Below are 129500 nucleotides of genomic sequence, written 5' to 3'. Positions count from 1 at the left end.
TAAAGAATAGTGGCATTTGTTCCAAGCTTAGAACAACTTTTCTTTTTCCCCCTAACATTTCTTCCAGTATTTATCTTTCTTTTCTGTCCTTAATCTTACTTCTTTATCTACTTATCCTCAGTCCCTCTTGGCCATCACAAAGAAGAAAGATGTGAACAACCTGTATAGGTTGATGGAACATGTGTTCTCATAGTCATGACATAATGGAAATCTAGTCTAATAGTGTTTGTTCAAGAAGTAATAGTGGATGGAAAAGAAATTAAAAATACAAAATCAAACCAAAAGAAAGCAGAATCTTAAAACACCTATGATCAGTAACAGCTTCATAATTTTGTTTTACTTCCTCTATCAGTGTTCTGATTTTTGAGTTTCATCAGGCACAGCAGCTATTCTTTGTAGACCAAAGCTCTTAATGAAAAGATACTTAGGAAAAAGCGCTTCACTATGAGGGTTCTGAGGCTCTGGAGCAGGTTGCCCAGAGAAGCTGGGATGCCCCATCTCTGGCCATGTTCAAGGCCAGGTTCAATGGAGCTTTGAGCAACCTGGTCTAGTGGAAGGTGTCCCTGCCCTTGCTACAATGGTTGGAACCAGATGGTCTTCAAAGTCCCCTCCCAACCCAAATCAGTCTATGATCCCATGATACCATCTCAGTGTGTTTTTACTCTACAGAACAGAACAGAACCCATAGAATTTTTTTAAATTACAAAAAAATGCTTTGTACAGAACGTTACCTGTGATTTTCTTTATGGTTGTTGAACTACATATACATTTTGTAATATTTATAAATAAATCACTATGTACCTATAAGCAGATTGCATTCAGCTGTTTAATTTGCAGTTTAATTAACTAAAAATTATCTTTCCAACAGTTAAATAAGGAGACAATATATCCTATCCTATAAGATTATCATTCATTGCATAATACAATATGCCTTCAAATGACCTTTATGCCACATCCCATATTTAAGTTTTGGAACAGTAAATAACAACTTATGTTCTGAACTGGGCAACTTCCCCACAGAAGACATTTCCATACTGAAAGAGTAAGATTGTAATATCTACCAATTGTTCTTCTGAAATAATTTTAAGGGGGTTTACAATAATCAACATAATCTTTACTTGCAAAGTTATTTTTAATAATTTTTCAACATTTGAGGATTTTAGTTGGATTAATCTCGTCTTAATGGAGAAATGGTATTACAAAACAGAAGGTAGGATCTTAAAACTGAAGGAGACTGCTTAGGTCACTGAGTCCACTATCTTGCTATTAGAGGAAACTGTGTCATATAATCCCTTGCAGAAACTTTTCAACCCCAATCTTAATGGTAGCCTGATATGTTTAACCCCTACTTCTGTTGCAAATCTGTTCCAGAACTTCATTGTTTTGGTGGTTAGAAACTTCCTTCTAATTTTCAGACTAAATTTATTCAAGAATCCATTTGGTTTTGTGCCAATATTCATCCTTGGGCTTAAATAGCTATTCTCCCTCCCTGGTGTTTAGTCCTGATATATTTATAGACAGCCATCATATTCCCTCTCAGCCTTCCTTTTGCTAGACTAAATACAGATTTTTTTAGTCTCTTCTGTCTCAATAGGTCTTCAGTCCCCTGGTCATTCTTCTAGGCTTTATTACTACCCATCCCAGTCTGAACTCATCTGTCTGAATGTGAGTTCAAATTCTCATAATAATTCATTTTAGACTAAATTACTACATTGTACAGTAGACCAATATTTTTATATCTCCATGAAATATTACAGCCCTGGGTGTGTAGTTGCCTTTTTGCATAAGTACCTTAGATAACCACATACTGGTACCTATGTTCTTTTCTACCACTCAGTTACTGGGAAAATTCTCCATTAACAGCAAAATTTTTGTTAGCCTCCAAGTGCATGACCTTGCATTTTGTATTATAGCAGTTTGGTTTGTTTCCATTGGTTCAATTATCAACGTCATTCATTGTTTTTCCACGTGACATCCTACCGCAACTCTGTTGATGATGCTGCCTAATTTTGTGAAACCACTGCAATAAACTTATTTTCTCTTCTTTGCCAAACAATAAGATCCATCCCAAGAATAACTCCCAAAGAAATCTACTAGAGGACACTATTCATTTTGGTACTCTCCTGTTTGATGGTACCTGTTGCCATTTCCCTTCATTCTGCTCTGGAAAATATGACCTTATCTCTGGGATTCTCAATGTGTGGCAAAACTCTTCTGCTACTCATTCCCTCTTTCCCCAAAAGCACTCTACTTAATGATCCTTTTTAGGAACTGTCTTAGCACCTGCCCCTTTAAGAAAGGGCAAATAATTTTCATTTCAAACTTCTGAGCTCCTCCATTCACTTGACTTGATTAACTAGGTCAAAGTTTACCAAAATTTGCCTTTTGAAATCAAGGGGTTTAGATACAGACCTGCTTTTGTCTTCTTTCCATGCAATTTACACAACATCAACTTCTAGGATCATTTTCTACAACCAGTTTTTCTATACTGTCCTGTCCTCAAACTGTAAGTCCAAGTCTAAAATAGCATGATTTCATGTTGGTTTAGTGACATTTTGCTGAGAAAAGCTGTCAGCTGTGACATTCAGCTATTTTTGGGGCCTTGCCACCATTAATAACATTTGTTCTCCAACCTACTAAATCAATTAAGTATAAAAAAAAGAGGTGAATAGCTTTTTGCCACCTTAGAGAGTTGAAGTGACTTATGTGTCAACCAGGTACCAAAGCCCCCACAAAGACAGCACAGAAGAGTGTGCAGCCTGAAGGAGGAGAGAATGACTCCATTTCAGCAGGAGGGAGTTGTTGCATGAACCTAGCTTCTCATCTTACCATAACCTATCTTTGGAGCAGCATCTGTGTATGTATTCCTGTATATAAAGAAAATTCCCTATTCTTTCTAAATCCTATTTCTCACCAGATTTTCACTTGTGGATCTCAAAAACTATTTGATCACAAGTATTAATCAAGGACTGGATTTGGTAAGTTAAACCTTTTCTAGTTTCCTAAACAAGATATTTCTATTTAAGAGGTTGAAGATCTCCTCCTGTGGGGTGTGTGAGAGCAGCACTGAACGAAAGAGCTTCTGTGTACCTTCAGCTTTGTTTCTTTCCATTAAATCTGACTGATGATATTCCTTTTTTTTTTCATCCTGGTATTTCTCTTACTGAAGAATTTGAGTAAGATCAGGCTCCATGGTTTCACCACAGGCAAGTTGCTGCATGATAAAGCTGCTGCCGAAAGTAGCAGTCCTGCCCTCTTCTCAGTGACTAGCAATAAATTTATGTCACCTTTCTATGGTGACATGAGCATCCTTGCAGCTAAAAATTGGCCAATTTTCAGTTGGACCAACACGTTGATCTTTCTGCATGTGCAACCAGATGAGTGATAGTGCTTGATAAGGGGGTGCAGTGGAAAGCACAGGGGCATAATGCATTTTCCAGTTTAGAAACAGCATGACTAGCCTGCAGAAATTGAAGTGATGCTACATATATATAATGGAATCAGTAGGTTTTGGCTGATGACCTGGCTTCTGTTTTATCTCAATAAGATCCACAATGTAGTCCTTAATTGGATATTAGCATTGTTTAGAGCTGTCTGATAGAAAAAAAACAAACTTGAAAAATATAAAATTGTCAAGAGAATTTTATTTCATAATGCTTAAATTTGGTCAGTTTTTAAAACATTCTTTCATATATTTATTGTAATAAATTTCATTTTAAAATGAAATTATTCAAAATCATAATAAGATTCTCTTACTGCAAATCAGTGTGATAACAGTTTGGTAATATTTTGACATGTGCTTCATTGAAAAAAACCTGGAAAAACCAGTAATTTTTTGATGAACTTTTTAATTTTCAAAGCAAAGCCATTTTTCTTCAGTTTCATTTAGTGTCTGAGCAATGAACAAAGTTGCTTTTTTAGGCAACTTGTCCTTTCCTGTTGGATGAGGATTGTGCCATCGTCAACGGGACCGTCAGGTTGGATTAATGCACTGCACTTTTATATTCTAAAAGGCCATTTGGAAAAATTAGTTAGGGCAGAACACAGTCAGGGCATTTACTAGAGCACCTTTTCACAATGGCTTTGTTAAACTGTAAGGTGGATGGGTGAATATTCTAAACAGCAGAGTCCATTGCTTGCCATGAGACTCAGAATATGTCCTGCACAGAGCCTTGCAAGTGGGAAGACTCCAGCCCTACTTCCCACAAAGAGAAGATTTTGTGATGGCATTCTCATAAGACTCCTGACTGACCCGACCATTTCTTCCTTTAAAATGACTATGGACTTGGACTTTGACCTGTGACCCAAAAATCAAAATTTTTGCTCTTTAAACATCTGTCATCATGGTGCAGCCTTTTTTTCATATAAACACTAACAGTGCTTTATCCTCAATTTCAGACCCCTCACTAGTGCACCATCACCCCCAGAGCTGAATCTGTTGTGGTCTTTTTATTTTTGTGATCTTTCAAAGGTCCATAATTTCCTTTTAGCTTTCTCCTGTCTCTTAAGGTACTTTCCCTTCAATCTCTTGCTTTTACTCTAAAAGTATAATTTTGTTCATAGACTTTTCTTCATTTAGTTCAAAACCATTCTTGCTCATCATAAGTAAGTGTGTTATACATGAAAAAGTAATTGAAGCAATAGAAACTTTGCAAAGTCTAATGCCTGCTGGTTAGGATGTGCAATATTCCCTACATCCCTATTCAACTTCAGTTCTAAAAGGCCAGCTGTGAAAATCACAATGAATTTGTAACATGGCTTTTAAGAACTGCCTTCCATAGTCTCTGCTCTCTGGAGCTGCTGTCTCCAATCCTTGTGTCCCAGTGCCTATGTTCAGCTCAACAGGCAGCTCTTTGTCCCACTTTGTCAGCTTATGGTGATTCAGACTCAAAAATCCCCACCCTGTGACCCCACCTTCAAGCTACATTGATATAAATTCAGATTGGATTTTAAAAAGTTCTTCACTGAGAGGGTGGTCAAGCTCTCCAGGGAGGTGCTGCAGGCCTGTAGGTGTTCAAGAAGGGTTTGAACAAAACTCTCAGGTGTATGATTTAACTTTTAAACTGTCCTGTGTGCAATCAGGAGTTAAACTTTATGATCCTCATGGATCCCTTCCATCTCAGGATGTTTTATGATTCCACAGTTCCTTTGACATATATCACTAGCACATGACAGCTTCACAACCATTAATGCATTTATCCCCACTTTATACACAGAGAGCGTACAGTTAGTGTCAAAAATATGTGTTATTTGGCTGCCTGTTTTGGATGACTGCATTTGTCATGGATATAGCATTTATTTCTACACTTTGTTTGGCAATCACCTCTGACATCAACTTTGTTTGCAGTTGAGAAGTCTTCACAGCATGAGGCTGGGTGCCCAGAAAGTGAAAATACCTATTTGTCATTGCCTGTCCCAAAACTGAATTAAATGAGATTCAGCTTCACACAGGATCCATTGAAACAAGACAATGAGATAATCCAGTTGTTCGGGAGATATTCTTCTGTCCAAAGAACATGCTTTTTCTTCATGAAACCAGGTGCCTCAATCACTGTACTGTGTAGCTTTTGTACTAGAAAAGGTAAATAGAAAGAGTCATACAATCAGCAGGCTACTTCACTCTTCTCCCTACTCTGAACACTAGATATCTTGTGTACTGAAATAAGTAAGGAATGGCCTGTGGTTCAAACAGAATGTGATCTCTCACAGATAAAAGACTGTATCTTCCAGGAGTTTAAATTAGGTTTTCACAAGTCACTTGAGTTTGAGTGCTCTCTATTTTTTGTATATTTTAATGTCTGTATCCTTAAAACTTCCCAAATTACTTTTAGGAGTTGACTAATCCAGAAAAACAACCATCAGAAATTCTGTCTTGTTAAAGCAAATTTATATCCCTGGGGCTCATCCAAAAAGTTCATGACTCACAAATTTATAGAACAAATTCTGGTGACATAAGCCAATAGCAAATGAAAGCAGGAGAAAAATATAATCCCTGAATTCTGTGTAGCTTGATCATTTGGGAGAGACAAGCTAAAATGTTAGGTTATCTCTTTACCAGCTAACTCAGGAATCCTGGACCCTGAGCTGTGTTCAAAAGGACCACACATTCTCTTTTCTTCTGCACCACTACCTGCCCTGCCGCCTGTGTCTGATTCTTCCATTTTTTCACATCCTAACTTCCAGTTTGAAGATGCACATCCTGGCATATCCTAGTCCCCTCTTGCTTTGAAGCGTTGTTCCAGCTCCCATTCTTTTCTTATCTCGGTAATCATTCAGTCTCTTTGAGCATATCTTCTCACGTTTATGTATTCCAGCACCACTTCCCTACTCTCAGTTCTTGGCATTGTAGCAAGCTATTCAGGAATAATGTCAAAGTTTGGACCTCAGACTGCAGCATATCAGTATGTAATTAATCAAGAATTTATCAATCACAAGCTAACTTGCGCAAACAGAGAATTTTCAAACTTACAGGAACATAAAAACATAAAAGCAGTCAAACCAAAGGTTTGTTTAGCCCAAGATCCCATCTTTCACAGGGGCCAGTGGTGGAAATCTAGAGAACAGCAGAAGACAGCAGTACAGTGACACCTCCCAAATATTCTCTCAGCCTCCATCTTATCACTTTTGCAAATATAGGTCAGTGAATAGAAATCAGGAGGGAGAGAGGTAGGAAACAACAGGTTGCATATATTGCCATGGATCATAGTTGTTAAATACCCTGGTTTCAACGTTTCTTTTGAACAAACAGGATATTTTTGTGGTGTCTATGAGCTCTGCCCCATGGCTTTTGGTTAACATTAATTATGTCACATTTTCAAGATTTGAGACTTCAAGATGCCTAACCTTGATCATATTATCAAAACAACCTACCCAGCCCAAAGTCCCTGTTCTGCTGGAGAACAGTTTACCCACTGAGGTAAGTGGATTGTTTTTCTACTCAATTAGACACTATTTAATTTCTAGACAAGGAATCATAAAATCACAGAATAGAATAATAGAATATCATGAGTTGGAAGAGACCCACAAGAATCACTGAGTCCAACTCATGGCCATTGTGGAAAATGGACTGGCTGGTTATGTCAAAATAGAGAGATGCTGTGAGACAGTGGAGAATTGATGAGGCTGACTGAGCAAAACCTCAAGCTAGGCCACTTCCTCATCTTGCACCTGGGCTTGAGCAAGGCTTAACACCTGAATGTTGCCTGGGCTGAAGCAGAGGCCCCAGAGCCCAATGTTGTCTCAGTGAAGTGCAGAAGCACCCAGGTCTCTGTGCCAGCCCTCAGCCTCACTGCCCCTTCACTGTGCACAACAAGCCTTGGTTTAGATCTGTTCCTCTGAGGAGACAATGATGGGGGTAAAGACCTGGCAAAGGTCAGATGGCCACCACTGCTGCCTCAGCTGAGTGGAGGAGCACACTGAATACCACACTTCTGTGCTGCCTATGTTTCAACTGTGAATTTTGTTTGTACCTTCAGTCATACTGTAAACTCAGTTTAACTAAAGATAACCAGAGACCTTCTTTATCCCCTTATTTACATATTAAAACCACACTCTAATTGGTCATAAATCAGAAATTAAGCTCAGCCACACCAAGCCTCTCTGATGTCTAAGGACTAGTCGGAATGCAAGGGGGTTTATTTTCTGCCAAATTTCATATACTTACTGCAATAACTGTGCGCAGGACAACCCCAAGGATCCCACCATGTGCCTGGGAGCGTTGTTCAAACAATTCTTGAACTGTGTTGGGCTTGGTGCTGTGACCACTTCCCTGTTCGACTGCTCAATCAACCTCTGGGTGAAGAACCTTTTCCTAATGTCCAAGTCAAACCTCTCCTGACACAACTTCATGCTGTTCCCTTCATTTCTATCACTGGTCACCAGAGAGAAGAGATGGGCACTGTGAGAAGGTCTCCCCTCAGTCTCAGGAGGAGGTAGAACTTTGATGTAGCACATAAAAGAGGAAGCTTAAAACCACGTAACCTACAGGAGAAAGTTTCATCTGAACTTAAAATATAATTTCTGAGAAATCCCTTTATAACAATGTCAAATGCCACAGATTTTAACTCTTTGCAGTGTAGAGATCTTTAATGTAATGGAGAAATGGCAACAAATACATTTTACTGGTGGAAAAAATTGAGTATGAGGTTCATTCTCTAATTATGAGTTCACCCTCTAAGTTTGAGGTTCATTCTCTGTTGGTAAAACAGAAGTAAAAGTGTGGAACAAGTAAAACTGTGAACACACCTATGAGGAAAGATCCTAGGCTGGAAACTGCTCTACAAAGACACTTCAGCACGCAAAATGTAAAATGGCTGGAGATAATTAGTGGAAAATCCCCATTATGAAGAGCTATTCATCAGGAGATGACTAGGGAATCAGAGAGCAGAAATTAATGTAATCATGCGTTTCATACAATCTGAGAATGGGAAAAAATGAGTTTCAGAATTTTCTTGCTCTATACCTGATGGGCTACTGATAATAACAGCAAAATTTATGATGGCATAATTTAAAGAAACTCCTGCTTTAAATTTTGTGGGGACCCAAATATAAGAGATAAGAAGTCACTTTCCACTGTATACAGAAGCAGCACATGTGATCCAGTAAGACATTTATTAAATACAATTGGAAGTTTTCCTTGGTTTTGACTGTAAGTTACTTCATTAATTCTGTAAGCACATGTCACTCTCATAAAATGATACAATCATTTAGTAAGAGAGTCCAAGGAACAAATAGACATTTGAATATTTCTACATGCAAACTCATCAGCTGGGAAGAAATTTTACCATCTTTAGAGTGCAGGTGCTCTGCTCTGGCCAATGCTACCGGGGTCACAATGAAATGTGATTCTTCAGCAGTCTTGTAGGCAAGAGGGCCATTATAATCCTTAAATGTATAAATAATAAATGTATAAAGACTATTAAGAGGTTCTAGGGAAGTTACATTACAGCTGTATTTGCCAAAGTTGTGGACCAGTTCTGAAGTGACCACTGACTGTTTAGGGTAGTTGGTTTAGTAATTGTTAACACCCAACTTCTGGATGTCATGAAGCCAATCTGTAGTGACAGACACCATTGTAGTGAGAAGCTCAGGTGATTTTAGCTTTGTACAAATGCTAATTTTACTTAATATTTCTCCCATGGGAAACTTACGTTTGGTAGAACCAGAGCACCTTGCTCCATGCTTAAATGTGGAGGTCAGCTAGGACAACAACAACAAAAAAGACACAGGCTGCACTGGAACTACTTATCAAGCCTTAATATGGATTCTTCATCACTACAAATGTTATTTTTTTTTTTTCCCTAGAAGTTGTACTATAACTCACATGGGAAATAATTTTGAGAAAGTCTTTCATTCTAGGTTGTTTAGGCACCCAAAGGTCTATTCCGGAATCAATCAGCCGAGGAGAGACAACAGCCCTTCCTGGCTTTCTGTCAGTAAAGCCAACCTGGATATCCTTTTTTTTTTTTGCAATAGTAGGGCCCAGGCAGTTTAGCTAGAATAAAGAATTAAGAAGACAAATGGAAAAATGTCCTGTGACACTTAAAATACGTGAGGTCTAATCAGTTCTTCAGAGGAAGATTGATGAGTATCATGTTACTGTTTATTTAGATGTGATTATCGTAAGTAGAATGCACATCAAGGAACAGTTCAAAAATTCAGAATGTAGAACTTCAGAAAGAAGACCTATGATCGCTTTCTTGTTCTTCTGCTATAAAAGAAAAATTAAATTTTTTGCATATTCCTCAGAATATGTATCTTTTTATTTCTTTGGAAATAAGTGGGATTGTGTCAAGAAATAACTGACTGTGTCACCAGTTAGTTTTTCTTCTGGAGAAAACAAATCAACACCCAAAATTGTTGGGAAACCCACTGTCTAAACAGAGGTACTGTATTTTGCTCTAAGCAGCTTTTTGTTGCTGGTTTTGTTGTTTGTAGGAATTGCTAATTTTGGAGAGCTTTTCAAGCATGATTAAATTCTAAGAGAAAGATAGCAGGAAAAAACTTGTGGTTTATTTATAAAGATCAGTTAATAACTATTGACCAGTTATTTCTCCTGAATTGAGTTGCATTTCTTAATTCTAATTTTCCTCCAACAATAAAGAGCAAAGGGCTTAACTTACTTTACAGTTACCTACATTCAAGTTCAGATAGATATTTTAAATTAATAATTACATTGTTGTCAATGTCTATATTTGCTACACAAAATAATCTGATTCAGACATTTTTGTGTGGATTAATGGGTGCATTAAGAATTCACTGCAGTTTTGTATCGTCTGTCACTGCTGTGAATATCATAATCACAGTAAATGTATAAATCCAATGTGATGCTTTCAGAATAAAAATGAAACTATTTTACTAGAGCTAGAAGCAGAGAGGTAAACAGGAATTGGTATAACACAAAAGAAATTAATGTCAAAACCTTCATTTGGTTATTTTAAGATGTGCACTTTTGTAAAAAACATTTCTTAGTGTATGGAATGGAATTTCAAAATGGTTTAATTTTCTTTCTTTCACTGATTCAGAGGTGGGTCCTGAAGCTTCACAGAATTCCTACCGCTCCCAATTCCCTCAGTTCTAAAAACTCTAAAGCAGGTGTTTCTCAGGCACTGATCACTTGAAAATTTCAGATTAAATGTGATTAATGTAAAAAAAAAATCAAAAGAAACGACAGAATTTTCCTGTTTTAGTGTTTTCACTTTCCATTTGTCACTTAGAAGCTGATGTACTGAATATTCCCAGTTATATACCAGCTGAGGTAGTGATTTCCTTGTATGTTCAGCAATGGCCCAGGAAACCAAGATTACTCTTCTTTGCTGTAAAATGAAGGAATTACATACTGTTTGATAATGAGTGATTGTAAAATATTCAACCATGTTCATAATTTACAAAAATACTCCAGAGGAAAAAAGGGAATTAGCTAACCTTTTAGAAAAGATCACTACGAAATCTTCTGCATAGCACAGGGTTTTTAAATCCAGGAATGGAATATTGTTAATCCAGAGTATTTCACATTATAGAGAAAGAAACATAAAAGTTAAGTGCTTGGACAGTACTAATTTTATATGCAAGGTTAATAATACTGTCTTGAGATTAACCTTCTTTCCCAAAAATACTCAATGTCTTTTCCTTACTAGCTGTTGACCAGCTTTATTCCAAGATCAGTCTAGCCAAAGTCAATGGATACTGAAAGCAGAATTTTGAAATTAAAACATTTAAAATTATATATATATATATATATATATATATTTATATATATATAAATAGCTGAAAATATTTTCACCTACTATTTCTTAACAAGCAGTAGAACATGCAAACAGGCCACAGCAAAACCCACAGGTTTTCACTGCAAGTAAAGAAGACACTCAACACAGGAAGACAGAACTGTCAAAGGATTTAACACATTAAGTAGTCAGTCAAGTGTATGTCCACTAACAAAGCTAAAAAGAACCAAACAAAGTTCTAGTACATGCAGAGGACTAGTGTGAAATGGTCATAAACAAGTGCCACTAAGGGAGTGGCAGAGAAACAATACTGGAGCAGAAAGCAGATCTCAAGAATACAGGTAAGTGCTCAAGAACAAAATCCAGGAGCATGATTACAACTTAAATGCAAAGAGCAGCAAAGAATTACAGTGCTCATTAAATGTATGGAGTGGATCTCCTGCAAAAATGGAGACAAAACTCCAGGATCAGTTTCTAACTTGTCTACTTGTCAGGACTTGATGTGATTAGCTACAGAGCTGTTAGCCCGGAAACAATCTGACTGGAGGACACAACAGGATGTGAGCCTTTACACATCAGTGTTACTTGGATTTCTCAGTGGCACAAGTGAGCAATAGCACCTCTCAGTTCCACTATGTACTTTGCAGCTGAGCATGGTTTTAGAGGGAACAGAGTAAAGAGTTTAAAACCAAACAAATTAGAAATGCTACTGTGGACTTGTGGCAATATTTCCACTTGAATATGAGGAAGAACTTTTTTATTGTGCAGGTGGCCAAGCCCTAGGACAGATTGCCCAGACTGGTTGTGGAGTCTCCCTCACTGAAGATATTCAAGAACAATTCTGTGCTATGTGCTCTAGGATAACCCTGCTTGAGCACAAAGTTTGCATCAGATGACCCACTGCGGTCCCTCTCAACCTTACCTATTTTGTGATTCTGTGAATGCTATTTAAAAGGTTAATTCCATAATGAAAAGCTGGTTTTAGACATTTTGACTATATAGTATGATTTGCTAAAGTTTGTTCTGGGAATTTTAATCATTGGAGCAGCTCCATTACCTAACACTGGGTCAGAACAGCTACATTCAAATGAAACATTGAACAGTAGAGAAGAAGTGAGTTGATCTCAATGGACGAAAATTTTTGGTTGTCATTACATTTTTATAATCTGAAATGATCCTTTAATATCATAGTACATATTTGCATATAACTTGTCATCCTCCTCTAGAGACAAAGAAAGTAATATTTTTAAATATCTTAGGATTATATTGAACGCTTTCATACTTTAACTCTTACCTGTGTAGAACAAATCCACGTTTACATGGGTAAGATGTTCTGAGAACTGGAAAAGTGTCACCAGTATGGGTATGAAAAGCAACTTACTTCACCAGAGGTAACATCTACAAATTTTAATTTCCAGTTTTGGACACAGCTCCTTTGTTGAGTGACAGCTGCATCCAGATGGGCTCTTCTACCCACCACAGAAAGAGTGCACCCCAGCAGGGGTGGGAATGTGAGACTGGGTAGGAAGCTTGGGAGGGGTTCAACACGGTTCTACACTTCTTTGTAATTGAAAAAGGGATACTTGGAATGGCAGGTATACCATTAGAGAAACAAATGTTTTCAAAGACTTGATGATAAAGAGATAAAAAGTAATGACCAGTAGAGTAGTGGACTTCTCACATTTTTATCAGTGATGGCAGGTGAGATTATCAAGATACCCAACTAGAAGCGGCTCATCTGTTGTGTGTGGCACAGACAGAATCCTGTGAATCCTGTGGAAACAAAGAGATGCAACATGAAATCGAAAGTGTGATAGTGCTGGCTATTGATGTTGTTATATTGAGAAAAAGGACTTGCTTAAGTGAACAACTTACTCCATCTTTATTTGCTAAAAATTACAGTTTAGAATGTACAAAAGATAGTGTAAAGTACCAAGACAGTTATTCCTGGCAAACTTACTACTATGAGTAGTAAAAATGACAGTCATTACAGAGGTAGTGTAGTATCTTCTACAAATAGAAATTATGAAGTCAAAGAGAATGACATCAGCAAGAAGTGCAAAAGAAACTGTCTGGTACCTTTGGGAATGGCTAATTATTCTGCAGCAGTCTGTGCACACTGAGTGATCAGAAGGGGTCAGCATGTGACAGTGTGCCATACCAGCTCTGTTTAGAACATCAGACAAATATTCTGGCACTTTCCGGATACTGATCAGAGAATGAATAATTAATTCATTTCAGCTATGCTGTATCTTTAGGTGCTAAAGGTCTAAAATGATCTTTGAGTATTCTATACAATGAACTGCAAATTGTGAAAGTAATAATGCCCACAAAGAAGAATTCCCTGAACAGACAATAAGTTACAGTGGCTCAGTTCACATATGAATAGTTCCAGCTGCTTTTTGAGGAAATGGTATCAAAATGACACATCAGCCTCTTACCCTCCTGCCATGAATGGGTTAGTGAAATGATTCATTCAGCTGTTTGAGAAAGCAATCTGTGCTCCACTCCTGCATGGTATTAAGCTAGCTAGCTCAAGCTAGTTACCAACACAATAATCTTCTGTCTGTAGAAAGGCACTCTAGCACTACCCTTTGTAGGACATAATTTAAGGCCTCACCGGGATATTCTAATCCTTAATGTGCAGAAGGATACTGAAAATAACTATTATGACTGAATAGTTACAGCTAAAAACATCAGAGCTTTCATGTTACAAAAAACCAAACCAAACCAAAAAAACCCCACAAAACCCAAAAAATCCCAAAACAACAACAAAAAAGGATATTATGGAAGCATTTGGAAAGGTGGAGTAATTAGGACAGAGAGTGCTCCTATCCTCTGCTTCACTAAGGTGAAATATCATAGAACTAATTAGGTTGTGAAGAAGACATGGAATGTTACAGCTGAAAGAGATCTTTCAGCGTCTCCCATTGCATTGGCCCAATGCAAAATGAATTCTATCTTTATCATCCCCAAACTGCTCTTTAAAACTTTAGTTAGCTCGGTTTTAAAGAACCTCTGCAGCCTCGTGAGTTTTATTCCAACACTTTCACACCTGCAACATTCAAAAGTTTTTTCTAACATCCAGTTTGATTATTTATTGCTTTCCAGAACAAATATAAACAGACTATATTCCTAATTTCTTTCAGTCCTTACTTTCTACAATTCTCGTAATTCTTTGGTTTTCTCTGGACTCTTGCTAGTTGATACATGACCTTGCTCAGAACCTTAAATTGAACACGGCATTGCATTAGATAAGTCTTCAGAGGCAAATACATGTGTCTATTTCCTGTGTCAAGTAGACTGTATTACTGTGCATCCACTCCACTATTGCTGGGGTGTTTGTAACACCACTGCATGTTGGCAATACACCAGGAGTCTCACATCCTTCTTTGCAGAACAGTCACCTGAGCCCTTTATTGTTCTCCATCCTATATTTGATTATTTTTGCCTGAAGGTAGCATATTTTCCTTGTTGAGTTTTATCCCTTTTTTTTTTCCTTCAGATGATTTATCTGATTTAATTTTTTGAATAATAATTGTGACTAAACACAGCTAAAATCTCTCCCATTTTTGTGCAAAGCTGAAGTTTCTATTTAACTACTCAGATACCTTTTGAAATAGGGAAGAATACTGAACCCTGACCTTGCAGGACTCCAGTTAATACACTGTCCAAGCAGTCAATAAAAACTCTATTAGTACAGTTTTGCATTACAGTAGTTTCATCCAGGGCATCTTTCTCTAGGTTATTTATTAGTCTCTCACATATGGGAATATCAAACCCATTACTTAATCAGTATACAAAACATCAACCAATTCTTCATCTGTAAAACCAATTGATCTGATGCAGAGAACAATTAAACTAGCTTGCTATAATTTGTATCATGCTGGCTATAACTTTTGTTCTTTCTGATTCTTACAAGCCATTTGTTCCAGCATTTTACAGGAAAAGACTGATTGGTTTATCATTTTGTGATTTATCTTTCCCCATTTTAAATGTTTTCCCTTTTCTAATCTCTTGATACTTTTTTAGAATTTGTCAAAGCTAGCTACTAACTACTTCACCCATATCCTAGACAGAGGTTTCTTAGGTTCAGACAGTTTGAGAGTTCACAACTCAATGTATTTTCTGGTATGCTCATGGCTGAATACTTAATCCTTTAGCTATGGGTCTTGTGCTACCATCTGATTGCAACTGACCTTGATGGTAAAAGCTGATGCAAGACAAAGGCATTAAACTATCAGGTCTGTTAATAACTTCCTTGTGTATTGGTCAGTGGGCTAATTATTTTCTTAGTGTTGTATTGCTAATGTATTTAAATATTTTTTGTGGGTCTTGGCCTCTCTGATTTTTGTACCTATATATTTATGTTATATATTTTTATTTCTTCCTTGGTAATTTGACCTATTTTGCACTTTGTGTTTCCTTGTTTAAGAACTCATGGTTTAACCAGGTTGGTCTCTTCGTGCATTTACTGTCTTTCCTACACAATGACACCGTTCACATTTGTGTACATACATTATTGAGGACCTGGTATCTTGCCCCCAGTTTCTGACTGCTTTAACTTCCCAAAAATCTGGAATTCCTATTTTCTATTCCCTCCTTCCTAAGTGTCCCCCTAACTTCACATTTTTAACCAGTTCCTCAGTTGGTTAAAAATATCATGTAGAAGATTCCTTCAAGGTGCTTTCTCTTGCTGCATCAAAAAATGTTCACAGACTGGATAGTCTGTGTCCCATTGTGTTATTTTCCCAACAACTAACAAGCCTAATTATTAATCTACATTATTGTCAAATAGTGGCTCTTAACCACTTGTCTTCGTGACCACAAATAGTTACAACTTTTGGTTTGCTGGTCTGTGATAGGTTCCCACAGTGGTAACACCCGTATTTCCTTTATTCTTTGTCCAGAGATCTTCAGCATAAGATGTCTCTCTACCATCTGCAGCTCATAGCAAAGATAAGTCTTTGCTTATTTAATTATCTATATGATATAAAAACAGGTTTTACACCATTCTAGTTCTCTGAAAATTAATACAATCTGTTACTCCAATTTTATGATCATTTGAATCAGGTGGTAGGATTTAAAGGTCTTTAGGCACAGTTTAAGTGGAGAAGTGAGAAAAGGGGGTGTTCATCTTCTAAACATCAGGGGAAGACTGAAGATTCACTGCTTATACTAAGCATGAACTGTCAGGGATTCTGTTTATTTTAAGATATTCTCATCATCCTGTAAATTTTTACCCTGCAAAAACTCAGAGGATTCCCTAATCCTTCCAATGCTATAGTGAGGGTCAGCAAATTCTCGGTTTGAAAGACCTATCTGACTAATCCCAGTGCACCATCCATGAATTTGTGCAGCATCATCTCCTAGCCCTTGAAGCAGTCTGTGGACTCAGGTATATCATGACGGGGGATTCCAGCTTTGCTGTGGGTCCTCTGCTGGAGTAGTGGTGGCAGGAGCTGCCTTCTCCAGTATCCTGGCGAGAAGAGTATCATAGAATCATCCAATATCCTGAATCGGAAGGGACACACAAGGATCATTGAAGTCTAACTGCTGGCCCCAACACGCCAAGCCCAAGAATCATACACGTGCCTGAGCACCCTCTGTTATCTACTCCCAGACACGCTTCAGGAGATGATTCCACTCAGGAACAAAGAAGTGACTACAGGAATCCCCATTTCCCTTCAGAGCAAAAGCAGGGGCAGGAGGAGATATGCATAGATAGTACTCCTCTGCAGCCAAGCTGTTGAAGTGCCTTAGTCTGGAAGAAGTCATCAGTGAATTCTTTTGTTCACATAGTTCTTTCACTAAATGGTTGTTTCCGCTCACAGCTCACATTTCTTGTTTAGGCTTAGAGATTACACACCCTCAGTCAGTCACACCTAATTTATGATTGCAGTATTTCCTTCAGAGCTACATGACTGGACATTTGCTTTTTAAGTTTTAAATACAAGTCCGAGTTTTGGTTTTTTTTTTTTTTGAGAACATTTTTACAGGAGGTATACAGCAATCCCCAGGATATAATATCTATGCTTTAATCCTACCCTAGATAAAGTTAGCTCTCAAGATCCCAGAAAAACTCTGAAATGCTTTAGTCAGGTCAGGTAGATTTTCTCTCATGTTGTTAGGCTAACAATGAGATTCTAAGATAGACACTGAATAATCAACTGATTTTCAAACGTGACACCTGATAGTTCCTAATGAACTTACTGGCAGCTCCTAATTACTGTTGCCAAAAATCAAACCATTGATTTATAAAAATAAATATGGATAGAAGATACTAATATATATTTCCATTAGAAAACCAACAGTTTTTAAGGAGCTATAATGCAAGTAACAATCAGTTACCACAAACCAAAAACTTCTCTTGCACCCTAAGATTACATAATGAACTTTCCATGTACGCCGTTCTATTATGAGAAGGAAAATTTACTTGAAACTGTCCCTACTTAAGTAATTTTCACAATGCACTAGCTCAGAAACATTCTGGTTTCTTTAATCTTTCTCAGTCTTTATACGGTGCAGCTGCAATTGTTACTCAGGTGCTTTAATTAAAACCAAACCAAACCAAACCATGCAAATTAAATCCATTAGGTGATTTCTGAAGACAAGCTTCCTCTGCTTGTTTGTCAGTGGATGCATAGAGCCCAGACTCAACTTCTGACCTTTAAAGACATTCTGCACAGAAAGAGGTGCTAGGTTTCCTGAAGTTAGCACCTCTCTTTGGAGTGTTTGCAGGCTTTTTATACAAGTGACAGCTAAGAAAAAGTTGCACAAAGCTTGTTCATTGGTCACCTTGGCCAATGAATTTCTGCACATGCTCTAGATGCTCACTGCATAGAGGCAATCTGATATTAGCATGCCATGTTCCTCTCAGGGGTGTAATTTTTATCAAGGTAATTAATCTTCAGTTATCTTCAGACAACCTTGCTCTCTTCTCTCTAGTCTCCCTAGACAGGAGGTGATCCATCTTTGGCATTAACACACCCTTGTCATTCTTGTGGTACCTTGCTTGCTCTCCACTTTGAGGACCACAGTATTGGATCACAATACAGGTATGCAAAGTCCTGAGCTCACACAAATCTACTCTGAAACTTCAAGTGTGTGTTAAACATATGAAGGTGGGCTCTGTCCTAGAGGATTTGATATTGGATCGGGTATTATCAAGCTACTTTTGACTTCTTGCAGGAGCAAGCATACTTTGGCCTCCTATAGACAGTATGAAGAATTATAGCCATTATAAAAGAGGCTATATCAAGTGCTGTGGTAGTGTGATGGAAATGCAGTGCTTTGATCTATATTAAATCTGAACTGAAAGTGATCCACTATGCACAAATTTGGAACCAGATCTGAGGCTTCTCCTGGTCACGGGAAATACTCCAATGAATGACCAGTATGCTTATTGTACTTGTTATAATTACACATAGTTTTACCTAATTTCAGCTCTTTTTGGGTAAAACATCCCTTTCACTATTTTTCCCAGGACTTTTAAGGGTAGAAGATAAGATAGGAATAGATCCTTCTGAACTAGTGGATCTAGATACTACAAGGCATTTGGCTATCACATTATTGTGGCTATATAACTTGACTATTTTGTGTTGAAGCAATTTTAAACCGTATGTCAGTTCTGCACAACATCAGGGTTTTTTCTCCATCATCTGGAATTAGAACTAGTCTGCCCAACTTTTCGAGTCAAACAAATTGACTAAAATAAAAAATACAGGGAATTTTGATAAAAGCTTAATTGTTCTGAAAACAGTTATACAACAGTAGGAGATTGAACCAACTAGATTGCATATTTAACTACAGTAAAAACCAGTGTATTCTAGTGAAATAATGACAATATTAGAAGACATGCCCCAGCTTCAGCTGAGTAAATGAAGACGCAATATCTTGCCACTTAACAATCAAGTAAATGACCAGTTAGTTTTTACTTTACAGTTACTCCCAGTCAGTATCTGGAAGGTGAGTAGAAATAGATTTGTAATTGTGTAACTATGAAGAAATGTGTAACTTAAAAAAATATATTGTCTAGAACACCTGTTATTTGGGATACTAGGTACATTTACCACCATGTCTTCACAGGTAGATAGTTTTGTGACCAGTTCTATACAGATCTTTGAACCTGCCAAATTGGGAAAAATGCAAAGGCAGGACACATACCCCTATAAAAGCAGCAGCAGCAGCTCCAGTGTCCAAGAAAAAACAGGCTGATGAATGTTCTTCCTTCATAATTATTTCACTGTGCAGCACAACTATCTGACTGGGTATCTGATCTCCGAACCACTTTTTACTGTAATTCCTCTCATTCTACATCAAATAACTTTGGATATCAAGAAGTCCTCTGTAATTTTTGAAGGCATTTTTTCACTAAGACTTCATTCAAGCTTGATCTCTCTATGCCATTCACCCATTCATTTAAGCTACCTCAGAGAGCAAGTTTCTATTGCTTTCCACAAGTTTAGAGAAAGAATAAGAGCTGTCTTTGATGGCCTTACTGCATTTCTTTGTATAATATAAGCTTTTCCCACAATTCTACATTGTGCTGTTTTCCTCTGTTTTATTTATTCTTCTGATTCTCAAACATATGTTAGAAGAAACAGCAGATTCATACAAGAATATGGAATATATATATTTAATTTAATTCTTGATTAACCAAAACTTGTATCACACTCTCAAAACGATTTGCATCTGAGGATGCTGGGATAGGTTTCCCTGGAGTGATTCTGAAATACACAAAGAATGTTTTATAACAGTAAATACAGGGCTTCTCAGAGGCAAATCTTCTCTAGGTTAAACATTCACACTGTCTGGATGGACTGCAGTCTATGTTCACAGATTTATGTGTATTTGTTACCCATTTTGCACAGTATGGCCTTCTGAAAGTTTACTTGGCAAGAAACAATTTTTGCTAAGTATAAAGTGTGAAATCTGACAATAAAGTTTTAAATTAAACACAGTATTTTTCAGTCTACATTCTGGCAACTTCTGTCTTACTAAACAGTATCAGTTTCTAGCCAGAATTATGTGCCATGTCCACCACCAATTTTTCAGAGCAACATACAGCTACTGAGATACCAGGTATCACAGGGCAACAAGGATGGGCAGGGATGACTCCAACACCTTTGTTGAAGATATGGTGAATGTGACCCAGAAAAAAGAATAAATTAAAAAGAACAAGTAAAATGACATTATTGTCTTTTAAATGTATTGCCCATTGCAGAAGCGTCTGTAAGAGTAAATACACCTGGGGGAATCCTGGCCAAGTTGCCATTAAGGTAAGTGATTCTCAGTCCTGTTGGCAGAACGGATTCTGTCATGGGAGACCGGTCTCAGCCCTGACATTTCCAGATTTCCAGGTGTGAACAGATGGATCAGTGTAGACTGAACATCTCTAATATATATATATATATATATATATATAAAAGATAATATACTTCTGAGTATTGAAATGCTCTCTTCTTGAGTACAAATCAGTTACAGGATGGTGTAAATCAATTATTTAGCTGACAAGTTAAAACTGATTGTGTTGATTGTGTAGCTTAGACTCCTAACTTTTTTCGTAATATGGAAACGAGGTGGATCATTCAGACTCATGCACTGTTGAAAACCACTGGGACCTCCAGCACTGCGTGCTTCCAGCATCACAGACGGGGCTGTACTCCATCAGTGACCATTTCCCAGTACTCCCAGAGGCAAAGACGCGCCCTCTGCAGAGGGCAAAGCCACAGTGCAGCAGCACTCTCCTTAAAAATAACGTCCAATTCAAATAGTTCTCAAAGGGAATGAAGCCACTGTTGCCCCCAGACCTCTATTTTGACAGTGTTGTGGCCCTTGGGTGGGCTGGGCCTGCCCCTCTGGCAGGATGGTGAGCTCAGTTCATTGGGAAAAACAGCACGGACCCGGGAAATGGCAGATCAAAACAAACCAGCCTGCACTCTCAGGAAGAACAGGACATGCTGGCATTGTGAAAGGATCAATTATTCATTAGGTTCCTCACAGGTGACTTTATGTACTGCCTCTGCTAAGCCTCCAGTTGTAGCGGAAAATAAGGTAATTAATTGAGGAGTTAGACAATTGGTGCTAAATAAGCATTTTAAAAGGCAACCTATGGCAGCATATTTGCTAAAAGATTAGAGATTAGGATAAAAGAGATGCAATTATATGTGAGGCTACAGGGATGTAGAATAAATGAGGGAATTTCCATATACATAATAAAAAGTTTGTAATTTTCACACAGCAAAGGCATTTCCACTTCAACCTGGCCGTTTACTGCAAGTGCAGTTAGATCTCATTCTGTTTGTGTAATCCAGCTCCTTCTCCCAGCTCGATCTGCTGCTCACTCAAATACAGCCAATTTTTTGTGCTGATGGAAGCATTTTTTCCTTTTAACACTCTTCATCCTTCTGTCTTCCATGAGAACATACACTGAAGTGAATGGTGTGGAGGATACTAGTGTACAACCCACGCCAGAGATAATAGCTGCAGCCCTCAGTGCATGTTGACCAGCCATCTCCCCATCATTCAGGCACTCTGTCTCAGGCATGTCCCACAAGCAGCAGAAGCATGAAGCAGTGATGGTGATATTACCTTGCTGTTGAACGAAGGCTTTCATCTTGCCAGTGCACTTGCTCTGCAGGTTGGCACATCCTAGTTCCTCACATGTTGCATTTGGTTTTCCATCGTCTGTGTTCTAGATTTGTGTCACTGAAGGGGTATTGGGGACAGACAAAGGTGATACAGAGGCTCCATCAAAAGAAGGCATGAAAAAGCATTTTATTATCAGAAATACACAGTTCTTCTACAAACAATGGTGGACCTAAGACCTGATTGGCCTTTAGGAATCTTCTCTCACCTATCGGTCAAGAAGGGACATCTCCTTCTTATAAACATCTTTGACAAAGAGAGATTGCCTGCTAGGTGTAGAGATTGAGATAATAAATGTTTTACTTCTTTCTCTGAGCTTTCTCACAGCTTCTCACAGCTTCCCAGGAAAATCCTGGGAGAGCTGTGTCCCTCTCTGTTCAGAGGATATGTGATTACCACAGGTTTGACCTTATTTGTCTTGACGGGTAGGCTGGATGTCACCATTCTCCAGTTATTTTCCTTTTTTTTTCCTATTATTGACCTGTATCTGTAGCTTCCTTACATTACCCATAAGACAATGCAGCTTGGAAAGGTTGCTATTCTTCAGTGTAATAAAATGATGGTTGTACTCACCAAATGTTTAATTGTTTGTCCCTAATATCAGGTCTTTTCTCCTACTATAGCAGAAAATCTCCTTTGCATTATCTTCTCTTAATTTAAACATAATCTTCATCATTCTTTTTCTGTTCTTAATTGAAAACAGGGAATCTGTTCTTTAGTCAGTCAACTAGTTACCATGCCAAAGCTAATCAAAGATAACTGGTTTAGTCCCTGAAACAATATATCTTGATGGCTCAGAATTGATTAACAGCACTCCAGATCTCACTTTTGACACTCAGTCTTGCAGCTGTCTGTATGGCCAATTTTACTCACGCTCAAATTCTTTCCAGTGCAAAACCATTTGCATTCCATGGCAATGCATGGTAGTACCTTGTGTAAGTGTGGCCACCAGACAAGTTTAGGTCACCTAGTTTAGGACGAAATCATATAAAGGACCCACTTGGTTAAATAAGAAAGCAAAAGTAAAAATAAACAGAAGGAGGTGATTCTTTCTTTCTTTCTTTCTTTTTTTTTTTTTTTTGAGACATGAGAAATACTGAGAAAGAATACATTTTTTGACACAGAGAGCTCAGAGGCAAAAGTAATCAGGTTATTGAGATATTATAAGCAAACTTCTCTAACCAGGCCTATTTTCTATACACAGGCTCAGAGATGGCTCAGAGATCCCTTCACACTTGGACCCCGGCCAGTCTATTCTCTCTTCCCCAAACTGGCCTCTCTCTATTTTAGGGCTTCAGTGAAACCTGACATGTCTTAGAATGTGTGTGCACATGTCTGAGGATGCTCTCCTCACTGTGTTCTGCATTCATCACACTCAGCGTAGCGTGTCATGATTGGGCTAGTTTGAGAAAAAGTATCTCAAGTGTTCTGGTTGCAGTCCTCCACTGAGTATCCACCAAATAAGTTCATCTGCAAAAAGCTGAATTAGTGAGTTTTTGTGACCTCATTCTTCCAGGTTTGATTATGTCCAGAGGAACTGGACACAGGACTTAGGACATCCCAGGACCCTGGGTTCCAGATGCTTCTGTATCATCATAGTTTTTTCAAATGTCATGCCATTTCCCATATATATGAACAGAGGCATTCATCCCTAGCCATGTGGGTCCCACTGTGCAAACATTGTAGGCTGCTGGGTTTGCTCGTGGTCTGCTTTGTACATTGTACATGGCAAAGTAGTTGCATGCAGGATGCCTCTGTGAGCACCAGGTGATCATGTGAGCAGATTTGCAGAGTATTTTTATGGGTATCTGGCTTTAAGGTTGGGTTGGACTTTCTAGTTCTGTCCCTACAAGCAGTACATTTGGTCCTTTGCCTTAGAAAACAAAATGACCACAGTGTCCCAATTTTTCTCAGAATTGAAACATTTAATGGACATCATTTGCTTTGGGGATTTGTCCTGCTCACATTTCTGCCATAGGATAACTGGGATTCTCTGTGATAATACACAAGTAATCCTGGGAATTTATACTCGAAGAGTTTCCTTCATTTGAGAATTCACAGGGCTTAAAATTTAATTCATATTACATTACATTACCCATGTGAAGTAAGTAAACATTTTCCCCCAGTGCAGAAACTGAGATGTTATGAAGATCAAGACTATGTAGGCTGTATATCTCATGGACACCTGTATAAAAATGGCCTTATTTTTGAAGGTAGTAAGTACTTAAGGCTTCCATTGATTTTAGCCTCTAGCTTTTGTCACTTGCTCTGGAAAATACTGACATAAATAAATTGCACTGCATCACAGAATGATGTGTTAAATGTGTTCACATCAAGTATCTGCCTTTGGTCTGACATTCAAAGAGAAATCCTTCTTAAATTCCTTTTACAGTACTTAATATTAGGAAAAAGTATACTAGGAAAAAAAGAACCCTGAAAACAAAAAAACAAACCACCACAACCCAAACCAAAAAGGATCTCGTATATGTGTCTCATCCAGAAGCTGATAAGATGTACAGTTGTCTTAAATTTCTCTATGGGAGAGTACAACTTCTAACAGATTTCTTTATTGCTGGGCAACAAAGCAATCTTGCTATGCTACAGATTTAACCAATGACTTGCAGGAACTGTCACAGTGTGAGAAGCACCACCAGGACCTGTGGGAGCAACTTATTCCAGCCTGTAACTAATCAGTCACTGGTGCCGGGAAGCACTCAAGGGAGCACTTCCCTGCTACTAGGCTTAAACAGGATTCCAACAGGAATAGAAGCTGGCTGGCTGCAGGAAAGTTGTTTTGAAGTGCAAGAGGTTTTGTCTGAGATCACACTATTACTGCAAGGCTGCCTGACCTTCAGGCATATACAACAGTTCATTGTTTTTGTTTGCTGAATGAGCTAAACTGACCTTGATTTGCTTTGGAAATAGATCTTGCTTGAGAGATTAACTGGGGAGTTGTGGCCTTCTTTATTCTGGTCTGGAAAGAGATAAAATGTACCATACAACTTTGGGCAAAAAAATTGAGTCTATATTCAAAGTTTTTGCTCAAAGTTTTTTGTAATTTTGCTACCATGATTCAGTTTGTTACATTCATCAACTACCTGCTTGGTAGCCGAGTTATTTCCTTGACAATGTAACTTTACCTTAATCCAAAGATGAGCTGGGAGCAAGAAATACATGCTCAGGTCTCATTTTCTCAAGCCTACAATTTCAGCTCAAGTCCACTTTAATGAACAGCGTACCGGATAGCTGGCAACACTTACCTGAAAGATGGCTGGCGTAGGGATAGACAAACTTCAAGCTGTAGCAGGATCTTTTCAAATGCATTCAGTGAGGTTTTTACAGGGACAGACACTTTGTCATGCTCATGAAGGTGGATACCTCCAAATTCCAGATGTGGAAGGCGATAGTACTTTAAGGGGTGCTTCTTTCCTAACAGGTAACAGGAAGCCTCTATCAGGTGCTGTTTGAGATGAGGCTGGAATGGTGACACCACATTTATTAACCACCAATGCTTGCTTAAACAACTTTTCACTTGCTCCTCTTCTCCCTCTCCCTTTTTTCTTTCAGGTGGATTAGTTCCCCCATCCCATTTACATGTGGCTCTATAAGCAGCAGAGTAATGTGCCAAAAAACCCCTGCAGTAAGAAACAAGACAGGGAAGGTAAGAAATGTCAGGCAAAAGAATGGAGACTTTACAGAGCAGTATAGGTGGTGCTGTTGGGCATGGCCACACTCACAAAAATTAGATTCCCAGAATTTGGGGGGGGGGGGGGAGAAAAAAAAAAGTAAAAATGTTTAAAATCTGATCTATGTGTGGTATAATTTTACACATGTACCTGGATTTACAAATACTGAATAGCAACTATTAGCAAGTTAAAAACAGCTAAATGCTTTGTTACATAATGTGAAATTAGACTTAATTTACTGGTATCAATTAAAATTTATCAATTTAGAGATTATATATCTTGCATTATTTTTTGTTGATTTTTTTTTAAACAGTAAAACTGTATATCTGCTTCCTACATTTACTTCCTAGACAGGTCATCACTTTTCCCTTAAACATTTGGCATCAACTACCTGTCAGAAATAGTGTGATTAATGAGACAGGCCTTGAGGTTTCTTTAATATGGCAATTCCTGAATTTCTGTGTGCTACACTACAAACCACATTCCACCTTAAAAAAAATCAAAGTTAACTATTCAAAAATGTGTCAAAACAATATTCCAATTTAATTTTTTATTATTTCCTAATTTTTTGTGAGGTAAAATTTTTAAGTTTTTGAGTTTTCAGGATGGTAAACTAGTTTGACCTGTAAAAAATGCTCAAAGATTATAAATACTATTTCTTCTCTAGCTGTAAGAGTGATTGACAGATATGAGTGAAATCAAAGAGGTTTAGGTAAAAGTATTAGATAAACTCCTGAAAATTGAATTCACAAATTCCTAATTCAGTTTAAATTTCTTCCCTTGACAAATACCAAATTCAATTCTGGGACTGGAAAACAAAAGTAAAGACCACGGAGAAATGTTTTATACCTTTCCAGTCACTGTTCAGATTACAGAACATTTTCAGTCCCAGTGGCACTGTGGAAGAGTAAATCAATTCCCAGAGAAATAGCCTTATGCCCCTTTTAGAAAGGAAAACCAAAAGAAAAAAAATAGTGAACAAATAAGAATCATGTAAGAAAATTTACAGAATACATTAGCTTAATTGCAGAGGATACAAATAATCAAATGCAATAAATAAATTTTGCTACAGATTGTAAAAGAGATTATTTGGAGTAAAAGAGAACAAAACCCCCAACCATTGGCCACCTACCATATTCTACTGGACCCCCAAGTGAAGCCCTACTGCCTGATGTGCTGACAGGATACCAAATGATTGTTTATATAAAAATAAGGACTAAATATATTTGGGAAATGCTTCCATAAATCTCTAACTTCCTGCTTGCCTTAGTACTTTACTGTCACTCATCTACAGGAAAGGTCAAGACAATATGCTGAAAAATATTCAGAAAGGTGTGCATTGTATTCATTGATTATATTAGTGGAGAAAGTAGCTTTGGAAAACTCAGGTACCATTTGTTGAGCCTATATGTCCATCTGACAAGTGTCTTCACAGACACCTATATTTTCATGTACTTTCAGTCCTTGCTTCCTTGAGACCAATACTGTTCCAAAGAATGATACTGACTATTCAAACACGGATAATTCCAAAATACAGGTCTTCATTCACACTAAAATAGCTATTGAATGATATGGCATGAATTTAGGTGACTACTAACTATATTAGGTTAGGTTGTAATGATTTTATAAATGTGATTAATGCACATTTCAATCCATGTAAAAACAATGAAAGAACGTTGCTGAATTCTGCTAGTGTTAAGAAAAGAAAACAGAGAAAGGCAGCCTTGCCACCAAGTTCTAAAATAGAAAACCCAACTCGTGCTGTCCATCTGGGACCAGAGAGATGGTGTTATGGTAGGTTTGTCATGTTTTTTTCCACTCGAATTATTCCATTAAAGTGATAATTCCAGTATTTGTCACCAGATGGCACTGCAAGGACATGATCCCGTAACCTCTCCTCATACTCCATGAGTGGCGCCATGAACTCATCCCCCGGCAATCACAAACAATGCCTCGCTATTTCAGATTGCATTAAGCCCCTCCTCCTCCTCCACTCCCTTATGTTTAGCCCATCAGGCTTGCTGGCGCAGCTGTGACAGCTTTGAATATTCCGAGCCAACTGGACTTGGTAAGAAAAGATTGGTAGTCGGAGACCAATACCTGCCTAAAGTTAATTTGCCCAGATACTGCCATGAGCAATACCGAAGGCAAACGCTGTCTCTAATGGCAAGAGATGAAAGTCCCACCTGTGTCAGGTCATGCACAGAGGTGTGCTTCAGTTCCCTGGCCTTGCAGTTCTGAGTAGGATCCCAGGCTGTCAACCTATCTGCTTATCTCATTCCCTACTTTCTCAGTGCAGAATTTTGTGTTTTCCTTTGTTTCCTTTCTCCTCTCAAATGGAGCATCCAGTTCCATGCCCTAATTTGCCTCTCAGCTCTAGCGCTCCCTGATACATTCTGTCATGGCCTGCCACTGCAGCTTGAATTACAAGTACTGATCCTGTGACTCAAGGCAGATTTTAGGAAGTAAAAGGAAATAAACCTGGGAGTCCAGGGATGTATTGAGCACTAAGCTACAGTTGCCTTTTGAGCAGTCAGTTTCAGCACTATCACAGCTGTCATCACTGGAGTGCTGGCGCAGGGGCAATCACTTTGAAGTTGTGCAAAGGTAACTACAAATAGCGCCAGATCTTTATTTACAGATCAAGGTGTTTTCAAGTTTGCAGCATAAAAAACTCTCGTGGCTTCATTTTAGAGGTCTGATGCATTCCTGATGCAGGATGCTATTTGCTAGGAAAGTGATGCTATGATACAGAAAATTAAAAGCTAGGTCTGTTCCTTCTGACAGTCTAATATGACATAGCCTGTCTCTGTAGCAGACAAAATGAAAAATCCTGCAGATTTTCACCTCCTTTTTGGGTGTGATTTTTTGGGGTTTTTTGGGGTTTTTTGTTTGTTTGTTCACTTGGTTTTTGTTGGGTTTTTTTGTGTTTTGTTTTGTTGGTTTGGGTTTTTTTTGTTTTTTTTTTTTTGCTAAAAAATGCTCTTCTCAATAAGGCAATAGTGATTGTACTACAGATACTCATGCATATGCAGAATATTGTATATGTGCTAGTAAATTTAAGTACAAAACCATCTGTGAGATGATAATCCAAAACAACTCATGAGTACAAAAGAGAATCTGGCAGTACACGTAAAGACAGAAATGAAATGAAATGAAATGAAATGAAATGAAATGAAATGAAATGAAATGACAGGAAAAAAATATAATGACATGAAATGAAATCGCAAAATCCCAAAATTCCTAAATGAAGTGAAATGGAATTGGAATTACAGGAATGAAACAAAACTTCACAAAAAGATTTGCCATTGAAATCTTGAGATTTCATTTCTTTTCATGAAATGAAGGATTTTCATAACGTCAGGGTACCAAGATTGCTCTCTTCTCACTTTTTGAATCTAGGCCAGCCGTGGTCTGTGGATCTCAGTGGCAGTGACAAGCTGGGTTCAGGTTAGGGCTCAGAGAGCTGCAGAGCCTACAGCTCTTGGACAGTGACACTCAGAAAGGCAGTACAAGGGCATCGTAGCAGGGTGGCAACATTGCTGACTCAACACTTTTTAGTCTGTGCCACCTGTGGAGATGAGGACCTCTGCCACAGTGCCAAGCTGCCATTAGGGTCAGGGCTGCTGTTAGGGTTAGGGTTGAGAGAGTAAAAGAGCCTACAGCTTCAGGAACACTGGGGCTGGACAAGTCCTGCCAAGCCTGTTCCAGCACGGCCCCACCACTGCTGCCCTTACATCGTTCTAATCTGGACCATCCCTGGTGATGGGCATCTCAGCTCCAGCAACCAGATGCCATCAGGCTTAGAGTTAGGGTTGAGAGAGGAAAAGAGCCTCCAGCTCCAGGAACACTGGGGATGGAAAACACATGCCAAGAGGATCATGGCAGAGCCACAACATTTCTGCCTCAACACCTTTTAGCTTAGGGTCATGCATGGGGATGGGCACCTCAGCTGCAGCCTCGAGCTTGTTAAAAGGTTTGTGTGAAAAAAAAAAGAAAATTCTGAAATGAAGTGAAAACAAATAAATAGAACACAATGAAATGAAGTGCAGTGAAATGAGCCAAAACTTTATTGAATGGTATTGCTTGAAATCTTGAGATTTCCCTTAATGAAATGAAGGATTTTCATTTCATGAAAAGAAATTAAATGAGAAATCAAGGAATGAAGGGAAATGAATAGACAGGAAAGGAAATATAATGACATGAAATTAAATTTAAAAAAACAAAAATTCTGAAATTAGGCAAAAACAATTAATGGAATGGAAAGAAAGGAAGTGCAATGAAATGGGCTGAAACTTCATGATATGATTTTCATTGAAATCTTGAGATTTTGTTTCCTTTCATGAAGTGAAAAAGGCATTACTGTTTTAAGGTCTTAAAATAAATTCCAAGCAAACTACATTTTGTTAGACAAAATCAGGGCTGTCTGTTGTGGCCTTTTGAAGGCTAAGTTGAGTATATTCAGGCTTCCATAAAACCCCTCAAGAATGACAGAATGAATGTAAATTACCATGTGATTATAACTGTTTCTCCCCCACTCTTCTGAAATCACTTTCATATAGTTCAACTACATTCAAAATATTAAATATAATAATACCAGACTAAGGGAGACTGGCTGGAACAGCCTAGGATACCTCTTTCAATGATATGAATTTGATTTAGTAAGCCATAAAGATTTCAGTGGATGTTTATAGCTAAAGGAAAACATTGGGACAAGAAATTTAAGGGACCCTTTTTTTCTTCTTTCAAAATAATTTTTGGTTAACTAGTGTCAGTGGCAAGGTGTAGAAGTCACCCAGCCACCAAGACTCTGGGCACTTAGGGAGATAAACTGTCTGGGGCTCTTCTGATGAATGAGTAAATTATTGTGAAGTGATGTGTAAACGAAGGTGAGGAAGTGACTGAACACAGCAGATATCAGGTTCTTTCTGTATGTTAGCTTTAAATGTTTGACCGTGTGCAAATAAGGCATGTGCAAATAGCTCCTTCTCAAAAAAGCTAAAACAAGTGCAAGCATTATGGTTATACTGTGAATCTGACTAATTAAGATAATGTATGGATTCATGAGCACATTAAGAATATTTTTTTTTCAGATATATTCCCTTGTTTCTGGAAGGTGGAATTTTGTTGCTCTATTTTACTGAACTATTTTTTTTATTGAGGTATTGCTGTAGTTAAGGAAAAGTAAGAATAGTATGGAATTTGTAAACACTCTCTTCCTATTGACATTTTTATAGTACACAGGAAATTGCGATTCCAATTCAAATGGTTGCAGCTTTTACTACTAACCTGATTTGGAAATCTCTGTTTGAAAACCATGACAATTTTATTAAACCACATGGGTAAAAATAGTCTTGCATCTCCTTTTTTCCATCTACTGATGAGTACACATCTACAGTGTATAGTCACATAATTTCTAACATATATTTCACTCCCTTTTCATGCTTTATTTATAAAGTTATTGGTTTGGTGTAAGTTGGTTCCTTTTTTAAACACTTGTGTCTTAACATTTGTTATTGAACTCTAAATACACTTCAAAGAAATGTTCTTTGGACAGTCAAGATGATAAGGCTTTAGGGGTCCCATACTGCTACTCTAATGCCTCCATCATGTTCCTATACTGCCTGACTTCCTGCCTTTTCTATGAGTAGATAGCCTTCCCCTACCTCGAGTGCTGTGTCAAGTTTTCGGTCTCTCAATTCAGGAATGACCCTGAGAAGCTGGAGCTAGTCCAGAGAAGGGAAACAGAGCTGGAGAAAGATCTGGAGAACAAGTCCTGTGAGGTGTGGTTGAGGGAGCTGGGGTTGTTTAGCCTGGAGAAAAGGAGTCTCGGGGGGGGAACCTCATTACTCTCTACAACTGCCTGAAAGGAGGGTGCAGCCCGGTTGGGGTTGCCTCCCCGGCCTCTTCTCCCAGGCAACAGGTCATAGGGCAAGAGGACGTAGCCTCGAGCTGCACCAGGGCAGGTTTAGGTTGGACATCAGGAAAAATCTCTTCACGGAAAGGGTAATTAGACACTGGAACGGGCTGCCCAGCTTGGTGGTGGAATTACTTTCCCTGGAGGTGTTTAAGGAAAGACTGGACGTGGCACTCAGTGCCGTGGTCTGGTTGACATGGCGGCATTCAGCCACAGGTTGGATTCGATGACCTCAAGAGATGTTTTCCAACCTGACTGATTCTGTGGTTTTTGTGACTCCCTCGGCTGTCCCCGCCGCCGCCGCCTCAGCGTCTCTAATGTCACGCCTGCCTCCCTCTCCCGCAGCGACCTAACACCCCTCAGGGCATCCCGCCCGGCTGCCTTTCCCTCGGGAGAGACCCCAGCGAGGGGCTCGGCTGCCCGGGGATGGGCTGAGGAGACCACTGCTCTAACACAACACGGCAGCGCGGCCGCGGACTCACACCTGTCTCTAGGGGGGAAAGACGGCTCTCGGGGGGCGCGGGGCAGGTTCGGCCGTGCGCCGGAGCGCAGGGGGAGCGGCGGCGGCGGCGGCGGCGCGGCCGTGAGGGGGAGCGGGGCCGGGGCGGGGCTTCCCGCGGGGACGGCACAACTCGCCGGGGTTGGCGGCGGCGCCATTTTGAATTGGCTGAGGGTCGGAGGCGGCGGCTGCCGAGCAGGGTTCCGCGTCCCCCGAGGGAGAGCCCGCGAGGAAGGAGCGGATATGGCCGCGAATAGGAACTTGAAGCAAGTGCGGATCGAAAACAGCTCCCCAGCGGTGCCGCTGGGCATGGTGGGGGGCGGCGGCGGCGGCAACCTGAAGGGATTGCGCGGCCTAGAAGCGGAGAGTGAGGCGGCGGCGGCCATGGCTCTGGTGCCGAGCAAAGAAGGTGGCGGAGATGAGGAGCAGGAGGTTGGCTTCACCATCGATATCAAGAGCTTTCTCAAACCAGGCGAGAAGAGCTACACGCAGCGTTGCCGGCTCTTCGTGGGGAATCTGCCTACTGATATCACCGAGGAGGATTTCAAGCGCCTTTTCGAGCGCTACGGGGAGCCCAGCGAGGTGTTCATCAATCGGGACCGTGGCTTCGGCTTCATCCGCCTGGTGAGGATCCGAGCGGGCCCCTGGGGCTGCCCCGTCATCCTGTCTCCTGGGGCTGTCTCCGAAAGCGAGAGGCTTCGGTCCCTTGCCCCCCGCCTCCTTCTCCTCCATTTCGGCGGGTGTAAAAAAAGGCAGCATCTGCCTCTCTTCCTCCTCGCTGCTAGCGCAGCTGCCCCCGCCTCTTCTTCCTTCTTTCCCCTCCCCGTTCGCCTCCACACATCCAAGCCAGACCCCTGCATTGAGAGCAGTCCTCCCAGCCCCTGGCGTTTCGGTCCCCGCCTCACCCCAGGGCACTCAATACAGTTAATTTTAAAGAATGAACAGCATTATTTCGAAATACAGCTGCTCGCGCATCGTGAACACGGAACGTAAAATCACGGAATCGAAAAGGTTGCGGAGCGCGGGTTGTTTAAATTACTTGTGCCCAGATAAGACTAGATTTTTAGGGGTAATACAGTATTTGATTAAATATGCTCGAGTTAAGCATGCAAAAAACCGAATCATTCGAAAAGTTTATGATACTGTATTTAAATGGCAATTTAATATGCGAGATTAGTTTTCACGATTGCTCTGTTTAAAATGCACAGATTTGTATCATTCTGGGAATAGCTTTAGAGTGCTTTAGGTGTCTAGTCATGATTTTTCCGTATATTTTACTGGTTAGGGTTTTTCTTTTCTTTTTGGTTGTCATCTTAAAATACTTGTGGCATTCTGCCATGCATCTTTTACCCTGAGAATTCCCCGGCCTAAAATAGCAGTTTTATGGAGGAAGTGAGATATACTTACATCTAGTTACGCATTTTTGCGTATAATAGAAATTAGATAGAGTTCTTATGTGAACTTCCCTTTTTCCATTACGTTTAGGGAATATATATATATTTTAACAGCTTTCCTAGCCAGTTGAACAGTGAAGAAATATATAAAGAATTTCTTTAAATGTCAGGGATTGCTGGTATACTTGTTGATTTACACTGTCTCATGGATGTGGGTGCAGAAAGCCCATTAATGTGAGACGAATGAATAGAAGAGCAAAGAAGGTAATTTCACCGTTTGTTGATGAAATTTGAATTGGACATCCATTGAGAGCAAGTGCGGTATTTTCACTTATTTAAAAGCAAAACAAAAACCCAACCCAAAATACCTTAGATCCTCTAGTGTAATGTTTGAATACCATTTCCTGCTGCGGGGAGCCGGCGATGCAGAATATAAACATTTGAGCGGGGAAACATGAAAAGTGTCGCCTTTCCAACTCTACTCAAAACCTTTATAGAGCAGCAGCATCATAATGAGAATCTGTTAAATCCTCTAATGGGCAAGAAAAAGTTTGCGTCTGTGTTGTTTTTAGAATAAACCATAAGGGATAATGAATGCTTTTTTTTTTCAATCAGAGGACAGAGACTTTGTTGGTTTGTCTGTTGGGTTTTTTGTTGTTGGTTTGGTTTGGTTTTTTGATTGGAGGAAACAAGTTGAATGATCCTGGTGCCAATATGCTCAAGTGAAGGAAAACAACTTTGCTACTTTTGTGGGGGGGGGGGGAACAACAGAAAAATGATACTTGCTGTCTTTGAAAAGAAAAGATATAAAATATTTTATGTCTTTATAAAGGAATCTAGGACCTTGGCTGAAATAGCAAAGGCAGAACTTGATGGTACTATTTTGAAGAGCAGGCCACTTCGAATTCGATTTGCTACCCATGGAGCTGCCTTAACTGTGAAGAATCTGTCGCCTGTGGTTTCCAATGAGCTGCTGGAACAAGCATTCTCGCAATTCGGGCCAGTGGAAAGAGCGGTTGTTGTAGTAGATGATCGTGGCAGAGCTACAGGGAAAGGTTTTGTAGAGTTTGCAGCAAAACCTCCAGCACGGAAAGCTCTAGAAAGATGCAGTGATGGGGCATTCTTGCTTACAACGTAAGTTCACAGGTTTTTGTTTGAAGTTGTGAATGTATCTTCCCAATGTGAGCAGAGATTCATGGGGTTCCCTAGTTCTTATTTTGTTTTCAAATTCTGAAAGTAGTGAGGTTAGAAATTTAAGTGTTTTGCATGAATATTGCAAATACTCTTGATTTTTTTTTAAAGAAAACCATCTTTCTTTGCTTACTGTTTATAAGATTTCTTATTACCATTTGAGAGTCTGAGAGCAGAATTCTAGGTTTTTTTCTTGTTCATATGTAATATTACTTTTCCTTCTCTATATAATAAGGCATTTTTTTGAGACTTCATTTTCATTGGTTACACTCTTCCTGATCCCAGTAAAAAAGTGACAAAATAATATTCCTTTGTTTCTTAACAAATCAGTGCATGACATTGCTGATATTTCTGTAGTCTGCAGAAAGTGTCGATATCCCAAAAATTATCTGTGGCTTCTAAGGCCAGGATTTTCTCACTGTTTTAAAATAAAGACTGAGGTTCTGAAGAGGTTTATAGTAGTGATGTTTGGAAAACAATCTATTTCAAAGACAAGCAAGCTTGCAAATAGCAGCACTTCTCTTGCATCTCCTATTTTTGTACTTGCCAAAGAGAGTTGTTAATTGCGGTACTTAACACAGGCACAAGTGACATTTTTAAACACTTTCTTAAAAACGGTGTGAAATTATACATATTTATGATTCCTTTTTATTTTTGTGGTTCTTATTGGGAAAATAAGGCTGTGGTTTCACAGCATGAAAACTTGCTGCTGTTGAATTGGGCTTGGAGTTCTTTTCCTACCCTAGCTGTGCTATTCTTGAACTTCATGATACTTCCATAAGCCACTTGCGCTTGCTAAAACAACAGAAAAGCATTCTCATTTGTATGGGAGTCCACTGCAGTCTGTTCAAGCACGGGAAGGTGCTTGCTGATGTCAGGTCCAGCAGAGAATAAGGCAGGAGAAAATGTTGCCAGGAAGAGTTGGCAGGTGAGTAAGGGGTCTGGAACTCCCAAATCTTGTGTGCTACTAAACTGACTTGATGGTTACATAGTAAATTTAATCTGAATACATCTTTACTGTTACCCGGAGGTGCCAGCAATTTGTTCTTGTTCCCTTGGTTTTCTTGGCATTAGTAACTGAATGGAAGCGTGGTGAGCCAAACAAGGGAAGTAATGTAGTCGGTGTTACATTAGTGCTATTCTTGGCATGAGAGATGTGGCAAGGAAAAAGAAGCTGGGATATGAGGGGAGAGTATTCTTGTTTTGCCAGCTGGATAGATCAGTTGAATTGAAAAGACCATCTAACCATGTCCTGAGTTAATAAAAAGCACTTGATCGTTTTCTTGCCTAGGTGATGTGTTCCCTAATGCACAGTATCAAAGATAATTAGCATGAATCTGCTGCCATCTACTTTGATGTTTTGCTTCAGAGTCTAAAGTTTTATCTTTTTTAACTGAGAACTTTGATCAGAACATGTTTCAGTTCCCATGTAAATGTATCAAAACTAGAATTTCAGAACATTAGTGTTTTAACATTGTTATTTTACATCATAACTTGTTAGCACCACAGTTCAGTTGCGTTTGAATTGTGGAACTGTCAGCAAGTGCTATGCAGATGGTATCAGAAGAAACAATTGCTGGGTTGTGCCCTTTGATTCTGGACTCAATCTTTTTAATGTGAACTTGATGCACAGAGTAAAATATATTGGGTGTCATTGGTTTTGTTTGGTTTTGGTTGGTGGTTTTTTGTTTTTTTCCAGGTGAGGGACTGGGACAGTAGGGGAAGATCTGCAAAGTGAAATATAGACATGGAATACAATAAACGAGAGCTGGTGTTTTGAAAATCATGTCTCTAGTGCTCTGTGTTTTGTAAGCTCTGCTCCCAAGACTGATGCAAAGAGCTTTTTACGCTGCTCTCTTTGGCTCATGCTTGCCTCTGTTTACTACATATCAAGGAAGCTGTTTTCAGCTTTTCAGTTAGGATTCTAATTTGTGAGTGTGTGGTTGTTCAAAGAATGGATTTTAAATAACTTAAGCAGAAATGTTTTTCTAATTATTGCTGTCATATTAATACCAAATTATCAAGCTGTTTTCAGTTTTAGAGTAACTTGCAGAACTAAGTTGTAGAAGTCAGTAGAAATATGAATAAGTTGTGCTGCTCTGTTTTGGGTTTGTTGCTTTCCCAGTATGATCATGGCCTCTGTGGTGCCTCACTTGTAAGAACAGAAAGGTAGTTCCTTCCTAAATACTTTGTAATTAGTGGTAGATGGTTTTGGTATTTAAAAAAAAAATAGAACTGTGTCAAGCAAGTTGTTTCTAGGCAGAATAGCTGGATTTGGGCATAAAACAAGTTATTTTCCAAAGGTAATTCTTAAGATTGGGGTTCATTGGAATCTGTGATTTAAGACAAGACACAGGAATTACATGTTAGCTTTCTGGAGTGTTTCTTCAAAATGCTAAAATAAGTTGTAACTGCTTCTTTAATGATTCACTTATTAAATTGAAAATGTTTTCCAGAACACCTCGACCTGTTGTTGTAGAACCAATGGAGCAATTTGATGATGAGGATGGACTCCCTGAGAAGCTAATGCAAAAAACACAACAGTACCACAAGTAAGTTGTGGTTAGCCTTTTTTTTATAAAACATTATTTACATACTTAGGTACCTTTGTAATTAGACAGTGATTTTTACTTTTCAGTTTGTGTAGCAGGAGGTGTGTTTTTGTATGTTGTGCTGTTTTTTGTGTCAAAGGATTAAACAGGACCTTCCCAAATTTCCTAATTATGGTAAAATTCAGACTTGGCTTGTTTGTTTAGCATTCTGTGCATTTAGTGTAGGAGAGAGATTCTTGGCCTACACTGCAGTCAGAAGGAGCTTGTTGCCAGCAAACTATAGTCTTTTATGGATTAGGGGTATGGGCTAATCCTACAGAGATTTTGGATACCCACAGATCTTATGTTCTCTGAATGGCCCCTTAACTGTTTGCAGCCTCCCTGGCGTGTAAGTCTTTGCAGCTTCCACAGTTGAGGTAAAACTTTGAGCATGACATGAGAAAGCAAATCTCAGTCATGAGATAGAAGTCCCCTAATCTGAAAATACTAATTTTTAATATTGTAATATGTCGTTCATGTTGCTTGAATCTAAAATGTTTATTTTGATAAGACAGTAGAATACCACTTCTTAAAAATTTGTCACTGCTAGGTACAATATTAGTGTTAGAATGGGAAATGTGGGCTCATTTTAATGGTTACAGATCCTGGCTAATATTCTGAGCTGTCTAGTAAGCATTGATACTTATTTAAATAACTGGTTTAGTGAATTGACTGCTTGATTTAAAAGGCTGAACACTGTTAATCTAGTGTTGCATCTTAGTATTTTGTATTGATGTCAATACAAATTTTTATCTTAAATAAATTTAACCTTTATTTGGGCAATTTTTGGAAAATTGTCTTTTTACTTATCTTAATGTTTGATTTAAACTTTGTCTGGTTTAGAATGTAGTCCTCTGACAGGTTGATAAACAGTGAGATCTACACTTGAAGTGATTGTGTATACGTTCTCTGGCCATTACAGCTGTTGATCTAAATGTGTCCTGTACATTTTTACTGCAAAATTTTTATTAGGGAAAGAGAACAGCCTCCACGCTTTGCTCAGCCTGGAACATTTGAGTTTGAGTATGCTTCACGGTGGAAGGCTCTTGATGAGATGGAAAAGCAGCAGCGTGAACAGGTCGACAGGAACATTAGAGAAGCCAAAGAGAAACTTGAGGCAGAAATGGAAGCTGCTAGACATGAGCATCAGCTAATGCTGATGAGGCAAGGTAAAACCAGATCATCTACCAGTATTGAATTTGTTTTGTCACAGATTTTTTTTGTGATGTAGCATATTGATCTGTGTACTTTGACCTTTTGATGGTGACCATTTAATTAAATGCATTTATCTGAGAAAAAGGAAGGAATACTTCTCTGTGCACACGTTCCGTGATGATTTGCAGAAATTAATTAAGAATCTGATAAAGAGGTGATTGATTGTCTAAGTCTGTTTTCTTCACTTCCTAAATTTATCTTTAGTAAAAAGTTTACTTATCCTGTTTTTCCTGAACAGGCGCGTGTGCTCCCAATGTGGAGCCATGCTGTTTTTATAAGGTCTTGTACCGAGCAGAAGGTCTTATGCAGAAGATAATAACATAAAAGCATACCTATATAATAACATGAAAAACATAAGGTATTATACAGCGGTAATAACATAGAAAACTGTCTTGAAATGCCAGATAGTTGCTGCAGCACCTGAAATGACAGCTGTTTCTTGGTTTATTTTCCAAGAAAAACTGTTGAAGCATTGTGTTCCCTTGTTAAGCACAGGTGTATGTTAGAGGTGAGGAATGTGCATGTTAATGTGATCCAAAAATGCTGCCGACAATACACAGTGCAGCCCTCCCTTGGCAGCTGGACACACGTGGTAATTTTGTGCACGTGCATGACTGAGATTTGTAAAGATGGTTCAGTGCTTAAGTTACAGGTTGGATAAATCTACTGTTGACTTATCTAATTGTTAATATTTAACAGTGCTAATAAGTGCTAATAGTCCAGTTGCGGAACTCATGCTCTTTAATTTCCTTTGAATTTATTCACCTGTTGCCTGGACTTGAGGACAGGATTAGAGATTACTTTGTCTTAAATTCATGTCTTAATTATGTGTTAAACTGAGACAAGATTATGATGGCCTCTTCATTAAGATAGAAAAAATAGTAAAACATGGGAAAACATCTTTGGCGTGTTTTTGGATATTAGGGTTTATTTTAAGGACAACATGAAGGAAAAGATATTCTGCTTTTTGACTATTTGTTAAATGCCAGTTTTATATAAAAAGAGACAATTATTCCTTCCATTAGAGAGCCACTAAAACATGACAGCATGAGGTGCTACTATTCCAGTGAGAAAATATGGGTTTTTTTCATGTAGGAGGAGGGCTTTTCCCCCTCACAGTTTGGTTAGCATAGTACCTCTTTGGTACCAGATAACTCAGAATTTTGTTAGATAGTTAGGTTGCTTCTTAGTTACCTGCTGACACTTAATTTTTAGAGCTCTAAAGATTAGTAAGTATTCCTTCTGTTTTAATCTTCTCAATTCTTCAACTTCAGTATGTATGAAAATAAGGTGGTTTTTTCACTTACATTTATTTTCAAAGATGTCTTCCTCTTGTTTCTCTGAACAGTGGGGGTCTAAGTTCATGCCATGCCAAGAATATTGATTATATTAATTGCATCACAGGATTGATGAAAGATGAATGAAGAAAAGATGCAATGAAGTTTCTAAGGCACTAGAACCTAGAATTAATAGTTTTGTATTCCTGGTGCATGAAGTCAAATTTAAAGATGTATTGAAGTCATTATTAAATACGAAATAAAATAGAAAACATCACATTTTAGATGTGTAGGAGTTAAAAAGAAGACAGGAAGGATGAGCTTACTGGTCTATATACTCTACTAGATGAAGATTGTGTTGAAACTGCTCCACAAGAGCTAGTAGGACTGGAACTCTAGAACATGTTGGTTTGAGTACTCAGGTTTTTGTGGTGTGGTATTAATTCTGAAGGTGGATTTAATTTTTTGGTATGTGTAATTTTTCACTTTAAAGTGTCATATTTTGACAGACTGAGTCAGAAGTAATTTGTAAAGCAGAATACGTGTTTCCATGTGTAAGTAAATTGCATGATATTTTTGATCTATGTACTGGTGGTATGGATCAAACATTTGTAACTATTCTCTCATAATGATGGTTAAATAGATTATGAAAATACTGGAAAACATGACTGATTTTAACCAGAAGCTTAAATTTTGTATCAATTATATGGAAGCTTGGTGTTTATTTTCCATCTTTAGAAAAATCAGCAGCTAAAATTGCCTAAAAGTCTTTGTGGAGTTGATATTCCAACTTGTAGGATTAACTTCTGAGGTAACACCTTCACCTTCTGGCTGTCTGTTGTGTAGAAGGTTGAAGGTAAAATGAAGCCCTTGCCTTTTTATAAGTGCAAAAAAGTGCAGAGGCTAATAATAATAATGCTCTCTGTTTGTTTTCTTTTTTTCCCACAGCTGCTTTAGTGCAGATTTTTTTCTGCTCAGAGAAAGGGCCTGTCTATCAAGAATTACCACCTTTACAAATCTTTTAATATGAATGGCTTTTGTGCCGAGTTTGAACCTCTATATCTCTGTTTCATCCGGCTTAGTAAGGCTTTCTGCCAAGATTTGGCAGTTGTTAAATGATACTGAATCATAATTTGCTATGTTGAACTTTTAACATACTAACAATTTCAGGAAAGGCAATAAACTATGCTATGGAGAAAAATTAGGAGAATAATGAGAAAAGTAGAGTACTGCACCTTAAGAACAAAGGACAGTAAATAATAGTGGTAGAGAGAAAGTAGGAAATCCTGGTCCTGAGTGCACAAGAAATAGGAAATGCTGTATAAATTTGGAAGAACAAAGAACTGAGAAGGAAGCATATTTTCCCATAGTGGACAATGTTGTGTACAAGTTTGAAGAAACTTGATTTGCATAACTAAAAAGTTATTTTAATTAGTATAGTGAAGAAATGCTTAGAGAAAATGTGCGTAACAGTTGAACTAAAGCATGAAAGGCATGTTATGGATAGTAAGGGAAAATGTTACTTGTGGTTTCTGTAAATACATCATGTGGCCAATATATATGTAGTTAAAAAAAAAAAACCTGCTTTCTAATAAATGGTAAAATTATTATTCATTGAAGAAAGCATAGATTCCCAGGCAGAAATCAATAATGTGACTGGTCAGCAAAAGTAATTACTGTGAGTTATGCCCTGCTTCATAGGAGGCTATGGCTGTGCCTTATTTGTGGGGTTAAAAGACTAGTCATTTGTAAGTTGCAGTAAGCAGAGTCATGACAGATCTTCATGGAGGTTCAGACTTCCTTCATGCACCTGAAGTTCATATGACTTCTCTTGCTCTGATGTGTGCCATGCAGGGGTCTGCAGTAGGTAGTGGAGAGCATAAAAGTCCATTAATATTGTAGTGGTTTTCTTAGTAGTGTACTTTAGGAGTATACAGCGTTGTGAGAAAATTGATGCCCTGTCCTAGATGTGATTTAAGGGATTGGGAGAGGTTTTTTCCTTTTCCTTGAGAACATAAAACTTCTGTTTCTGTAACCTGCTCTGGGGCCTTTGCCCATTTCGTACCTTTCTATATTTGTAAGCCACGGATCCAGTGTTTTTTTCAAGTACTAGACTTAGCTTATGGAAAGAAATGAGTTAAATACATTGAAAATTTGGTTTAAAAACTTGAATGTTTGAACTGTAATCTGACAGTAATAACAAATTTTGTGTTGCCACATGATTGATTGACAGCTTTTATATTTAAACGCATTTTTAATTCTGTTAGATCTCATGCGTCGTCAGGAAGAATTGAGGCGCTTGGAAGAACTTCGAAACCAAGAACTTCAAAAACGGAAGCAGATACAACTGAGGTATTGTGTTTTCTACTGTGCAGAGGTGTGGCATGCAGCCACTGTAGGCCTGCATGAATTGAGATATGTTAGCTAAACTTGCTTCTCAAAAGCATAATGTGTGATGTTTCTGATAATATAACACAATATAAAAGATTGCTTTTGAGTGTTGCTTGATTTTTTTCACTTATTTCAGGTCTGCTAATTTTGTTGTAAATTTCTGAGATTTCTAAATAGCATAGAAATGTCTTAGAAAATTTTTTTCTTTCATGTTTTTTTTTTAACATGACCAAAGCATTGCTGTAATAGATAAGAACATACTTCTAAATTTTATGGGCAGGTGATCAGCCTGTGGAATCATAGCCTTGCAGTATTATAGTCTGACGCGGGATTTTGGAAGTTTTTTCACTTGATATTCTAGTATGTTGAAAACAATTTTTCTTTTAGGATTTGATTCATGCAAATAATTGTTTTAATGCCTCTTCTAAAGTTTAAGAAAATAGACATAGTCTCTTCATATTGATTTATACTTTTTGTTAAATATCACAATAAATGTCAATAAGATTAAAAGGACAGCACGAGCACATCTCAGGATTAAAAATTGTGTCTTTTGGCACTGTTGAATGTTTTAATCCATAGTGGCTTCTTAAAAACTGGAATATTTTAACCTGTTTACTGATGTATAGCTGGAAGAGTAGGTATAGAATGTATTGGTATTGAAATTACTTGTATTCCAGTAAATAAAAAACCAACAAAAAACCGAAAACTTTAAAAGTACTCAACTCTACTCAAGTTGAGTAGATTAGTGCCTTGCACTGTGTAAAAAATAAATAATGGCCAGTTTTGTTTATATGCTCGATCTTACCTCTGAGGCTGAGTGCAAGCCTGAACAGGTCAATTGCTAAACTGACATAATTTTGAAAAATACCCTAGGCATGAAGAAGAGCACAGACGTCGGGAAGAAGAGATGCTACGCCAGAGGGAACAGGAGGAATTACGACGACAGCAGGAGGGAGGATTTAAGCCAAATTTCATGGACAATGTAAGTACAATTCTATGGTGACAGTCCAAATCATGAAAGAATTTTTTCATTGCATTATTTTTATTCTAGTTACTGAACTGACATCTTCTTGTTGGCTGTTTTCAGTTCACTATTTCTCTGTTCCCCTGAGCGAATTGCTACATATTCAATAGTGTACTTACTCTTTTGTATAACATCACTCTTACTTTTCCAACAAGCTAGTGATGTAACACTTCCATCAAGTGAAGGTGTTCAGATACTAATTTTTTTTACTTGGGAATTGAAATATTTCAGTAAAATAGTTTTTCTAAGTGGGAGTTGATAGGAATCACCCATCCTGATGAGCCCTACTCTGCCTGAAGGTTTAAATTTTAAACCAGTTAATGCTGCTAAGCTTGTTTGAATTACTGGTTTTGGTTTATGCTTAACTTACTAAGAAAGTTTTCAGAAACAAAAAGGGCAATATTCATTTCATATGGAGCCTAAATTCACTCTCCCTTTTGACCCTGTGTAAAACTAGATGAGGAGAACATCGAAATCATTACTAAAGGAGACTGAAAGATGGTAAAAGTGAGGGAAAATTTGTCCTCGCTATAATCTGTACATTATTTATATTAATAATTTAGGTATACTCTGCCTCTGAAGACTCATCCTGCAGGACTAACAAAACAGTGCTGTCAGAGGAGTCAGATTCTAAATTTTTTTGTCAAAGGGTATGACTTTTTTTCTACGAACCAGATCAGTTCAGTGATTGCAAACTGTGTTGCAAATGCTTTAGTTTCTCTTGAGTAGAATGCCTTTTACTATAACGGCCATTGCTAGTGAGGAAATAATGAATAAGCAATTCACACAGTGCTCTTTTACATTATTAAAACAGCTGTAGTCTGCAGGAGGAGATTTTGCTCCCCTTCACAGGTGCAACTTCATCAATGAGAAATGAACTGCTGGTTTCTCAGCTACTTCATGTGGAAGAAAAACCTGTTTTGCATTCTATACCATTAAATTTTCTGTAACGTTGCAAAGAATTTATTATGTATGTTCTGAGACATCCTGAGAGATGTTAGAAAATAAATTATTTCCTCTTGTCAGCAGGACATTTTCCCCCTTGTCTGGCCCTTAGTGTTTTTAGTAAAGATGGGGAGAAAGCAAAATAGTTCCTTTGATTTTATTAACAGGTATAATTTGGTTTTGCTCACTGTGTTTTGAGGGACTCGCATCCAAAAGCAGATGGTAATTTATTTCCGTATGTTCTCACTGTAAAAAAAAAATCTGCTTTCAGCACATCTTTCTTTCAGGGAAATGAAGACCAAGGAGTCAGAACTCATTCTGTCCTTTAGTGTGTTCCAAATATTATTAAACATAATTGGGGAAATAGCATGTAACAGTCGTCTCCTGTATTTAGAAATAGCACTTGCTGATGACTTCTGTAGGACCAAATGTGAAATTTCATATCACTGTAATATCCTAATGAAGCATCTTTTGGGGTTGCCTGACTTTCTGACCCTATAAGCTACTTGTCAAAACCTCCTGGCTCCTCTGTGAGATCCATGCTTCTTGCTGCTGAGAGCTGCAGTAATAGCAAGCTGGGGAGCCAACCCACAGCCCTGAGATGGCAGTAGCTCCCTCAGGTTCCATTGCTGTTAGGAAGTTGTGGCCAGTATTCTGCAGCTTGGAGTGGGGAAAACTAGATAATGTTGGCCACCACAGCCTTTACCGGTTTATTCTTACATCTGTCTTGGTATAAGAGTATTTAGTCTCTGTGCTTAAATTGCTTACACAGTTTGTCCATCCTTGTTGCCTATCTACATTTTTAAATTCCAAACCCTATATGAATAGAAACTGTTAAAGTTGTTGTGCTGGACTTGGCAAAAATGTAGGATAAAAAGGGAAGAAGAGTGGTTCAAATGGAAGCCACTTCAATCACAATGCGTTATTTTTATGGATTTTATACATCAAATTTTTTGGAGGCAAAAGGTGGAAAACTGCTTTGGAAGAGTGTAGCTTTCCCACTCTCATGCATTACTGAAATTGTGTGTTCATCTGGACCTAATTAATACACTGCAAGAATATATAGATGTAGTTTTGCAGTAACAGCCCTACCAAAAGCGTTTTAACTTTGATATGAAGGACTATATAGAGTTCAGGTATTGTTTTTTAATCAAATGAAATCGAAGTGGCATATACAAGGATACATGAAAAATGTATTCTCAAGACTAGTCTTTAGTATTCTGGTTATGTCTTGATTTAGGTTTTGCTTCTAATGCTCTTTAAAATTTAATAGTGGAAAAATTGAAACAAAATGGCGAGTGATGTGTTTACTTTCTTTAGCAACAGTATCTAATCAGGGCAGCCCTGTGACTAAGCATTTTATAGATGCTTATTTTAAGATGTTTTTAGATAACTGTGGTTATATAGTGTGAATGGGAATTGAAAAAGCCTTTGCATTTTGCAGCAGAGAAAAACTGTAAGCCTTTTCTGGAGATTGCAAAATGACACATGAATTCTGATTTCAACTTAGAATTTTTTATACAACTAATTAGTTTTTATTTGTTCTTACTAATACTTGTTTACTGTGAACAGATTCCGTCTCGCACTTACTTCTACTCTCAGATTACCACTGTACATGTACTGAGAAAGTTATTCTCTATTTTCAGAGATTAAAAGTTGACTCTTGGTGAGAATTGCATTTTTTAATACTGTTGGATAGTTTTTTACCATATCAGGTCTTGATAAACTCTTCTGGCATTATACTTATAATGTATTAAGGTCTTCTGCCAACAATGTATTTAGCAGGACAATAATAATTGTTTCTAATAATTGTTTTTGTTTCTTAAAAGCTTTGAAAACTAAGCTTCCCTCACTTATATCCTATCACTTTTTACTGGTCAGTCTAAAACAGAAAGATAAATGGTAAGTGCAGTGGCAACCAGAATTGGACCCTCTCATGTAAGACTGCAGTATTAGGCTTTCCTGTTGAAAGTTTCTATCTGTGTCTTTTCCCTAACTCATTAAACTTGGATTTTTTTAAAATTATAACTACTTTTGAAAAACATCTTGTAATCAAGTTTAATGCAGCTGGCAGTTACTTGATTTCGTTACAGATGATAAAAATATTTTCTGTGAGAGGATTTATTTGCCTAAGCATTCCTGTTGCTGGTGATGATGAACATTAGAAATTTGATTGCATTGATTGTTAATCTAATGGGCAGCCTGATGATGCCTAAACAATTTATTAATCTATTTGTGTGATCTCTACTAGATAAATTGTGAATAAATACTTTCATATTGGTTAGGGTTTTTCCCTTCCTTTCTAAAAGTCAGTTAGTTGAAATGTGCTGTTATAGCTCAATAATTTATATGCATTCTGATTTCACAGTAGCTTAATTGGGGAATTAATTTTCCAGTAGTATTTTGCTAATTTTTATTTTGCATACATTCTTTTGGTTGAAAGAGGAACTTGATGATGGTGATTTATTGTGCAACAGCACAAATACTTTTTGAATAGAAAATACTACTGAGTGCCAGTAATACATTAATTACTCAACCATGCAATGTATATTATCCAGTTATGGATGGCTTGCTTTGATTTACATTGTTGAATCTCAGTCAGAGGCATTCTACAAAATAATTCCTGTTCCAAGACCTGCTTTTATTTGGGTCACCAACTTAGTGTTTTGGATTTAGTGTATTAAAATAGTTTCTATGTGTCTAAAACAGAGACCATAAATATTTAGGAGCTGTAGTCCTAGTTTTGTGTGGACAGATTTACTTCTGTAGTAACACTGTGAAATAGTGTTGGGTGGGTATTATACTTAGTGAAACAATAGCTGCAATACCAGCCTTAAACTCAACCTCTCTTCTTACTGGTAGTTTAAAGGGGGAATTGAGATTTTTGGACATCCTTGCCCACCTCCCTTCAAGGAAACCTCCTTTTTGAATGTTTAAAAGACTGTTTCCTGAGAATTCATCGGTTTCAATTTCTGAATGCTCACTGGTTTTTCATGTAAGACTTAGTATATTAAATAGTTTTCTTTTGAATCTCGTAGTCTTTTCAGGAATTATTTCTAGATGTTGTTTTGCTTTCCTTTTCATTTTCCTTGCAGAAGCACTCCTCTCAAGCATGTTGAGTAATTATCAGCATAAAGTGTCAGCTGCTAAAGCAGTGGAGATCCTTCAACAGCAGGGATTGTAGTGGACTTGGATCAAAAGCTGTAAGACAGATGAGAGCAAGAAAGTAAAAAGGCACATTGCAAAACAGTAGTGATGTTTATAGCTTCAGGAATGCCATCACAACATTGTTTTTGTTCTAAGAGTTTGGTCCTTTGGAGCAGTTTATAAATGTAGTTTTCCATTTCTTACTGTTTGGAGCCCTATGGAGGCATGTCTTATCCCTCACTTCTACGTTGACTTGCAAGTTAAGCATTAGGCATGTTTTAAACAAGACTGTCAGTTAGATTTCCTTGAACTTCAGTAATTCAGGACTAGATTTTTGCACTTTTTGTCACCCTAGGACAGCCTCTTTAGGTGAATAGAACTGTATTTTGATCTTATCTTCTCATAGCATTCTGCTCAAAAGCTCCAGTAGTATAAGCAGTTAGAATTTTCACTGAATGGTAAATTGTTTCTTACCTAACTCAAAACTAAACTAAGGCAGATGCCCAATAATAAATTAATGAAACATTTCTAAGAATCTTTTCAAATTTGATAAGTTTTCTAACAATTAATGTTGGTTATTTTATCCTGACAGCCTCGTATAGTGAATGAAGCTAATGGTGGTGAAGTTGTGTAAGTTCACATGAATAGGATCTCAGTTTCATGCTGCTTTATGAAAGCTCTTCTGTAGAGCGGGATTGGGCAAGATGAATTGCATCCTTACTGCAGTTCAGCGTACACAGTTCATGTGTGACACCTTAAAGGCTTTTTAAGGTAAAACTAGCTTGGAAAAAGACAAATCATTAAATGTAGAACTAAAACACATCAACCTGACAAAATACTGCTTTTCTTGGCAGTGGTTTTATTTCAGTGATCAAGTTTCTTCCTATGCATAAATCAACATAGGATAGGCCTTTAAGCAGGCAGTCTATAAATACACAGTTTGTGGTTTTGTGGGCAGTCCTAGTTTTGGCAGTAGCATTAAATTATATTTATTTTTTCATGAGTGATATACATCAGTAGACAGATTCTTAAATCATGCATTTCTGCTGTTCCTTGGTGTTTCAGATACTAAATTTGTTGCTTTGGGCAAGAATAATACTTTCTTAACAAGCCTTAAAATATTATTATTGTATTATTTTCAGCCACTAAATAAATTATTTTCAGCCTTTAATTGCATTATCAGGTAGAAAAAACTATTTAGCTACCATATCTGCTTTTATTATGAAAAGGCATTGAATGAAAATCAATGCAGATCTTCAGGTATCTTTTTGTAACATATTATGTGCTTATATGCATTAAATGAAGGTGTTTGTGGAATAAGTTCTTTTGGTTGTAAGTATGTCATGACCATTTTAGGATGGTTCATAATTGATTTTCTAGGTCGTATTTTTATGTATGTCAAGGATGCTACTTAAAGTAATTTTTCAGTAACAGTTTTTAGGCAATGTGATATTTTTGTATTATATTTAGGAGACTAATCTTTTGCTCTGTTGCAGTCATCTTCTAACGTTTGCACAAAATGCTTTGGAAAATACTAATATGTACTTTATGTGAACTCACAAATAGAACAAGTGACTATTCACAAGTAATTTTTATAGTTTATTGTGCTGTCAAATGTGTGGTAATCTCCAATATGAATTTACGTGTTGTGGTACTGCTTTTAAGCTTTCCCAAATTTGTTCTTTTGTGCAGTAATTGATAGAGAATTTTCTGTCCATATTCTTTAGATTATCTGGTTTTGTTTATAACCTTACTTTCTCCGAGTAAGGCTGATGATCAGGATGCTAAAATAACACTGTCCAGATGCTGCTTATGTAATGGCAAAATGACATTAGTCATTGTCAGTCTCAGTGTTTCATGAGGCCTCAGCTGTAGCAGATGCCATTTTACTCAATTATTGATAGAAAGACCTCACATGCATCTGTACTTGTTTATAGAATACTCCATTTGCGTACTTAACTTTTGCTGTTTGATGGATAAAAATGAAAAAATCTAATCAAGAGCAGATTTTATACGTCTATATTCTGTACTTTACTATTATTTCTGAAAAATGTTGCTGCTCACAAATTGAAATAAATGATAAATTAAATTAATGATAAATGATAAATGAAATCATCTTATTCAACTTAAGTTACTCAGAGTTCTTCAGTTTTTCATATTCTGACAAGCAAGAGTACTTAAAAATTATATATATAAAACTTAAAAAATATTTATTGATGTGTTTGATAAATGCCTTATATATTTGAAGAAGCTAAAATTCATGTTTGCCTTAATAATTTTCATTTTTTTTTCCTCAGCTACTGGAGTTAAGTTTGACTTGGAGTTTGTACACGTATTTACCCAGACTAAGAAGAAACTAACTTTCAGTTTCAGTTGTCTGCTTGGTACCTATTTCGGACTCATCCACCTCTCTAAATCTTGAGATCTTGCTTGGTGGCACTGAGACTTGCAACCAAAATAAGTTCCTCTGCTTAGAGCAGTTTGTCTTTGCTCAAGGGATCTGTGTTTAAAGAAAGAATAAAACGCCCAAGAAGCAATAAGTGAGATTTCTGTAGAAATGGTATTTTGGCATGCAAGGAAACCTTTTGATAGGTCTCTTGCATAGTGTGAAAGAAGCTTGTTTAGCAACCTGGTTTCTGTCTCTCAAGCCAGTGCCTTCCACATGTTTGTTTTTTCTTAAATGTGACCTTTCGATTGGCCTCTAGCATTTTGCTTCAGTACCTCTCACAGAGCAGAAAATGCTAATAGTGGTAGTGCAGTAAACTGATAGAAATAAATATAAATTACCTTAGTGCTGTTACCTGACTATTGAAACCAGGATGTTATTTATAAAATAAAATATTTATTATTTTTCTCATTAATATTTCACAAGCCTCCTTGTCAAAGTATTTTTTCCAATTACTGGAGGTAGTGCTTGTTTTGGGATATTATATCATCTATGAGGAAAATGGAGTTTAAATCTGATACCATCAAGTACACTTTAATTGTGCAAAGATTGAGTACTACTTTCCAATTAATTAGCACTTTTAATAAACAGTGGGTTTTGGTAAGAACATGAGTTTCGGTAGAGCTGTTTTGTAACTGTTCAGATGGGGAGTTCAGTAGAAACTAAAGCCTAAAGAGTCAATTAAATATATTTGAGGTTTGCTATTCAAAGATGTTTCTGTGAACATAATCTTAAAATCACAGCATGGTTTGGTTTGGAAGGGGCCATTAAAGGCCATCTAGTTCATTGCCTTCTGCAATGAGCAGGGGCATCTTAAGCTGCTTTAGGTTGCTCAGAGCCCCATCCAGTCCTTAATGCTTTCAGGGATGGGGCATCTACCACCTGTCTAGGCAACTTGTTCCAGTATTTGTTCACTCTAGTTGTAAAAAAAAAGTTTTTAAAATTCCTTTCACCTAGTTGGAAAACCCACTCTTAGTTTAAGGCTATCACCCCATGTCCTCTCACAACGGGCCCTACTAAAACATTTGTCACCGTTATGATTTCCTACAGTGGCTAATGGCTCGTTAGTTTAGGCCTGGAATTGTGTAGGATGGAAGAGTGTTTGCATTAGTTTTGTTCTGTACATGACATGAAGCTCTTACTACAAGTCTCAAATGCAGTTTGGGTTATCTGCTTGTGACAGGATAGATAGCAGTTATCTGTTCTAAGAAAAAGACAATATGATGTTGAAATTAGGCTTTGTCTTCAGGCTTTGTTTATCTTCGTACATCTTCTGTGTTTTATAGTACTTTTTAAATGTTATTTACTTATGGAGTCTTCCTGTTTGTTTCCCCCACCATTTCTGAATTATTAAACATTTGTTTTAACTATAGGGGAACTTCTGAGTTTAGGTAAGAACCAGCTATTCGTGTTTGTCCCTATTGATTGGGTGGTCCCCGTTGAGTCCCTATCAAAATTCTGACCTTTGTGTCTATTGTATGTAAATAATATAGTAGTTTTTGTTGGATATTTTTGATGAAACCAGTGTAGCTTAAGAGTGTGTGAGCTTGGGATAGGGTACTTAGTTAGAAAGCAATGTTTCTCAAACTGTTTGGATTTATTCAGATGACCAGTTTTTTACAGTTCTGATGGAAATACTAGAATTGCCTGGTAGAATGTATTCTTTTCATCAGTCAGAACTTTGTGCAAATGACAAACATCTTCCTCATTCAAGTCTGCCTCATGTTGTGCCAGTTTTACAGGAAATGGCCTACAAGTTGTGTGAAATAACTGTGGAGCTTGGCTGAAACTGCAGAAAGTTTCACTGATACTTCTGTGTTTATATTTTCTTGTTTTAGTGTGCTGTATGTGTGAACAGGCCATAAGGTAATTGGAGAAATCTTAAACATTGAACTATTCTGCTTGTAAGCAACATCCATAGCATCTATAAAAGACACTATATGGGTACTAGAAGTTTCTCCTACAGGACCTCTTTGTAGGATTGAAGGCCTTCGGCTTTCAGCTTCCTTCTAACAAATACTTGCATATTCTGTTTACTGGATAACTCAAATTAATTATGAGTCAACAACTACAATTGGACTGGCTTTTATGTTATGATTTATTTGGCATATATAGTATCTACTTTGTGAGGAAAAACTGATCATAGAGAAGTCTGACAAAGACTCATATTTAGTGCACTGTGGCTATAACTAGTGGTGCTCTTAAGTTGATTTTGCAGTCTTATAGTTGGCACTTCAACTAGGTAGGGTTTTACTCAGAAGGTAGATTTTCACATAAACATTCCATGATAAAGGGTATTGGCTGATTAATTTCTCTTCTAAGTAAATATTGATGTCTTTCATTGAATCTTGCATTTGAGAAAAACTCTTTTCTGACTCCATCCAGTGTTCACTCTTTTAAATATTTGTATACATTTGGGATTTGTGCAGGGTAAATGTAACAATTTGGGAAATCTAAAGTGCAGCATTGTTCTGTAACACCTGATTTTCAGTTTAGGTTAGCATTTTAGTACATTTCTGCATGAGGGTAGGGTTAGCCCAGTCTTTGTTACCACTTAAGCAGTCCTTCAAGTCCATCCCCACCATGGTAAATAGTGGAGTGCATCTTAAATCATTTGCAGCTTGCCTGGTTATCTGTTTTGGTACTTATCCACTCTTTTGACATTTCTTCAGCTCATATAAAACCAGAATAATTCTAAGATTAAATTCTTTAATATGCCTCTGAAGATGTGAATATATTGTGAATGTAGTGTAATTGTTACATGTCTCAGTCATGAACATGGTGATATGCTGTTTATTTCTTCTAGAAAGTACTTTTTTTGGTAAGTAAAATGTAAAGTGCCTTTGAAAAAAATACTTGTATCATGTTCAGCTGTTGATCTGTATTTAATTTATATTTTAAATTTTTCTACTGTTACTGAAGAAAGGAAGCTAACAGAAATGGGAGAATTTTTTTTTATATTTTGTTTCCATGAATCTAAGGTGACTCCTAACTCCAGCAGAACCATATTAATTGGCAGAATTGAAAAAGTTGCTATTAAGGGAATTGTTATAATGGGATCTCATTTTTCAAAAGATTTCCAAATCTATTGAAGGTAGTTACCTTTTCTAAGCACCTTTGTCTTGTGAAAATTATTTCTGAATTTTAGCTTAAAATAATTGAGAAGCAGATTTTTACCTCTCTTGTGAGTCTTAGTTGTTAAATCAAGGGGAAAATTTGCCTGAATACCTCTGTGCTTGTTTTCTCTCAAATCATCAACAACAAACACATTTGGAAAAAGTATCCTTCTTTGCATTTACATCCTCAGAGAGTGCTTCATATACATTGAAGGGATATGGTAGGATTTTTCTTTACCTGAACAGATGATGTAATGATGATTGGAAGCATGGAATTAAAATATTTTGATTTTGGTCCTAGCTACTGTATATCTATGCTTAGGGCCTGATTTTACCCTCTGTGTACCCTTTTTTTTTTTTTTTTTTTGGATTATAACTTTTTTTTTGGGTGAATAACTTCTATCTCAGGTTATGAGGAAATGAAATAAATTTTTGGTCAGTTTTGTAGATCTTGTATATGCAGTGTTTTACTGTACTTTAACAAATGGAAATAAGAGAGGTGGGGGAAAAGCTCACAAATTATATTAAAGCAGTAGCTTAAATGCAATATTAAAATTCAGTGAAGGAGCAAGTAACTACAAGACAAAATAATGAAGCAGAAAATATATAAATTGCAATATGGAACCAAGTTCTATAATCAACAGAATAGGTTCCATTGTATATCTTGGCTTCTTTTAGACTATCTTCTTTCTTGTTAACAAGTTAGATTGTAATTTGAATTTTGAGCTGTAATACATTCTGAAAGTATGAGTTCTTGTGTAAAACAAAGCTGTTACTTTGGTGTGTATTAAATAATATTGTCTTTACCCTTTAGAATTAACCTTTTCTTTACTCTTTAGGACTATTAAATATTGCTGGTTAGTGATGTATCCCCTAAAGGTCTTTGTATTGAGAATAATGTTAGTGCAATAAACTGCTTTCTTTTCCAAAACTGTCAGTTTAGACCTGACTTAAACATCATGTGAAGATTGATGTATTTAGTTCAGATTGGGTTTTACATCCAGCTGTAAGAGAATGACAAAACCAAAACATTCTGGGATGTTCACAGCTGTGTAACAATTTACTGTAAAAGTATTTAAAAATAATAACTTCAATTTACAATGCTAAATACTTTTGAGGAGTTTTAATTGCATTTGTTTAATTGGATGTTTTTTTTCTGTGGGCTTTAGCTGTCAAGGACTATCCTTAGCAGCTGATGCAGAAGGAAAATGAGATCCCATAGGAGTTGAAGAGTTTTTGTTCTCAGAACTAAAAGAAGAGAACAAAGATGTAGTGCATAGAGATTTTTCACAAATACATCCCTATACTTTTGCTGTTAGTTTTGAAAGAAATTCCCCTCTTCAAATAAAATTCATGCTTCCTTTGCAATCTTACTGAAATAACAGGAGTATTTAAGAAGTATGCTGGACTTGTAAAATTTTTTTTCTGTAATTGTAGTTTTTTACTACCATTAGGAGTGTTTTTCCAGTTTGTAGCATTTACTGGAATATGTCTGTCTGATTGTATTTCATGCAATGTGTATTCCTGATTTAACCTGTGTGATACTTTTTTAATGTTCAGGGATTTTAGTGTTGGAACTTAAAGAGTCATCTCCATCAACTTTATTCATGACTCGAGTCAGAAAGCAGTAAATTGCCTTTATCTCCTCTAGCCTTCTTGGTGTGTTTTTTCAAAGATTGAGTCCTGGTGACAGCTATTAAACCTAATGAAAATTCTTTTCTTAAGGATACCTATTTAACAACAGGACTGTATAGTTTATTGCATACTATATGTTTTACAGCTACATTTACTGTAGTTGTTATCTAGTTTAATGTATTTGTGTAGATTTGTGTGAAGTAAGAGAGTTTATATTCTTTTAGACTCTTGGGTGAGTGCTATCACTCAGTTCCAAGAGTTTTGAGTAGTTTAGGCTGGAAGACATTTTTGGAATCATCTGGTATGATGCCCAGCTCAGAGTAGGGATCAGCTCTGAATTAAGACTTCAGTGCTCAAGAACACATACAGATCTTGGATTTTGAAAGGTCAATATTTTTCATGTAAAATTATTTACTGCTGTTGTATCTGAACTGTGTGGGGATATTGTAACTTTTGGATCTTACATAGAGATCTTAATGGAGGAACAAACCAAAGAGGGAAGGGTGACAAGAAGGGGTGGATGGAAGAGAAATCTCTTATTACTTTAACTTCTTACTGCAGTTGTCATTGGAGTGAAATAGTGAACTAGTCTGAGGAAAAGACAAGTAATGCATAATCAAAAGTATCCCCCAGATTCTAGTTTTGATTGCTAACTAGCAGCTTTAATAACTTCTATATTTTAATAGCATAAATCATACGTATCTTTCAGTAAGTTACAATTTAAGTATGGTTTAAGGATCTTATGCCTCATTAAGAGGTCTTTGGAGATAATTTTTCTTTCCCAGAAGGAACTTATGAAATAAGCCAGACTAGAAGGCAGTAATGAATTCTAGTAAGAGGTACAGAAATGTCATACCTATTTTGACAAATATATAGTCTATTAGAGAATAAAATTCAGTTTTCGTGTTAATGAAAAAAAGTGAGAATCAGCAGAACTGATTACATTTTGCTCTACATACACAACCTAGAGAAGTGCTAATTAAAACGATTAATTTTCAAGTTTATGGGGAAAGTGTTCTTTTCTTGCTAAGGCATTTTTTGGATGCCATGTCTTAGCATTATTGTGATTACTGTACTATGAAAGGTAAGTAAATAGTTGCATGTTCTCCTGACTACAAACCATTGAAAACTGTATGGTCTGCCATCATAACATTTCTGAGATATCTTGCTTGTTCGCTGTTCTAAAATTTTCCATGCCATATTTTGTTCATACCATAATTTTTGAAAGTTCTGTTACCATGAATATTGCATCACTTGGAGACAAGATTAATTTTTGCTGTGTTGCTGCAATTGCAAGGTCTATTTTTAAGGAAAAAAAGTAGCACTGGTTTGTCAGTTAAAAAAATCAGGTTTATGACTATTTGTATTTTTACTCGCAGTGTGACCTGTATCAATTCTTAGGTGTTTTTCAAAAGATTTCATTTCATGGTTTTGTAGAACATTTAAAAATAGTGTAATATATTTAACAAACTCAGAAGAATTATCTTGGCTGTTCTCTGCATATTTGGACTGCTGTATCAGTGATGATAAGAGGTGTAAGAACATAGCACATGATACACCTCAGATACTTTGGAAAACTGGTTTCAAGTACTTGGTAAAAAGGGGAGAATCCATACTATATTAAATGTTAAATACATATTTTGAAAATGGAGTGTTTTCAATATTTTGGTGTAGATCTACTTTTTACATTTGATGTTAAAATTAGTTGACATTGTGAGAAATACAATTTTTAATGCTTCTGTCTAAAGTAATTAGTAAGTATAATCCTATAGTTGCCATCATAGCAGTTTTTCTAAAAGATTAATCAGATGAATTGGACTTTTTTGAAGGTTGTCTGCATCAGTGAGTTCTGAAGTATTTTTAAAAAATCCTGGCAACAAATAATTTGGCAAGGTTTGAGTTGTGTAAACAGTGCTTTTACAATAGGACATTTTTTGTTTGCTGACTTAGTCTTTTTGATAATGTTTTTTTCTGATTTTCACAAAGTCTAACTTTTGCTTTCCTGCACATTCTTTGTCTTATGGCTTTCTTTTCTCCCTGTAGCAGCAGCATATCATCCATTTTTCTTATTCTCTTCCTTTTAAGATTGATTTCCCAGGTATGGGTGACTTCAGAGGTTCTTAATCATCCCACATATTTCTCTCTTAAGAGTTTAGCCCTGTTCTTGTGCTGCTCAGTTTTAACTCCCTGTTGTGGGTGGCTTTAGGGAAGGGTCTGAAGCAGGCTGCTACCGAACAGAAGAATGGGAAGTCATATAGTGAGGAAAAGAAGCTTTGAGAAGGTAACCCCTATCACTGTGAAGCTCTGCAAAAGGCTTGAGTATCTGAAAATGAACCTCTCAGGTGGGCTGGAATTACCAACCAGCAGTGGTTCAGCTATTGTGTCAAACTATTGTGTTGGTATTCCTTTCTGTTGTATTTTGGGCAAAACCCATGGACTAGTTGACTTAACTTACCTGTAGTAACATGTTTATGCTCACGTACTAAAGAGTTGTCTAGGACCTGATTTGTGTGTGACAGGACTGAATTTTTGTTACCATCCAGGACTCCTCCAGATAGAATTTTTGAATACATCAAACATCTCATGACATAAATGATATATACTGCTTGTTAATGTTTGAAATTGAGTATTTTCTCTGACAGGAAGTGTAAAGGTGCTAATTCTGCATTACAAGTATGGAAGATATTTCCTGTGAAAAGTCAAGGGAACGTGATATGTTTTGTACATGCAACAGTAGGAATAATTATACGCAGCAGCATCTTAATCTTGCAGACGTGTTGATAAAGTAATAGGCAGCAGAGACCTTAAGGAACAACTATTTATTATCAGGGTCTTGACTCTGTTCCTGAGATGTTGTTTATACTGTAATAGTTCAACACTGAAGTTAAAGCTTAAAAAATGGCAAATAATTACTTCATGGTTTTTCTTAGAAATGTTAAGCTAGACTAAACAAAAGTAGGTTCTACCCGTCTTTGCTGTACTTCAGTTAACTGAAGACTGGTAGCATTTCAAGACAGGGAAAAATGGTTGATTGCTAAGAGGAGGACTAGTGTGTTTTTTAAAGAAAGTGTATATCAGAGCTTGCATATGCTTCTCTCCATTACAAAGAAAACAAGATGAGTTCTAGTAACTAGTGAAGCTTTACTACTCTGTACTTAACATCCTTATCTAGCCAGTATTGTACTAAGCCTTGCCTTATGGAACTTGTCACATTAAAAAAACAAATACCAACCAACTTGCAGTTAAACCTGAGATGAATTAAGTAAGGTTGGTGCCTACTGTAAAGTCTGGTGCTTTGCTTTGCAGTGAAAGTTTGTCACAGCTGTTCACGGTTTGTCCGGTTTTCACACAAGCATCTAGGCACGCACATTGCACGTGTGCACACAATCTAACTAGTGTAAACTGATAGCCACGGTGTTTACTTATCCTTTTGGGCTAGGGGTGATACACCATTTTCCCTTCTACTTCCTGATGTCAAGACTGAGGTCTACAAGCAGACTAATAATCAACATGGTTATATGCTGATTTGTGACTAACTCATGTCAGTTTATGGATATGGTTGATCCCCATGGGGCTGCTGATTTTACTTTAAATGTCAATTGATGTTACTGTGAAAGGTCTGTCAGAGTAGCTGCATGTTCTCTGATAAATTTTTAACATGGGTTCTAGAGTCTGCAGAAGAGATCCTCCTTAGTGTTCCATCAATGGCCTTTTTTAGCTGGACTTTAAAACCTGCCTGTGTCTTTTAGTTGCCAGACCTTATTTTTCCACTCCACATTAAGCCATATTCTTTTGAAAACAGTGTGTACTCTTCTTACGTTAAGTACTTTCCTAGGTTAATATGAGTTACTACAAACAAAGTTGTTGACTTGAGAGCTCTTTATCATATATCTCATGGCAGTTTCTTATAGCAGGATATTTTTATAAAACTGTTGGTTCTGTTCTGTCAAATAGTGGTGTCTGCTTCTTCGAGTGGCTGAAGACAGAAGACTCGTGTTTGGCATCCCAAATATGATTGACCAAACCAGACTTTGTGAACTTGTACAAATGCAATGAACGTATTTTTATTTATTAGTATTTCCATGTAAAAGTCACTTATAGACTGATTTAATTGCCTAGTATGTGGATTTCTTTTCAAAGTGTATCTGAACGCAGGCTCCTAAATCATAAGTGGAATGGTTTTTCAGAATGAGATATACATTTTTTTAAAATTTTCTTATTCTCAGCACGTGTGTTTGTTTACTCAAGAGCAGAAAACTTGTTAATATTCCTGTAGAAAATTAAGGAGAATTTTTTTATAAATTTCATTTGGTTTTGTTTTGAACTGTGAATTTGTTCTTTTTGAATCCCTTGGAATTGCCTCTGATCGAAAATTTTGTTTTCCCATAAGTTATAATTTTTTTGCCACTTTGGCTACTATCCTTTGAGTATTGTTTCACAGCAGGCTGAGGTTCATGTTTACTAGTGTCAGAAATCTTTTACTGTTGGATGACTGACCATCGATTGAATCTGGATCAGTTTGATGTGTTGTCTGTTTAGTGTAAATGCATGTTACAGTTTTTGGTGACACTGCAGTTTTATGCTGGTTTTAAAAGGATGGTCAGTATCTGAACTAACATCAATAGCAAAGTATGATTCATTAAAAAAATATACCACCACCAAGTTAAGTCAAAACTATTTGAACAATGATGGATTGGTAGGTTGAATTTATATACCATAATGTAATACATCAAGACTTGGTTTTCAATCAACACAAGTATTTTTGAGTCATTAAATCAGTTTGAGTATTATTGAACCACGGCCTTTAGGCAAGCATTGTAATAAGACCTGTTTGTTTACAGGTGAAATAGAAATATTTATTAATTAAAAACACTCCATAAAGATGGATTCATTTGTGGTTGATCACATAACAATTTGGGAGCTTTAGACTGCTGCATCTGATAAATGAAACTTGGGATATTTAATCTTTATTATGCAAAAATGTACAGCATTGTTACATTGAACTTATTCCTTTGATGTTATAAAAACCAGGAGTCCAATTAATGTCTTTCCTTGCACGGTTTTTGATCAATAGAAACCTTTAAATTTTTAACATTTTTATTTTCATGGAGTAAATGGGAATGTCTAAAGTTCTAAGAATGATAGGTTGACCATGAAAACTATGTTTACTTTCAGAGAGAACAGGAAATGAGAATGGGTGATATGGGTCCTCGTGGAGCAATAAACATGGGAGGTAGGGATCTGAAGGAAAAAGGCTTTTAATGTAATTTTTTTTTTCTTTGGGACTGTACATATTACTCAAGCACTATTAATTACTGATGACTGGTAAAAAAGGAGTAAGCAATATTAGGAAACAAAAAAACCCCAACAAATATATTGCTTTCAAGCAACTTTTCCCCCCTACCCCTGGTGTATCTCTCTTTTACTGCTTTGACTATACATGGCAAAAAATGATGTGCAAGTTAAGAGAAACAAAAATCAGGGACAAGTGATGCTCTGGGAATTATCTGATACAAAAGAGGAATTTTATGTTTAAAAAAAATTGGCGTTATTTTGGAGGGACTACCTATTCATAAATTTGAATATGTCAAAAGAAATTATGACACTGTCATAAAGAATATGAATATGTCATAAAGAAATTATGACACTGATTGCATGCAGTGAAATGATGTAGAGGTTAAAATTGGCAAGTTCTTGGTGTACTTGGTGTGGTAAATGAATAATGTGCTTGGTGTTCTACCAATTTCCTCTGAGTCTCTTATTTGCAAATATTCTCTGTTAGCTTTTGCAACTTAAAATACTGTCACTGCTAAAATCTATTACTATGTAATCTACTACTAAAAACTAGTACTGTGTGATAGAAAAGTATAATAATTAGTGCTTGCTCCATGTATGCAGACTGAAACAGTTTGGAATCATACCCAGAATATCTGCTTTTAAACAAGACTGAAACTTAAAATATTTCTTCAAAACCACCAAATCTAACAAAACTGTGTGAACTGTTAATCTATTGGAAGCTTCCTAATGGTAGTTTAAAATAAATCAGAGTGGTAATTAAAAGAAAAGTAAAAAAAACCTATTTTCCCGTATATTTTCAAATCGAAAGTGCATACAAAACTTAGTAATATCAGTTTACCTTTTGAGTAATGTCAATTAATAGAGTAAGACATCTGCTTCAGATTTTGAAACATATTATTAGCGATTTCCTTGCATTTATTGAGACACATTTATAGCTGAAAAATAGAAATAGGCTTGTGTTTTCAGGAATGATGAAAATTATTTACAAATAATTCTGAAGAAGGACATTGGGAAGTTATCTACAAATATTAAACTGAAGCATAAATTGAGGCTTAATTTCTTTATTTTATAGCTGTACTTTTGCATATGATTGCATCATACCTGTTCATTTAATTAGAAGACTTTGTAAGTGTTGATACTGTGCCAGTCATCCAGATCAACAAAATACACTTTCTACATGCAGATTTAAAAAGTGTATTTACTGCAGTTCTTACAGTGATTATTGGTCTTGCTTTCTAAGTTTTATGTTACAACTTGATTTTAAACTTAATACTTTTAGAAATAAATTTGTCTTCCCAAAAAAAGTTATAGTAACACTGAACTGTTACTTTAAAATATCCATCGCAAATAAGTGTAGGATTTATTTCTGCAGAGGCTGGATTTAAAGTTCACTCATTATAGAGATTTTGTTTTTTTACCAGCATATTAGCTCCATTAGTACAACCAAAATAATTGACCCCAAAACCTTACAGTAGACCTTCAAATAGTAGAACTTTAGTTGTTGACAGTAGCATCCTTTCTTAATATTTCTATTGGAATTGTAATTTTATTTTTAGCTTACCTGTGCCATTTGTGACTTTTTATAATGTGGGACTGAGGGAGCTGGAATATCTCCAATAACTGAAATACCTGAATGATAATTTTCTTAGAAAGCAGAGTACCTTTGTGACAGATTCAATAAGTGCTGACTTGTGCAGAACTGCTCATTTTTACAGCTTTCTGTGACAGACAATTTCCGAGAGAATATGTATACCTCATCAAAGTATTTAATTGGATCTGTAGTGCTAAGTGCAGTTTATAAACTTAAATATGGAAAAAAGAGGCTTTTTTGGGGAACCGTCTCTGCATTGATGAAGACTATGGGCTTTCTTGTTGGGTGCATTTCAGACATTTAGAGTGGACTTTTTCAGCCTTTCAGTTTGCAGAAAAGGACTTTTTTTTTGGTGTCTGCATTGTAGCATGAGCACTAATGACTGCTTTCCATCTGTTGCTGAACACAGTCCTGTAAATGAACTCCTCACATCAGTTTCCCACCAAAAAGAAAGGACAATCAAGTGGTTAGCTTGTAGGGTCTGCTTTGGAGATGGAGGATTCTGGAGGACCTCTGAGTTACAGCTAATCTATTGTAGTGGCCTCTTGCTGAAAGTATGCAGGGCCCCACTTCTCTCCTTTCATTATACTCGGTAGTTTTGCTCCTTTCAGATCTGACTCTGCCTGAAACAGGATCAGAATTCTAGAGGTTTGATAGTATGAGTTGCTATCTGCCGCCCTGGGTACATTTGTGTGATGCAAAGCATGAGAACTTTGTGGCAGTTGACAGATGAGTGACAGTACCTGTGGGTGGCCACCTGGCTCAGTTTAATTGGGCTGATAAGCAACCAATAGCAAGTAATTAAGCATTTAGTTAATGGCACTACTGCATGCACTAAGTGCTGTTACCGTCATGATAGTCCTGCAGAGTGCCTTTAACTTCTGAGAATAAAGGTTTCTCCTTATATGGCAGTCTAGACTTCTTTTCCTTCTGTATCTTACAGAATGGGTGACAGTAAAAATCCATTTTAGAGCATATGCTACTGTAATTTTCTTGAATTGTAGCCCAGTCTTCTACCTGCTACATGAACTGACCATGTGTATGGATAGGTAAGAAGCATCCAACCCGAGTGTACCTTTGCTTTGACTTGATGTTGTAGGGAGAGGTCTAGGAGTTATTTCATTACTAAGCTCAAAGGCTTCTGCTTTTCAAAATTACAGGATTTCTGTCACTTGTAGTAAACTTGTTTAGCACTTCTCATACGCTACTGTGTAGCATGCATTTTTTTTGCTAAGGAGTTTGTGATTGGCCTAATGTATATAAGATCAAACCGAGGTCTTCAATTTTAGCAGCAGTATCTTGAATGCCACGGTTTCACTGGCTGCTGTGACATGGTGTTCTCAAGGCAGATAATTGAGATGTAATTGTGCATGCCTGCAGATAGTCACAGTACTGTATCTGTGCGAAGTGGCCTCCTTAGCATGATGTGTATTTATAGATTCATTATTAAAAATGTGCAGTTGTGATGAGAAGTGAGAGGGTTCATTTTTAAGATATAAACAACAGGCTTATCAGTCTAGCAACATGTCAGATTTCTTTATATTACAGAAATGTATACTTAAAGTGTACACTAAATGCCAAAGGTATGCTTTCTTCCATTAACAAATTTTGGTGCATACTTTGGGCTGAAGAGGATGGATTTTTGTGGGGAATGGGAAGAATGCATCAACACCAGTCTTGAAGTTGATATTTCATAATAGTAAGATGTGAGGTAGATAATCAGACTGTTTTCTTACAGCAAAACATGAAAATACAATGAAGGCATTTTTACCTATGTGTTCAGTACATTAGTGAGTACTGGCTAAGTGATGCTTCTTGGTGTAATATTACAGCTAAATGATCTCCTCAGAATATGTTTTCAATATTTCCTTCTACCTCTTTGATTCAGACTTCAGGAGGAGATTGTTCTTCATTTCAAGTTCTAACAAAACTACTTTGTTTTGTGGTACTTACGCCATAAGAAATTAAAACTAAATGCAAGATTTTATTTATTCTATATTGAAAATAATTTTTTGTGAAGTTGAGTACCATCTCTGTTATTGCTGTTAGACCTTAGACTAACTTACTGTACACTATGTCAGTTAACATATTACTGGTAGAAGACTTCTTGCAAATGTACATCTCATCTGTTAAGATCCCTAAAGAGCCAAGTTGCCTTATAGCTGCCAGTATTTGTAAAATCACTTGAGTTTTTTGCAAATTTGTGGTGTGCATACTCCATATAGATGCAATATGAACGTTTTGGTTCCTGCACAGAAACTGTACAGCTGTATTTAGCTGTAAAGGTTGGGATTTTCAAGTACATGAGGCAAATTATGTAATGCAGAATAATAGAGATTATTTAAAATCTGTTTAAAAGCAGATGATTGAGATAAATGTACAGTCTCAAAGAATATTTTTTTCCAAGTATTTGAAGTCTTGTACATTTGGCTTTTTAAATACTGTAAATTGTTTGTTTGTTTTTGTAAAATTAAGATAGGACAGCTCTAAGTATAGATTGTTTTGCATAGATGCGTTTAGCCCAGCACCTGCTGGTAACCAAGGCCCTCCTCCAATGATGGGTATGAATATGAACAACAGAGGAACTTTACCTGGCCCTGCAATGGGTCCTGGTCCTTCCATGGGACCAGAAGGAGCTGCAAATATGGGAACACCAATGATGCCAGATAATGGAACAGTGGTAATGTATCACAAATTTAATTCCTTTGAATAGCTGTCATGTCTCATGGCCCATTTTTCTTACCAAAGGTATTTTCACGCTGAGTGAGAATTTGTTACATGTTTTGGATCTGTTAAAAGTAATTGATAAAACCTTTTCATGCAAATAATTTACAACCAGAAAGAAAATTCTTTTTTGTACTGTGAAAATCCTACTTCCCTTAGGAACAAAATTAATTTAGACTCTTGTTGTTCTTTTTTGTAGTAAAACTAAATTCTGTGAATTAGCTCATTGAGGTTTTTGATGAACAGTTAAATGTTGGAAGGTGCAAAGTGTGAAGATATCTTTGTGTAATCTATTTAATTTTTTAAGAGACTTTAGTGTTCTTTGTATTTCTTTTCTAATACTGTTAAACGCATGAGATTGACAGTAATTGTGCCACTTAAAAATCGGTAGCCAACAGCTGTTGATAACTTATACAAATAAAGGAAAAATAATATTGCCCAATTGCCTTGGGTAATAGGGAATGTCTTTTATATGTCTGGGATTTATAAGCAAGAGCAGATAGGCCATTGGGATGCAGTTAAAGCACTAGCCATTCTTGCGTTATTCTCATAGCCGCTTACTTTTCCTAGCTGTAATGTCTTATGTAGAGAAACAACTATATAATTTGAAATCTGACTTTTACATATTTTTCAGTACTGTTCTGATACTAGATTAGTGGTGGTGTGACATAATGGAATACATAGTATTAACAGTTATTCTGTTACAGTTTTATTGGAACACAAAAGTATTTTGTAGCTGTGTTTTTTTAGATATACCTTCTCAACAGTATCTGTCTGTGATTGAGCAATCTGTATAATGAAGTTAGAACAAAATCCTTTGTTTCATAGAAGAAAATGAGATTTCGATTTTGCACAAAATACATTGTCGGTCTGGTCTTTACCAGATAAAAAGGAGGGAATCTTAATTCACATCATATGAGCCAGCTCATTTTATCAGCTGTGTCATTTCTCACAAAGTGGTGAGGATGCTATTCACAAAATACTGGATTTGGAAATGCTTTTGCTGGAGACCACTGTGTTACTGGTCACCTTGAGAGCTGTCTCTTGTGATTATATAGACACTGAAAGAGAGGTGTGTGGAAAGCAATGTGGTATCATAAATCACAGTATCTAACTTTAACTGTTGTTTTTCTACAAAAAGTCATTCCAGGTAGGGAAATGTAGGAAATATACTGACACTTCAAAATGCATGTTTAAAAAAAATTCTTTTTCCTTTCATTTTCTTATGCATGCTTCTGAAGGACAAATTAGATTTTAGTGTTTTCTTAATTTTGGTCTTTGAAGGTTTTTCGTTTGGGAGGTCAGGCCACTACAGAAAGGCATAGCCTTATTGTATTATTGCTGTTGTTAGAAAGACACTTTAAAGATCCTCTGAGGGCTACCTACTTAAACACTGTAACAGTTATTTGCCACTCAGGGAAATGAAGAATATGCTTTATAAATTACAGATGTAATGTCTTTAATTGGATATTGTTTGAAGTCTTGAAGGAAAAGTTGTAGCAATCTCCCTTTTGTTTCACTGCAGTCTTTTGAAACCTGGATTGTCTTTGAACGTAACATTTTAAAAGTAACTTCCCTCACTTACTAATGTAGGCAGTTAATTACAGCACTTTCTTGTTAGCTGGGAAGAGGGCTCCTTATTGGAAAGAGGACTTGGCTTTTTGTCCAAAAGTCAAACGGTAAAAGGGGCCAGGAGTGTGTGATAACTTTCTTTTGAAATTCATATCCATTGCTAACAAGCTAGCATGCATTAAGATAATTTTAAAACAGTTTTTACCCAGTGCTACAGATTTAAAGGTGCTTTAGCTCAGTAGTAGTAGATCATTATGCAGCTCTTAAAATAACCATTCTCATACACAGTGTTACACTTGAAATAATGCACATATATACAACCATGATCTAGGCTGCATGTACTTTTATCTATATAGATAAGATGCTGGGGTTGTAGTTATGTATGCATATATATATGAATTAGCAGCCTCCAGAGCTGCTGAGCTCTACTACTGTTACTGAAGTTAGGCTTTCAGAAGAATTCCTTTTTGATTTATATAAATAAAGTACTGGTCTTAAATGTCCTTATTGAACTTTGAATACCTGGGGAATTGATGTAGAACTCTGTACAGAAGGAATTTCTTCTGAAAGTGTAACTGTCATTAACTGGTGAATGATGAGTTATTTCCACATGTGATTGTACCACGTATCTGTGCTTTTAATGGTTTAAATTTCTCCATGTGGGGTTGTTTTTAAACACTTAAATACTGAACTCTAAGTGCTCAGATGGATATTTTTTTTACTTAGAAATTAAGCAAATAAATCTGTATAAGTATATATACCCTTATTAATATTAAGCATAGAGCCAAGGAATGTAAATATGGAATATTAATTGGATTTTTATCTCACACTGATATTTCAGAAGGAGCCTTAGTTACATACAGAGTTTTTTATAAACTAGGAATAGTCCAAAATTATGAATTTTGTCACTAGTGTAGTTTTGTTTAGGCAGAATTTCAGAATTTTAAAAGCCTTAACTAAAGATCTCTTAAGTGCCATACAAGAGGCTAACTCCAGGTAGCCTGGACTTGAAATATGTATATGTATTTGGGTATAGAAGTCTTAAGGCTATTAAAAGAGTAAGTGCAGTGTCTAGAAATACAAAAACTGATTTCCTCCCCTCCTAGTTTGACAATGTTTCTGTCTAATTTATTGAAGGGAGAAGCTTTGTAGTTGGTATGTAAGGCACAGTAAGGCTCAGATATAAAACTGTTTGCTGTCTCCTCTGCTACATAAAGAACATGTATTGCTTCAGATGTGCCTATAAGGATGAAGTTACATTCAGCACCAGAGTCGGTCTTAAGTATTGTTTTTAATTTTTAATTTACTTTACAAAGTTGGAGCATAACATTAGCACTCTTTAATTTCCAGCTCTTTTTCCATAATAACTAATTGAATTGCTCCTTTCTTCCTTCTATGTGTGATCCTGATTCTGCTGGACTATCTGCTGAACTCCATGACAACATCACTTGTGGTTTTTGTTGTAACTCACATTTGGCATGTTCCAAATGGACTTGTACTAGCATAATGAGAGATTCCCTCAAGGAGGCCCATCCCAGATGGGTTCACCTCTGGTTAGTAGAACGGGCTCTGAAACTCCTCAGCCGCCAATGAGTGGTGTAGGTGCCGTGAGTGGTGGACCTGGTGGCTTTGGTAGAGGAAACCCAGGGGGCAACTTTGAAGGACCTAACAAGCGTCGCAGATACTAAACCTTAATTCATTCCTTACTGTTTTAGAAATTCCAGTAAAATTATACAGTGATATGCCTTTATAATTTTAGCTGTTATCTGGAAACGGTTCTATTGTTATTGTAGTCTTTAAAACAGTTTCTTTTGTAAAACTTTTTTTGTATTCAGTCATAGGCTTTGTAGTATAGAGCAGAAATGATGCGGATCATTATGTAAGGCAATGTGTTTGTGACTCTAGCAAAATGCAATGTGTGACTATGCTGTAAAACGTGCAGTTATCTGATTACAATAAAACAAAAATCACTGGAAAGGATTTTGGGAATGTTATTACTAATACTGAGTAAGAATAATTTTATGCTTAATTATAAGTGGCATATTTTTTATTTTTACATAGTTTCTACTATGTGTCAAGAAAGTTGCATTCTTAATAGTGTTTAGCTGAACTGCATGGTGCAGTACATACTATGGAAAACTTAAAACACAACTGCTTTTGTTTTGAATTTCGAAGAGCATAAAATTTTATACAAACTGTTCTCAAAGATGCTGTGTCCTTGCATCTTAATCCACCATTGCAAACTTAGTCACAGTAGGCTTATCAACAGAGGTTATCTGTCCGACAAACTATTAGAAAATTTAATTTGGGGAGGGAAAAAAGCAACTTCGGAAAGGAATCTCTATGTATGCTTTATTCATAACAGTATGAGTGAATTTATCTAACCATATTTATAGAGGAGAAAATTGGTTGTGACATCTGTGTGTTCTGCTGACAGTTGAAGTATCTCCCATTGCAAGGAAGGAGACATTTCTGCACGCTGGTCGAAAGCTTTCCTCTCTGTTTGCACATCATAATTAATAAGTATACATTTTACCTAGTGGTTGGTTTGAATAAAAATATGTCTGTTATCAGTGAGTAACTGTTTAATTTGGAAGCAAATATAAATGTTCACTTATAGTTGAGTAACACGCATTTGGAAGGATTGCACATAAATATTCTTCAGAGAGGTTTTACAGAACAAGGAATCTGGAAAATCCCATTTACAGCACAACTCAGGGTTGATTTGCTGATTGAGCTTTAAGATAAAACTGGTAGTAAAGCTATTAGGAACCTTATTATGATTTGGTTTTGTCAGTCTTGGAAGATGATGGAAAAGACCTATTGGTTCTATTCCTGTAATGGCAAATAAGTAGGGATATTGGTTGGTTACTATTACTCTTTTTCCTGTGCAAAATAGTTGTAAAATAGTACTGATCCTTTTTATCAGTTCATGTACGTTTTCAGAGGTAGACATAACTAAATTTTTTTTGCACTAATTGTGCTGCTATATTGGTTAAAAACTGATTTGAAATAACCTGGTGCCCTAATAACATCCAGATGGTATATACATAGCTCAGCATGGGATGCAAACAGCAGAGAGGGCTTGTGTGTTACTTGTTAATGTGGCGGTGATTGGCTTGGTGGATTGAATTTTGAGCAAGTGATTAACAAGAAAACTGCAATATTGCTGGCATGTTGGAAATACACTGTTACTTAAATTGCCTGTGTGATATGGCTTAAGATACTGTTTCCTTACAATTCAGGAGTTATAACTGAGTATGTAGGTTCTCACTTGTGACATCTGTACCTGCTAAGCATTTTTCTTTATATTGTCTTTAATGTTGCCATTTTTTGCTTGACTTAACACATGCCACACTTTGCAATACAATACTGAGTTACCTTTAGTCTGGAATACTCTTTCGTCTTGGTATATGTATCACATTATAGCACTCATTCTTAAAGTAAACCTCAACCAAACTGCAAATGGTTTTCCTTTACACACTGGTCCTAAACCTCAAGATTTGGGAAAACTACTGTTTTTTGACTGCTGTAGACTAGTGCTTGCATATGGCAACTAGTTAAGCTCTCTGCTCTAGTGTCCTTTATGCAGTTGAAAATGCAGTTTACATTGGTATCTAGTAAAGTGTCTAAATAAGAGATTACTTTTTTCCTAATATTTTCTGCCCTTGTACATTAATTTTTTTTTTGGGGATTGAGGAAGTATTGGTGTGAATTGATAGTTCTCAACTGTAAAGCTGTACAGGGAACATGTTTTAAGTACAAATTAAACTGGATTCAAAAGGTTGGTTCATTTTCTTCAAAGGAAAAGGCTGTGTTGTGCAGGCCTTTTAGCTAGCTCCTGTATATTTCTTTAGCTATGTAAACCCTCCTCCTTATAATATCTGGGTGTGTTTCAGACGAACATTAAATCTACTGAATCTACAGAAGTCTTTAATACTTTCTGTGCCAGCTTCATGCTGTCTTAAGTGCATGTTTGTTGCACTGTGGTTTTGGTAGCAAGTGGAGATATGTGTGTATTTGAAAGTTATTTTAGGTTTTATTGAACATTAGTGATTGTCATTCCACAGTTGTGACCTGCCCTTCCTGTAAACCTCTGACTTGGATGGCTCTGCTGCATGGTAGCAGTGGATTTGTCAGCTGTCCTTACTGCAGAAAATAATTTAATCTATTTTTAAATGTCTGTGAACCAAGTCCTAACAAATAAATACTGAAATGTATTTTTGGGCAGATTGTAAGGAGTTAATGAGGAATGCCTTTTGTAGCTGATGACATGCTGCTGGGTTCAGCTCTTAAAAGTTTTCTTTGGGCTGCTTGGCTTAACTCTAAAGGCAGTGCTTCTCATTTTGCCAAATGTGGTAGTAACTGATCCTAGCTATACAATAAACATCTAATTTTATTGAAAAAGGAATGGTCCCAAATTGTTTCTTTAAAATGTGTAGATGTGGCCAACCAGTGTTTTTGCATGAAGGTTCTGCCCTTCTGCTAAAGCGAATAATTTTTCTTGATCCTCATCTGGTGGAGCAGTTTATAATTTTTCTGTATACACAAGTACTCAAGTTTTTAACTACATTTGCACTGTTTGACTGGAAAGTACAGTGAAGTCCTGACACACTGCTATATGCTATGCTAAAACAAGTGGGCTTGGAATATATGTGAATCTGCCAACTACAGTGCAATTACTTTTTGAGCTTTTACATTATTCTGAAGTTTCATATTCCTCAACTACCTAATTTTCCAGTGAGATACAGTTTTGGTACTTAAAGATAACAAAGCTTTACTACTCCATTTAAGTTATACATTGTTCTGACCAATGTGCTCATTAAATAAAGCATGTTGATATCTTGAAAAAATTTGTGGTAACATTAATATACTTTACTGTATTAATTTCCTAAGAAAACCACAAACTACTGTGGATTACCCAGAAAGAAAATTCCTGATGTGCAGTTGTTTTATCTGTTGTCTATGGTTTTTTTATGCAGTTGTGCATAAAGATATAATAAGCTGGGAGATTTTTACTAGAACAAAATTTAAAATAGTTGGCAAGAAGACAGTATGAATTAAATAATTAATTTTAAGCATAAGCCAGTAGGATTTTATGGAATTCATAGGAGCATTCTGATATAAGGTACGCTGCCATATTCACCAAATTAATTTCCCTCTTTTCCACTCTTGATTTCAGATATAGAATAATTTGTAATTACAAATACTTTGAAAGGTACTACAAACACAGTGACAGTTATGAACTATGTCTTGCTAAACAAGTTGCAATCTCCCTTGAGATAACTTGGCTCAGAAATGCTGAAATAAGCAATCTAAAGGTAGATTCTCAAATGAAAACCAAAACCTTGTAGGCCTTTTTGAAGGGAGAAAATATGCTTAGAGGTCAGATTCAGCAATTAATGGGTGTGCTCTGGTGGCATGTAGTTCATTTTACTTAAGTGTATTGCAGAAACAAATTTTTTTGAGTACTTCCTAATTTATCTATCTTTTATAAGACGTTGGACCGTGATTTTTCCCTTCCTAAGTCAAACTAAAGCATAATTGAACTACTAAATTAGCACGGAATGCAGGATAGCAACTAGAGTCAGTTTATGTTGGACCACAGATGTGAATGGGGTTCTAAATCCTGTTCCCGAGACTTGAGATGTTTCATATCCATGGGTAGTTTTAGAGTCTGCATGCAGCATCTTTTCTTGGCTTGTGCTTGTGGCCAGGAGTGGGGGACTTCAGAGAGCACATACTTCCAATGCAATCTATTTGTCTTCTCGGGAGCCCTCAAATTATTAATATGGCACTGTGCTGTTATTAAGATGCTCATCTTGGAGTTCGGTGCTTTCCAGGGGCTCCTAACTCACTCCTAGCATGAAAGAATATTGGTCCAAACTTTCCTGGCTCATCAGTGTAAGGAGGGAGTGAGTGTGGCCTATGAGAAATGCAAATCCAATACTTCAGATTATTGGATATTCAGGGCTAGTTTGGTGACAAATGTCGAACTGCAGTAACCTGAAAGCATTTACTTTCTTAAAAATTCACTTACTGAAATGTAAGAACTTAGTAACGCTAAAAGGATTGACTAAAAACTTGGAATACCTAATGTCAGGTAGAATTTTTCCCATTTGATTTTTTTCCCATTTGATTGTTTTTATGTTACCTTTTGTTACCTTTCCAGATATACTGTAAAGTATTTTTAGCAATCTCACCAGTTTAGTGTGTTTTGTTGATGGTTTTCAGTGCTTTCCCATAAAGTATTTTAAAAATTGTAGCTATAGGCATTTCAGATGTGTTTTCACAGTAATTCGTGAAATACTGAAGCTAGTTATAAACTTGTCTAAAATGTTGCTTGTAGAATAAGTAAACTGAATATGAAATTTTTATGAAAACAGTACTTTTTTGCGTTTTTAAATGCATGGAAACAAACCCTCAATGTGTTCATTTTCAGTGGGATAGATTTTAATAGGTCTTTTCCATCTTGAACTTCCTTAAGATACTCTGAAAGTTAATATAATTGAAATTTGGAGGCATCCTTATTAATGACCTCAGCCTGACTCTTAAAAGCATTGCGAGAAGTTTCTTCTGTTTGGAGCAGCAGCCCTTTTTTCCTAATTGAAGGAGCTATTCGGAAAACCATTCAGAGATATAAGCACAGCCTGCTTACTTAAAAAAAACCCTCTGCTCTAATGTAAAGATTGTTGTACGCACAAATCACATTGAAAGAAAAAAAGCAACTTTGTAAATGTGGGTAAAAACTCAAGTGAATTTGTGTGTGATCCCTTGAGTGGAGAATAAAATGCCCATAATAAGAGGTATGAGATTCAAAAGGAACTGGACTGTGTTACTACATACACATGTGGATAAAGTTTTTCCATTTGTTTGGGTAAATGATTTGTCTAGAGCTTCCATTGTTCCTAGATTTACTAGTGTGCTTTTATGTCTCAATTTCTGTAGAGTAAAGCATAGCTGTATAATTTGATTGAATTTACATGCTAACTGTATGTGGGACGTTAAGTGCTTGACTTGAAAGAATTGCAGTGAGAATAAAGATACTGTTCTTGACTTTAAGTAAAAACTGTGTAGATCCTTGAACAGGAATAAGTGTGGAGGGTCCTGTATGTAAATTGAACAAAAAAATGGGAGAGGGGGAATAAAGTAACATAATAAAAGTGAGAAAAGTGTGATTTAATTTCATATTTACAGCAGATTCACAGAAATAACTTTAAGTCTTGTTCTACATGAAAACCACAAAGCAACTAATTTTTAATAGAAGAGGTGGAAATACCAGTTACATTAATGTCTTGGATTTTTGGAACTGAATTTAGCTTTGTGCGGATGGCCAAAGAATAGCAAAAAAACTGAAATGAAGTAATGTTTTAAAAATATTTTTAAACTCTTGGGTTGTGTAGTGGGATCACTGCAGTTGGATATATCTCTTTTATGTTGTTTTTATGAAGTTAATATGTAGGACTTCATTTTGTGGCTGAATACAGTAACTGTATACAGTGTACACACACCATGTAAGTATGTAATAGCTGATTTTAAGGTTGTTAGCCTCTCATCAAACTAGTGAGAATTCAGTCTTAAACCAGAGTGCATCATAGACAGAGAAGCACCAAACAGAAGACCATGGTAAAGGAAAATGAAATAGTACATATCTATTAGTAGTAATGGGATGAGATTAAGGTATTTTCGTTAATTTTTTGCCTTAATTCACTGTAATCAATTTTTTGTGTGTGACAGGGAAACTAGTTTTATTATTAGTTAAAGAAAGAAAGAAAAAAAATCCCCAACAAAACACCTCTCCCAAAGAAATCCCCAAACCCTAAATACTTCAGTGTACAACCCAACCCCAAGCAAAATGTGTTTTCCCACTTTAAATAAGAATGTATACTTAAGCAAGGTAGAAGAGAAAATAAATCTAAAATGATGTAAAAACCAGAAGGGTTTACTGTAATTCTTTTTGCATCTGTTAGCTCTTGATGTTCTGGTCATTTTAAAGTGTTGTTTTTTTGGTTTTTTTTTTTAAAGAGTTCCATTACTGTTCATTATTTGTTATAAAAGGATTTATTCAACTAAATTTATTTATTGTTACTAATTTTCCAATATTTTTATATAGTGTAAAATTGCATGAAAAAACACTGTATAAACCAGCTATTGCAATACTGTAGAATGCAGTCTTTGAACTGCTAGCTGAATTGATCTTCCAGGCTGCTTACAAATGTTTTAAATATGTTTGCTAATGAAAATTTGAGATATTTGCGTGCATATTTAAAATAATCCAGTACATGCCTTGCTGCAGATACGAATAGCCTTTTGCCCTCCTTGCTGCTCCTTGGTCCTGCTCTCTCTCTCTGTGTTCCCAGGCAGGAGACACAGGTAAAGGCAGGTAAAGGAGACTCTCTGAGAATTAATGATTCTGCTCATTTCCGTGTGGAAGGAAAGAAGAGCAAGAAGGGGCAGTAGAGCAAGACTCTTCATACATAGGGTAATTTGTGCTGCAGACACAGAAGGTAGTTCAATAAATGTTCTCATTAAGTGAGTTTAGAAGAAATGCATAACCTAGAACAAATGGGTAAGAAGTGTGTTAAGGGGTTTAGATGTCTGAATAACATGATTATGGTTTACATTCTTGGTAATAGTTGGGCCAAGAGGGCAAGTATTTCAAGTGGTGAAAAAAAATGTCCACTAAAATGTTCAGCCAAATTTTGTATGAGCTTGATCTGTCTGTTCACTTTCTGCAGTTACCAAGAAGGTTACATGCAAGCCAGTAAAAAAAATGGAAAATAGTGTTCTTCGTGATTTCTCCAGGAGAGATGATATACACAGTTGCTTTAAAAAGAAGCAAGACTATTCATATGTACTTTTTCTTGGAAGAAAATATAAAAACTGCTATTACAAAGATGGGAAAAACAGTCTTTTAAAATGCTAACTTTCTTCATTCTTTGACATGATAGCACTGTGTTGTTCCATATATTATGTTCTGCTTTTAAGGGTGAGAGCATGTGAAAGGTAAGCCACAGATGCAGTTTTAACTTCAAATAAAAAGCTTTTCCCAGAAGACACACCTGTAATAATGAAACAGTAGTTCATCTTCAGTTTTGTTTAGGCATGGAACATTGTGTTTCTAGAATTTAGCATTGTACCAGTTCCACATCTGACATTTTCAGAACCAGAGCTGTGCCAAATCCCACAAATAAAGTTCTTGCCTTAGTTTGTGAAGCGTGCATTTACTGCAATTCAAAAACTGAATGTTCAAGAGTTTTGAAAGAAAATGTATGGAAGAATTGTCATCTGTTGAATTGCTGGTTTAAAAGTGAAAATTGTCAACTTGGCAGCAGGGATGTCTGTACTTCTAAAATTATTTTAGGCTATGTGTCAGTTTATTATTGACATGTTAAACTTTGTGTAGTTCTTGTAATACCACTTAATGCATGTTTGACGTTTTTCTTGCATCACACTTGTGTAGTTTCATATATTATTCACACTGATGAATACAACTGTCTGTAGATGGGGGGGGTACCAGAGCATTTGTTTAGTATTATGCAACTTGTTTAGGAGGATTTGTCATTGACAAGCTTGTTTTCTGTCTTGTGTTTACTCTAGATGTTCTGAACAACGTACACTTTTTCTACTTTATATAGGGAAAAAGTAGCAAGTAATGAAAAAGTAGTTATTAGGAAAGTAAATGGAAGTCCTGAATGCTTCTTACTGTTTCTAAAATGATAGCTGCCTCAGGAGAATAAAATCACTTGGTATTCTTTCTGCATTATTATTCTAGACTTCTCCCTGCTTACAGCACACTTAAGGATCATTATTCAAGGTTACAAACGAAACGTTTAATTTCTGTCTGATTTTAATCCTAACTGTATTTACAAGGCAGTAAATTAAACACAAATGTTTCGATGTTTGCTCTGAATAGTACTCTTAACTCCCCAAGTTGTATTAAACATAAGGAAAAATAATTTGTTTGAGTTTCATAGTTTTTAAATACTGAATTAGCCAGTCCCCTGGGGATGCAGTGGGGGTGGAGGAAGCACAGATTTGTGGAGAAGTCATACTCTTGTTTTCAGTTGCATTATGTTCCTGGGCATGCGTTTTTTACTCTTTACATTGGGCTCATTTGTTACAAAGATTTAATAAGATACATCATTAGTGGTATTTCATCCAGGTATAAGTTCGTTGCTACATTGTAAAAATAGAATTAGTTAGTTTAGGCACATTTACTTTACTGGACATCATGGCATGTAGCATAAATATCAGAAATAGGGTAATTCAAGTGTTGGTAGTTACTGGTGATATGTTGTTGTGCCTTTAAGCCTGGTTGGATAAAAGATGATACATATTGAGCATAACGATGTCTTAAAACTACGTGCCCAGAACCTTGATGCTGAACTTGCATTTCTGCTTTATTGCTGTGGTAATCACAAAAATACTCACAGGTTTGAAAGTTTTCATCTAGATATATAGAGGTGGGTAAAGATTGATTATTGTATGTTTCTTGGTTTTGAGGTCTTGTGTGGGAAAACTGGTATTGTAGAATCTTCTTTTTATTATTACTTAAAAATCTCCTGTTTATTTTAAACTGTCTTGTATATTTAAAACTGTCTAGTGTAAAGGAAGCCAAATGATGTATCTTGAAAGAATGTGGGAAAATTATTTCACCGGAGGTCTTACTTGAGTTCTGAATCATTTACTGGTTCGACACTGAGGACATGGTGTCTTAACTCTAACCTTACACTACAATTATACTGAAAATTGTGCAAGCTTCTGCCAAACTTTAGAAGTGGTGTGAGGATGTAAGGTAATATACTGACTGTAGGATTGGGCCAAATTATTGATATTTAATGCTTGTCACCAGCCCGCTCTGATTATCCTAATCCATTCCTTTTAGGATTTTTTTTCCTTTTCTGTACTCTAGGTTTTCTTTTGTTGTAAAAGGCTTTATGTTTTCCTGATGATATGGAAGAGATGAGCTGTATGAAACTTTATTTGGGGGTTCTAACACTAAACTTGATGGAAATGGTTTAAAGCGAGGGAAATATGTCAGATGCACAGTAAAACCCAGTTCTTTCTATGATTACAGGTTGTTACATACCTCTTCATATGTGTTTTGTTAGTATATATCATGAATGTATTCTTAACCTGTTGTGCCTTTAAGAAGGATTTATGTCTCTTTCTGAAGGGGGCAAAAAATTTTGTTCTGGATTAATTTCATATCATCATTTCTCTTTTGTGTAATTGCACAATAATGAAGTGACAGAGAGTACATGAGAACTTAATAGATAGTTACTCTTTCTGAACTCACAGATGTGTGCAAATACTAATACAGAAAAGTAAAAGTAGATAAGCGCTCTTCATGGATTTACAGATGGGGGAATAGTATTGTGGAAGAGCAGGAAAATGTGGCTTTATCTCATCTTTCACTTTGCCGCTTTTAATAATTGGGGAACTACCATAGAATTAAAAACCCCAAATACGACTCTTACAAACTTCATCTAAAATTCGTAAATGTTTCAGAGTTCTGCAATAAACAAAAACTAATTCAGTGTAAACATTCAAATAAAATACATGCTTTAATGGAAAAACTAATTCTGAAAGCCTGTGTATTATTAAGATAAGAAGAGTAATGTTATTGGGGAGTTAGGTGTATTTTCTCGTATCTTTACTTTTTAACTACATGACCTTAAAGGAAAGGAGGTGAAATTAATGACATGCAGGGAAAGGCTAAATATACAAGACAAAATTTCCTGGGAAAGGACTGAAGTTCAAATATGTGGAACTTAAGTACCAGTGATTCCAGTAGAGTACTTCTGTCACGAGTTTAGAGAACTCCTGCTTAGAAATAGGTGCCGCCAAATCTGGTCCTGCTCTTATGGCAGGAAAATGTCATCTTTGCCTTGATTGTGACAAACCAATAATAGGATTATCAGGATTTAAGTTTATGAAGAACATAGTTATCTTGCTACAGTGATAAATTTGAATGGCTGAAGAATCAGCATCTTAGGTAAGTTTGTCTGCTGAGTTGGTATATGTACAGCTGCATGATTGTCACAGTCTTCCCAGGACTTGGAATATGGTAGTGCCTTTGGTTGTTTCAGCAGATGCTTCATGTGCCTCAGTTGATAAAGTTCATTTATGGCTGCACAGATGCTTTTCAATGTCATCTTTTCTGCTTAGCAAATTCTCTCAGGTAGTGACAGCTACCTCAGTTGTGGGTTGAGAGTGGTGCTGTCATGGGATGCTTGAATCAGCATTTGCTCCCATCAGCTGCACTCAGCTTAGTTTATACCCGTTCAGTCATTACAGTTCACTTCCAAATATTACTTTTCATTAATGAAAGTTGTGTTCTCAATGAGGTATTGATCTGAGCAAGTTTGAGTAGACACTTAAGAAAATATAGAAAATGCAAACTAGTTACATTTGTACTGTTAATAAGACAAATTCCTTTAATAATTCCAGGTGTGTTAAAGAAAATTAATCACTTGGATGGTTCTAATTCCCTAAGTTTGTAATAAAGATACTTGGATTTTGTTTCACCTCCATTTTCTGAGGTTCATCTTTAAACTGTTTGGACATCTGCATCTATTTTAGCTTTCACAGCTTGATGTAAACTAGAGTCCTTCACACTTTATGGATAAATATACCCTGTCAGGACATACTCATCAGTCAGATGCTGATCAGATACAAGATTTTGCAGAGTCCAGAATGAAAGTAAGTGTAAAAGTTTTTAAGTAAGATGGAAGTAAAGTTACGAGTAGACCAGAACAAGATTGAGCAGAATAGGAGAGCAAACTGCTTTGAAGGTGGTCTGTAAAAAGTAGTGCGAAAGAATCTGATTATAAGTACATGTTCTGTTAATCTTTCAAAGAAATGGATGCACCAGGATGCAGAACTTCAGTTTGAAATGCAGACTTCTTTGGAGGAGCTGCTGCTTGCTTAAGTGGAGTTTCTTTTTCAAGACGTTGCAAGTAATGTTTGTAATGTATTAGCATGGATGTTTTTTACTTGTGTACATCAAAAGTCACAAACAGGTAACTGAAGTAACAGCTTTTATGTTTTTGTCTCTGTGTGTAACCATTTTCTCATTAATGTGTTGATATTTGCAAACTTGGCACCCAAGATAATTTTGATAGCTTGTTTGTAAATTAGTATTTTTAATGTCAGAATTATAGTGCAAGCTTGCATCTTGAAATCTGAATGAGCTATGATGAAAAACGGTGCCAGCAATCAATCTCTTTGATTAAAAAAATCTTTTGTTTTGAATATGATGCCAAGTTACTGCCTTTGTATATAAGATGATACCAAAAAGGAGTTCCTCACTTCTCACACTGTGGTCTTGGCCTAGTCCTGTGCAAAGGAGTGTCATCACTGAGGCCTTTACTTTGCTCTCAGTTGGAGAAAATGGTAACCAGCTGGGGTGACTCTATGGGGGGTATATGGTGGAATGGTTAATAGTATTCCTTACACTCACTAAGATGCCTGATCTGTTATTCAGACTTGAAATTATTTCTAATATAGTGCTTTTCAGTCCTCTTTGCCACAGGTTAGTAGGTATTCGCTTTGCTCTACATATGACAGCTGAGCTTAATGCTTTTAAAAAATGTTTGATATTAACTTAGAAAGCTATTTCACTTTGGGTAGGAAGAATAGCTTTTATCTTGCAGGTTTTAGTGACTTCTACTAAAATAAGCAGTGCTGTACTTAGAATTTACAGCATTCTATGGTACTATAAAGCTGAAATAAATCCTGATAGTGCAGTATCAGGAATATGCCCAGTTGTGCAGGGAAAGGACAAAGAGCTGAGTTTGAGTCCCAGCTTGCCAGACAGAGAGTAGCAAATAGAGAAATGGTTCCTTTATTCAACGTTGCTTTGTGAGTTTTTTCAGAAACAGGTAAGTCTCTGTCAGTATACCAGTATGGGGTAGAAGATTCGCAGGATACCCTGCAGTTTATGAATGCTGTTTGTTGTCTTTGTCTTGAAATACAGATTCCATTTCCGGTGTATTTCAAATCTAATGTAAGATTTTCTGTTTTCTACCTAATATGATTTTATTATGGTGGAAGCCAGAAGTTGATATTCTGCATTTGTTATAGAGTAATCTGTGATGAAAGTTGTCATCCAGTAGAGTTAGTACAGGAAGGAAATTACTTAATTGCACAAAAAATCACAGATCTTTTGACAGGACCAGAGGCAACGGGTACACACGGAAACACAGGGGGTTACTTCTGAGCATCAGGAAACATTTTTACTGTGAGGGGTGACCAAGCACTGGCACAGGCTACCCAGAGAGGTTGCGGAGTCTCCATTCTTGGAGATGCCACAAGCCGTCTGGATGTGGTTGGTCCTGGGCACTGGCTCTAGGTGGCCCTGCCTGAGCCGAGGAGTTGGACCAGATGATCTCTAGAGATCCCTTCTGACATTAACATGTCCATGATTCTGCCACTGAAGCACAATTTTGAATTTATTAAACTTTATATGAATGAATTAACAGTTAAACCCTATTACATGTTTAGGTATTTGAATCCTTAAATACTAGGTTTCATTTCAATGTGGCTGTATGTACTGGGTAGTATTGTCAAATTTTACTTTTTCAAATGAAGCGTGTCAAAGATGAAAGCTCTTGGAGTGCATAAGTTGTTGTTAATAAAGACTGTGTGACCACGTCTTGCCCTGCCCTTCCCCCAGCACAGTCTTACAGCTTCAGAGATTTTAGCCCCACAAAGATAATCAGTTCTGCTGTCATTATTTTGGAAGAGGAAGTTAGGACACTGGCCTAACTTGGCACCTGCTGCAAAAATGACAGGTAAGGAACCTTACAGGAGGGAATGGGGAGCGTTGTGTGAAGTTCTGTAAAGTAGAATTGCAAACACTTCAGAAGCTGTGTATTAGTGAGTTTCACAATTCCTTTGGAATACTGGGTTGTTATTTTTTAATTAGAGAAAATTGGACTATGCACAGTATAGGAAGTTTTATGTGAAACTAGATTCCCCCTTAGGTTTTGGAAGATAGAAAATGTCCTCAAACTAGTGAGGTCATCACTACTATATAAAAGCTTATGCTGATTTTCTGTAGTCTTAAAACTAAGATATGAGAAAACTGTCTCTTAGGTTTGCATATGCACATTTTTGGTACTTAAAAACAATTTAATTTTTTTTAAATAAAAAAATGCATCTTAATAGAAGTATGTCTATTTAAACATCCCTGAAATCTTAGTGGTTCTCTTAACTCCTTGCATAAATTTATATTTGTTTGCATTGTGTGTAGCACAATGGTATCCTGGCTTCTGTTAAAGTAGTAGAGCTGTACTGATCCTACTTAACTCTGTGCTAGCTGTGCTGGTTTAACGATACTTGTTTACAGCAGACTTTTCTAAATCTGTATGTGTGATAGGTGACCTCAGAGTTTCCAGAACCTGGCAGAACTATCTCATGAAATTTTAACTGTAGCTTCCAGTGCCAAGTGCAGCATTTTCAGATGCTTTTCATCTGTCAGGTTTCTTAAGTTTCCTTTGTGAAGTCACATCTATACATCATTATTTCTAGGTGAAAGAGATTATGAGGGTTAAAGGTTATTCTCTTGTTCCTTCAACAGTTTTGTACTTTTTAGCTGTTCATGATAAAGTATCACAAAATGCTCAGATCTTCATATTTGTGTAACCTGTCATGTGAGTTCTGAATGGAGAAAATAACACCATTACTTGGACATTTTTACAAGTTGCTCAGCATAAACATAGTCATTGAAAGTAAAAATCTAAAATTGAAAGATATTTCTGCTGCTTCAATGACAACATTTGTAAAATTATGAAAATCAGTGATGAGCCAGCTATTCTGGTGCTGCAGGTTCCTCAACTTGAAATGGGAGTGTCATAGAGGGGAGGGGGCTGTATTTAAAAATACAGGATTTAGTTGCTGTTTCATACAGGATTATCTTAATGACTTGGACTACTGTTTCACAATGCACAAAATTTTGCAAAAAATATAATGTGTGTGTATATATATGAAAAACCCACTTGATGCTATTGTGTCTTGCATCTAGGAATGTAATGACTTGCAAATGAACAATTTTATTAATTTTACAAAGTGCTTACAAATTTTAGTATCTTTGAATTCAGACCTTGCTGGAGCTGTACACATGAAAACTTCTGTGTCTTCTGTTTAAATGCTTTCAGACATGCTCATCATTCCTTAAATACTGAAGAAATCATCTAATTTCTATATGGTGAAGATCTGCAATCCAAACAAAACTGAAACAAGTGTCCCTTGATCGCAGATTGTCACTGGCATGTGTTCATTACCTGGCCACTAGTAACTGCCACCATTTGTTCTTTTTTGAAATCTGATCCCAGAAGAGGAATATTACTGCATTCACATTCCTCATTCTGTGTAAGATGCTAACTTCAGGTACCCTACACCTTGTAACTTGAAAGTTGTGAAATGGATGTAAAATATTTTTAATGATCTTGCAAAGGAAATTGAATGCCTGGTTGGCTTAGGTCAAGTAGTATTTTCCCTTTTGTTTCTAGGAACTTAATTCTTCCTTTGAGCTCCATTTTGGTATTTTTTTTCCCCTTAAATGCTTGCTTGCCTCTACTTCTCTGCAAGTATATGCACTTATTAAGAGAATTTGACAAACACAGGTTTTGAAAAATTGTGCTGCAGTTAGTCTCCTATAATCCCTGGCTGCTATGCAGTGATGCCAGGTAACAATTGCTTTAGTCTCTAATGGTTTTATTGTCCTCAGCAGGGACTACTCATAATTATAAGATGAGCGGGTTTGGCCAGGCTAAAGTTAAAACTAAGAGAAGAATGAGGAGGATAAGATTGTCTGACCATTTAAGAATATCTAGCACTGTATCTTCTGCTAGTATGTCAGCAGCCAACATTGTTATCTGTTACCTTTTGATAGGTAAGCCTGAACAAATGCAAACATGAACACAGCTCTGCGGATCATCTCGGGTTCCCTTTGGAAACCCCAAATAAGTGACCACAAGGGATTGTGTGTTTTCCTGACAACAGCTCGGCATTGGAGTTCTTCTTTCTGTGTGCTGGATAGTGGTTCTGCTACTCTCAAAATCATACCTGTGCCCGCTGGTGCAAAATGTCATATGGTCACTTCAGTGGAAGTCAGAATTTACCTGTGCTGCTCTTGTGTGTTGCTAGGTAATTTTAAAAGTAGACCTAAAATACAGGGGGAAACTTAGGGGGGTTTTGTTACTCTTAGTTATAGTAGCCACCAAAAATCCTATTAATTAAAAAAAATGAAAACCAAAAAAAAACCTGAACCAAATCACAAAACCTGTTTTGTCAGTCAAGCTGGCAAAGCTGCCACACATCTGTGTGCAAGGTAAATGTGCAGTGTCCTTTGGTGTTGTAGTGTCACAGCTGTTCCTGCTCTGAATTAGCACCAGCAGCCTGGAGCTTGTCCTGCACAGCCAGTCTCTGCTGCAGGTATCCTGCTAAGCTGAGTATGCATCACTTGAGACAGCTGCACTTAGGAGTTGGTTTTCAATTATTCTTCATAATGGCACAGTATATGCACAGTATCTCTCCATTTGTGTGTGATGCCTCTCTTATCTCCAGGCATGTTTATCATGCTGTTAGCCTTTTAGACTAGTTCATATTCATTTTGCTTACCATTTTCCTTTGAGCTTTAATTTAAAGAAGAGGTTTATCATATGAATGAAAATTCACTCTCTTACTGAAAACAACTTTCTCTTGTGTTCCAGCTCACTCCTAGAAATCACTTTTTTCATCACTGGCTGCTTGGATGCATTCAGCTCTAGCAAAGTAATTACTGCTAATCATAAACAGTAGAGTTTGTATAGGCTTATATAGGGTAGAGAGGTTGGAATGATCTTAGAACAGGAAGAATTGTGAATAAATCGTGCAGAGGCACATTCCTAGTAGAAACTATACACATTTTAACACTCCCAGCAGTCTTACTACGTGGTTTTAGAGCCTGTAATCAAAAATAGGAAATATTTATTTGGCTACAACTTTGTCAGTAATATCTACGGGTTGCCAAAAATATGTCTCACCGCTTTCTCTTCAGTAAATCTGGGTGGCCAAGAAAGAGAAAGTAATATTCAATGTCAGTTACAGAAACTGGAGAGACTGTGTTAGACCTTGATGCTTTAGCTTTCTTGATGGGGGAAAAAAGGGAGAAAATAATTATTGGGGTTTTTTTTCATAATAAAATATAGACTGAAAACTGTGTAGTTTTTAATTTTAGCCTTCCTGTTAGATAGCTACATTAATTGCACCATGTCGAGGTAATGTCTCAGGACACTAACACTTGTCCATATGACAGTTCCTGCCAGCTCCCTATGACTGGCAGTTTACCACTACAGCTATTACTGCATTTGACTTGCTAAATTATTGTAGTATCAACACAGTTAGAAAGGGTTAGTGGGCTGTGCTCTGTCATTTGTGCTTTGGGAAGAAAGTATCTGTCTTGCTTAATGTCTGGTACAGAATAGATAACTGAATTTTGAAATCTAATAGATAGCAAGCTTCACTATGACGTGGGAGGGGAGACAAAAAGGAACCAAATGGGAGAATTGATTTAATTGGACTCAGACATTAAATCATGCCATCTTTAAAATGGTATTTTTTCTAAGCTGCAAGTCTCAGCCTGTTTTCAGCTGTGTCTAATGAGGTAAATGTTACCTTTATTGTAAACGTTTGTGGTTGTGTGTTGTAATTTACACACTTGTCACTTCTTGAATTGCTTTTTGGGACTGCTCCTAAAGTGAAGCTAACCTGAAAGGTGCAACCTGCGTGTGGCTTTCCAAAGGAATTCTTTCTGTAATAAATGCTTTGCAGGGTGTGCTAAGTTTTATGATCATCAAAACAGGACCTCAAGTTGTTGGAAAATCATTTCAACAAGTCTTTACTTGAGAGTACGGGGAGTTCTTCACCCCTTTGTGCTGTTATGAGGACCTTTCTAGGCAGTCTTCTCTGTAGACATTTCCTTAGGGCTCTTAGGCTCTGCAACATGTTTCTGTGCCTGAGTAAGGGATTATGCTAAACCTGTCAAACATTGCAGTGCTCACATCTTACTTAAAGTCTGAGGCATTAATGGAGAAGAGGTGATTTTAATTCTGGGAGGAAGGAATGTGTCTACAGTGAGAGCTGTTTTGAAGCCTCAGTGGCTGGGGCATGGAGCTGTTGAATTTTAAACACTTTGGATAGGTGTTTTGCATGTGTACTCTATGAGAAGACACTGTGCAAGGTGGATACCACTTACTGCAAATACAAGCCAATCAATTGCAGAAGTTGTAAAATTATGGAAGTCCTAAACTTTTGCATCAATTTCTAATGCTTGCAGTATTAAACTGTATTTTAATGGTCATTATTTGCAGTTCTGTTGTGAGATGGTTTTTTACTCCAGCTCAGTTCAGGTATATTCTTTTGATAGATAACTTTGCCCCTAATTAATAATGTCTGTACAACAACACGCTGCAGAAAGATGAGGAGAGCTGTTAGTTCTCAAGTGTCACTAATGACTCAGTGTTATGTGCAGGGATTCTGATCATTTAAGTGGCACTAATATTAGAAGGATGAAAGACACTTTTGCCATGTGCCTTGGCAGGCCTAGAATGTCTACAGTGTCTTCTGTCACATGAAATACATATGTTTTAAAAAACCTCTAAAGGGAAATGACTTGGGGCTCTTTGCATAAGAACTGCAGTTAATCTACTCCAAGCAGAAATATGAAAATCTAGGAACTTGGTAATGTTCTTGGAACAGCTGTTGTTTAACTGCTGAGGTAGTAAAAAAATTAAATAAAATCTGTGGAGAAACAACTAAGTGGTAAGAATGGGTAGAGAATAAATGGATTTTTTTTCTGGTAATGGGAAGTTTTATTATGGTTTATTACACCATATATAATGGGTTTTTGAAAAGAGAAGCTACTGTGTTTTCCCTTTGCTTGAAATGTCAGTTATTTACTGTCTCTTTATTTTTTTAGGTTACTTTTATAATCTTAAAAATGCAGATGAAGACTGGCTTGTGCAGAATCCTTCTGCTATCTTATGCAGACAAAAGGGAATCCTAAACCAGGGTTTAGTTCAAGGTACGTATTAAGATATATGGCTTTATCCAGCAGTTAATGAAATCAGTACCGCACTTTTTGTTCAGATTTGTGATTTGATGTAGTTCTTCTACACTTCAACTTATACTTGATTTCAGATAATGTAAGTCCTGGCATAATTCCTGCCATGTGTTATGTTTTTAAAGGACTTCAGGCATATGCACACAGCCTCTACTAGTCAGCTCAAGCTCTGGCCAGCCATCTAAACCCCACATTAGTGGAGTTTGCCACATTAATAGTGCCATATTAATATGCTGCCATGTCTGAGCTGCTGGATGTTACTGATATATTGCACTCAACTCCTAATTGTACAACCAACACAGTAGTTACTGATTCTGAACAGTCTTTGGCATAGAGGGCTGTGGTCTGGAAGGTGGTGTCCATGCACTCTGGGAGGCCTGGGGCAGTTTGATTTGTGTGCACACAGGTGGGTAGTGCCATCTGCCCTGACTGTGGACAGCATTTCAATGGGGCTGACAGATAGCAGTGTTTTAAAGGGAGTTCTACGTGGCTAAGTTCAATAGTTCTGGTAGTTCCAAAATAGCAGTTATTTCTATAAAGTAAAAGTAAATTTAAACACTGGTTGGATTTGACCAAGATGTGCAAGTTCTACTGGTAAAGCAAGAGAGACTTGTGTTAATTCTTTTGTGTTTGTTTGGCTTAGCAAAAGGACTGAGAGCTGTCTCTGTAGTTGTGTTAACAGTAAATAAGAGAACTGGAAATATAAAGGACCAGAACAATTTATCTGTTTTGTAATCACATGTAAAAGGTGTCCCTGTCCATGGCAGAGGTTCAGACCAGATGATCATCTCCCTCCATGTGCTGGCAACTTTGTTTGTAAAGCAGGATGCCATTTGGATGCCTTTGTGGCCAGGTTGAGCTCTTTCCGCAGGGTGGTTCTTGGACTTGGTGTTCACCACGGCCACTGTGTCCTTACCTGCGAAGGGGTACTCCAGCCAGCTGGCCTCCAGCCTGTCCTGGTGTCTGATATTTTTTCTCCCCAGGTGCAGGATTTGGCATTTCCTTCTGTTGAATTTCATGAGAGCCCATTTTTCCAGCCTTTGGCTCATTGGATGGTGGCATGACACTATGGCATTAGCAGCCACTCCTCTCAGCTTGTGTCACCTGCAGACTTGCTGAGGACATGCTGTCCCATCAACCAGGGTAGAAATTAACATGCTGAAAAGGACTGGCTTCAGTACAGGGATACTCTGCTATTCACTCACAACCTTCTAAGCCTGTTTGTTCAGCCATTTTTTAGTCTACCTCATGGTCCATCGAGGCTATCAGTAGTCTGTCAGCATCATGACAGGTCAAAATGATTATTGGAGATACTATGGCAGTGTCAAAAGATTTCCTAAGCCAAGGCAAACAAATCCACTGCTCTCCCCATGTCCACTGAACAGGTTGCCTCACCAGAGAGGCTCTCCAGTTGGGATCCTTAAGAATTTGTAAATTACCTCATTGTAAATCCATGCTGACTGCTGCTACTTACCTTCTTGCCCTTCTTGGTCTGGAAATGTTTTGTGGGGTTTTTTTTTTGGAGTAGTTGTTCCATCACCTTCCAAGGGCCTGTAGTTCCCCGGGTCCTCTTTCCTGCCATTCTTGAAGACTGGAGTGACTTTTGCTTTCCCCTGGTCCTTGCACACCTCTCCCAGTTCCCACACTCTGTCAGCAATGCAGAGTGGCTTTGCAAGGCCAGCAGCCAGCTCCTTCAGCACTCATGAGAGCATCCTAGCAAACTCAGCACGTGTGACTTGTCCAGTTTCTGTTCCCTAACCTGGACCCTGTCATGTTCTTGGTACTGGGAAGGGCACTGACGAGGTGGGAAAGTTGTTGCACACCTCTTTTTGTGGTTCTGCTTTTGCTCTTTACTAAGGAGTCCCATTATTTTCTAGTTGTAGTAAAATCACAGTATAAAAATTATCACACAACAATTCACAGTATAAACCAAACTACTGAAATAAGCAAGCTACAAGCATTTACTCACAAAAATCTAAAAAAGACAAGCAGCTAAAGCTCTTTGTCAGAGAAGTAGAACAGAAAATGCCTATTTTTTTCAGAGTTTGATTCAAATGTTTTTTGGGTTTTGTTTTTTTTTTTTTTACCCAGAGGGCATTTTGTCTTGACCATGTAGCCATTGGAATTCAGTCTTATTTGTCACTACGTATGAGAGTGCTGCTGTGCATGAGAGCCATTTGGGAACCTCAGTGTTTGGCAGGTTTCCCATGCATCTCAGAATTTTTTTATCAGCTTACAGTTTCCTTCCTGTGGAGGGAAAAAAGGGTGGTCAAGGTTCTTTGGAAATACAAGCGTTCCTTTTACTGGCTAAATAACAACTCCTTGTCTCAATGAAGTGCTCAGAACCTTTCTTCCTCTTCCCCCATTCCTCACATGTGCATAGGCCTCAGATTGCAGTATGAACCTGGCTGACCAAGTATAATGAACTGTGATTTACACACTGATATACACCAAGTATAATGAGTTTGTGTTAAGTAATATGCCAGGCTGCCTGCTCCTGGGCTTCCTGAACAGAGGGAGCTCCAGCTGCCTTGGCGGGGGCAGGGCTGTCTGAAAAATTGCTGGCATTTCTTAGCTCTTTATCCAACTGTATTTGCTGATGTGTTGCTCTGTTATTTGCCATTTAAGTACTCTACTTTGATGATAAAAGCACACTTGCAAGGAAGTTATCACTCAAGTGTCTCTTGTAACTCCTCAGCCGGAACCATACTTCCTGGAAGTATCTGTCTCCATTGAATGCATCAGGTTTCAAGGAAAGCCGCTGGTGGCTGCCCCACCCTCAGAACTGAGGCTGTTACATTGTGATGATGTGCAAAATGCTGCTCTGCACCTTGGAGTTACAAGGACCACCAGGGTGAGAATATAATCGTGTTGTCACTTGTTAAAACTCCTGTAATGGTATGTACTCAGTTTTCAGTTTGTTAGTACTATTTTTGTGCTTAATGCATGAATGTTTTTTTTTCTTGTATCTCTCAGTGCTCTTGGGCAGACAAATAATCACACCTGGCTGAAGGTAGGAGAAGGACAAACTGATCATTCTCAGTTAAGCTGCTTTCTCTCTGCTTGTAGGCAGGGCAGACCTGTGAGACCTGAGGGAAAGGGCTGTTTGAAATGACAAAAAAGAACACACACAGCCTGGAGGTAGTGTGTCCCCCACCAATGCCTCAGCTTAGAAAAGACATGAGAAGAACGTGAATACATCTGCCTGTGAGCTCCAAGTCCCCTTCCTACATGAAGGAGGTAAGTTACAGCTTTTGTGATGTTACCATCTTCAGACTCTGGCAGAGGTGGTGCCAGTCCAGCATTTCATAGTAAAGCTGATGTTGGCCTACTTTGATGTGTAACTGAGGTACTGATGCCCTTTTCATCTAGACTGCACTCGAAGCAGATTTTCCTTCTAGAAACAGCAGTGTTAAGGGAAATGGGTGTAACTAAAAGGATTAAAGTTTGTATGTTCTACAAGAATAATAAGAGTAAATGATACATTAAATGACTGCTCCTTGGTTTATCTGATTGCTGTTGGACTTTTAAAAGCCTTTTAAAAAGTAAGAAAATATTTTCAAGCCCTACAATGTACGACAAAAAATAGGAAAGTGGTGGGGTTTAAAGAAAAAGCAGTAATGTTGATTGTGTTTATGCTGCGGTAGTTTAGAAGAATACGAAAGTATTCATTACCTAGAGAAAAATGGCATGAGCCAGTGACAGCTGAAAAGAACTGGAAGGAAATGTTAATTATAGGGGAATTACAGCTGCAGTAAGCTGTCTGCGCTGTTGAGCAGGAAGTTATGCTACAAATGCCTGCTGTCTTAATGTAGCTCAATAAAAAGATGAAAAAACATGAAGAATGAAAAATTAATTCTATGTGATATGATTTGAACATTGGCCTGTAACATACCATGAGGGTTTTTTTTCAAATTTCTATAGCTATTGTAAATGTGTTTAAAATTAGTAACAGGATGTTTATTTTTTTATTTCCTGAAAGCAGCAATGCAGTGGACATAAATTGAAGACTTCACCAGAACCTCACGCAGTTAAATCCTGCAGTGGGAACTGAACTAAGCTGATGCAGTTGTAGATCCTGGTGGCAAAGCAGCTTTGCAGAGGCTGATGTGGGGTCCTGAGGGACAAGTGAAGATGAAGGTGTCCACCCCCACGATAGGCTCCATTAGAAGATCGTGGCTGAGCAGGGGCCAGAAAAGCAATCTCTCTGTTGAGCACTTCTGAGATGGCAGCTGAAACACTGTGCCCAGTTTAGAGCTCTTGAAGACAAGAAGATGTGGGAACAAACCCCATGGAAGCCACTGGGCACTCAGAAGGCTGTGGAGCACAGGAGCCATGAGGCCAGGCAGCAGGGGTTTTTCCAGCCGGAGAACAGGAGGTGGGGATGGTTAAGAGATCCTGTTAATCTGGCTGTGTAAGACAAGTGCGTAGAGAAGATGGAGCCAGGCTCATGGCAGTGGTGCGCAGTACAGTGGCAGTTTTGTACCATTGTTTCAGTGCATGGAAGTGTTGCACCATACCACTAATAAAAACAGTGCAAGGCAGTACTGTGTGGCTGTACTTACCTGGACTACCTGCACTGTGGAACCATTGGGGGAGCTTCCTGGTAATCATTTGGTTTCAGGAAAGGTGGATGCAGGGGACCTCATCTGGAGGTTCACTTTGTGGTTTTAAGGATCTTAACCATGCTATTCACTGAAAGACTACTCTGATATTGACACAGCAGAGCTGACAGATCTATAAAGGTGAGGGAATGTCCAAAGCCTTTAACTCTACTGTGCAAGCTTTTCCATATGGGTTCTTTCAAGCGACCTCGTGCAGCTTTTTTGAGGAAGAACTCTGCCAGCACAACCTTTACAGGCTGGAGGAGCTGGGACAGCACGCTCCCGCATGGGAGGGCTGTATTCAGTGGACGACATGCAGCTGCTGTAACAGGCCTAACAGGGCTTTTTTCCCAAATTCATCAAACTGTTCTTGGCTAGGGAAAGTCCATACAAGTAACAGCTCCAGGGTGCAAGACTTCTCATCAGGAAGTGGGAGTCTGTGCTACAGATGGAGATGTCACCACATGGGTAATCCTGTCTCCCCTCAAGCTCTGCTGGCCCATGCCCACACAGCTGCAGTGAATCCAGTTTTGGAACAGGTCCTCATCTCTCTGGGTGTGTGACAATGTCTTCAGTTCCCATACACATGGTTTGGGTGTTTCAGCAGCAGAGCTGTGCCTTCCCTTGAGAAAAAGAGGCACAGCAGCAGAGGGAGACAATGGGAAGGTCTGACCCCTCTACTATAACTGCACCAGTGCCACCAGTAACTGATCAGAGGCCTTACACTTCAGATCATGTAGGAAGTATTACAGACATTCTGGAAAAAGATTCATTTGTAGTTACCACGCATGACTGGTTTGCTGTGGAAAAACAGGTGACCTAAAATCACAAAGAACCATCTTCTGCCTGGTCCCTTCCTGCTGACTGCTACAGTTGAGGTATCTGGGATTTGGGAAACCCTTTTAAAGCTTAATTTTTCCTGCTGCCTCAGTCCTGCTCAAATTTGTAGTGTGTGGTGTATTTTTCAGGTAGTTTTTTCCAAACCTGTCTTTGTCCCTCACTCAAATGCTTTAAAACATTTTCAGAAGGTGAAAAGTACAAGTTTTCTTAAATTCAGACTGATCAAAGCCCATCTTGTTTTTGCAAATGGTGCAGAAAGCACAGAAGACCTGTGACATAGTCAGCTGCATCACCCACCAACCTTCAGCACAGGTGAAAGAAGCCAGGAACAGCAGTACTGGTGCTTCAACCTTCACCTGGTTCTTACCTGGTGAAGGTAAGAACCCTGAGCCTTCAGAACCACCTGCTACCACTGCACATCATGGGAACTGCAGCTGCAGCCCTTGCTGGTGGCAGCAAGAAAAAACTGAGCAAGTACTTCACAGGTATTTTTCCACAGTGCCTAAATAATTGTTTTTTATTGTAGCTACTTTCTCTTCATCCTTTGTCCACCAAAACCTTTTTCAGCAATTGGACAAAACCCATACAATAAAAACGGAGAAAACCCAGCTTCACACAGCTTTTCATACACTTCTTACACATCTTCTATAGGGATTCTGAATTTATACTGCCAACTAAAAGAAAAAGATGGCTGCAAAATATCCATCCCTAATAAAAGCATAATGAAACCCAGATTTCATTCCCCTGTTCTGTAGAACTCCTCCCTCTCTCCCAAGTGCCTCAAGATAAAAAACAAAACAACTCCCCAAATCAACAGCCTTTGACAAACTACTTGCTCTATCAACTCTTGGAGCATTACTAGACATTTTTAGGTTAGACTGTACAACAGTTTCTAAATAGCATCTCTATCATTTGGACATTTGTTCAAAACACCTTTTATCCCCACCTGGAGCAGCTCCAGCATTTCCCACTGGCAGGTGCTGTACAGAGCTTGTCCCACACAGACTGTGCTGCCACACGTCCTGCGCCGGAGTGACTGCGAGGGGCAGCCACATAGATGAAACCTGGCACTCTAGCATAAGGAAACACGAGCGTCCCCTTTCCTTATGCATCATGCAGGGTTATGCACAGTGACTAAAAAAATTTCAGCTATGCAAAGTCCCAAGTGTTGGCAGTGACATACCTGATTCTCAGCCAGTGCTTTTCATGCATCTCAGGTGTTCACACTTAGCAAAGTGAGGTATCTAACATATTTCAGAGTGGTGGAGGTATAAAGTCTGCTCAAAACCCAAATTTGTTAAGATTTCACCAATACTGTGCAAAAACATAAGCAACTATTCTAAATCAAAACAGAAACGAGTATTTCTATGTCATGCTGCTGTTCTAGTTTTATATAGCTTAATGTGACATTCCATAAAAGTTGTGTCCATTGTTACTCATTTGGCATCTCTTAAATATCAAATATTTAAAACTTCAAGAACCAAAAATTAAAAACTGGTTAACTGAACTTTATATTAAAAATCACAGTTCTTAAAAGGATACTTCATACAGCTGCACCATTTTGATGGTGAGCAGTCAAAATCATCAAGAATTTATGCACAAGTTTTGCTAATAATATAGGCACATAGTGGCATGTAAACTACACATGACAACTAGAACAGCAAAGGCACGATCTGGTTTGGTTTTTCCTACCTTTCAAGATGTTGATGTTAATTTACAGAGAAAGATATTCTATACTCCATGCAGAAGTATTACATTTATATTTTACAGCACAGGACCATTACTAAACTGCTTTCATCTGATAAAATGGGTCATTTAAATAAAATAATAATATAATAATAACATAAAAAGATAGCAGCTTTCTGCACTGAGGAACTGAATTTCTGAAGTAAAGGACAACACATGTTCTGTCATCTGTCAGGCTGAAGACATCTGAAATTCTCTATGTATCTTCTTGTCTACAAAAAGCACTGCCTGGACACTGAAGGTAGCTACAAGTTTTCTGGTTTGCTATTTTCAGCTTCTCTTTGTTTTTCCAGATGTCATTTAAGACCTCAAAAGTTAAGATGTCTGTAAAACTACCAGTTGCTTCTCTAATACCAAAGCAGGTTAAAGCAGAGATTTAACTGGGAACCTGACTGCCACCCTTCTGTGAATGGAGCCTGTTCAGATGTCTTTGTTCATACCTGCAGACTGAACTCTGTTAGTTCAAAGGGAATCACTCTAAGCATGACTGGTGTCTCACTGAGAGACAGGAACAGGAGCAGTTTTAAAACAAAACACAGCCCTCAGCAACTTAAAAGTTAAACCTAATGCAGTCATTTTAAAGTGTAATTTCTGCCCATGGCTCCAATAACATGACAGTTCTGCATTTCACATAGAAACATTAGAGTAAGTAGAAAACTTTAGTTTACAAATGAAGATCTTTAAAAAAGACATTTCATGTAATTACCTTAAATAGTTCTTAAATGCACCATTCCACATTGTGGAAAAGCTGAAATATGCAGTCTGGACTCCACAAGTTAAAGAAAAACTGAGTTATATGTATTGGCACAAATACTTACATCTACATCTGTACAAAGTAAAAAAAGCTGACAACCCTGTCCCACCAGTGCAGCGTATTCAACTGCTCTCCAACACACACTTCCTGTGACTGCCAACGAGCGGCGAGCTGGGAACTGAGTCTTCAGAGTGTGGTGCCAAAAAGTTCCAAACTGCTTTCTCAGTCTCTGAACAGAGGAATCAGAAGTATTTCCAAAAAAGTGTCAGTCCACTCGGCATGCTCGGAGCTCACGGCAGCTGCACTCTGTAAGCTCCTATGAGCAGCTTTACCTGTAAAAGAAAACAATGGTTTCCATATCAATGCTGGCCACAGGTGATTACTGTGTTAAGCGCTCCTAATGTGGCACAAGAAAAGGCACACAATTGCTACTGAGTAAGAAAGGGAAAAAGAGGAATTACAAAGTCCTTCATAAAACCAGTTTATGGTAGCCCTACTGAGATATGGATGGCTTGTTAAAGGACTCCAGTACAATACTGCAGCATCAGGTGGTGTTTGAACAAGTTAGCCCCAGTCTGAACTGGGCAAATATATATGTCCATCTGAATACACCTTTTTCCACTTAAAAAAAGAAATAAAAAGAAAGTACAATAAAACATTTAAGAGTACAACTTCAGTGCAACTTTTAAATCTAAGGATCTGGAAAATATACTGTGATGTGTGCTACCACAACAGGATTCATCTTGCAACATGTAGTGGGGAATATTGTGCAAACCACCTGTAAAATGCAACAGACTATTTAAAGCAGAGTGCATGCCCCAGTAAGTATTTCCAACACACAGACAAAAACATCTGTATGCAAAAAAAAAGGTGGCCACTCCATGTATCTTTCAGTTATCAAATTCACAATATAGATGGAGAAGATACTTAGCTGGAACACTAGTTTATCCTAGTGTATGAATTATTCTGACCGCAACATAAAAACATTTAACTATAACAGAACTAACACATGGTGAGGTTTCCAAGTTCTGCAATGTCACAGGATGTAACTGTAACTGATGGAAACTGGGATGAGGAGACAGAGGAAAATCTTTTAAGTTTTACACTTGCAACATTCAGACCATGGAAGAGTACAACAAATGAACAAACATTAATTTTGAGAACATTTTGTACCTTGGCAGTAGGAGCTTCTGCCAACCGTATGAAAAGCTTGTTAAGGCCCGCAGTAGGGCTGAAGGAATAAATAAAGTGACTATCCTGCAAGGAAAAAGAAATTGGACAAAGTTAATGGTAGATTATGGCTGAAAGAGCTGTGTAAGAGGACGAACAATACAACATTTTCATTATGCTTTTTTGGAAAGAACATTGTGTATGAACCTTTGATGCAATGACTGAGAAAACAAGAGGACTTCAAAATTGCGCAGAGTGATGCATTTAATAGATTTAAAAAAACAAACTAAATTAATTATTAGAACCTTGAGGTAGGTTGTTAAGAAAATATTTAAGAACTTACTCGAGTCAAAAATGTGAGAGGCTTGGTCAATTAGAGAGGAAGCCTCAGTCCCAGAATCACAGAAGGATGGAGAAAATCTCACCAAGGCATCTAAGCCAACCCCCTGCTCAAGCAGGGCCACCTAGAATCAGGTTGTCCAGCACTGTCCCTAACTTTTAAGTCATAAATTTTTATGGAACCTAGTAGAAGCAAACTTTATAGTTCTCTCAATATCCAAAGAAAATTAAGTTTAATTTTAGAAAAACATCATCATGATAAAAAGTATGCTTCATCACAATACTGTAAATTCAAATTACAGCACTGAGATTTCCCAGGCTGCTCTATATAAAGACTTTATGAAGTAGTTTTACAGTCAATCAGTTACATGAAAAGATTTACCAAAAATACGGGGAGCTGGAATTTGTCATTTAAAACCACAGCTTGTACACTGCATGGTCCACAGAGCCGAGCAACAACATCTTTACCGAAGAAATTTGCATGAAAAACAAAAAGAAGAATGCCAGATCCTGAAAGGGAAGACAATTCAGTTACATGAATTTGAAATTAGATCCATTATCTAGAACTGTGTACACTGGACCTTTGAAGACAGGTGCAAATACATGTAAATAAAAACCATTTCATGGTGTATATATATATATATATATATTAACAAACCAACATGCAAAAATCCCATTTCCCAAACCAGTGGATCCAGAAAACAACTGGCTTGGTCACCAAGTTAAGGACTTTTTACAGCAGAAATAATTTTATGTGGCTATTAGAAAGGAAAGCAAAATGGAAACAGCAATCCTCAGCACAGATCAGTTTTGTGGTTTCAGGTTACCCAAAAAGAGTTATGGAATTTATTGTGGCTTGGGTCTAGTCAAGGCAACAGACAACTGAGCCCAGACATTGTAGATCTTTATGAACCGCACTGGAATTCAATAAGCAGCAACTTGAACTACCCACAAATGCTTCATTTTAATACACAAACTTACATTAAGTTTCTTAATTCTAAAAGATAGGATATCTATAATAAGAACTGGAAGACTTATCCAACAACTCTGAACAACCAGAAAACTGAGCAGACATACCCAATCTCAGTTTAAGTGGATTCTAATAGTCACACTGATTTATCACTTTAAGAAAAATCATTATCAGTAGATATTTCCCTGATATACTCATCAAAAATGACTTAGATAAGCCAAGCAGCAGAAATAGCAACTGAATTCCTGGAAAAATTACGGAACATTCCCAAATATATTGGGAATTTGATTCCTGTCTTTTTCAAAGGGTTTGAGGGCAAAACAAAGTTGACTGCAGCTGCTTCCTTTTCCTAGTATTTCTAGACTGCATTTGTCTCAGGGCACTGCTGGGACTACATTCCAAGCCTTCAGCACATGACCTACCATCCATGAAATAAAAGGATCCACTACAAGATCTTCTCTAGTTATCTAGTAAGCCTAGATTTTCCTGAATCATTAATTCTAAGATAAAGGTAAAGCACTCCTTTCTTATAATGCCTGTCACTGAGCTAATGTAACCATGAACAGAAAGAAGTTGAAACTCTGTATGTGGCAATTAAAAAGTCTTAAAAAAAATACATAAAAACCCTACCCATAATACATCAAAATGTAACTGCTCTCCGTATGTTCCATAATCAGAGCGTTCTTAATGTGATGTACTGCAAAATCATACAAAAATAATTTTGCATAGGAGATAATTTAAGACATGCTTTAAACACAGTGTTCTACCTTTTTTAAACAAAACCCCCACCACAACAACAAACCCCTCCCTACCTTCTGGCACATTTTGTGGAGGTTTATAGTTAAAATCCAAAGAAAAGTCTGGCCCTTCACAGAGACGATGACACGCAATTGGGAACACTGGCTCCAGCAAAACAAGGCGAGCTTCAAAATAATTCTTGATGGTATCTTCTGCTACTTTGGAGAGCCTGAAAGACCAAACAAGTGAGGCCTGTGCTTCACACAGTGAATTATGTTACCAGACATAGGCTTGGTGAGAGCTGACACACACACACACGCACGCAAAAAAAAAGGATTCCAGGTCACCTTTTTAGATTCCTGATTTTCAGGAGTGAATGCCTTCCTCACTAGCATTTATGCATAGATGAACCACAGGTCCCAGTACTTTATTAATAAAATATTTTATCAGCAATCCATCTGTGAAATTCAACTACTGGGTCAAAAAAAATAAAACGTTAATACAAATGCACTGCAGTAGATTAAAAAAAAAGGATCTTACTAGCCACATATTTTGAAGGCTTTATATACAGAAAGATATCCCACAAATATCAATATATACTTGGTGGTAAACAAACATCCCCACTTTCCCAGCCTTACTGAATTATCAATCTGCCTGCAAGTAAAAGTAAAGTACATCCCTGTATAACCAACAATACTACTAGAAAAATGCAGTTCCTAGTTAAATGCTGTGAAGAAAACAGTGCAAAGGTAGCCACTCTACCACTAAAAGGCAGGCAAAGTGGGGGTTTTGTTTGTTTTTTTGGGGGGTTAGGGAAGCAAGTGGAGTGGCAGCCCAGCCTTCAAAGAGAGACCACATTACCGAGCGGTGTCTAGGACCTTTGCAGGCAAATTACTCAGTAATCCTCTTCAGAAAGCTGTTTGGTCAGAAATGGGTTTTAAGTGCTTTAGCACAGCAGAGGTCCTGCCTCTGGCAGCTTTACAGCTTTTCCAGTTATTATTCAGAACACACTTCCTCATCCTGCTAACTGACACTATCATCTGCAGAATCCAAAACTGAATTCAGTGTTTCACTGGCAAAAAACCACAAGAACTGCCATGCCTAAGCAAGCCCCAAAGCCCGTGTAGCCTATTGCCCAGATGCTTGACAAAGCCACATTAAATATGAGAAATTAAACAGTAGTTCTTTTTTGGTACACTGTCCTATTTTCTAGCAATCTGATTAAGAACCATCCAAAACTAGAAACTGCAGCCAAATCCCATCTCCTTATATCTACTTAATCCCTTCTAAAATCCCATGTATTTGTGACCACAGCATTCTGCAACAATGGGATCCACAGCTCAGTTTTGCTGTGCAAAAATATTCTTCCACTTCAAACCTATCACTAGATCATTTAGTAGGATGGCCTGCAGAACCTGTCTCATTGCTTTGGGTTATTTTCTGTTGTTATTTCCTGATTTCACATTTTGACCTTTTAATCATTTTATTTTCAGCTTCACGATTACTATAATGTCCTCCTTTCTGACTGACAAAAAGCACTGAACTGGTATTTTCAGGTAAGGAGTCTAAAAGATTCGCAAATTAGCAAGAGCTGTGTTACTCCCTGTACAGTTCACATCAGCACAGTGATACCCCCAGACATCAATTTGCAATCATCCATATTTAAGTTCAACTGCCACTTCACTGGTAAAACTACATGGTCAAGATCTTCCAAAATTCATTATTTAGATTAGCCAAAACTGAAGGTGGCAAATGTCAAATAGGAAACAAACTGGAAAGGCATCAAATAGTGAATGAGTGACAAAGTCTCACCACACTGAACAGCAGATACCAGATCACTTATTTATCCTGCATGCTTGCTGTTGCCTTCAAAACCTTAACTAACAAGTCATGGTTTGCTCCCCTAGGCAAGAATCACCATACTCCATTAACCCACTTCAGCTGCCCCTGCTCATTTTAACAGGTTTCTAATTTCTGAAAAATAATTATTAGCTTTTATGATTTTAGCACTTTTCTTTTCCTTTTAGCATTCTACAAGAGAAAAACATTCCTTATAGTGTTCATCTGCTCAGGACAGAAGTTTGATATGGTGATCTACAGTATCTCAGACAAACTTGACAGGGTACTAAAAACAGTGGCATTACAGTACTTTCCTCCTGGTATGAAACTGGATCCAAACACATTTCTTTAGCAACAATCAGTAGCACAAAATCTAGCTGGAAACCAATCACTGCTGGTGCACCCTGAGATCAATAGTGGGTGTGGTCCTGTTCAACAGCTTCATTAATGACCCGGCGGATGGTGCAGCGAACACTCAGCACTGTGGCAGATGAGACAAAACTGGGAGGAGTGGCTGACAGCCTCCATTGGTATTTCTGTCATCCACAAGAGACCTCGACAGGCTTGACAGGTGGGCTGACAGAAACCTCACAGTGTCCAGATATCTGTAGAAAGTTTCCAAAGACCTGACAACTTCTCTGAGCAGCCTGTGCCAGTGCATCACCCTCAAAAGGAAAAATTTCCTGATGCTTAGAGGTAGCCTCTCGTGTTCCAGTTTGTGTCCACTGCCCCTTGTCCAGTCACTGGGAACCACTAAAAACAACCTGACTCCATCCTTGTTACCCTGTCACTTCAGCTGTTTTTTGATTGATACACATTGACCATTACAAGGCAGTTTCTGTAAAGACAGATTTAAGAGGTCAGCTGATGGGAAACACAAGAGTTATGAAGCAAAAAACAGCCAGGGCTTTCTATACACTGGAAGAGAGTAAGTTTGGATTACAAACTACTTGATAGATTGTATTAGATTACATAGATGAATCACGAGGACATCATGAAACAAGAAAATATCTTGCACTGACAGTGTTCTTGCACTGACAGAACACTGACAGTGTTCTTCCAGCACTAACTATGCATTGATGGCAATATCTCACCTGCTGCAGAAGCCCCAAGACCCTCACTGACTCTTCCCCAAATTTAGAGATGACTGGTTATAATTTCCTGCCCATATACATTAATTACAGTATTCCTCCAAATGGATATTTTGAGAGTTTGCTCCTTCTCTGTATGTTTGTCTCAGTTTAGCTCAGTGTATTCTGTCATGACCATACAACATCAACACTTTACATGTCATGTACACTGCACTGCTCTTCAGTCATTCTGCTGCATGATAATTATGATGATTTCCATCATCTATTGGCATGAAAGCTTTATCCCTGGCACTTTCAACACCACAGAACACAACACCTGCACAGACTTTTCATGGTGTTTCTACTTGGTGTTCTTTTGTTTGATTTTTTCCTATGCTTTCTAGCAAGGTATTTTATTTGGCATGCCCTACTAAGAGCTTACATTCAATGGTCCAGTGCTTATATACTTCTAAGTTTTCATGATTGCTGTATCTTAAGTTAAAGGAATCTTTCTCTACTAGGAATTACTTTTTCCTCCTCTCCATGCTTTTACTCAGTGTTTGAGCAAGCGTATGCCAATTCTGCTAGCTCATGTAATTTTGATTTCACATGATTTATTAGTTAGCTTTCTGCCCAAATCAGATCTGTTTTCTTTCCTGGCATTTTCCTTGACTTAAACCAGAATTATGACATGCCTAGCACTGCAACCTTCAGCAGAACAAACTTCCAAGTGCATTTTACTCACGTTTCCAAGTGGCTCCTGAGCTGCTCATACACCAGTATGTTGTTGCACTGCTTAGCAAAATGCATGGCGCTGTTCTGATGCTTGGACAAAATGTTGCAGTCGGCTCCGCTTTCAATCATGAGCCGCACTATATCAGAATTCCCTCTTTTACAAGCCTGGGTGGGAAGGGAGAAGATAGAAGGACAGAAAACAATGACAAACCCATCAGAACAGAGACTAAGCAGAACTGCAGAAGTTAATTAAAATCCAAAATTAGTTAAAATTCAGAACTTTAATTATTTGTTCTGTGAATGGTAACACAGCTTGAAACTCAGGAATACACTCCATAAATATTTTATCTTTATCCAGGCAATACTACAGACCCAATCCTACAGAAGCAGCAACAGTCAGGACTACCAAGCAGACATCATTAGAAAAAAAAAATAGAGAAAGAAAATCCCAGAAGTTCTGTGAAAACATCTGATCTGCTGGAGTTCAGTAACAGTAAATTTTCTTGCAATTGTTTACCTGAGTAAATGTGTTTCTGTAGAACTATTCAGAAATTACTGAAGTAACATTTCCAAGTGCCTGTTTTTCTATGCATCTCAGTTTAAAGTGGTACTTTGGGTATGCAATAAATTTATAGAATTTGTCTCAGACTGGTATGTAGCTATGTCAGAAAGCCACTGTCATCCTGTGCATAAATGTTCAAGGCTGTGCACTGTTACTTACAGCAAGAATTTTAGGACACATCAACCATAAGCTTAACAAAAGCAGAAGAAAACCTAAAAAAAGTTTTACTTTGAAGAAAGCAAACACATGCTCTTGGTCACTTGTTTTCAAACACTTCACTCAGATAAATTAGGAAAAGGCACAAGAGATACAACATTTTTATCACTGTAAGACCTTTCAGAAGACAGCTTCTGAAACTTCTCTCTGCTCTGAACTTGGATCTGTGCCTTCAATCCATCATCTTCCCCAAAACAGAACAACCCACCTGCCTTCCTCAAACCAAAAAACCCAGAAAAATCTCACATCACCTGACAGAAAGGAATTGAGAGTTAAGATCTTTTTTCTCTCCTAGAAAAAGTCTGATCAAACTCCTAAGGTTAAATAAGAGTGACTTGATAAACACATTGACAGGTTATCCACAGAGGGCTAGCTTTGTCCCAATAAGTTCCTGGAAAGGAAGATCCTCTTCTTTGTATCTGCATCACAAAACAAACATCCGGAATAAGTCACCATAGGTTGCTAATTGGTTTGTACAGCTGTGCCTCAAAGACTAATAAAAACTTTAAAGAAGGTCAAGACTGAGGTTCATGGAAGTAGCCAAATTATGAAGAGATTTTGGATTGAAGTGGCTGAGGAAACCACAAGTGAGTTGTTGTCTTCAGAGAAAATGCAAAATCCCCACTTGTTAAGCCTCACAGAGTGCAGAACAGAGACAATACCACATTGTGTGGGCAGGAAAGCTTCTGTAACCTCTTTGGCAAACAAACTACAGAATCAGCCTACACATAAATACAGCAATTTCATCCAAAGGGGAACTTTGGTGAAATTCATCCACATTAAAAAATATTAAAAGCACAAACTGTTTTAAGATTATTAGAACATTCCCATTAATTTTTTTTTTAATCAAAATTTCCTTTGTGACTGGGGGAATAATGGTGCAGAATAGGCATTGGGAATCAGACTGTAAATTGGCTATTTTATTTCTGGCCTGCAATAAAACAGCAAGTGCCAATCACAGCAACACCCAAGTGAAAGATTTTCTTTCTGGAATTTTTCTCTTCCTGCTGACAATCTGATTATCTCAGCTGGAAGACCACATCTGCATTTCTTTGAGCCAAACAACAGAAGGGGATGATGAACCACATTTAGCACTGCATGCTGAAGGCATCTGTGTTTCTTGTTTGGATATTACAGCACATTAAAGAAATGGATTAGAACTCTGCTTAGAGTAACTATGAATGGTATTTTTATTTCAATATGGGATGTGTTCCTGAAATGAATTCTACAAATAGGTTTTTGTGTTTTACTAGTTTGACAGAAGTATTCCTATTAAACCACATAAGGACAAACACAGAATTTACCTTCATTAAGGCAGTCTCACCACTGCTCTGCTGCATGTTCACATATGCTCCAGCTTCCAGAAGAATAGCTACTGTTGTTAGAAAATTCTGGGGAAAAAAACCAAACCAAAACCACAACACAAATAAGTAAAAAATGTTCTGGTTTTGTTTCAGAATATAAAATTACATTTACTTAAAATTCATCCATAGAATTCAAAACATGAGTCATGGCACAATAAACATTGTTCCCTCCTATGGCTAATAAAGAGCATTTCAGACTTAGGCAAGTGGATGGTCCCAATTATTTACAGTTCTTACATCTTTTTTCTAAATCCTGCAATAATAAACATCACAGGAAGGAAGCAGTGTATTTGCATCTGCCACCAAACTGGAATGAGGCTCCCCACTGGCTTTCTATCTGCTGTTCATGGGAAAGCACACGGACCCACCTGAACAGAGGAGAGCACCCATGAAACCCTGACTTGCTCTAACTTAGTGCTTTAGCTGACCTTAGCTTGGGAAGAGCTTGCCACTGTGTCCATTGCCCAACTGCTTTAAAATACCAAATCCTGTTTAATCAGAGATTTTCTTTCTAATTATCTCCAGTCTGGACCCTGTGTAGCCAGATATCATAACAAGCAATTCTACCATAAGAGCTTCAGCTCTCAGGCAAAAAAAATTCAGAGATACCCTCTGCCTCCACTTTTCCTCCTATGATATTCTCTGCTCATGGCAGGGTTTGTGATCAGAACTTATTTCTACTACAATAACCACAGCTGCTGAAATTAGTCACCCTGCTGTATCTCGCTAACTAATTTTTAGGCATCATTCAAAGGTAAAAAATTGTGCACCATCTTTAAACATAAGTAAAAGAGCTCAGAACCACAAACAGAACAATAACGAAGCCAACCTTTTCAGCTGCATGTATCAATGCAGTTGTTCCATTTTTCTGTCTACCATTAACTTTAGCTCCTTTCCTGATCAGCACCCGCAGAAGGTCATCGTGCCCTCCAGCAGCAGCAAGCATTACCAGGGTCATTCCACTTGGGTCCTGGAAAAAAATCATTGCCATTACAGAAAAATAACAATAAAAAAACCCCAAAAAACTTTAAGATAAATCAAAGCTGCAAGACAAAAATTTCAAGTGCATCAACATGTTTCACAAACATTTCCCTCCCTGGCACAAGAATTCACACATACATGGCTGCCAGATATCAGCAAACTATCACCTCCCACTTCTCTGGTCTGCAGGTCTCACGCTCTCAGCTCTATAATCTGCAAAATCCGTAACATTCTGAGGATCAGAACAAGAAGCAGAAAAAACAGAATGAACCAGGAAGAAAGGCTGTAAGCTATTTGAGGGTGGGGAAGACAGCAAGACCCTGGGAAATAGAAGTCAGCACTCATGGAGAAAAATCACTATGGCTCAAGTCAGCTGTTCCCACAACACTGCTTTTTGATTTTATCAGAGTGTAAGTACTAATCAGCCAGTCTCCTCATTCATTCCTGCATTTTTAACCAGATCTTACAACTCACAGAACACATGCTGGCATCAGTTCATTTCTCATCTTCCCTATGACACCTCAAAAGTCTTAGCATAAAATGGGGTTCTCAAAATGCTACATAACAGAACTACACAAGATCACCAGTGAAAATACCAATATTGGAGATTTTAAAACTCAAAAATGGAACTACAGTCCTATTCAACAGGAAAATAGATCCTTGAAAGTAAACCCAACAAGAACACAGCTGATAACAAACCGGCACAAAACTAATTATGAAGTGGTCCCAGTGTGTCAAACACCTTGCAGGTTTTTGGGGCTTTTCAGAGTTTTGTTTCCCATGTACAATGTTTTACACAGTTTAGCCACTTGTACTAATGGTTATTGTTCCTAATAGCATAAAAGTTCCACATTTAGTCAGTTAAGTACACTGGGCAAGTTGGCTGGAAAGCCACTGGGATGGTTCTATCAAATTGATTTTTTCTTGGAAGAAATGGCTAACAAATACTGAAACTTCCAAGTCTGTACTCTTTTTTAACACCCTGTGCTTTTTTACTTAGGTGAGGGGAAAATCTGCTACAACATAAGAGGGGAAAGCTTTCCAAACAAATCAAAATTTATATTCTTCCCTCCTACTGTCTTCCAATACTTCTACAGCATAAAAATTACCTCTTGATCCAAATTATATTCCTCATTTGAAGAAAGCGCCATTTTCACGGTCATGTAGTCTCCACTTTTAACAGCATCTCTCAGGAGAGCTAGAAAATAAATTTAGTGTCGTTACAGGATATCTCCCTTTGAAATGTCAGCTAAGACATACCCCTTCTTGCCAGAAAATACTCACCACTTGATATTGGTTTTGTTGATACGTGATTCTCATCTTCTCCATCAAGATGCTTCTGGAATTCTTCTAGGGTCAGCCATTCTAACTGCATGTCCATACCCAAACTCAGGACTTGCTGCTTGCCATCTATCATGTATTTAATTTTGTGGAGGAAAAAAAAAAGTAAAATAAGTAATAAATTGTAAATTTTCAAGTTAATGAATGCTTGCCCTTGTTTCAATGATCAGCAGCTTAACAAATAACCACTGCTACTTTTCATTCAAATAAACCCTGGCGGTCAGCATGCAATGGTTCTCAGCAGCAAAGGCTACATTACAAACAAACATAAAATGCTTTTACTTGAAAGAAACTGCCAATTTATTGTAATAAATAAGGCTGAAGTGATTATGGGAAGGTGAACACTCCATCACTGGAGTAGCAGAAGCACTGGAAACACACTGAAAAGGTATCAGTGATTTTCAAAAGAAAACTTCATTTCAGTCCCCTGCAGAGACAAGAAGTGGACCACCAGAGATGCAAGCAGGAATGAGAAAATCTCAGCTACCAGTGTTCTCCATTTGACACACATCCAGTACTTCTCAATCACCTTCTGCAGCAATGCAAGCCCATCTCTCTGCTTCATCCCTTATATTTCTCCTTTCCTTGAACACTTTGCTCTTTTAATTCTTGTATGAATTTCTATCCTAGCAAAGATTCTTCTCTTTTGCAGTTATTCTCATAATATCAACTTTTTTTTTTCTTCTGAAGCTACATTAAACAACTCAAATGCATTTTTGATTACCTTAAAGCCTAGAATATTAGGACAGTTACCAAGAGTGACTACTTGAGCCACTAAAGACGATTACATAACAAAATTTAAGTACATTACCAGCATCGATTTAGAAAAGATCTGTTCTCTTTCTGTAAGGTATTGGAGCACAGTAGCAAGCTTAGCATAGGACAAAAGTCAGGGAGAGCTAGTCCACCTCCAACTATCTAGGCAAGTCTGATTTTTGGCTGCTTTACACATGGCACCACCTTCCTTTTAAGAAATGCAGTTTAGAATTGTGCATAAATGACTACTTCTGAAGAACGGTACAGTATCTGTGATGACACACAAAGGGCAAGTGCTGCACAGAAGCCATCATTAATCATTCTGCTTCTTACTACTTTTCTTAAGCACTGTAAGCATCTATGCCACTTTCAGAAAAAGGTGCTTCTCTAGTGAAGGAATTTATCCTGAAAAAAGTAATTCCACCAAGCTGTTCTGAGATGAAGAGAAGTAACACTAACAATCCATTATACTATTAGGAACAGAAACAGAACCTAGACATTTTTTGTTGTGTATCTAATCATCCAGAGTTGTATAACATAACTTGTCTCTGTGGCTAAAACAAGAGGCAAGATGTTTGTCTGATGGGAACCCCTACTAATTTTTCTAACTATAAAAAGTATATACGCATAATATCGTCAGAACACTTCTGAAAATAGCCAATAGTTGGATGAGTTCCTCTAAAAAAAAGTTACTGTTACATGCCAGAGAAGCACAGTTGTCAATCTTAAATTAAAAAGGGCAAAATTTTGACTTGTCTACAGAAGTGTCAGAGACTTCTATACACTTCTGTGCTTCATACATGAAGCATACATTAACAGTCTCATGAAGCATGTATTAGCAAAGCCATAAAACAGAAGACTTTTGCTTCCTAAAATAAACACAGAATTCCTTATTTCTGGTATGTGTGTTACGAAACTACACAATATCTGCCCTTGTGGAAATAAGAAGAGAATGCCCTGAAGGGTCATTCCCTTCTCTGTTTCAAGAAGTTAGCACTTACTTTTTAGGACTTTCTGCTCTTTTCTGTTTTTTTCTTCTTTTTCAGGCTCCTTTTTTTGAGATTTTTCTTTAATTTCAGTTTTCTTTACCTCTTTTTCCTAAAATTGAAAGCAAAGATCAAATTTTAGTGGAGAAAAAAATGCAAAATAAACTTCTTTCAACACTCCAACAATAAAGTATACTTACAATTAATACTACTGAAACCTGTATACAACAGACTTGTTGACATTCCTAAGAATTAAACAGGTGAGTCAGGAGTTAAGTCTGTGAAGGCTTCTTCCCTAAGAGTGGAGGTATTATTTCCTGAACAAAGTAACTTCAATTCATAATTTTACTGCATCCCAGCCATTCAAGTTGCCTTATGGAAGAGCTGCAGATATGACAAAACCAGCATTTTGAAAGAAATTCAAAATTTGGAACTTTTTGTTTGTTCCAAATAGTAAACCTGAATAGAATGTAATTATTTCAGGGTATTTAACAATTTTGTAGCACCGCATTCAAAGCATTATGATATCATTGAGTTGAACCTCAACTGAGAAAACTTGACAGTTGGACACAGAAGGTTCCAAGCTTTGCAATTTACAAAGACAGAACATTACGGCAACAGTTATTTGTGAAAAACAGACACTCAGCAAAACCCACCCAAACTCATGTTATCCCTGCAGAAGTCCAAGCTTAGCAGATCTAATATCACAGAAAAAAACTTATTGAAGATGTAATCAAATTTGCAAAAATGGAATTCAGGTTTCTTTGCCAAAGTTTGCCTTTCTCCTCCTGTAATCCTCTCTCTCCACTCACCAAATTCACTGCAGAGTAGGTTGGACAAGGCTCCTTGGCATGGCTTTGTATCAGTCTCTGGCACTAACCTGGCACAGGGAGTAGCAATGTCTTTCTGAAAAACTGCCCCAAAAGAAGTCCTCACAGAAATTTATATATATATGCTACCATGTTACATAGCAAAAACCTTAATTAAACCAGATTAATTTGGTGTTTCATTATGTATTAGCAGAGCTGAGGCATTTAATTGCTTTCCTCACCGCCCCCTTCCCTCCACAAACCTCGGCTTTTGATCACTGACGTGATTAATGCAAACACAGGCAGCCGTTCATCCTGCCAGATGCTCGGTATTTAAGAGGAAATCTGTAACTTACTAAAGGGACTACCAGATATGTGCTACAGTGGGGTTGTTAAAATCAGTAACCCTGAGTTCCATGCCAGATTTCTAATGCTGATCAGATGCAGAACATACCCATTTTTTTTTGGAGGCAAATGAAATAGAAGGAATAGGTCAGCATGCAAACTGACCCCAAACAGAAAACACTGTGACATAAATTGACATGACTGGTGTTCCATAAGCAGAGTTACATAAGGAAAGACAGGTACCTGAAATATACATGATGGCTTTCTTTGAAAGGGGTCATCTTGTTTGGGCCAACAATGTAGTGAACAAAAAAACCCCTGCAGAACTCTCCACCAAACCCACCCATGCAAGTCCACAGATGCTCCAGAGAATAACTAACCAGTTACAGGAAACACTGTTTAAGCCTTCTACACTCAAAAGAAGCAAAGAGCAGAAAACCTTCCATACTTTGCTGGTACCTCAGAGCATGACCTTCCTTGGAGCATAGAGACAACTCAGTGAGAATGCTGACTGAAGAGCCACAAGCAAACCCACTGTCCTCTGCTGTCGATTTATTCATAGTCAAGGTGACAGGATTTTTACACTACTGGTAAATAGAACAGAATTCCAAAGATCTTTTTCTATTCTTGTCTCTCTCTCACAAACACTATAGCCTTCAACTGTAAGCAAAACATTTGGATAATAAAGGACCGTATCACTTCAACTAATTAAATAGCCTTCTGAAACTGGCCTATGCTTCACAGTAATTCCTTGTTTTCCAGAACTTTCAACACTAAGATCCTTCAAACACACTCTTCTGTGTAGCTCTGCTCTGAGATTATGCCACATAATTCTCTATCCCCAAAATAACTTATGTAAGGTGACCTACTCCATACACAGAAAAATCACAAGCAGAAGACCACTGCTGAACCTGCAGAAGAAACTTTCCACCATGGAATTACGGTCTCAGAAGTGGGATATAGTCCAGTAAGTATCAATATATTTTGTCTGCAATCCAGTTAAATCAGAACATGGCTGCTCTGAGCAGACAATGTTTCATGAACTGCAAGCTGTATTAGAACAGGCTGAAGCAGATGAAAGAAATTATATTCCCAGAAACATTACAAAAATATTTATTTTTGTCATAATTTTCTTCTTTTGCCTTTACAATGCTGCTTTTCTTAAAGCACTACTGTATTAAATAAGGAACAATAAATATCCTGGTAATTGCTTAGCTCATTTCTTACAACAGGTACAGCATTTCTATTTCTATTTCATATGAAACCATGTCATGAAACTAAGCATTTGCTGTAAGCACTCCAGGAATTCTAACAAGACAAGCTTGTTACACAATTATCTGGGAGACCTGGGCTTTAGAAGTGATTTCAGCATTCCAGTTCTCAGGTAGGTGCCACCACAGGCAAGCCTTGATAATGGCCTGTGTCTGAGAGAGCAAGTGTTGCCCAAGGCTGTTCTGCCTTACTACACAAGCAGAAAAAAGTCAGATGAGGAAACTCCTGAAGGTGGGCATGAACAAAGCTAAAAATAACAGCATGCCTTGCAAGAACAGGAAATTTCATTCTAAGAAGACACAGTAAATGGGAGAAATGTATCCTTTCACATTTGTGCTCTCCTTTCCTAAAGCATTCCTCCCTTTAGAGTGTTCAGAATCCAGAAATTTCCCAGTCTTTGTTATACATTGTGCAGTGGGTGTTTCTTTAAGTTCATGCAGCTCAGTCCCTTTCCAATCTGTACTTTTCTCTTTGCCACCATGAACAGTCATGGTTTGAGATAACTGTACCTCGAAGATGACTAATTTTACCCCCAGCCCCCACCCTAACCTTGCTTACCTCCCCAGGGGAATCCATGGGCTTGCACACCCTTTCATCAGCGCTCAATTTCGAACCCTTCTGCACTGGTGAAGGAGCAGGTGACACTTTCTCCAACTCTCCTGGTACTTTTTCTTGACCAGTTTGCTTTTTGTGCATGCTCTTCTTCTCTAAATGAGTATCTTGAATTTCTACATTTCCACCTTCTTCTCTACAGTCTTCTACTTTCTGAATTTTCTTCTTCTTTCTTTTAGCTCTAGTATCAATACCATCATCTTCATTACTTGCTGATCCATCAAGATATTTATCAGGAATGGCATCTTTTTCATCAATTTCTTGTTCCAATTTCTCTTCTCCACTTACTACCTTTTGTTTCTCATCTTTATTTTCAGAATTTATTTTTGAATTTTCATTATCAGTTCCTTGAGAAATTGAATCATCCACAGTGCTTGATTCTGAGTCCAACTGAACATCTCCACGCTTCTCCTTCTGTGAGTTTTTATTTTCTTTAGAATCTTCTTTAGATTTTATTTTTAAATCTTCTCCCTTCTTTTTCTTGATTTCTTTAGTATCTTCTTTCCTTTGCTTCTTTGGGTCCTTTGAATCCTCCTTAGTTTCTAAAGTCCTTTTTTTTGGCTTTGAATCTAAAACCAGAGTATCTGAGGAATTTTCACATTCTGTTCTGGGTTTTTCCTTGGGTTTTGCAGACTTAGATTTTTTCTTCTTCAGGTCATCTGAACTTTTATCCTCTCCCTCTTTTGACTTCTTCTTTTTCTTCTTTGGTGAAACATCATCTTTTGTTTCACTTTGCCAGTCGCTGTCAGACTCTGCTTCAAATATATCATCATTTAGAGGTGGTTTCTAAAAGGTAAAGAAAAAAATTAAGTTTTTCCTTCTCCAATAAACTATCACTTTGGTACAAAGTATACAAAGATGGTAGTGGTCATGCTTGGGAAAAATAAATTTTTAAGCACGTTATTATTTTGATCCCTGCCAAGATCATTCCTCATTGCCAAACTGCAAAATATGATAATACAATTCTAGCTTATATCTAAATTACATTACTAACTGCTTGGACAAGAATCAATAGACAAACAATCCAAGTAAACCAATTACACATCCAACAACCACATTCTGAAACAGAACAAATCTGAGCTATTTTACATCAAAAACAATTGATTTGATTTTGTAGGATTTACCTACAGGTTTCCCAGAAGCAGGGTACCAGTTTTCAAAAAGAATCCTTACACTGCTTTTTCAGGCTAACTGAGCTGTTAAAAAGAAGAAAAGAATTCTGCCCTCTGGCATCTAATCTTTCTGTATTCCTCTCTTACCAAACCTAATGATTCCATGTTAAAACTTATTGATCTCCTACAGAAAGCAGGAGGATGACCGGAACACTGTGCCCCGCTTCAGTGACAAGACAATATGCATGTGGATAAGGAAATGGGGTTATCTATGTTGTCAAACTAAAATGACCATACATTACTTACATAATCCCATTAGAAACGAAATTGAAGTTTAGATGGATTCATTCTACAAGCAAACTTGTCAACAAAAAAAATCCCTACCAGAGAACAGCAACACTATTAAGTTTCACAAGAAACAAAGAAGTTTTGGATGAGATTTTTCAATTCCACATTTTGAATGCCTTCCCTTCTCCCCTCCTCGCATTAGTAGAGTCTAGATAGGAATTATGTCTCCAGTGTAAGATACTGGAAGCTGAAACACACCTGTATTTCTTTTTTAACAGGTTTAGGCTTATTATCCACAATCTTTTTTCTGAATTCAAGAAGCACTTCTTTGCAGTCTTCCAAGTGAGCCTCTGGTTCCCAGGTATCATCATCAGAGGTGTAGCCTTTCCACCGGACTTTATAGAGAGTTTTACCCTGTAAGAAAAACCCACAACACTCAATACAATATAGCATAGTATTGCATCAGCTAGTCACTTCTTGAGAATGTCAGTGGATATACAACTTTGTGTGTATAAAAATCAGTATTTCTGCAGTCAGAGTAGTTTTATCCAAAATACTTCCAGTATCTAACATTTGTTCAGAACCACAGCTACAACGTACATATTATAAATTCCCAATCAGTTTATCTAAATGGGTTTTCTGACACTTAAGAAACTATTTTTTCCAAGTTTTAATGTTTCTTCCACAAAAATTTCAAGCTTGACTGTTTTCTCTTTGCTGAATAACTTGACATAAACTATTAACACTTCTAATGAATTAGCATCATTCACCAAGTTTCATACTGAAATTTATAATTTATGCTATATTTGTAATCAATTCTATTTTTGATAAACTGAAATACCAACAATAAGGAAAAAAAAGCCAGCAATGAAATCAAGCTAAACCTAGACAAAAATCTGTGTGTGCATCTCAGTGGAATCAGTTACAAAGATTTTGGTAGATTACATATCTAAAAAAAAAAAAATCTGAGACCAATTGTTTCAACATTATCGAATTTCAGTGAGGGATAAAATTGCACCTTGGAGTCTCTATCTAGTTTTTCCTACTAAATTACAAAGTTCTTTACCATTAAAAAAATATTTTTTAGCAAATGTACTTAGGAAAGCACCTTTGGAGTGGCAAAATAGTACCTCTCACTTTCAAACATGGACTGATAATGCTCCAAAAGACCTTACAGGGCAAACCAAGCCTGGAAAAAGAAAGCTTCAAGAAGAATTGCCAATTGGCACTTACTGTTAAATGTCTATGCATAAATTTTTGCCTGAGCATAATTAACCTTTGATCAAGTGTATAAACATGCCACTAAACTTCAGCAACCAACTAACCAACTCTATTTATAATATTCTGTGTTTTGCTTCACAGAAGCAAAATGTCTGCTTCACAGACATCTAAATAAATAAATAGCCTATATTCAAATATCTTAGTTTAACATTTCTCTTAGAATTTAGCTTAACCCATCTCTCGTGATTTAGGAGTTAAGTTTCCAAAATCATATTCCCCTCTCTTCTTTCTTCTATTGGGGTTACTTACAAAATAAGCAACCAGTAACTTCCTCATTTCAGTCACAGAGTGTGTTAGGTTATAGAAGATCTCCAGAACTAACAAGTAAAATGCCCTCTCAAAGCAGGACTGCCTACATCAGGCTGCTCAGCTATCTGCCCAGTCAGCGTATCTATGCAGGTTTCCCTGTCTTCCAGCTTGTGTCCTCTGTCTGTGCACCTCCAAGAAGGATCTGATTCTGTCCTCTCTACATCCTCCTGTCAGATACAGTTATTACTTCGATCTCCCCTGATTCTCCTCTTCTTATGGCAAAGCAAATCCAGCTCTCAGCTTCCTAACTGTTTTCATTACCCTTCTCTGGTATGTACATGTCTTTCTGTCCTGGGGAGCTCAGAACTTAACACGGTACTTGCGATGCTTCTCAGCAGTCTGAGAAGAGAGAATGAAGCATCTCTTGATCTTCTGGCAACACTCCTGGATGCTGCTGGCTTCTTTGCTGCAAGAACTGCTGACTCATGTTCACCTCACTTGCCTGTGGGGACTCCCAGCTCCTTTCCTGCAAATCTATGTCCTAGCCAGCTGCACTCTCACCTCCTGGTGGCACAAGGTTTTTCCCTTCCAGATGCAGGACATCTGCTAGCTGCAGAGTCAGGTACTAAATAAGCTACAAGTCCCATTTTTCATTAATTGAGAAAGTTACATGAAGTCTAATGCAAATGCAAATCCATTTGGCTGCTGAACGACTCCATCCTGTACATGGAGAGTGACAGAAAAATGCCTCTTAGGATAGTTTTACAAAATTCAGCTGAAATGAAGGCAGCAGATTGAGAGACAATTAAGAGACACAGTCTTACACTCACCTATCAACACTCTCTCACTCAATATTGTTTTTTTTTCCCTTCTGTTATCACTTAGAAAAAACAGAATGCTTCCAAGCATTTTTATACTGCTCTAGCTTCTGTGAGAACTAGTGATGAGCTAGAACCAACTCGTATGGAAAAGGGTACCACCATGTCATTAAACAGCACAGTTAAAACTTCCCATTTCCACTGGGGAACATCACAATTTGCACCAGAGCCTGTTGTTTTAGTATAATTGAGGGGCAGCATGAAAAGCTTTATAGATACACCGAGAGACTACATTTCCAAACTTTCACTGCTTGTTCTCTTAAGTAGGTCACGATAATGTTTTATTTATCCCCAGGTCTAACTCCCCAGCCCAATCCCAACCCAGGAGCACTGTCTCTCATCCCATCACTACTGCCAGGCCCAACACCACCAGTACTGTGTGTGGGAAGAGCATCTCCGTGCAGGGCTCTCCAGCTGTGACACTTCTGTGACACACGGCACCCCGACATGCTTCACGCCACACTGCACAGTGGCTGACTCCCTCCGTGGTGACACATGGCTCTTCCCAGCCATTCTGGAAGTTACACCAGAGTAGGAGCCCAGCAGAGCAGGCCCTGCAGCAGAGCAACTGAGAGGGCACCTGATGCCTGTTTGGAGCTCAGGCCACAAAGCCACAATCAGTGTGTGCTGGGTACAGCCACGCGCTGGAGCTCACTGCGCTGACCCAGCCTGGAAAATGCAGGCACACAGAGCTCAGAACGGGCAGCTTGGAGGGGATGGAAAAGAAACACCCTGTTACCAGCACGTGCCAATGACATTTTTAGGAGATGGTACTTGATGTATCCCAGTATTCTATAATGTCTCACCACCAGGAGTAAAGATTTCAAGTTCCATCACTTAGGGGTGGGTGGAAAGAAAAAAAAAAAAAAGAAAAAAGAAAAGGAATCCTCTTGTTTTCAAGCCTGACTTGTGTTGACCAACACTTCATATCTGTAAAGCTATAGATACTGTATTACCCTGAAACCACAACATAATCTTAAGACATCGACATATTTCAGCTAAGGTACAATTTAAGAACATGACAAATATCGAAGAAAATTCTGATCTGAAGGCTCTCCAGCCTAGGGGTTTCAAGACTCTGATCTTTTACATGGAATAGACAGAATTTTATAATGTCATGTACCTAACTGAAGCCTAAAATAAAAAACATAAATTAGTTAAAATAAAAATCTTTCAGGCACAAAATCATTTAAAACCCTCTATGTTAATTCTTTTTTCTATTTGAAGTTTAGGAAAATTTTTAAAAAACTTCAGCCAGTCTAGGTTGCTTTCAAAAAAACAAATCAAGGCCTGGTATTTCAGTTTAAAACAGTTCAAAATTACTACAGCTTATTATTTTAATTAGGAGACGACTCTCTAATTTCAGGAGGTCTTGCCCCGTTTTGTCTGTGAACGTGGACCCTGGCAACACACCCTGAAAACACCTCCAAGTTCTCAGTTCTATTCAACCCTGCCCATCTCTGCGCTACGACATTTCACACCGAAACAGCAGCACAGTTCAGCGCCAAGAGCCGAGAGCAGATTAACAACGCAGACAAAAAAACAACAACTTAGTAAAGACTTATCTTTGGCTGAGGAGACTCAATCCGGAACAAGGCACAAAAAGCCTCCTTGCACAACCGCGCACAGCACGGTTCACATCGCAACTCTGACGGGATCACTCTTTTCTCGTGCTCCTGGCCCGGTGTCAGAGACCCGCGCACTCACCCCCTCGTTCTTCACGTCAAGGATCTTCTCCACCTCGAACACGTCCTCCCCGTCCTCCTCCTCGTCCTCCTCGCTCTCGCCGCCGCCAGCCTCCCCGCCAGCTGCTGCCGCAGCGCCCGCGGCTTTGCCGGCCCTGCCTCCGTCTTCCTCCCCGTCCTCCTCATCCTCCGCCGCGGCGGCCGCCGCCGTCTCCTCCTCTCCCTCCGCCCCCTCCAGCCTGGCCGCCGCCGCCTCGGCCCCGCTCCCGGCCGCCGCCGCCGCCGCCATCTTGGGCCGAGTTTCAAACGACAAGGGCGCAGAACGGCTGCGACATCCGCGGCGGGCGCGGGGGGCGGGGCAGCGGCCGCCCAGCCAATGGCCGCGCGCGTAGCCCGTGACGCACAGGGCCGCGTGCCCTTCGCGCGGCCGCCGCTGGGCGGGGCTTGGGAGGGAGCTCAGGGCCAGTGCCGGCGCGGCCTCGCCCGCGGGTGGGGATCGCTCCCGCGGGAATGGCGCCCTCGCAGCCGCGTCCCGCCTGGCCTCGGGCACCGCCGGGCATGCGGCAGCCACAGCTTCTCTGTGGCCTTGGGCACTTCCAGTCGTGGGGCATCCACAGCTGCTCTGGCCAACCTGTGCCAGTGCCTCACTGCCCTCACAGGGAAGAATTCCTTTCTAACATCTAATCTAAATCTCATCTCTATAGTTTAAAAGCATCTCCCCCTTGCCCTATCTCTATCTGCCCGTCACTCTTCCTCTTTTTTGTATTCCCCTTTTAGGTACTGGAAAGTGCTACGAGCTCTCCCTGGAGCCTTCTCCAGGCTGAACAATCCCAACCCCCTCAGCCGGTCTTCCTCCATCCCTCTGACCATCCTGGTGTCCCTCCTCTGTACTCACTCCAACAGGTCCCTGTCCTTCCTGTGCTGGGGCCCCAGAGCTGATGCAGCCCTGCAGGTGGGGTCTGAGCAGAGCAGAGGGGCAGAATCCCCTCCCTGGCCCTGCTGCCCACCATTGGATGCAGCCCAGGACACGTTTGGCTGTCTAGGATGTGAGAGCACACTGACAGCTCATGGCCAGCCTCTCATCCGCCAGCACCCCCAAGTCCTTCTCAGCAGGGCTGCCCTTAGTGAGTTCTCCTATGCTTAGGATCGCCCCAATCCAAACACAGCACCTTACACTTGGACTTGTTGGATCAAAGGTATTCTTTGCTCTCAGCTGGGTGAGGTTTTGCAGAAATGCACGAGAAAGATGTACATGGACATCTCAGGACAAGGTCCTGCTGTGGCATTGATAGGGTTTCTTACTAAGGAAAAAGAACTGCTTTTAATTTCATATTATTTTGTATATTAAAGTATTTAGCAAGTGTAGCTTTTTTATGTAACATGTAAGAGGAAGGAAAAAGAAGTCTTGTAAGAAAAAGCAAATAAATCACACCCTATTTGCTTATTCCACTGCCTTTTGCTAGAGCCAGCGTTAGTATATTGGATCTCAGAAACAGATCCTTAGGGAACATACATCACTGAACCAAAACTCGGGTTTTAGTGTGAATGTCTATCTTCCAAACACACATACCCATGTGGGATTTATTGCTGTGAGAGTGACAGATGTACTGAAGAAAAAAAAAAAAATCTTCCTATTTTTGCCAGCACTTGCTTTCTAAGGTAACTCTAGTAATGGAGCAATTGACCATGCAAAGACTGAACAGCAGATTTGGAAGCTAGTTGATCACTTTCTCTATTAAAGAGTCTTTCTAGTTGTTAAGAAATCCATACCCTAGCTCTTCTCATAGTGTAGTACAAATATTTCCTTTGTAATTTTACTAAAAAGAGCCAGTGTCTTCCATCTTGAGAAAAGGATTCAGAGCACCGTAGAAACAGAAGGACATCAGGATGTTCCTCCTGGTAATGTCCTCTGCATGGTCAAGTGTATCTATTCCACCCTTAGCCTGTCTGCTTAAATTCTCAGGAAAACCTCTATGGAAAAGGTTCTGCAGTTTCCCTTAGTAACCTCTTAGTTCTGTATAACTGCTGGGGAGCGTTCTTCATTTGCAAGGGCAGCATCAGGCATTACCTACGGTACTCTTGAATCCCCTGCTTCTGAATATTTTCAAAGGATGGACAAACAAGTGTGGAGTATGCTTGATCCCTCAGTGCAAGCCATTGTGCTGTCTCCAACTATATTTTGGCAGATCACAAAGTACCAAAGCGTTGTTCTGTGCAGCTCCTTAATTTAGAAGATGTCATGTACTCATTAAACACCTATGAAAAGCCCATTAAATTAAAATAAATGTTCATCTGGTTTTGTTATTAGGCTACAGTTATACAGTTATATACTGTTATATACAGTTTGGTCTGGTATAAAATAAAATTAATGAATCAGCATAAAATCAGAATACAGAGTAACAACAGGAAAGAAAGAGAGAACTCTTTCCTCTTAACAAAACTGATGTATGTATTCACAAATAAACCTATGATCAGTAAGAAAAGCAGTTCAGTAGAAAAATATCTATTCTGCTGTTTGCATTTCGAGGCACACTGTAGGAATTACAAAACCACCCAGTTAAGAACACCGATATGTTATAAAGATATTTATTAATTCCTTATTAATCACACTCTTGTATCTGCCAAAACATCTGCCATGCTTCACTGAACTGCGATATTATGCTTTCTTTACTGTGCCATCTAAGAACATGAGATTTTAGCAGAAATCAAAACAAAGATATTACGAAAGTACTTTACAATGTGCAACAAAACAGAAATTAGCATGAAAAATTAAATATTAAGGTATTTTAAACAGTTACAGGTAAGTAAAATATGACATATTTATAAAAACAACACTTAATAACTGTAAGACCCTTTGTGTCCATGCCTTAAAGTGTGTGACTGTGAAAGTTCTTATTTAGTAGCAATATAAGATCAAATGTTCTCAACTTAAACATTGTATGTAAAACTGCAAGGAAAGCTAACTCTGTTATTATCTTAAAGAATGATGGATTAAATATTTTACTCAGAAGGATAACTCATGTTAGATAAACTTGATACCCATTATCTTCTTGGTAGCAGAATCCCAGTCTTTCCCAAGTTCAGCTTGATAGCAAATAGATGGAAATTGCTTTCTTACCAACACTATTGCTTTCTTCATCAACACAAAGGCCCGGTGAACACCACTGTGAGTAGAAATGAAGTTTCATTATAATAAAATCCTGTAAGTCCACCAAAGGAGCAGGGAAAAAAATTCTTCTAATGATAATTATTTTAAAGACAAAATTTTCTATAGTATGATGATCCAGCACGTATAAAAAATAATCTGATGCAGAATGAGTAATATAATTCCTCAAAAGAGGAAGGAAGATTTCCAGGGCTCTCCTGACTGTTTCTGTACCCTCTTCCTACATGCCCAGTAAAGTATGAAGTGTATACATCTTCCTCTTTTGGCACAAGGAATCTATTATATATTGGTTATAATATTCTTTAATATAGCCATTGAATCTCCATGATGATATTAATCTTTGTCTGTTGAGAGGATTTATAGATAAGTTTGGTTTTTTTTTAAAAAGCACACCTTCAATTAGATTAATCTTCCAATTTCATTAGTGTTTTGAAAACTATCCCTTTCGATTCCATTGTGCATCATATGAACTGTAGCACAAGAACAGTAGCAATCAATGGCAGTAGCTTTTCCTTTCCATTTGGAACCAAGGAAGAAGAAAAGGGAAGCAACAGTACTGTTTAAATGATTTCTTGACAACAATAAAGGTACTTTCTGCCAAGGCCTTTAAACCAGCATTTGCCTAATTCCAGTTAATTGTTTCACCATGCAACCACTACTGGGGAGAGAATGCACATTAGGGGTTTGTCAAACATGCTCCTGAGTTTCACACTAACCTTGGTAATGGGTTGTTGGGAATTCTGCAGTTTGTGTTTGCTTAGGTTCTAATCTACTTCTGGCACAGAGGAAATACAGCACTAACCTAAACCTCCTGCCCTAACTAGTCTACATCTGCTCCTTTGGTGGCAAAAGCAGTTTACTTTTCTCTAAATGTTCTTTGGTCTGAGTGCAGCTTTCAGTTACAAATTACAGATTTCCAGAAGGAAGGAAGTAATTTCTGCTATGAGCAAGCAATGAGAGGTATAAGACTCCAAAAGATACATTTAGGGGGAAATAATATTCAGATGTGACTGTGCTTGTTATTAGGACAAATTTACTTCAAATAGACTAAATTACAGAAAGAAATATTAAAAGCTGGCAAAAAAAAAAGTTGCATGTTAGAGTCTTGCAATGATAAGCATTCCATACAAAAAGTATTATTTAGAATTTAACAAAGTGATTTACTTACTGTAGTAAACCCCATTGGTAATGCCAAATCATGTATGATGTTCATTGAAAATGAAGAAAATTCTTTGAAATCTGTGAGTAAAGACTGATTTTAAGACCATTAAAATATTAAGTATGGAGCAACACTATGGAAATACAAGCTTAAGATTTATGACTGGAATATCGGAATAGAAGTATTACAAACTGCCACACATTCCTGCTCGTGGTTCAGTGTGTTTTGCTGGTTTGATAACAACAATGTGCATAAAATTAGGCCATGACAAGAAGGTAAGATCTGGCTCTTGGGTAAAAAGGAAATAGAGGAACTCTATTTCAAGAGGAACTTCTATTTCAAGCCAAATTTGGCTGTATTCATTCTTTCTCTGAAAAAAAAATCCAAAACATGTAAAGCAATTGGCTTTGCTTGGTGTAGAGCTGAACCTGCCAAAGAATTTGAGCAATATATTAAACTAATAATTTCATTGGACAGCTGCTTTTCAAATGCTGTTTCAAACTCTGGTTGAAACAGAAGCATGCAAGCTTACAGGATGAGAAGCAAAATTATCAGGGCAGTGGACAAGTATTATTTCATTACAAGTGTACCAAACATCTTCATTATTCTTATTTTGGAATAAGAGCAGAACACAGCTATATTTTAGAGTTTTAATAAATATATGTGTCATTTACTTTGAATGCCTGAAAAGTGAAAATTCCCTGTCCTTTACCTATATCCCAGGTATCTCATGAAAAACTGACTAAGGAATTTTGTGGTTTCATGTTCTTATCCAATTTACTCTTCTGCAAGTAACATTGATTCTAAATCTTAAAAAAATCACAGATTTAATCTTTTAGTCTTCACTGCCACCATCAGTTTTTGAGAAGTATTGGAATTAAAAAGAATATGTAAATCAGAAGTGCATACTGTCCTAAGAACAGAGATGCTATAAAAAACAAAGGTTTTAAAAAATGGAACAATGAAATGCCTGAAGAATCAAAGTATTTTCACTAGGGAAGGAAAGGTTTGCATAAATAGGAATCTCTTTCTCCTTTCCTTGAGGGAGTTGCTGTATTATTGCAGCCATCAAAAAGAAATCCCAAAACTAATACATTTAAACTAAGCAACACTGATGAAAAGGGAGAATAAGAAAAGACATCATGGTTGAAAAGAAAATATTATCTGTCATCTTACTTATTTTAATCAATTTCAATAGCAGATGGACAGATTAATCATGTGAAGACTTTGCCTTTTACCTCTGCAGCATTTTATCTTCTGTAAGGAAAAAAATATATGAAAAGGAGCTGAAAATAACTAAAAATATCAGGGACTTCTTAAATGTGTGGGACAATAATAACCTGGAATCACATATTTTAAGATATTCTGTTGAGTTTTAAGGGTATTTCTCAGGCAAGGAGTTCCTGTGAGTGAAAGTAAGAGGGGTTGAATTATCTTTCATTTCCTACCTAACCTTTTATTAATGTTTTCCAGTGGTGACAGTGAGCTTTTCTGTAACACAGCCATACCTGAATTCTGTTTGTGGGTGCTTCAGGGTGCTAGAAGTGCCATCTGTGTCTTTTTCATGTTTTAGTGAAAAAAGATACAAATACCTTTGAGAAAAATCACTGCAGCAGCAGCAACTACAGCAGAATACAAAATCTAGGAAGGCCAGGTGCCTTAGAATAAAATACTGACAGATTCTATGAATATTTGTGTGTAAATTGTAAATACAGTCCTAAAAATGTAATGGTTTAATAATTTGTTTATATTTAATTAGTATAGCAATTACATGACTCATAGATGCCATTTAGTTCCAGCCTCAGCTGTGACTTGTTTGTTCACATCTACTGCTCCAAATGCAACATCTGTATCAAACACTGTAGTCACATTTCTAGGAAATACAAACAGCAGCACAACAGTTGGGGAAAAAAACTGTGATTTAACAGAAATTATTTGACACTGTGTTGAAATGTTTTACTTGTATGAGGCAAAGGATAAAAAACTCCAAAAGATTCTGTGCGACTGAAAAGAAAAAGAAAATTAATTTCTGGAGAATGCTCAGCTTAGGAAAATTAATGAAAATGCATTCCCTTCCATGGAGTGAAATACTCATCAAAACTAAGCTGTTCGTGTTTATGGTGTTTTAGCATATTCATTATTACATCATGAACAAAACAAGTTATGCATTATGTCTCTCATTTTGTTGGGATGCTTTTCTACCCACTTTTGAGGCAGGTACACTGAGGTATTGGATACACACAGGTATCTGAGAAATCTAGATATTTAGAACAAAACCTCATTAACAAATTTAATTACAGCCTGGCAGTTTATCTTCTAGAAGAGGAAAAACCCACTTAAATATCTATTTATTAATAAGATAGTGAATATGAATTATTTTGTAACGACAGAGAATGACAACAGTAGATTTAATAGAAGTAGTTCCCAAGGCCTGTTCCCAAAGAAGTTATAGGAAGTCTACAAGGTACAGTTTCCCTTTACATTTTATGGTCTTTAAAATATCATTCACTTTCCCCAATGTGTTTTTAGATAAGAAGATAAACCAGAAAGGCTTCAAGCACAACAGAAATTTTCAGCTGAGAACGGAGAACCAAGCTGCTTGCAGAATGAACAGTAAAGCCAAAGAGATGAGACACAAGTGTTTTCTAGGATAAAACTTCCATTTTAAATACACAACAGAGCTTCCAAGGCAGAAGCATGGCTACAGTGAAAATAATTCACCTTATCTGTACAGCTATGCATGCTTTTAATATTGAATGGTATGTCAATACCCATATCCATGGGTATGGAAATAGGTATGGAAAATCCACTAAATAAAGAGAAAAGAAAAAAACCTATGAATGGCACTCCAGGAGAGTTGATGTTTAATCTGCATGCTATGACATATCCATGAGAAAGAGCTATATTTTCTGTCCTTTTTACCTCTTTAAATGAAAGTGGGGAGTACCAAACTTGTTAGACAAATTTTTGTTCCTAGGCTACCCAAAGAATAACCACATTGATTCATCATGGGTATTCATAGCTTAAAAAGGTTAGAAAGGATCAAGAGGTCATTTGGCATGGTCTGCTCTATAACGCATTACATTTATTTTCTAAAGCAAAGCTTTATAACAGCCAGCCAGACTGGATTTCAGAGAGTTCATTTTCCCTGGCTAACTGTTCCAAACCTCACTGGTAAAACTGCATGTCTTTTTTTTTCTTTTTTAGCTTTAATTTGCAGACCTTGCTTCTTAGTTTACTTCCACAATAGCATTAAAAAAGCAAGTTGATAGGTTTAATAATACAATCAAGATACAAAAAAGACCCAAGATACCATGTGATGTTGTAGAATCACCTCCTATTTTGCAGACAGAGGTCAGTATGTGCAGGCCAAAGGAGAAACAGCAGCACAGACACAGCAGATAACTCAAAAAGGAGATGTGCCAACACAAGTCAACTTTCTAAGTCCTACAGGAGCAAATGCATCCTCAGAGATAGTTACAAGGCCTTCCACCAATCACAGCAAGCCTAAGTTTATGGGTGAGTTGCTTTATGACAAGAATGATTCCAAACAATTATCCTCAGACAAAAGAGGAGAAATTGAAAGGAAAACAATCACAAGCTTATTTAAGCCTCTTGTGTAACTAAATCCCTCCAGGCTTTTGCTTCTTAACAAGAGGTTATTTTAAGACTGTGTTTTAACAAACCTGCATGCTTTCATTCAATGCTTTGTCCTGTTGCTACAGTGACACAGAAGCTGGCACATGAAAGGAGCTACAGCCATTCTGAAAACTCAGTGCAGTGACATAGGTGATTAGATCACAACTGTAGAACATGAAGATTAACTTCCAACACTTATTACAAAAATATCCTAAGAAAACCCCAAAACAAAAACCGGAAACAAGATTTAATGATCTCATTAAAGCCCATGTTTTCCAAAACATTAATCTAATTAGTGTTTAGAGGCACTGAAACTAAAAGCTAAACCAGAAACTACTATTTGTTTTTGATGAAGCGTTGAATTGATAATGAATTTATAATAATAATATGAAATGTCAAACTTTTCATAATTCCTTCATTTCTGCCAAAACCCAATGAATGGTATCAAATGTATGGTCTAAATAAGTCCTCTTCCCAATAAAGACATGACTCAGCAAGGAATCTATAACTGGACAATTGTAAATTTTCTGGTATGCACTAAGCCACGATATCGATCATACTGGTGCATCTTGGTCCATTTGCTAAGCTCCATCACCCTGACTAATAGCTTTTTGATATTACCTATTCTTTTGATTCACCACTCTTTTCTTTAACCTATGAACGATTTTTCCAAAACAAATAATTTAATATCTATAGACAGAAAACTTAGCCAATATTCGCTTAAATGACATGACTACATTGAAATACTGCTAAGTGGCAACAACAAAAGACGTGAGAGAAACTAAGGTTAGTATTGTACATCTTCATTACTAATTAAGTGGTTTCAGATCTTGAGATTGAAAGAACTACATCAAAGGCAAAATACAATAATATTTTATCTCTCCAGTGATGAGTTTTCCATTGATAAAAGTGTCAAATCCATAAACAGCAGCTTTATCCTCCAAAGGAAATATATATTTCACTTCAATTGATTTACGGTTTTAATTGCTATAACATTACTACCTGAAATGAATATTTTTTGTGCAATATTTGAATTGTGATTAAAACATCAACACTTTGAGTGTAATACTGCTTTTCTCTACAAAATGTCAAAGAGCATTCCACAATTACAACTTCTATTTATACTTTAGAAATGAAGGTAATACTCATCAGTGCTTGATAAATAGACATCTCCAGAAATATATAAGGAGCTGTAGAATTTTAATCTCCAAATCATTAATCAAATCTCTTCCAGAAGAAGAGGAAAACATGGCCTTCTAAAGGTCATTTGATACACTGGCAGAGCTGGAGGTGTCAAGCTATTGCCTATAAAAGAAGTCACCACTGCAGTACGTCTACAATAGTACAAAAACCATTACGTGTTTTTATGAGGCTGCTTTGGCACTGAAACCCCTTGAATAGAGATCCTTATGCAGAGACACATGTGATAGATTTGGTGAAGCCACAGCTCCAGCATGATGAGACTGCTTGGGGCAGGAGGTAGTTGAAAAGGGAGGAGATTGTGGAATTATTTCACAGGATTGGAAAAGACTTGTGACTTGACAGAATGTGTTCTTAGGGAATATGTACTAAAAACCAAGTTAGCCTGCTTGGCTAACTTTTATTAGTTTATTTTCAGGTTAGAATAGCAACTTCTTCTGGAGTGATTGATATTTTACTTGTAACAGCTAAGTTAGGTTGTCTAACCAAAGCCAAAACCAAAACACGAATACGTTTCCAGAAACCTTTTATCATCCTAGGTATTCCTTATGGCTTACAGGTCAGCCAAGGAGGTCTTTTGAAGAGGAGAGGATGTGTATGCTACTGCAGAAAGCTTCTTGACAACAGTCACTTGATTACACACGGGCAGAAGACAGACTTAAAGATAGAGCCAAACCTTTCACTGACCAAAGAATTTTAGGTATTTGTTTGACTATACATCTCTAAGAATAAAAACTATTTCTACTGAGTTTCAGGACTTGTCTTCATTTAGAGAGATTGAATTGCATCCCCCTTTTTAAATTTTTTTTTAACTGAATACTAAATAGCATTTTTACTAAAAAATAGCTTAACAAATAGATTATTTTTTCAGGGCTGAGTTCTGGAAAAGGACAATAAATAGCATACTCTGCCTGGGCTACAAAGCCTATTATCCTTGCCATAAAATAAACACTTTCCAGAGGGAGTGCATCTCCCAATCTGTCCTGAAGACCAGTTTTTTACAGGATTTGAAAGATTGGCATTTGGTAATGCGTAGGCTAAATAAAGAAAGGTTTATAACCTTATGAAAGGTTATAAAACAATTTTTTGAAATATACACTTGGGAAGAATGATTGAAACTAATCCTCTATCAATGGCCCACATTAATTTATGAGGTTCAGAACACAAAGGTAACTCCATTTGTGTAATGAAAACCTGTGTTGCTCAACTCGGCACCGCCGAGCTGTAGGCTGTCTATCTATGGGATCATGAGTTCAGGACAGCTCTTTGAGCTTTACAAGGTCTTTGTTTCGAACCTCATATTTGAATTATTTAAAGACCATTTGATGATTTATGTAGAAGTACTTCCTTTGCTTCTCTTGAAATGTACTATGGCAGGATTGCAACTGCTGTTGGTAATTATGCCTGTAGGAAATCTGTTAATCAGATGCTACACAGATGCCACATGGTAACCACTCATTTGGTAACATCTGCAAACAAATGACAAATTACTTTTTATTATGTTAGCTTCAAACAAGTACTCAAAAAAGGGTTCTGATAAGCATTTATGAAACTCGAGGGGCAAGTCAATATACAAACAGAAAAAAAATTTCTTACTTGCATACTGTAAATGACATTGTAAATGTAAAATGACAATGACTCTGTGTCATTGCTCTCTTGCACCGGTTCCATTCCAATTGTAGGCTGAAATGCTTTTATTTGATTGTCAGCAAGGCAAGACTTCTGGATATCCTTTGCCAAAAATAAATCCTCTGGCAGGATCTATGGAATTTATACTATAATTGCATTAAAAGAGGGAAATTTCTGTTTGCTATGTACTTACAAGAATGATGTAGTGTTAGAGTTCTGACTGTCATCTCTACAGAGGGCCTGGTGGCTTGGGCTCGGTGCCAGCCTTGTCAGCACATCTGTGGAACCTTGAAAGATTGCTGTGAGAAGACTGAAAATTCCTGCCTCTCCTTTGCTCACGTGCCTTTGAGCTTAGGCTCTTACCCATGGTCTCTCAGCTGAACTGTGTTGCCAGTATGACTGCATCCGGCCTAGCACCTCCCTGGTTCTGTCCCAGATCCTCATGGACTCAAGTTCTGGTTTGATCTTGACCTGCAGACGAGCCACCATAAGGAGGCCAAAGAGACTGACTGTGGCCACTATCACCAGCAGTGACAGCCACCCGCTCTGACCCTCCTATCCGGGTACTACAGTAGAGCTGCTGCCAGTCCTCCCCAGCAGGCTCAGCACTTCCCCATGAGTCTCTGCAAAGATGAGGCAATGGACTGACTCACAGCACAGTAACTGATCTCAATGATTGAACTCCTACCCAGCTTAAAAATGATGGAACTGACACAGAAGCTTAGGGGGAATTCCTTGGAGACTGCCCTAGGCTGACCAGCTGTGCTTCAGCTAGGGGTTACCTGTCGAGATATGCTGGCTGAGTTCTTGCTCTGACAATCCAGGCAGTCCAAGGAACTCCCCTGAGCAGTTTATGCTGTAGATGAAGGAAGAGACCAAGCTGTACATGGATTGGTAATTTTAAATAATCTCTGGAAACTGTTCTGGCATATGCAGGAAAGGAAAGGGTACACAGAACAGTCTATGCATGTAGGTACAACAGCTCAGATATATTTTTGCATATGGGTGAAGATAATAAAGAGAAATTTATTATGTATATGCAGGAGTGTTTTTTAGGGTCAGCTGGAAGATGATTATAACAGTTCCCTGATTCTCCTTTGATCCAGCTGAAGATGCCCTCATAATGATTACAATGTCACCATTTAGAGAGCAACTGGTCTTCCTGATGAAAGCACTGAATTCCCCCCATAAGTGTTACTGGAAGAATAAGATTCCAATAAATTAATTTGTTTTAAACTTACAGCCTGTGACTTTGCCAGTTATGGAAAGTATCCTGCCAATTTATCTAGTAAGCATGGTCAGAACCAGTGTGTAGCACAGCATTTACAAGCAATACAGAGAAGTTATCTGCCATAGGTGCTATTCTTTAGGTAACAACTTTTTGGAAACTATGTACTCTATTTCAGTTTGGTGATGTCTAACTTGATAGAACTCCATCAGCATCTTTTATAGTGCCTCATCACCAGCTCCCTCATCCAGGTGCATTTTTAACTTGGAGTAAAATACCTTCTGCTTTGCTCACCTTTAAAAGAAGAGACTGTTAAACTGAAAGGTACTGCAAAATTGCAGAAAGAGCACAAAGCAACTAATACTGAAAATGGATCATTTAATTCCACACTGAAATAAAATTTTAACTCTTGTTAGTGCAATATCAAATGTATTATTGCAGCTAGAATAGGAAAACAATATTTTCTGGATATTATTCTGCCCTCATCCTGGGCTACTTGCGAAGTACCTCAAGCAGACCTAAGAGATAGTAAAATAACCTCCCTGAAATAAAATGGAATATAAATCAGATTGAAAGAGAACAACATTGTGTTGATTCACATTGCCAGCTTTAATGTGTTGATGAAATAACATAAAGAAGATAAATTTCTTACTAAATGTTTAAGTGCACCACATTGTCCTAAAGCACACAGTAGAAATCTTATTTATAAAGTGCAACCTACAGATGAAATGATAGTAATGTTCTATTATTTTGTCCTCTCAAGGCAAGAAGAAAAAGGCAAAATGCTCTTTCATTTACATGAACTACATTTTACTAGGCAACAGCTAGTAAAATGTTGACATAAAGAGGCTGCATAGCAATGTCTCACTGAAGTTTAATATAGATCCAAGAACTAGTCTGTGTCTCTCAAATGCCTTTGGGACAAAACGAAAGGTTAATCCAACTGATCAGCATCCTACTTCTTGATTATTGTGTGAATTTTTTTAACTGAGATTTTTTTTCCTTCAAGGCAAATGCTATTTCTCTTGTAACTTAATCATAAGTGGGAAGAGTTAGTGAAAACTGTTTCATTGTATTCTTACAGATAGATGCATTGAGATTCAGACTCTTTTATGTCTCTGTGGTTCAGTTCTTGTAAAGGCTACCAATGACTGAACATTATTTACCAAATACTTACCAAATTTCACCTACCTGAAATAGGTCAGGAATGTTGATATCCAAACAATTGCATGTCGTAAAAAGCATTTACCACAAATAGCATTTCCTTGTGTCTTTGCTGATTTATGCAATGTAGTCATTATGGTTTCTTAGTACATTTATACAATATTGCTAATGTACTCCTTACTCACCAGAACTCATGTAAACATGTATTATTTCCACATCTAAAAGTGAAAGGAATACTCTTCTGCCATATAGAAATTGAGGAAGAGCATCAAAAGTGAGTTTCATGTACAAAGATTTAAGCAAAGTCATTCCAGAATTGGGAAACGTTCTACTGGCAAAGCTCTTCAAATTTAACATATTTTTGCCTTCAGTTATAACAGAGATTAACAAAATTTTCGCCTTAAACAGTGATTTTCTTCTTGTTCTTAAGTCATAGTTGTTTGCTAGGTCATAGGAACTCAAATTACATGAATGAAGATTATCCTCTTCAACGTTTAGATGGCAAAGTAAAACAATTGAGGTATGTGGGAAAGCGAGATTCAATGAGCCATAGGCTTAACAAAAGGGTGGATAGTAATAACAGCTGAATATCCAAAGGCCTTCAGCAGTGGCTGTGCATTAATTACATGTCACCTGATAATGCAACAAGGACTATAATTACGACTGTTTTTCCATTACAAGAGAATGCCTGACTGAAGGGTGGTTGAAACCTGCTGCATGCTCTGCCTTCTGTGACTATCTTCTTACATGACTTGATTTATCTCATGAAGGGGATCCTAAGAATTGTGTAAATTGCTATTAAAAAAAAAAAAGTCATCTGCCCTAGGGAAGTACAGCATGGTTTTAGTGTTCTGACTCTAAAGCAAAAATTTGAGGTAAAAGGCTCTGAAGCAAGGATTGGAACAGACTGCATGGGAAGTGGTTGAGTCACCATCCCTGGAAGTATTTAAAAGATGTGCAGACGTGACACTTAGGGATATGGTTTAGTGGTAAACTTGGCAGAGTTAAGATGGTTGGACTTGATGAACTCAAAGGTCTCCTCCAACCTAAACAGTTCTGTGAATCCATGGATTTGCTGAAGTACAGAAGAATCAAAAGCATAATTACCAATCCCAATCTGACACACAAG

At 37.6% G+C, this 129500-nt stretch overlaps 2 protein-coding genes across 9 annotated transcripts; one reads left to right on the top strand and one right to left on the bottom strand.

Annotated features, from left to right (window-relative positions):
• The first annotated feature begins 32002 nt into the window (after nucleotides 1-32002).
• PSPC1 (paraspeckle component 1) lies at nucleotides 32003-90236 on the top strand. 8 transcript variants are annotated; one of them, XM_038157433.1, is made up of 14 exons: nucleotides 32109-32598; nucleotides 34201-34502; nucleotides 37016-37111; nucleotides 38123-38319; nucleotides 41910-41994; nucleotides 42907-43015; nucleotides 59522-59579; nucleotides 63746-63915; nucleotides 67034-81911; nucleotides 82435-82688; nucleotides 85501-85605; nucleotides 88343-88498; nucleotides 88714-88884; nucleotides 89630-90236. In XM_038157433.1, the coding sequence occupies exons 1-9, from the start codon at nucleotides 32218-32220 to the stop codon at nucleotides 67217-67219; spliced, it is 1584 nt and encodes a 527-aa protein (XP_038013361.1). In that variant the 5' UTR covers nucleotides 32109-32217; the 3' UTR covers nucleotides 67220-81911; nucleotides 82435-82688; nucleotides 85501-85605; nucleotides 88343-88498; nucleotides 88714-88884; nucleotides 89630-90236. The 8 variants fall into 8 exon arrangements, with proteins under 8 accessions (XP_038013386.1, XP_038013377.1, XP_038013403.1 ...); XM_038157417.1 differs by having other exon boundaries at nucleotides 32101-32598; nucleotides 67034-82688; XM_038157441.1 differs by having other exon boundaries at nucleotides 67034-82688; nucleotides 89627-90236.
• A 1338-nt stretch (nucleotides 90237-91574) lies between these two features.
• Nucleotides 91575-116056, bottom strand: MPHOSPH8 (M-phase phosphoprotein 8). Its single transcript, XM_038143553.1, has 14 exons — nucleotides 115935-116056; nucleotides 115209-115764; nucleotides 111352-111507; nucleotides 109640-110479; nucleotides 106671-106767; nucleotides 104857-104982; nucleotides 104682-104770; nucleotides 103421-103561; nucleotides 102532-102618; nucleotides 100460-100614; nucleotides 96880-97034; nucleotides 95480-95607; nucleotides 94762-94845; nucleotides 91575-93920 (listed from the first exon to the last, which is right to left on the bottom strand). The coding sequence occupies exons 1-14, from the start codon at nucleotides 116054-116056 to the stop codon at nucleotides 93879-93881; spliced, it is 2778 nt and encodes a 925-aa protein (XP_037999481.1). The 3' UTR covers nucleotides 91575-93878.
• Between the last annotated feature and the right edge of the window lie 13444 nt (nucleotides 116057-129500).

This window comes from Motacilla alba, chromosome 1 (assembly GCF_015832195.1).
Source record: "Motacilla alba alba isolate MOTALB_02 chromosome 1, Motacilla_alba_V1.0_pri, whole genome shotgun sequence".
Lineage (NCBI taxonomy): Eukaryota > Metazoa > Chordata > Aves > Passeriformes > Motacillidae > Motacilla > Motacilla alba.
The sequence above is the reverse complement of the archived record's forward strand: the minus strand, read 5'-3'. Positions and strand labels throughout refer to the sequence as shown.

Bases quoted from the DNA above. Each gene is read 5' to 3' on its own strand.
- PSPC1 (XM_038157417.1), top strand. From the start codon at position 32,218: ATGGCCGCGAATAGGAACTTGAAGCAAGTGCGGATCGAAAACAGCTCC. The intron at 32,599-34,200 runs GTGAGGATCCGA...GTCTTTATAAAG, and splicing joins GCTTCGGCTTCATCCGCCTG to GAATCTAGGACCTTGGCTGA. The intron at 63,916-67,033 runs GTAATGTATCAC...GACTTGTACTAG, and splicing joins TGCCAGATAATGGAACAGTG to CATAATGAGAGATTCCCTCA.
- MPHOSPH8 (XM_038143553.1), bottom strand. From the start codon at position 116,056: ATGGTCAGAGGGATGGAGGAAGACCGGCTGAGGGGGTTGGGATTGTTC. The intron at 95,608-96,879 runs GTAGGGAGGGGT...CTTCCCTTTCAG, and splicing joins TCCACAAAATGTGCCAGAAG to GATCTGGCATTCTTCTTTTT. The intron at 94,846-95,479 runs GTAAATCTTTTC...TTTTCCTTGCAG, and splicing joins TCCAGCTCCCCGTATTTTTG to GATAGTCACTTTATTTATTC.